Genomic DNA, 139,713 nt, shown 5'->3' with positions numbered 1-139,713 from the left:
TGCTAATTACGCACAGTGCCAATAATGACAAACGGTTAATTGGTGTGGTCAGCCCGAACCACTGCAAATTTATTTTTCCTTTTGAGAGAAGACGTGTCCCTTCTTAGACTTATTGTCACCCAAACCATGGCTCAGCCAGCGTGCGTACTGACAGCACAGTGTATACATCACCAGTCCGTCGCAAGACTCCCTACAGCTCCCATCACTGCATCACAGATCCATTTCTTTCTCTCTGCATACACTGTAAACGTGTGCGTGCGTGCGTGTGCGCTTGCGTGTGTGCGCATGCATGTGTTACGTACCTCCATTAATTGCATGACAGGATGTGACCAGCTTGGGTTTTGGTGCCTCAGGGGTCGAGCCCGTTTTTAGGGGGGTCAGGTGAAGCGGTGGGCAAACATCTGGGCCCGCTGAGGCTGCAGGTGAGAGGCTGCTAGAGCGCAACAGCGAGCGACTTTGGTCTAATACCTGTTTCCTGGTGGATGTTTGTTTGTGCCATAACTCATCGCATAATTCAGCAAGGCTGGCGGCGTCTGCTCAGGAGAAGCTTCTGGTGAGGGCGGCAGGGGAGACGGCAGGGCAGGTCTGAGCTGCACTTGGCAGAGCCCCTTTCGGGGAAGCTTGCACCAGGTCGACCTACACTAAGCCTGGCTCTAGCTGTTGCTAACAGTTCATCGCACCAGCGCAACAAACTAATGTTTAATACGACTTGCATGTGACTTTGTGTTGGCTGTGTTGAGTCAGACTTGCTGTGTTTTAACTCTTCCAAAACCTTCGAGTGCATTTTGCTGCTTCCTGAAATCCCTTCCCAAAGACACAAATGAGCTCTGGCCCGTGCCGGCAACATTTGCAGGAGTCCAAATTTCGGAATGGAAGGGGCCAAAATCCGATGCTCGGTAGACAGGGCTCCCTAAATTGTTCTGCAGGCACTAATCCTTCCTGAAGTGCGTTTCTCGTTAAAGCTGAACTGGGGAAGTAGCGTGTGGTGTGCCACCCAGGGGGTTCTGATGCATTCCTTTTGAATAAATTCATTGCTGGGTAATTTCTATGTGACAGGAGTATATCAGGCGACAGCTAGAAGAGGAGCAGCGGCACTTGGAAATTCTACAGCAGCAGCTGCTCCAGGAGCAGGCCATGTTACTGGTAAAGCACTGTATCTGTTTTGTTCAGTAGCTATAGGATCCATTTATCCGGCCAGTCCTAGGCTTCCCTCAGTCAGGCACAGCTGCACTGACAGTATGACAACAAAGGAGCTTGATTAAAAGGCCATTTATGCTAGTGTCGTGGGCTGACAGGCACATATGAGAAGTGCTGTAAGGTCACACTGCTTTCTGGGCAGTAAGAGGAGGCTTTATGTTAAAGTGGAACAGTTCTGGTTTGGCGGTCGAGTTTCTGAACAGACCTTGGCATTCAGTGACGAACTAGAGTGCTTATGTTGCAGATCAAAAGCACACATGATATGTAAATCTTCCCCGGGATACAATGGCCTAGTGTTGTTTTAAATCATTGTTTTATGAATTTACACTGGATTTAGTATAAATAACTCATTTTTTTTCTTTTAATAAAAACCAGTTCTGACATAACTCTCCAATCATGTGAAGCTTAGCACTACACTCTCAACTTTCCCAACGTGAGACACGTGCCATATTGGTCCGACTTAGCTCTTGGTCACACTTTAACAATGAAATAAATCCAAAAAAAATTAAAAAAAAAAAGCAACAGCAACCAGAAAGGTGCATTTTTAACGGGATGGATAGGGACATGTCTACCATACCTTCCACGTCATGCCTTGAATTACTCACGCGTTCTCTCAAAGGAATACAGATGGCGAGAGATGGAGGAGCATCGACAGGCAGAGCGACTCCAGCGCCAGTTGCAGCAGGAGCAAGCCTACCTCCTGTCGCTGCAGCACGATCACAGGAGGCAGCAGCAGCAGCAGCAACAGCAGCAGCAGCAGCAGCAACAACAGCAGCAGCAGCAACAGCAGCAGCAAGAAAGAAATAAGCAAAGCTATCATACCCCTGAGCCAAAACCCCACTATGAGCCTGCTGAAAGAGCGCGTGAGGTAAGTCCTGCATGTGGCCAGGAATGTGCTACCTGCTCCTCGGTCCCTTCCTCTTGGCATCATGGTGACTACGGTTCTGCTAGGGTATGGTTGGAGACCAGGGTGTCACTCTTAAAGAGCAGGATATCCCTAATTTTTGGCCACTGGCTTCCAAACCCAGGTACTTCTGAATACTTCTGCTATCATTGTAGGTCAGGGTTTTTAGGTGTAAAGAGTGAAAAGGAGTTGTGAAATGCTGCAGACTAAAGGGAACTGACAGTGGAAGTATCAGGTCAATCCCATCTGCACTTTATCAGATGTTTTCACAGGAAATACTGGTACAGCTGTCAATCTGTGCTGCTGGCAGGTACTGAGGCCTGGAAATCAGGAGAGCACAAACTTGTGTAGGATGCTTACACACACCACCTGTAGGTGCTTTAGCCCATGCTCTTGGAAATTTGCTTCTCATGAGCACAGACATGAATTTCATGAATTTAATTTCTGAAGTGTTAAGTTTTCTCTGCTGAGATTACATCCTGGCCTTTGTGAAACTCTGTGGTGCTGCCTTCTTGGACTTCAGGCACTCAGAAGTCAATCTGAAATCATCAGAGTGCTGTTCGTCTCAGTGAGTGGTCCCCTGACTTCATTGCTCCACGGTTAACATCGCTAAACAAGTAATTGCCTCTGATGCATACTTGGCTCTTTTTCAGCGGTCTTGTTCTTGTGCTTCCCTTGAGCATCACACTGCCCACAAACCACTAGACTGGGCAATACTGGTCAAAACTCTTAACGGCATTCATCACCAGCATGTGGGAACTAGGTAAATACATTCTGGAACAAGAACAAAAAAAATCCTCGGGGCTATTGAACCTGATAAAATAGCTTTCAGTCCACCTTTGTCCAGTAGTGCTTCACTGCCTTTGAAGTGTTGCTGTTTGGACTTGATGAGCACAAACTCATTTTCTCCTGGATGCTATTGTCCCGGTTCTTCATAAACCACGTTGTGCTATCTCATCTGCTCCTCTTGGCTGAAGTATCTGGTATGTGTCTCTCTTCTGGAAGAAGTTCAGACTTGTACAGCATGTTGTGGTGCAAGTGTGGAACAGTCCTCCTCTCCTGTCCTGGTGCTCATTCGTGACCCGCCTTGGTGAAAGCACAGTGTCAGTCTAGAACTCCTTTCTGGCCTGAGGGTGGGCTTTGGAGGGGTGCAGAACCATCTCTGTTATCCACCTCTTATTTTCCTTTCAGAGTTGAAAAGGAGATAAACTCCTAAAGATTCAAAGACCTTAGAAAGTTAGAAAGAGTAAAGTGAGGGCAAAGAAAAAATTGAGTCAGTAGTCAGAAATATAGCTGTAATATCTCTGTGCCTGGCAGTTGGAGCAACACCAGTTAATATCAAAAAGCAGACATTAACCCTGATGTACTTTTGGACATAAAATAGTGAATTAGAGTGAGTATTCTGTGCCTCATACTTTCACAAAAAGTCTGTCCAGAGGAAGTCTCCATCCACTGATGCTGACCATCATGATGCTAAGCCAACATGGGCCATCTCTCCTGTTCTGGCAAATCGTGATGTTGTTTTGGTGTGTTTTTTTTTTCTTCCTTTTTTTACCCATTCCAACTGCAATGAGGATATAAAGAAAATGACTTCTAAGATTGTCTCTGGGAAACAGAAGGAAGCTTAGAGCAAGAAATGAAACTTAATACTGTTTTCTGGTCCAGACAGTCAGATGACTGGAACAGGGACTGTTTCTATCAAGGGAATAACTGACTATCTCTTTCTCACATCTTGCTTGTTTTTGAGGAGATGTGGCTGTCACAGTTTATGTGCTTTGTGGAGGAAACCTCCTATCATTTACAGCTAGAGACATGAAAGCTTGTTCCTTCAGACAAAAAGACTTGGGGCTTTTCCTTATTCTATTCATAAGAAGGAGACCAAGAGGAGTCTGGCCTATTTTTGTACTTTAAAGGATGGCTCTGTGAGGCTGACATGGTGGTGAAAATGATTGTATGCTGAAGATGCTTGACTCCATTCTTGTCATTTTCCCCAAGACACGGTGTATTTTGTGTAGACCTGCCAGAAGCTTGTCTGGTTGCTCCCGCAGGCAATCTGATATTGTCCTCAAAGTCTAGAAAGCAGAGGCAGGTTAGGTTTGTAAAGCAGCCTCGCTAAGGAGTCCTGGAGACTTGCCTCTGTCTTCCAGCATGGATATTTAAATAGTCTCATTGTGCCATTGCTGCTAGGGAGCAGTTAGGGAATCACCCCAATACTGGTTTCATCCTCCAGGCACATGGGTTAAAGCAGATCTCATGAGCAGCATCTCAACAAACGAATCTCAGCCCCAGCTACCGGTTCGATCTTTTGTTGACACTTTGATAAAGTGCTGGGAGTTTAGCATTCCTCAGCAGCAACTCTTCTGGCAGAAAGGTGCATGCTGCCACGATTCCAGCAATTGATTGTTTTAGAAAATGGGAAGGTCTGTCCTTTCTGCCTGTAGCCTCCCTCCGTCTCTTTCCCTTCGTACCACTTGCTTTGTTCTGGATGCCATGGACTTAAAAGAGGTGACATTTCAAGCAAGGGGACCTTGCTTGATGTTTGAGGACTTGAACTTCCTGATTTAGTCTTCCTCTGGAAAAGCTCTGTAGGTTAGTGTACAGTCACTTCTATGTGTCTCTGAGAACCAGAAATAGGTTGCGGGGGTTGTTCTCTGCAGTCTGAGGTCAGAGTGCAGCACTTAGATGTCATTTTGGGACTATCTGATAAGAGAGGGGATGAGCAGTCCTACAGTTCTGTATCTAAAGCTGAACTGCCTCCAATATTACTGGATAGAGAAGCATATCCTCTTTCTTCTTGCACTGCCAAAGAGACAAGCACAGGGAAGCAGATAATCAATAATATAACTTCTCTTTAGTTTAGTAAGGTGGGTAAGGAAAATGTAAGTAATGTAGTAAGGAAAATGTACTTTTATATTGTAAAGTTGTTGCTGTTTTCACTTATTCTTTTTGTTATCTATGTCTGCTGATGGGTAGTAACTAGTCTAGGCAGATGGAAGTATCCTGGTGGTCTCTCATTATATCTCTTCACGTTTTACTGCCCACTGTAACCTCTTTCCTAGTATGGATTCCCATATGCCGTACTTGCCATGTTGGGACAGTTCATTCTGTTTTACATTGCTGGTGAAAGCTGCAGGGAAAAATATCCTGCCGAGCCTCAAACATATTTGGTCTCCATGGTAAAGAAAGGGAGGTGGTCACCTTCATATTTCTGTAATTGGTTTCCTGATTCTAGACTTAACCTGCATTTATTTTGTCCTAGGTGGAGGAGAGATTTAGAAAAACGAATCAGGGCTCCCCTGAAGCACAGTCAAAGCAGATGGGCAAAGTGTTGGAGCCACCAGTGCCTTCAAGATCAGAGTCCTTTTCCAATGGAAACTCAGAACCTGCTCAGCCTGCCCTGCAGAGGCCAATGGAGCCCCAAGTAAGTGCCCAGGAAAATATCGGTGAGCCTGAAGGAAGTGCAGAAGTCCCAACACGTTTCCTTCAGATTGGCAGATCTTGGCACATAGGAAGTCTTATGTAAAGAGTAGCACTGTTACACAAAACAGCTTATTCAGTAGATTATCTCTGTATGGTTTTGTTTATTGTACTGATAAATTGATGGATTTGTGTGTTTGTTTTCCCTTTTTTTTTTTTTTTTAATGACTACTGTTGCATTATCTTATTATCTGTGCAACAGTGGAATGGTTGGCTAAGTACTGGTCATAGTTTCAGTATATTTCTACAATTCAGAATCTGATCTGTGCAAAATATTTACCGCCAAAGAGGATGTTCAGGAAAGCAGTGAGCTGGCTTAGTCTTCTAAGATAATGGGGGAAAAAAGTTAACCGAACAAATGTTTTTTAATAGAATGATCACTGCTTCAAAGAGATGCATGAAACATGACTAAGAAAAGCAAGTTTGTTGTCAGTAGGCTTATGCTTGCTAAACAGAGTTCTGTACCACCCCTGGAAAATGAAAAAGAGGCTGAAACCACTGAGCAACATGGTTGCTGTCATTCTGTTGTTTGCTAATGGAAGCTTGCAAAGCTCGGTAATCGTACCTCATGGGAATTATAGCACACATTTAAAAAATAACTTAAAGTTTAAAAATTACAAATACACCATATGCTCTAAGCTATTGAGATATGCTAAATTAAACAGTCTAGTTCTATATTGAGTTCCTCTGTTTCCATGCAGAATTTTCTTCTCCTACGTAAGACTGTTGATGACAGTATAAACTAAACCCATCCGTGGTTGTGATTAGGCATTGAAACTCTTTTGGGCAGCAGGAGAATTTCTGCAGACAAGAGAGTGGGAGAAATCAGGACAGAACTTCATCTCTTACTCATTAATTCCTGGCTTTTATTCAAACCTCTATGATTATTTCAAAATATTGGACTTGCATCTTCATGCTCTCTGTGCCAGTTACTTTTAAAGTCTGATCTTCCACTCATATTAAGAATAATCAGGCACTTCAACAGCTGTGTGTATGAAAATTGAGGAAATAATAATCATATAAAAACAAATACAACCAGCCTACTGAAACTGGGGTTGAAAGTGAAATCTTGATTAATTACTAGGTGCAAAAGCAGTATGTTCCTCAGTTGTGACACTTCCTCCTCCTTAGCTTCAGAAATTAAATTAGAAACACGGGTTTATGCACAAAGAAGGAGTAGCTGAAGGGTCAGTATGTATTTCAAAGGAAACCCCAATGGATTTTTAACTCTGGAGTCACTGTTGTGCCTTCTTAGTGTATCTGTAATTGAATATGTGTGTGTGTACGTGTGTGTTGAGTTTGTGAATAAATATGTATATATGTACAGTATATGGTACATATATGGTATATGTATAATATGCATTGTCCATATGTATACTATATACAATATACAATATATATTATGTTTTTTTATATATATATTGCAATGACTATAAAGGAATAAAGGCTTTTGTGTTACAACTGTTCTCCAAAAAGTTTGGAACTGTATCTAGTTTCCAAATTTCATAGATAACATAAATGTCTGTTGGTTTGCACACTTTAGAGCATTCTTTAATTTTGCACATTTTTTTCAATTGGAAATCTGCTTCAAATTCCCCAACCCATCAGTGCTGCCATGAGACCTGGCCAAAGCCCACGGAAGACTGGGGGACAGATGATGACTCCTGTCTTGGGTGGCCTTTGGCCCCAGGCTCATGGTGCAGATATTAGGTCCCCTTTTCTTCTGGGCACTAGTGTACGTGTATGTGGAGAGCATATCTCACAAAAATGTGCTGTATTTTCAGTCTGTTACGTTCTTTGGGCGCTTGCCTTGCTTTTAAATGCATTGATTCCACCCCACGCTTACCTAATGCCATAACCAATTTGTCTCTGCCCGCCCCACCTGCCTTTATTCTGTGTTGATTGGACAGCCAGTTATACTGAGCGCATTGAATGTTTTATGTTTTGTTTTCTTGTAAGGTACAGTGGTCCCATCTGGCATCTCTCAAGAACAATGTTTCCCCTGTCTCGCGATCCCATTCCTTCAGTGACCCTTCTCCCAAATTTGCTCATCACCATCTTCGTTCCCAGGACCCATATCCACCTTCACGCAGTGAAGTGCTAAATCAGAGTTCTGACTCTAAGTCGGAGGTACCCGACCCCACCCAAAAGGCTTGGGCTAGATCAGACAGTGACGAGGTGCCTCCAAGGGTAAGGAGTAGAAAGACAGATGTGTGCTATTTCTTTATGATGATGATTTTTTTTAAAGCATGTCATAATCTGGGCACTGGGAAGACCGTGCCCTCGTGCCAGTGTTAGTATTTCCGAAGTCAGATCACAATGCAGTAGTTAAGTCAACGGGTTAATGAGAATCAACCTTCAGTACAATATTGAAGCTTTGTATAAAATTGGCAATTATTTAGAGAATGCAGCTATTGCAGAGAGACAATTTATTATGCAAAGTTAACAAATCATTACCATATTCCAGAAAGAATTTAAAATATCCCTGAGGTTATTGCTCAGAGTTAATTTTCTTCTTCATGTGTTAGCAACCCAAACTATGAATCATACAAGTACTAAAAATTGAGACGGAACTGAACAAAAAGGAAACATTCAATATTTCCTCCTCCTCTCCTCCCAACCCCCTTCCATCCACTGGGATTTGCTTCTTCCGAGTATATTCTTGCTCCCCCACCAGTCTTTGCCTTCTGCTGATCCATTCCTGGGCATTTGTTTGGTTCCCCTGAGCTTATTCTCCTAATTGTCATGCTGTTTCAGCAAACTGCTTTGCGCCTCCCCTGCTTCAGTCAAAATGCTGTATTCTTTGCAAATGTCTCAGTAGTTGGAGGGTAGTGAGGTGTGTATGTGTTTGTGTGGTAGCTATTAAACACTACTTAATGTTAAGACTAAACTTGGAGTTCTCTTCAAAATCTGAACAGCATCCCAACTAAGGCTTTGGGGTTTGTGGGTATTTCTTTATTGCTTTTGGTTTCTGATGTTAACTCGGACATAGAATAAGCAGTGTTAAAATCTAAAGAATATATTCTGTAACAGGAGAGGTTTAATCTTCCTCTTCTTTCTCTCTTCTTCAAGGGTTTAACACAACCTTTTTTCTCCCAAGGTACCTGTGAGAACAACGTCCCGATCACCAGTCCTGTCTCGTCGTGATTCTCCACTGCAGGGCAGTGGGCAGCAAAATAACCAAGCAGGTCAAAGAAACTCCACGAGGTTTGTAAGCCTACATGTCCTTGCCTTTCCTGTGTTGGAAGGAAAAGGCTGATGGGAAGATGGGCGTTTTTCAGAGAGCTTTTGGTATTGTCTGTTGGATGTGAAAGGAAGAAGGATTTGGATCCCCTTTTCGTAATGATGAATCTTAATTTCCCCTGGTGGATCATGTGTGCCAACAAACACTGGCTAAATTTCCTCTCGCCTCTCTTTCTTGAGTTGCTTGTCCTACAACTTTTGCAATAATTTCAAAATATCCCTAAGATTACTGAAAAAATGTGGCCATTCGTGAACATCATGCCTTCGGTGCAACAGGTCATCTTGGGTTATTGTGGGGATTACTGGCAGCAGAAGTGTTTGTAAGACCTAAAGTGAAGAGGTCGCAGAAACTTTCCAGCCTCTCAGCCAGAACCAGACTTTGAGAGGCAGAAGAATCCCTGAGCTGTGATGCAGAACATCTGAGGTTAGGAAGGGGGAGAAACGGGGTTTCTCCCCTAAGCTCAGCAGAGCCATGTGGACAGGCCACTGCAGATTTTGGCATCATGGGTGAGGGCATTCTGAGAGCGACAGGCTGTGTTGGCTTTTTGGCTTGTGCCTGGGTAGCCAGGGCACTTCTGTGCCAATTCTAAACCTGTTGCATCCAGCAGGAGAGAACTGTCTACTTTGCGTTAGATACATAAGAATGGCAGGTAGCCAATTCCTAATAAGATGAATAGCTTAAACCCACCTAAACTTTTTATTTGACCACCCTAAATAAGGTAAAAAGTGTTTCAAAGGGAGCCACTGCTTGGGCTGTGATGTATCATTGATGCTCTCAGCTCAGTGTTTTCTTTCAGACTGATTATTAGCAAAACGCTGAGGAAGAATGAACTTTGAGTTTAGAAACAGGAATCTGAAACTGAAGTGTGTAACAAAGTTTCCTCCCTCACCTGATGCAGCAATATAGAGCCTCGTCTGCTGTGGGAAAGGGTGGAGAAGCTTGTACCAAGGCCGGGCAGTGGCAGCTCTTCGGGCTCAAGCAACTCTGGCTCACAGCCTGGCTCTCACCCTGGCTCTCAGAGTGGGTCTGGAGAGCGGTTCCGGATGAGATGTAAGTCCCTCCCCACCCACCATAACACCAGGTTTTAAATTCACTGACTGTGCAACACTCACTAATGGAGAATGGTAACCCTCACTGGGAAAGACCTTGGTGCTTTCAGTATTGAGGGCTGGTTAGCTTCCAGTACCCTTCTTTGCTATGCATGACTGTTTGGGAAAGATGGACCATGCAGAAGTCATCAAGGAAATGTGTTTCCTTCTCCTCTGATTCATGCTGAGTCACTGCTACACCTTTTGATGCTCGTTGTCTGTCACATTGGTTTTTGAAGGGGTGCAGTCTGCTAAGGATGGATCTGAGACGGGGCACGCTGAATGCCAATATAGGCTTTTCAGCTTATGGCTTCAGCCAAATTAGGCAGTTTCAGTCACCTGCAGACCCAATCCCTTGTGCAAATGAGACAGTATTTGCAACCACATTGATTTACAGTTGTGGGACAGTTTGGTTTGGCTTCAGTCAGAGGTCAGCTGCACCTGTAGAGATCACAGCTTAGCAATATTTTTTTGCGTAGTCTTTCGGGGAAAATGTAATAATGAACCAGTGAAACTGGTGTCTTGCTCTCAAGCACTGCTTTGGTAGCCTTCTCACCTCTGTTCCTCACTCCAGAGTGGAATAAGAAAATGTATTTTACTTTCCTGGTGAATCCCTGTTTTGTTTTGTTTTCCTTTTGGGGTCTTGGCACATGCAGCATCATCCAAATCAGAGGGTTCGCCATCACAGCGTCATGAAAGTGCACCTAAAAAGCCTGAAGAGAAAAAGGAAGTCTTCAGACCTATCAAGCCTGCTGTAAGTTGCATCTGCTTTCCCCTGTTCCCCCACATGTTCAGGTAGGCCCACAAAATACAGTGTGAGCTTTCATTCGTGGTGTCATCGGGAGTGAACTTCAGCTTGAGCTGAAGTTTGTACCTGTGGGTCCAGCAGCACATTCTGGGTGATGCAGTTGCTTTTACACATCACAATACCTTAAAGAATAAGGTTTGCTCTGCCTTGGGAATTGATTTCTATTCTCTCATCTGCTTTCTTCCTAACCTTTCCCTTTCTCTTTCTTTCAATCCTGTGCTTCCTTGCTGTGGCTGGACCAATGATAATGCATTTGACCTGAATGTATCAATGCTGTGCTGAATGGTGCAGGGAGAAGTGGTAAGACTTTAAAACGTTATTTTCTGATGTTTTCCTAAGCTGGTTGTTGTTGCAGTTGATTACAGTTCTTTGTATGCACCGTAGGATTTTACAGTACTTCCAACTTTCCTTATAACTTTTTTCTCTTGCTATCATGATAATGTACTAGCAGCCAAATCCCTCAGAGCTGCTATTTTAAAGAAACATGGAAGTTGGTCCTTCCTTCACTTCCAGTAGTATAATGTGTGAAGTACTTGCTCTAAACTGTATTCAGCTAAATAAATCCTTGCTATACAATTGAGAGCAGCTTGCAGTGACTGCAAACCTGTTTTACCCATGCTCCGAGCTGCAGACAGAAGAGCAGCTTATGTCTGTACTGTTTGACAGTTGCGTGTGGCTGAGCCAGGCCTAATGAACCTGCCCTCTCGGGTGAACTCCTTAGAGCATGTCCATGAAACTGGAAATAGATCAAAAGGCTTCAAGGTGATCATCTGTCTGCAACTGTCCAAATATGCTGCGCCTCGGGCAGCTCAATAACTCCTAGACTCTTCCTGCTATCTTGCTGCCCAGAGTTTCTTGTGGTGGATGTTATTTACCTGCAAAGTTAAGAAAAATGAACTGCAACAGTCAACCACTCTGTCAAAGTGGGTCTAGGTGCTTATTTACGTCTTCTGTAACTTTATGGTGTGGTGGGATAAACTGAAGTCCTAATCAGAATAGTTTGGACTCAGATTATATGCATTTTTTTATAATATCGCATGGCCTTCTTAGGTTGACCTTGTAGGTGCTCCAGTTTATCAGAAAGCTTTGGTAACTGTCAAGAATGAATAAATCAAAGGAAACAGTGCTGCTGGGGCTAAGGAAACACAGCAGTGGACAAGCGAGCAACCTTGGCCACTAATCCAGTGGGGCTGTCTTGCAAACTCTTCTCTGACTGCAATTTTAATTTTTTCCTTCCTCTCCCATCAGGATTTAACTGCATTGGCAAAGGAATTGCGAGCAGTAGAGGATGTGCGGCCTCCACATAAGGTGACGGATTATTCGTCCTCAAGTGAGGAGTCAGGGACAACGGATGAGGAAGATGATGATATGGAACAAGAAGGAGCAGATGAATCTACTTCTGGACCAGACGATGTCCGAGCAGTGTTAGTTCTGTGGTTTGCTTCTTTTGGTACTTTTAGGGAGCTGAAGGAAACTGACATTGGGCATTTTGGCTTGTATATTAGTTCACAGAATCACAGAATTGTCTGGGTTGGAAGAGACCTCAAGATCATCGAGTCCAACCTCTGACCTAACACTAACAGTCCCCACTACACCATAAGTCCTTCACTAAACCATAGTCCTCCACTAAACCATAAAGTTCACACCAATCTGTGAGCAAGGCATAGCAGCCTTGTACGCTCACATTTTCAAGCACTGAAGGTAGTCTTTTCAAACTCAATCTGAGCATTTAGGAGCCTGTTTAGCACATATGTCTCTTTAAGTCATTTGTGCAAACGGGAAATGGGTTTCTCAGCGAATCCTTTCCCTTTTCTCCTTTTGAGTTGTAATAAAAGAAGAATCAGTGTTTAACAAATTCCTTACTTTTTTTTTTTTTTTTTTTAATAACAGAGAAGCTTATGCAGGCAGGTTATGTAAATATTCCACTCTGGTCACAATCTTAAAATAATTTTGACTTTGCCTTGCTGTGGAGCAGTGAAAGTTATGACATAAATGCTCTTATCTCATCCTGATTATTTCTTGTCTGGCAAATAGGTCAACACTGAACTTGAGCAATGGTGAAACAGAGTCAGTGAAAACCATGATCGTCCACGACGATGTAGAGAGCGAACCTGCCTTGACTCCTTCTAAGGAGGGCACCTTAATTGTCCGACAGGTATTGCTTTTCCTTCCCTGCGCAGTGTTGCACCTTTTCTGTGCTCATTAACCCACTCGCTCATTCACCCATGCTGTTTCTACATTATATTCGTTGTTTGTATTATCAAGACACAGCTGTAGTGAATTTCAGATGAGCAAGATGTTTGATGCATGCAAAGAGGAGAGTAGCCCTTCACCCCTTGCTACTGTTTTGCATGCTTTCTAGTGACACCCATGGCAGCACCATGCAGAATACCTCAAAGTCTGTGGGAGAGAATGGTAGAAAAGCTACACGTGTGTGAAGCAGGTACCTGGAGCGAGGAAGTTTAGTTTAGTTTTACTCTAGAACAAAGTGTGGCTCTCAGGAGCAGGGCTGGGGAGGAGCCTGGGGGGAAGAGTTTAGGGTTTTTAAAAAAAAATCTTCCAAACCTGTAGTTGAAGAGGTACAGACCACCCAGATCATTCTCTCTGTCTCACACACACACACACATACACACACACAAATTCATGTCACGGTTAGCGTGGGGGAATGGAGAAGCAAAACAGGTGGCAAGGCAGAGAATGTGGACAGAGCTAGAGTGCTGTGTTGTTGCCTTTAATTCTGAAAATACCGCATTCTTCTGCCTGTGAAAAATAATGATGCCCTGCTTTTAAATGAGCTCATGTTAATGAGCATGCTAGCTTATAGGAGTTTCCTCGGTAATCGCATTTTCTGAATTTCACAACTGAATGCCAATTTCTTAATTGAGCCCTCTGGTTTGAAAATTAAGATTTCATGCTTATTGTTTTAAATAGTTAGCTGAAGGCATTCACCAGACAGTCAATGCTCGTATCTCTGTAGGATTTAAGTTAGTTTTAAACAAAACAATAGGGCAGAAATCCTCCCCCACCTCCAAAAGTGCGCTTGTCTGCGTTGTGGTGGAAGACTTACCGGCACAGTTGCTCTTCTGTTCATTACTGGAACTGGCTGTGCAAGTCCACCACGTGAACTAAGCTTTTGCCTGCCAGAAAGGGTGGAAATTTGCAGAATTCTAGTAGCTCTGCCCACTTTCCCTTTCAATCCAGGCATCAAGGCATGGATGATCAGCTTACTTAAAAACTAAATGTAAAAAAGATAGGAAGAGAGCGAGGGAGAGAAGGAGAGAGGTTGTTAGGGATATAGGCCTTTAAGCAGCACTTGAGCAAGACAAGTGTGCCTGTTTTTTCTACAGAGTACAGTTGACAAAAAGCGTGCCAGCCATCATGAGAGCAATGGCTTTGCCGGTCGCATTCACCTCTTGCCAGATCTCTTACAGCAAAGCCATTCCTCCTCCACTTCCTCCACCTCCTCCTCCCCATCCTCCAGCCAGCCGACACCCACCATGTCCCCACAGACACCCCAGGACAAGCTAACTACTAATGAGGTATGTCTTACACCACAGCTGGCTGCTTTCGTAGGGTTATAGCAGCATTGCCTAGTAGCTAGTTTGCAAAGGAACTCCAGCCAATCTCCCCTGCTTTTTTTTTTCCTGTCACCTTTGTTCCCACCCCAAAATAACACATTTCAGTTCTGTGTAAAAAGCCCTTAACTCTAGAGCAGTCCCACGCCAAACTTGCCAGTTTACTATTTTTGCTTCCTCTTTAGTGAGTCATTAATTGCATGGCATTTGTTTTAAACTAAACTTGACTGCTGTATTTTCTAGCCAGTGCTCGTTATTTTGTTAATTCTGTTTTATTCTGGGAGCAGGCTAATTGCAAGCAGTGTGCCTCTTAAAAATTAGTGGTTAATTTTGGCTTTGTCAGTAGAGGCTGGGCTAGTAACTGTGCACGTATAAGGAGCTGCTTGTGGAAACTCACCCTTTGGGAGAGGAAGCTGCCACGGAGGGATTTTGCTCTTTAAAAACTTGCCACGTGGGCTTGGGTGAACGTATCAGGTGTTGCCCGGGAGGGTTTTAAAATCCTTGGGTATTACTGTTCTGGAATAACGAGTGGGGAGAAATGTTTGTGCTCTGAAACACAGCTGTGTAAATATCACTGCTCTCCACCAGCGCTGCTCGTGTCTGTTGGAGAAGCAAGGCTTTGCCACTGGGGAAGCTCCCTCCTGCTGTCCTGGGCTGGTCCCAGGACACTGCCAGGAACGGTGCCTGCCCTTAGTCACCGAGCTGGGCAAACCCTGTCCTTCACACACGTGTAGCCCCTTGCATCAGAGGAGATGCACATGTGTGAATGAAGGGCGTCATCCCTGCCTTGCTACCTCTAGCAGTGAGCTGGGAACCCAGCATGCTTGCTCCACTCCCAGCGGGTGGCCAGCCTGGCGTTCAGGGACCTGTCTGTACCCAAAACGAGTGGTACAGGGGGAGGGAAGCTTTGTGGAAAGAAGCAGCTGCTTCTCGGGCTAGAGTCATCCTGCCATGTAGGTATGCAAGCGCTGGGTTGAGAAGAATAGATTGCGGTGAGCTGGGTGGGCTCTTGGCAATGCTCGTTTTTACCACGGGATGAAAAATGCCACGGACAGGAGGGTGGGCGGGAGGGTTTCCTCCTGGAAATTCAGTTAGCGTAATATTTCATTTTCAGCTATGCTTCGTTCGCCTTTGATCTTTGTAAAAGCACGCTTCTGTGGGTTAGAGAGATCAGTTGATTGATCCACAGATAGGCTTGCTCCTTACTTTGATCTAAGCAATAAATAAGCAGGGTTCAGTTAACTCAGCCTGGTAAGTGGAGGCAGCGGCAGCGGCTGGTGGTGAAGGAGCCTCTTGGTATTTAGCTGTGCAGGGGAGTGATGTGCTCACAAGGACCCATCGCTATTTTTTTGTGCAGAGTAGAGCCTTAGAAAGATCAGAGGTTGAAGATCAGTTAACGACGATGAAGTCCCTAACTACATTTGCATAAAGCTGAGCAAAAACCCAGTACTGCTTGGTATAACTCACCCATGTGCACACCCTGTGTATATATAATACATTTTTTTTTTTTACTTGTCCCATTCTGCTTCAGCGTGCGATGTTGTCACTATAATACTAAACTGGCAAGGGTTTTTAAGTCGTTCCATTTCCACTTTTAACAGTTCATTATTTCACTCGTCTTCTTCCTTTCTTTATGTTTTTTTCATGTTTAGACCACATAACTCGGCAAGCACCAGTGATTTTATCCACTACATATTCATAGCTTCATATCACCGTTTGCTACACCTTCCACACTAATGAGCCCCTTTGTTCGATACAGGTTTAATATTTTGCTTTGTCAAAAAAAAGGTGGAAGAACCTGCTGCAGCTTTCTGGCAAGAGGCTCAGGTTAAACAAAATAGGGAGAATGACCAGTAGTGGACAGTGAAAACATAAACCATTACAGAAGTGAATGCTTGATCGCAGATGGTTCTGATTTTGTTGCACAAGCCAAGAGATCAAATTTCCTAACTTACTCCATAACTAGCTCATTTTAGAACATGCTTCATCAGTACAAGAGTTGAATGTAGTGGACAGCTTGCAGATGAGGTAGTAGGCATACATTTAAGCAGATTTTGAAAAAAAAGAGACTTTCCCTCGCTTTGTGCCTGATCGTAGTGGCCACTCAAAAATCTTTGCTGGCAGCTGAGGTGACAGGGATGGAGGTGTAGCTAATTGCAATTCACTGTAACATGTGCAGAGTGCATATGTTCAGGTGTGGTGCCTGCAGAGCATTATGTATCTGTAAATCAAGCTTGGGGAGGCTATGCAGCATAATTCTGTAGTGACTTCAAAATGTTGGTTGTTGTTATCCTTGCTTTTTACTGTCATTAATATTAATAAAGTTGAAATTTACATTGCAGACTCAGTCCGCTAGTAACACACTCCAGAAACACAAATCTTCCTCCTCCTTTACACCTTTTATAGACCCCAGATTACTACAGATTTCTCCATCTAGTGGGACAACTGTGACTTCTGTGGGTAAGTAAAGTAGCTGAAGACGACAATTGAAAAAAGGTTCAGTGACTTCAGTGGCTCTTTAAAGTACTACGAATGTTACCATCATGCTTTTTATTTGATTTGCAATGGATTGCATAGTTTTTCTTTTTCCATTTACATTTCTTACAAAAAAAAAAAAAAAGGCTTGCTCAATATTCTCAGTTACTGATTTGGGTTGTTTGGTGTAAGGAATATATGGCCAAAGCTTCTCACGTGAGGGATATTACATGCACGTTACTTTTCTTTCTTCAGTAGGATTTTCTAGTGAAGCAATGAGATCAGAGGCAATAAGGCAAGACCCAACGCGGAAAGGATCAGTTGTCAATGTGAATCCTACAAATACGCGACCACAGAGCGATACCCCAGAGATTCGCAAATACAAGAAGAGATTCAATTCTGAGATACTGTGCGCTGCCTTATGGGGTAAGAAAAACCCGTTACTCACTTGCCTCCTGCAGTGTTGAGATGCAGACTTGCCAGTAGGACCTACAGTCTTCGAGAAAATCTCTCTGAAGACAGCTGTTTCTCTGAATTTATTCAGTGTTAGTTCACTTCATTGCAAAAGCTGATTATTTTTATTATGTTTTTACAATATGTTGCTTCTGCTTCAATATAAGGTCTCACTACAGTATATATTCTTCAAATGAAAGAGTTCAGACTTCATTCAGCTTGCTGGCATGACCTTTTCAGCTCTCTCTAACCCCCACTAGTACATTTACTGCAGCTTTTGGATGCTTGTGGTGGTATTTGTGTTGTGCATCTAATGCACATAGGGCATTCCGTTTGAAAAATAATATCTTCTTGATGCTAACGTGTTATCACAGCACTTGATGAAGATGCATTTCGTAAGATGACTTTCCAACTCAGTCATCGGTTTATGTAGGAAGGAAGAAAGAAAACAGAAGGGTAGGAGGAACACTTTCCAGTGTGAGAGTTGCCTTCCTTTCTTTAAGGGTGGTTAGTGCACAGAGAAGCTGGGTATGGGATGTCAGCTGACCCTATGTTTCTGGCCTACTTGTCACAAGGGCTAACTTATACCAGTGTCAGACAATCGGTCAGGATCCCTGCAACACCAGGCTGAAAGCTTTTCCCTGCTGCGTAATTTCTCTGTCCAGGAGCCATGGGGCCACTTTAATTTTTTCATTATCTAGATATTAAGAGGTGGTGCTTGTGTATATTATGTAGATGCTTATATAGTGTTCCTAAAGTAGACACATTGTATAGGCATTTAACTTCAAAGACTATGAAGAAGAGATTTTTCCAGTCCCCTGAGCCACATGGTGTGTGTACAGGTAGGACAGGGCACTTCTCTTGTTCACATTTTCAAAGCTCTTTGCAAGGCTTTAGTTATCTTTTGAGCTTATTCCCAGCATTTCTTTCTTGGAACAGCATTGCTGACCTAGCCTTCTTGCCTGCAAAGCCATGTCAGTTAGATAGCTCTTCTGACACCTTATCATCTTCCAATCTGCATTTTTATTTTTTTCCAAAGTTTACTGGTAAGAATTTTTACCCCATGCTATTTCTGCATGTATTCATATGAATAATTCCCTAGTAAAATGAGGAGACCTGTGCAGGTGTAAATTTTCAGAGTCTGAGAGGGTGAAGGCAGAGAGAAGTTTTATGGGATCGGTAAAGATGACTCACAGTTCCTCTGATCTGCCTTGTTTTGCCAATAGCAATTTGTGTTAATGGCTTTCTATTTCTTTGATCTATGTATCTGACTGTTTCGATGATTTAAAATGTAGGTGTAAAATCCTAGAGGTGTTTTATAGCAATAACAAAGCGCTTCCTTGTTGAACATTTAGGGCTAAGCTGATGGTGGTATCAGCTTGGTGCACGTGCTTATTTCTTGATAAGGTCTAGCTTCCTTTTCCCTTAAGCAAATGAGGGCATTTTATAATGATGATTCTTAGCAGCAAAGAGGGGGCTTTGTCCTTTGTTTTCCTTTGGCTTTACCAGTGGTAATGCCCTAGTATCTGGTAGGTTGCTGGTTGTGTGAGGCCTGTGATGCTATTTTTTCTAGTATTGAGCGGAGGAGGTTGATGTTAACGACATGGATGCCGTATCACAATTTTTTTACACTCAGCCTCTATAGAGAGCCTATGTTTTTTTCAGGAAGCATTCCCATTTGTTTGAAAAATTAGAACGGCTTAATTGTAGGGTGGAGGTAGAAGAGCTTGGCTGGCTGTGAATAAAGACAATGTCTGCATTTGAAAATCCAGGCACAGCTTGCCACCAGCACTGGTACCTCATTAGTTTCATCCTGAAATGCACATAGCTGAGGGAAGGGGTTAGGGATGGGGCGCGGAGACCAGCTCGGAGCAGGAACGAGTGCCAGGCAGCAGAGGAGGAGGTGAGGTTGGAGGCAGAAGCACTTGAGCCCTGATGCATGAAGAGAGGAAGAGACCGTGAGGGAGCAGTGTGCATGTGGCTTTGTTTGAACTGCAAACCACACTGAAAAAAAAGGCAAAAATATGTATCAAAGCTGAATCACTTGCAGCTTTAACTGCGCTGTCCTGGAGCTGCAGGAAAGAGACTGGGTGCTTCCTCGGTCAGTTTGGTGCTGCTGCACCCTGTGCCTCGCCCTCCCTCCCTCCTCTTCCCAGTTTGAAGTGAGCGTGCCCTCCCTTTTGCAAACCTCCCCCATGCATGGTAGCGAGGATGGTGTTTAGGTAGCGTGCCTCATGCCTTGGAGGCGGGCAGCCTTGGTGAGCAGTGCTGTTTCTGAATGCCATCAGAAGGCTTGTCACTGCTCTAGGTACTGAGATGCAGACTCCTGCGTCCTGGGACACATCCTGCATTAGAAAGAGTTCAACATATAATCAGTCAGTACCTGACCTTCAGCACCAATCTAGCTATATCTAGGGATTCATTGTCTGCCGTGGAATTAAGGCACTGAGCAAAGTAATTATGATTATCTCACGTGAGTTTCTCTTTGTTGTTTCATTAGTTTATCACGCTGAAGGATAACAAGTTTTACATTGGGATTGCGACATAGAAATCTAATGGAAATCAAACTGCTTGTTTCCCTGTACTGTATTTTACCTGTCTCTGCAAAGTTTGTGGGGTCTGGGACTGAAACACTGTAATAATTATGGTTATGAAATTTAAGAGTGATAATCTGTTAATAGATTTTTTAAACCTTTTAATGTATTTTATATATATGCTAAAAGAATGCAATTGATTTTAAATACTAAGGCTCTCTGTACTCGTAGACAGGTTTCCAGTGGATGTATGGACTTTTTCGTATATAGAACTGATCTATGTACTTTTTTTAGTTTGTATTTGCTTGACCTTTAGGAGAGATCCATGGAAACACAGGAGTAATACAATTCCTCTAGTTATAAGATTCAGATGGAAAAAGCTGTTGGGAAGCTGAGGACCAGCCCTGTGCCTGTCTTTTTACAGGAGGGCTGCACCACCACAATCCAGCCCTCCCAATGGGGACCAAACCCTTCCCAGTGCTTTATTGCAATGCCCTTGTCTAAAGCCTCCAGTTGCAGACCCCCTAATCAACAGCTAACACATCCTTCAGAATATATCTTGGGAACCATGTCATGCCTCATCCCCCATCTCCAGCTTTACTGTACCTTTTTGTTTGGAAATTGGTGCTCCAGAAAGTCCTTCATGGTCTACCAGTCCCTTACTCTCTTGTGCACTGCAATTTTGGTGTCAGCAGTCACTGGGTGCAGGTAACATAGAGAGCCTTCTAGGAGTGGTTAGGCTTGCTTGAAACATGACGGTTGCCGTGTAAAGCATCGTTTCGTCAGAGTACGTGGAAAATCTGCCTACTAACTTGGATCTCTGTTTGTGTTTCATCTAGGAGTGAACTTGTTAGTGGGCACTGAAAGTGGTCTGATGCTGCTAGACAGAAGTGGTCAGGGGAAGGTTTATCCGCTCATCAATCGAAGAAGATTCCAGCAAATGGATGTACTTGAAGGGCTGAATGTCTTGGTGACAATTTCTGGTAAAGTTAACTATTCAACATGATTTTTCTTCCATCTGGTATGGCACAGCAAAAAGCTTTTCTTGGCAGCCTGTGTGTTGAGGGGGAAGTCCTGACTTGACTGAAGTCAGTGGGTTTTCCATCATTTCACCTCTCTTGAGTCTACAGTTTCTGCGAGTGAATCATTTTCCCCACAACACCCTGTGCATGCTTGTCCCTGTCCTTCCTCCTTCTAAAATGTTGTACAGGTTTGGAGAAAACTTCTCATTGTGTTCAGTGTTTGGGAGCTCTGTGTGAATGTTTTGTGCAGTTTGTACAAATGACATTCTTTCCCTCTGCTGCAGTTATTTCAGCCTGGCAGCTTTCTAACCAAGACATCATTTGCTACTGGGGTTTAAAGACATCTTCTGTGTCTGAATACGTAGAATGGGAAATGCTCTTGCAATGTAGAGAAATAGGAACAACATGGAGAGAGTGTGTGTGGATGGCAGGGGGACTGCAGTGTGTGTGTGACATGAGAATTAATGAGGTGAGGAGGCAGCTTGGGGCAGCTTCTGGCCTTGCCTCTCACTGAATGCAACAGCAGACAACTCAGCAATGGGAGAAGAAGGGCGGTGGTGATTGTGTTTGTTTTGTGTGCGCTGATGGAAAATGTGTTTTATAAAGCTTGAGGTTCCAGACTCGTTGGCTCCAGAGAGTTATTGCACAAGGTTATTCTGCTGTTAAGCAACTTGATGTGGTGCACTGTTAAGCTTTCTTCACAGGTGGCATTGAGCCATTTACATTTCCTTTTGGCTTGGTTTGTTTGGGAAGTCAGCCTTTGCTCTGTTGCGCATGTGAGAGAGGGAATGTTAAATGAGGTTTCGCAGTGGCCCCTGTGTTGTTCATTAGAGCCATTCAAAATTTTGTTGAGGCTCCAGAAGCCATCTGACTCTGCTGGAGGAGCTTTCTGGTTCTTCCGACTCTCTTACGAAGGAACACACACCTAGACAAGTGAATGCATTGGCATCATTATGCTGATACAGGTGCAAAGAGCCGTGTGCTGGTATCATTGTGGAGCTTTGTTTCTGTTTAGAGCAGCTGCACCTGTCTTGGCTTGTTGCGTGCTCAGTTCTTGCTGCAGTTACGCCATGAAATGTGTAAAAAGAAAAGATGAATCGAGGAACATTTAAAAAAAAAACAACAACCTGTTGTGTGTCCTTTTGATGTGTGACACTGTTAAAAATACAAGCTACTGGAAAGCATCGTTTGGTAGGGCTTACTCTATAGGCTGCCTTATAAACAAAAATACTGTATAAGCCAACCTGTGTAAGATCTGCTGGTTTGAAGCATATCCTATACAGACGAGTGTCTGTGAATAAATCTTGTGTGTGATTGTTCTAGGTTTATTTATGTTTGCTTCAGTCACAATCCAAGTACCCTGACACATCCGTCTTCTTTGTTTCCTTCAAAACTATTACTTCCCCTGTCGAGACACGCTACATTAACCCTTAAGAAATCAGCTGATCTTTGGATCTGTTTTACGCCTCTGTCTCTGTCCCTGTGTCCTGCGTTTTCTGGGAGAGCACAGAAGAACAAGGCAGGAAAGAGGCATTTCTGCCCAACCACGGCTCTCACAGCTGTGTGTTCCCTTGTTCCCTTGTTTTTTTGGGGAAGTGATGTGCTCGTGGTGGTGATACTTGAAAGATGTTACCACACTGCGAGAAGAAGTTGCAGTACGTTAGGATGCTGACGGGATTGTCACCTAAAATTTGCTTTGAGTACACACTCTGCAGTGTTTGAAAAGCTGAACTCAAATTTTCCCACTATATGTATGTCTGAAATTCGAAATCTTGACCACAAAGCTTTTGATACTGAGCCACTGCAGCTGGTACAAGAAAATTTGAGCAGAGTAGCTAAGCAGTTCTTTAGTTCATACTGTTGGGAGGCAAAACCATAGTTTTGGGTGCTCAGGGTAGCAGTATACAGTGCTGAGAGTTATGAAGGTGCTGGAAGAGAGATTAACGACGTGCATAGAGAACATGCTCCATCTGTGGCTCCCTGAGGGTTTTTAAGCACAACCGGCTGATCGCAGCACTCGGCAAGGTAGGAGAGGTAGACGGAGTAGAAGAACGGGTTGGAATCTGCCCTCTTGGTAATTAAAAACCACACGACAATACAAACAAAAACTCCGTATGGGAAAAGAGACTTTGCAGTTGAAACGTTGTCTGTGGGAGAAGCAGAGCTGGGCGTTCTCACAGAAGTCACTGCCTGATCAACTTGCTTAAAGGCTGGAGCAGAGGTTTCTTTCCTATTTCATGGCCATAACAGACAAGAAAAGAAAAAAAAAAGATTAGATTTTTGAGAGCTGCTTAAGCTGGTGCAGATTTACAAGCAGAAAGATGTAACCTCCCTCCCCAGTATGAGTATGAAGAGCAGCAGAACTTGTTGCAATAGATGCAAAACAATGTTTATGTAACTAACTGGTTGTGCTCTTTTCATGTCAGCCTGCTGAAAGGCAGAGGAGTTTCCTGTCTTGTGACTTTCCTTGTGGTCTAGACACTTAAACACAATAGGAACACACTTGAGATATTTTTCTGTCTTGTTTTTGTTTTTGTTTTTTAATGTTTCTCGTTGGAGAGAAGTACCCTGGTGCTCATCATGTGAACCGGAAGAAAATAGCCACGTGCTGGGAAGTTCCCATGTGCAGTGTTTGGTCTGAGTCTTAAGGTTTACTGCGTTACTGGGGAAGCTAAAACGATGGAAATATCTGGGAGAGAACTTGTCTCCTGGTAGACAGGGACTTGTGATGCCCCAGCCCTCACAGCTGCTTTTCCCGAGTTGCCTGGCTCTGTCAGGGGTCCTCTGCCAGCAGGGGCAGGGATCCCAGGGTGGATCCAGCTAGGAACAGCAGGATGGAAACATTTCCAGTTTCTTTTCCTTGCACAGAGACCTCATGGAGCCTTACGGAGTGGCTCCCAGTCAGAGCAGAGAAGTTTTGTCTTCCTTGCTTCCAGTCTCATCCCTGGGACTCTAGTGACTTCGGACAGCAAAGCAGCTGGAGGAAGGAGGATACAAGCCTTGCACATCTGCATTAGGGCCACCTTCTTACCAATTCACTGTGTGCTTTGTTGGCCATTAGCTGTTAAAGAACCGCTGCTAAAATCACTTGTGAACCTTGCTCTGCATTTGAGGAGATGTTTTCAGATGGGAAGTTAGACTCTGGGCTGTATTGCAATGATGGTGGGAGATGTAATGTCAGCTGAAGGTAGATTCTCACCTGTGAAGAAGAAACAGCCCTTGCAGTTTTCTGTGCACAGCCAGATAAGTACTGCAGCCCTTGGAGCAGAGGGGCAAGTCTGTTTGTAAGGCAGCTGTTGGCTTTTAGCAAGCAGCTGAATTTTTTTGTGAGCCATGGGAAATTCTGCCACTGCAATTTCAGATGCTGTTCGTTCCTGTTTACAGCAGAACTGGTATAAAGCAGTTAGATGCTGAAATTGTTCTTTGGCAAACTTTTCCTCCAGTTAAATAGTAAACAGGCTTAGTAAAACTTGACTGGTTTGTATTGGAGAGGATGATGTAAGTGATGGAAATGTCCTGGTCACTAACTGCAAAAAGGTTGTAGTGTATAACCCCATCACCCCATTCTTCTTTGCTTTTTCTTCTTCCTTTCACACCAGTCCTACTCTCTTCTGGCTCTGTAGCTAATTTTGAGCCTCGAATTCTACCCTGCTTCTATCCTAGAGTTTTGTGCAAAAAAAAGCCCCTGTTACTCAGCTATGTTTTGGGGTATTTTCTTCATCCCCGTGCAGGAATCTCTGGTGCGTTTGTTGTGGTATTATAACCTTTTTCATGTAGAAGCTGGTTTTGTCCTAAGATCCAGACAGCCAAAGAGTTTACCATTTTCAGTTGGTGTGGTATTGCCATGCATCTCTGTCATTGATTATCAGGAAAACACACTTTTGGGTGGAGTCTGGAGCAAAGCTGTTGTGGGCATAAATACTGGGAGAGATCTCCGTGGTTGCAGCAGTTTCCCTTTCATTGTTACTTTGGCTTGTTCTGTGGGGCTTTCTGTTTGTTGGGGTAGGGTTGTATTGTTGTTTTCTTTTTGCACTTATCTCGCTGGGGAGATAAACTAACCTTTCTCTCTCTGTGGCTAGGTAAGAAGAACAAGTTGCGAGTTTACTATTTGTCCTGGTTAAGAAATAAAATCCTTCACAATGATCCCGAAGTTGAGAAGAAACAGGGTTGGACGACAGTGGGCGACTTGGAAGGCTGTGTGCACTATAAAGTTGGTAAGTGGCAAACGAGGTAATCAAATTGTCGAGATAAAAGCTGGCTGTGAAAGAGAACTGCAGTGCATGCAGCTTGTGGGTTGAAGATTTGTTTTTGTTGCTGGCTGTCTTCCTTATCCCTAAGGACAAACTTTCTGGTGATGTGTCAGAATAGATGGCAGGTTACTGTGGGTTAAACTGAATATGGGGGAGGTTTTGCAACGGGATGCTGGGCTGTGAACTGGAGCAAGCACAGATCCCCCATCAGTCTCCTTCCCATGGTGGATGCATCTTCCAGGAGAAGGCTGACATGGACATTGAGGACTGGTGATGTTTCTCCACCTTTGTTAGACCCTTGAGGTGACAGGGGGACTCGTGTCAACCAACAGCTGTTCTCTCTGTCATCAGGTTTCCCTCTTATTTTACCACGCTGAAATCAAATTCTGGAACAGGGTGAATAATATCTCCTTTTTCATGTAGATTTTTAAGACTGGAGGGAAGGAAAAAAAAAAAGAGGAAAAAAAAGAAAAAGAGTGGGAGGAAAAAGCAAGCCCAGCTAGTGCACGAGCTTTGGGGAGGCATCTGGGAACAGAAGCATATGTTTAACTTCCAGATGATTCATTGATTCCCCTTAGCTCATGAACTTTCCTAATGCTGTCTCAGATCCTCTGCAATGCAGTTCTGGGGTTACAGGGATGAAGTGTTTTTTCACTAGGCAGGCACCTTCTGAGCGGCCTTAAGTTGTTTAAAGGGATTTAGACGTGGAAACTTCCACCAAACCCAATAAAGGCACGTCGTGTTTTTGCCGTATGCAGTGATCCTGCTGCCCTGCAGGTGGGGATATGAACTAAGAGCTCTTTCTGCTGCTTCCGTTTCACGATGAATCTTAATGGCCCCTGGATGCTGCGTTTGATTTGGCTTTCTTCTAAGTGCCAGCTCAGTTCCTTTCAAGCTGTGTCGGTCAATGCAGAGCAGCAGCAGTCGGACTGAGCTCGGTCTCCTTCTGTCGTACACGTGCTCATGCAAAAACCTGCTCACGGGGAGTCATCAATAGCTACCGCAGAAGGGACTGCTGAACCTCGGGCTTGACCCCAAAAACAATTAATAATGTGCTTCTCCGGGATCACACCCCAGGGTGCCAGCAGCGTAATGAAGCGGCCTGTTAGCAATACATTAACAGCTACTGAAAGGAGGCTTTCCAACAGGGAAGTGTGCGACACAAAGAGCATTCTCTTCCAGATGAAGAGTGATTTGTTGCAGCCTGGCACTGAACTTCCCTCTGAACCAGAAACGTACAGTAGACTTCTTCAGGTGGTGAGAGGCCTCTTGGACAGCTGTGCCTCAGTTCCCAAGAAGGATGAGCCCTGCGAATAGTCGCGCCTGCAGTCTGGTGGCTGCCACCGAGGCAGCTGGCACTGGCCTCTTCCCCGTCTCTTTGATGCTACAGGGCTCTCAGATGTCAGGCTGAAGTGGTATTTCTGGAGCTTGGTCACTTCGGGCAACTTTTGGCTCCTCTAAATGATAAATTGCTCTTTTGAAACTTCAAATTTGGGTGAATTCCCAGATAGCACCCAGAGCAAAGAGCGAAGATTATCAAAGGTTCTCTTTCACAGATAAGGTGGTTTTATTCAACACCCCCTTCTTCCCCAAGAAAATATTCCAAGAAGTCTTGCGAGCCAGACAAGACTGAACAAAAGCTCTATTTTTCAGCCGGTACAGCTGTGGAGGTTGAGAGGCTTTTTTTTTGCCTGCTGAAAAAGTGTCAAGTCCACTAGCGCTTACAGCTCAGTATTCTTGCTTTCCTGCAGAGTAAAAGGGAGCAAGTAGCAGCTTTGTCTCCCTGCTGCCTACCAACAGAGAACAGCTACAGGCTTGTACAATAGTCAGATACCTAAAAGACGTGAAAATAGTTTTTATTAAAGAAGCGTTGTTCCCACAAGTCTGAGATTTTTCGCTCCTGCCCTTTTTTAAAATCAGTTTTGGTTGGGAGGTAATAACAGCAGAAGGTGGAGGTGCAGGGAATTACTCAGTGTTTTGGAAAATCATCATTCCCCTAAAACCTGAGGTAAAGAGAGAAGAAATCTCTTGAGCTTTCTAGGTGTCACCCAAATAATGCCTTTTTTTTCCTCCAAAAAGAGTGTGAGAAACAGGTTAACAAACCTCAACATTTTGCAAGTCCTCACCGTATCTTCCAGCACAAACCCAGATGGCAGCTGGAAATACAGATCCAGCAGCGTTACTTGAATGCCCATTTCTAGACTTCATGGGTCCTGTCCTAAAAAAAAAGTGATAGTAAACAGAGCCTTTTTCGGTGGTTAAATTTGCCAACTGTTTGAGTGTGGGAACAGAGATACATTTGAGAATTTACAGATCAGCTATGTAATGACACATTATTATTTCTGATAAATTCTCTGATTTTTTTTTTCATGTCTTTGCACTAGCACTGCTTAGTAGCATTTTGTGGCTGAAAAGCAATGATTGCTGCATTTGTCTCTGCCAAAAAAAAAAAAAATGATGCTAAATACTGAATAATGTTGCATCTTCTGTGGGCGAATCTGCTTTTGGGCTTATGTTTCTGAAATGTTCTAGAGAAACTCCTGACTCCTTAACCCCTCTGAAAACTTTTCCATTCTTTAGGCAGAAGGTAAAACGTGTCACCGGAATTGTCATGAAGGTGACTTGAGCACATGTGTTTTACTTGAGAATTAGGGTTAAGGTCAGTTAGAGAAAGTTCAGGTGATACAACTTGTTTACTTTGTCAGCTACCTGTTTCCTTTAAGCCATCTGCTGAGGAAGAGGTTTTTGGCAGCCACTTAGTCTTTTCCTGGGAAGTTTTTGGTAACAGAGCTTTTTGGCAATAAACAAATTAAAAAACCAGCCGACAACAAAACAACAGTTGCCTTTTGTTTTTGAACTGGACTTATTTCATTACTTCTTAGCTTTTCATTTCAGTTCCTCCTTTTCCCTCCCTTTCTCTGGGGAATTTTTCCCTCAGCTCAAAATACCACTGCCACAGCGCTGGGATTGTGACTGCCAATAAACTCTGCCACAGCCATTGGCTTCCTTTACTGTAATTGCCCCTGACTGAAGACTGATTTCTGGATGAGCAAGCACTGTCTAATGTGGAAAGAAAAGTGTCAATATGTGTGTACAGACTAGGTAGTTGAAAGCATGGTGATGGGTTCAGTTACTGACGAGAACAATGATTTTTGTGGCATAAACGTGTCAAAATTCTCAGCTACATAGAATTAGCAATTCTAAAATGTAGTGTTACTGAAAACCTTGAAAGGTATGTAAGCAGGGAGAAATATTGTCATTTTCTGCTTTCTTCAAGTAACTGGAATGACTTTGGTATGATTACTGAACTGATTTTTGTTTTGTTTGAATTTCAGTAAAATATGAAAGAATCAAATTCTTGGTAATTGCATTGAAGAGTTCTGTGGAAGTCTATGCATGGGCACCAAAGCCATACCACAAATTTATGGCCTTTAAGGTAACAATTTTTTTCAGTCACACGTAGGATTTTCACCTACCAAGTTGCAGTTACCCCTTTTACAAAACTGGCCTGACATTGTATCATGGCTGTGTTACAAGCTTTTTGGTAAATCTGCCATGAACATCATAGTATATTTTTGTTAAAGGGTGTGGGAGGCTGGCTCTGAGAGGCAGTATACCTATAACTCTTAAGTTGTAACCAAGCATAAATGAACGATCAAAATGACACGATATCCCAATGCTTTGTTTCCTCTCTATAAATAAACCATGAGGCCGAGAGAAGTGAACTGAGTCGAAACTTCTTCATGTGAACATCACTAGCTGATGCTCAAGATTATTGTATTTTGAATGCTGCAAGAATGAAGTTAGCTGACTCGGAGTAATTACCAGGCTGATTTGCAGACAATGAGTTAATGCCGGTGGTGCAGGTTGAAGTAAATGCTACAGGAGTGTCAAATTGCCCTGAACTTTGGGGAAAGCAATTCTTACTAGTAAAATGAAGCAGACCAACTAAATCAAACCCCAAGGAAAACAGCATGTAAAAATATGTGGTTGAAATATAACAGGGTGCTAAGTAAATCTCTCCTTGTGTGTGGAAGATGCTAACCCAATTGATCTGGTGAATGGAGGCCAGAGGCATGCTGGAGGAATAGACCTATAATATGTGTGTTAAGAGCATATTTTCATAAATACCTTCGTGGTTCTAAGCAGTAAAATAAATCTCACTGATTATTGTCTTACAGTCATTTGGGGAATTGGTACATAAGCCATTGCTGGTGGATCTAACAGTAGAAGAGGGTCAGAGACTAAAAGTGATCTATGGCTCCTGTGCTGGCTTCCATGCCGTTGATGTGGATTCGGGATCGGTCTATGACATTTATCTACCAACACATGTAAGAGCTGTTCCTGGGATGGATTTTTTTCTTTCCTTCTGGTTTCTCCCTCTCTTCCTTTCCTCAGATGACCAAAATGTCTGTCGGTCCCTGTGGATCACTGCCAGCCACTGGCAGTGGAAAAGCAGATGGAGGGGTCCAAGTGAATGTATCTTAGGGGCTTGTACCTCAATCTCTGTCCTGTCCCTAAGGTCCATATGTCTCCTTGGCTGGGAGCTGCTCACTCAGGGCTGGTGTTGGCCAACAAGGCAATCATAAAATGACTTCGGCCTTACTTCTCTGTTTCTGTAGATCCAGAGCAGTATCCAACCTCATGCAATCATAATTCTCCCAAATACGGACGGAATGGAGCTACTGGTCTGCTATGAGGATGAAGGAGTTTATGTAAACACATATGGAAGGATCACCAAGGACGTGGTTCTGCAGTGGGGAGAGATGCCAACTTCAGTTGGTAAGTGCCCTGAGAGAATCAAATACAATTGTGCCATAAGGGAGGGTGAATGTGGGCAGAAGGAAAATGCATTGGGTTTGACTTCAGATTCAGAGGCAGTGCTGCTGTAATACTGCTGGAAAACAGCTGCACTAAGTGCAGAGGGTTCATATGGATCTGTTTTGTGTTGAGTTTTTTAGAACAAAATCCAAACAAACTTGTGGAGTGCAGAAATAAAAAAACTCATTTAATAAACACCAGGGCCTTTGTAAATTCACTACAATTTTTTTTTGCTGCACAGCAGCAAATTTATGAAAACCCTTTAGTATAAAGGTATGTAAAGAGGCAGACAGGTAGGATATTATTAAGGGTACTTCTACATTGATAACGGTCTGCATATCTGATGTGATGGGTTTATTTTAATTTACCTGCAGTTTGTTCATCTATCTTAGCATGATACTGTAATCACGGTGCTGATATAGGTGCTCTTGCTATCTGTGCTGCTTTATTGCAGTGATGAGCATAGGACGGGCTGTGATTACACCTTATTTTTTTGTGCAAACACATTGGGTTTGCTTGTTTGGGAATGGATGCATGTATTTGGGAATGGATGCAGGTTACTGCTGATAGCTCTTAGAGTAACGTGAACAATAACGGAGGAGGAAATTTAAAGAAGTTTCATACAGTGCATATTCACTCTGCTGGTGATTAGCTCTTGACTAGATCTGAAAGCAAGCAGATTATATTAAGTGGCAAATCGTAGAGGCTTTGGGAACTGGAGTGCCCGTGAAGTAAATAGCACTGAGGCAGTTGGCATCCTCTGAACATCTCATCTGATAATTTTAATAAACTATTTGGCCCACTTAGCACTCGTACATATGTAAAAGTAAATACATATCCAGCACAATGGTAGGCATGATGGTATAGATGTGCTGTATAGTAGATAATTTGGTTTCATTTAAATGAAAATTAATATATATATATATATATATAAACAAAACATAGAGAAGTATTGTGAAATTAAATCTTATAAAAATTTCCTTGCTAAGATCTATTGTTATTCTTTTCATTTTTCCGTTAAGTATGCATACAAATCAGAGGCAACAGCTTATTCTTCACTAAGTTCCCATATGTTAGTTTTGGCAGAATTCATAAGACTATCCATCAAATTGCTTGTTGAATATACCTTTTCATAGTGCTGGTGCCTTTCTCCTTTATTCAATTTTTACTGCTATCAAGAACAGATTTTTTTCCTCATTCTAATACTAATCTATTTCCCCCAGTGATACTCTGAGGCAAAATGCTTGATTTTTGCTTTATTTATCTAAACTCCTTCAAGTCAGAGAAACAATACCCTAAGACACTGAACTGATGCTGGGGATGTTCCAGATTGGATAGGCTTAGTCTGTTTAAACCTTGGGTTCTGTTTTCTCCTTGTCAACACCTAATTAACCTGTCTCCTTGCCAAACTTGGGAGAAAAAAGCCTGTGTAAAACTCAGTGTTCCTTCCATTTAATTGAAGGTTGGAAAGCTTCCATCATGTCATAAATGCTCAGGCACGAACTATGGTACTGACATGGAAAGCCCACGTGGAAATAATTTAAATAAAAAAAGGATTTGGGGGCATTGTGAAGATGTTGAAGACCAAAATAGCACTCTGAGTGTGCACACAGGTCATTTCTAAGTACAGTATATAACTATGTTCCTCTGCTTTTTCAGTCCCTCTGTGCTTCCCTCTACCTGTCCTAATGGGCTATGTTGTGTTGTGCTTTCTCCCCACAGCGTATATTCGATCCAATCAGATTATGGGCTGGGGAGAAAAAGCGATCGAAATACGATCAGTGGAAACTGGACACTTGGACGGTGTGTTCATGCACAAAAGGGCACAGAGACTCAAGTTCTTATGTGAACGCAATGACAAGGTATGAGCCACCCCCGGTCCCCGTTTCATGACCAGATGATAAACTGTACAGAGCTGTAATTGCACCGTAAATATCACGGGCAGTGAAGACAAATTGAAGCCTCTGCTGCTCTACCTGTTGAATTCCCTCTCTCTTTCCTTTGCAGGTCTTCTTCGCCTCCGTGCGGTCAGGTGGAAGCAGTCAAGTCTATTTCATGACCCTTGGCAGGACTTCTCTTCTGAGCTGGTAGAAGCAGTGGGCTGTGGCGAGGGATTGCTGACATCCAGAGTCTGAGATCTTCATAACTCGGAATTATTTTCAACTGGAGTACAGACCTGCACTAATGCAGCAGCACTCTGTGTAAATGTGTGTGCAGGCATCACTGGTGTTAGGTTTCTTTTTGTTTTTCAACTGAGGCTGCAAGGCAGCTGGTGCTGTAAAGATATTGCCATCAGGTGCTACAAAGTCTTTGAGGTTTGGGATCATGCTAGAAAGCTACAGGTCTTTTTTTCCCTTCAGCTCCAGGATTCCTAGGCTTTGAAGGACTCTGTTTGTTAGTGTGGAAACAGAGGGGGAAAAAAAAAGGAAAAATAAACACAGACTTATCATGAACATGCTGTTGAGTGGACAGGAGGCAGGCAAGAGAAGGTGAGAAGTGGTGTAGAGAGTCAGACTGGCTGAAACAGAGGGCAGATCTAGTCTATCTAGTAATGTTAACAATGTATTTAATTGACATTTCTTTTTTGTAATGTGACAATATGTGGACAAAGAGGAAGGTGCAGGTTTTAAGAAGTTAATATTTATAAAATGTGAAAGACACAGTGACTAGGATAACTTCTTCTTGGGGACAGGGAGGGTGGGAAGGGGTTGGGGTGGAATTCTTGATTATTTTTTTGTTTTGTTTCTGCAGTTTTATTTTGGCCTCGCCAATAACTTTTAGTCATTTTCTGTGTACCAGGTATTGCCTGAAACATGTGCAGATGATAAAAAAAAAAAAAAGAAAAAGGAAAAAAAAAAGAAAAAATCAACAACGAAAAATAAAGAAAAAAAACCATTCATTTTCTATAATGATTCTGTGTTAGGCCAGAACTTGGTTATGTCACAGTATTAGCACTGCCTCAGTTAAAGGTTTAATTTTTGTTTAAACCTAGAAGTGCAACAACAGTTTTACCACAGTCTGCACTCGCAGAACTAAAAAAAAAAAAAAAAAAGAAAAAAAAAAGAAATAAAATCCAAACTACATATGTTTATTTTTTGTGCCTACCTCATTGTTTTTAATGCATAAAATAAAAGAGGTGGTTTAGTTTATACGTTTTTAGATGAAAACCATTAATGTCTAATTTAATCTTAATACCAAAACTACCAGATCGAAAGGTTTCTGACTGTTATCGTGTAGCAAGTTTCAGCAGGAGGAGAGAGTGGTCCATTGGGGCAATAGTGGTAGCGTTATGGCAGTGAGACACTGATTAATGTAATTTGCTTACTAAATTTGGAAAGCAAGCATTTTTTGGAACCAATTTCATCCTTACTAGAAGTCCGAATTTAGCCTAAAACCGGAGGTTTCACTCTTCTAACACGTGGGCTTAGTAACAGGCAGGTAAAATAACTAGGCTAGTTCTATAAACTGTTAAATGTTGTAGGAAACGTTTTGGGGCGGTGATGTTTTTCTTTTTTAAGAATGCAATGCACTAAAACTCTTTTAAGAATGTAGTTAATACTGCTTATTCATAAAAAAACAGCGTATACCTGTGTTTAGATGTAAGATCCCAGCTCTGGCTTTTTTCTTTCTTTTTTTTTTTTTGTTTGTTTTGTTTTTAAGTCAGTTTTATTTTATGAATAAGTTCTGACATTTGTAATAAATGTCTTGAGAGTAATAATTTGTTTAATGGCTACATGTTCATTACTTGAGAAACCTTGAGTGTATAATAATCTGTTGGTGATGTAATAATGCACAGTGTCATGATTCAGCCATCTTTTTGTTTGGTTTTTACTTTTTTTTTTTTTTAATTATTATTATTATTATTCCTTCGGTGGGGTACTTTGTTGACAGCTGCCTTAAGCTGTTCATTCAGTGAACAGGCTCTCAGTGTTTCACGGGCTTTGTCTTCTGCTGCGTTTAACTTTCCCTCACGGCGTGACAGGTAGGGCTTTTTAAACACGTCTTCTTCAGTCAGACTCGACCGTTCGAGTGACTGGTCGGTGGGCAGCCGAGAGCACGAGCTGTGCAGAGCTGAGACTCGACCGACCCTTCTTGTGGGATCCAATCCGACTGCTGTAAACCCTGCAAACCCGAGCAGCGCTTCTGCTGAAGACTCTCCTGTGAACATCACAGACAGTTTTGAGAGTGAGTGGTCAATGCATACCACAAGTGCATGTACACACACACACACAGACACGCTCACACACCCCACACACCAAAAGAATCAAAACTCAAGAAAGCCTTACATTTGCTGGCAGAGGAGGACCTAGAAATATTTTTTTTAACCGTATGACTTTTGGATAGCGTTGAAGGTGAAGGATGTGTTCTTTTCATGCCTGGCACGCTCAGCCAGAAGAACGATCAACTCTTTTTTTGTACTATAATGAACTAAAGGGGGACTTGGAGAAGCGACGTGGGTGTAATCACACAGCGGCCCCGTAGTGTAGCTTCCCGAAGCTGGTTTGATCAAATGCCAGTCTGCGTGATTTAATTCTTCCAGCGCTATGCGGTCCAAAATCAAGTTAGTCCTTGAAAGCCGATGCTATTCTCCCAGAGGAAGATGCTCCAGTACTGTAGGGATTCCCAGGTCACGGATACGTGCTGTTGAAGTTTGGAGGCTCCTGGGGGGGAAACTCCTCCGGGCTGGCTGCTCGCGCCGCAGCCTTCGCCTCCGCAGAAGTGCCAGGACAGCAACATGGCAAGGTAAAAACAGTATTACAAAACCACTACATATACAGACATCGAACTCTTCAAACAGTGCTTTTGTAAGCAAAGAAGAAAAGAAAAAGCTCCTAGATTTAGTTTTAAGCTTTAATAAGTAATAATTTTCTGTATCTTTAAGTCAAAGTAACCCTAACTTGTATGACTGCAGTGTTTTTATTTTTTATCTTATGCACATGTTATGTTGGAGAAAATGTTTACAAAAATGGTTTTGTTACACTAATGTGCATCACATATTTATGGTTTATTTGAAAGTGATTTTTGTGGGTTTTTTAGTTTTTCATAGTAGTAGTACACTTTTTGTGATTTATAACCCCAAACTCTGCTGATTATAAAGATGCTAAACAATAATACAAAATGACAAACTGCATTAAAATTACTAATCGTAGAGCTGCAAAGCAGACTGGTGACAAGTAAAACACTCAGCCTTTTTTTTGCAGTGCTATCTAACTTGTCTTCTGTGTATTATGGAAATTACTGTTTTTTCCCCGTTTTTCCTTAAATAAAGTCAAATTGACACCTATTGTATGTGGAAAGTATTTTGAGTACCTCCTGGCTGCAGAAGTCAAGCTGCATGATGCCTAGTAGCATGTATCGTAAGAACAAAAGCCTTATTGTCAAATCTCATAATTTTATAGACTTTGACAGTAAACATGGGCTTTTTAGGGCTTTTTTTTGTTGTTTTTTTGTACTCCAAGTCCTGTCTCCTGGTGCAGTTGCTCTTTTGAGAACTATGGTTTTCCTTTAAAAAGGAAAAAGAGAAGATCAGGAACGTTAGGAAGTGGCCAGTGGTTCAGAAGGAAGAAGTTGCCTCGAGGAGAGCCTGGAAGTGTTGTGAGTGTGCCCTCCCACCTCCGCCCAGACCTGATTTTTGGTGGCTGGGATTACTGACTGCTAAGGGAGCACCCTGAGCCGGATTCTCGCATGGTATAAAAGCGCTGCTCCGACAAAAATCAAGGCTTTCCAAGTCCTAGGCCATGAGCACTGAGCAGGTTTGATACAACACCGCTGTTTGCACTGGCGGGGTTCTCCTCAGCTCTTGCATGTGTGTTTCCACCATGGGCTGTGCCTGTTTTCTTCAGTGGAGATAAGCAGTAGACGTTTCCTTCCGAACGGGCTGGTCTCTGCAGGAGGAGGAGGAAGCGTGTGTTCCCGGCCTCCTGCCTTTCTTCTCGCTTTCATCTTCAGAAGGCAAGGGCTGAAACATGTGTCGGTGTTTTGCGTGCTTCCTAGACAAAGGTATCTGAAATCCATGAGCCCCTCAGCTTTCTGCCCCTGCAAGTACCAGATACCGAGGGTGTCTGAACTTGGAAAGCTAACGGGGCCAGCAAAATGCTTGTCCAGCTGCTGCTGCAGGCAGTAGTAGTGAGGAGGCCCTCAGTGAGCTCCTTGTGAGGGCAGGAGGGAGGAACATAGGGCAGAAAAGAATAGCAGGCAAAAAAAAAAAGTGCATATTTAAAACTGACAAATGCAATAGTAATTAACAGCTGCAGTTGTCAGACCAGAGAAAGAAGTAATCGGACATCAAAAGGAGCCTTTTATTTATTTATTTATTTTTATTTTACAAAGCTTTTAAACATACAACATACAAGTGGAAATACGAGTAATGAAAAGTAAAGAACACTTAAACATGAGATTAAAGTTTTAAATGCTGCAAATTAGAAGAGAGAGGAGAAGCAGCCTCCTTTTCGTTGCTTTGCTGAAAGACATGATAGAGAATTAGGATTGTGTGGGACCGTAATGAATGGGGAAAGCTGAGTGTTGTGGGCTGCCTATTGTGCAGAGAGCTTGTTCGTCAGCTTGTGTCTGTGCCATTGTCTGGGAGTACTGTAAAATTAAAAAAATAAAGTGGATGTTGGAGGAGAAACAACTGCAAATGGAAGAGGAGAGCCTGTGGGAGAGCACACTGCATTCAACGCGGGACTGTGCCACATGAGAATGGTCAAAGGCAACAAATTTGCTAATAGCAGGGCGAATATATTTCCTCTGTAGTCCAGTTCCCTGTTACCCATCTGTCTGTAGCAGCTCAGCCCAGAGCTGTTTGTGTCCCCCAGGCACCTCCCCGCATTGCTGGAGAAGTACCGGCACTGCCTCATGGTGCTGTGCAGCACGGCTTTCCCTCTCCCCTAAACCAAAACAGCCCAGCAGGGAAGCGATGCTGGGATGCTGTGAGAAGGGCATTTGAGACACATGCCTGGTAGCCAGGATCTCAGCTGCACGTGGTGGGCATCCCTGGCCTGCTGGGACGCCGTGGGGCATCGAGGGATGGAAGCTCAAAGAGCCGCGGGTGTGTGCGGAGCGGCTGTGCAAATTGCAGCTCTGCTCCAAGGGGGGCAAATTCGCTGCTGACTGCCAGCACCCAGCTGTTGGCCTGTTTCTAACCCGTTAAAGCAGGAAAGGCTGGAAAAAAATGTCATATTGAGATTTTTCTCCTTTAAAAAAAAAAAATTAGTGTGGTATTGTGCTGCTCAGGCAGGTACGAGGCAGGTTCCCGTGTCAGTGTGAACTGCCGTGGAAATTACAGGATGGGGGAAGCAAAGACCATCAGGCACCTGCAGTCACTTCATTTACACTTCATGATCATCTGGCTCCACGCAGCGTCTGCTCCCATAAAGGGTAAAAACTGCTCTAGAAATACCGAAATACCGACAGCCTCCCTCCTCCTTTTTTATCTCTCTGGTTTATCCCACTCTTGTTCTAGGCAATACTAAACTAGGGAGAGAAGGAGAGAGGAGGGTGTTTTGTTGTCTAAGAAAATACATCCCTGACTCAATAAAAATGTGCTCAGTCCAGTTGAGGAAGTTACACTTTTTTTTTTTTTTTCTTTTTCCCCAGTTGTTAAATTATAACAGGAAATTGAGTTTAACATTTTATTCTCAGGCTCTGCTGGTTCTGCGGGGCAAACCCGCAGCATGGGAAAGTGAGATTGCTTTGTACCAACTGCTGCACACAGCTCAAATGCTACTTGCCCTCCATGTGAAACTTTTATTGCACAACCCCGTGTTTGTCATTCGACACAATTTGTCCATTTAAAGGCAGCGTCACACCCCGATTTTATTTTAATATTTGCATTTCCGAAGTAATTTTGTCCATACCGTCTTAGCCATGGGAAAAAAAAAAAAAAAAGTGCTTTTTTTGGCTGTGAAAAAGCCATTGGAGTGAGGGGATTATAAAATACTGTTTGCCTAGGCTTTTATCACAGAGAGATTTCAGGCAATTTTCAGCAGAGCCCCGTCAGTATAGTTAGCAAGACTCTGGCATTATGAACAGGCGAAGTCGAAAGAGAGAAGAGCAAATTACGTGCTTGGGATCTTTTAGTGAGCTGGGGACAGAGGAAGAAAACGGAGGTTTTGGTATGAAATCTTTCACCTCAGCCATTGAACCCACTTAGCCCCTTTGGATGGTGCTATGGCAGGTTGCAGGGAAGGTGCACCTTCAGCCCTTCTGGAGCTCCTGGTCCAGAAAGGACCATCAGGTTCCTCTGCTGAAGGTCCCCTTGAATTCTGCATTAACTCGTCTTTCTTTAACTGTAGCTTGTAAAATGCCTTCTGTGATTTTATTTTATTTTATTTTATTTTATTTTATTTTATTTTATTTTATTTTATTTTATTTTATTTTGTTTTGTTTTGTTTTGTTTTGTTTTGTTTTATTTTATTTTATTTTTTAAAGGTCAAATCTCATACAGTTCCTCTATTTTAATGCTTAAAATGCAGACTCCACAGAGTAAGTGGCTGACAGAGCTGGGGCAGTGTGAGCCCAGAAGCTCTGACCTACAAGCTGACTCCCTGGACTTCATTAAGACCCAAACCTACCTAAATCAAACCACGAGAACTTCTGGAAAATCCACATGGAAATTTTCTCAATGCTCCGGTAATAAAATTAACTGAAAGATAAGAGGAGAGCACGAACCGGCACAGAACATTAAAATGCAAAGTATGTAATTACAGACTCACAGTTGTAATGATTCTAATGGATATCAGAGACGAGTATAAAAGGAGAATAAATTATTTCAGGCCATAAAGAATCAGTTATGGGTAATTAAGCTGCAATTATCATTACTGTGCTGCCATGATAGTTGTTTTTTTTTTTTTTTAAACTAATTTTTCTAAAATGGAATAATGCAAGTTAAGCATGAATTCATCTATTGTCTGCCGTTCAAATAAAAACATATTTTTCCAGTGTTTTTCAAAATGTGCCAGTGGAAAGAATCTCAGTTTTCCACTAGCAAAACCACAATTATTATTATTATATATTTTTTTTTCAAATGAAGCGATGTATTTCACATCACACAGCTGTTCAATATATGAAGTGTATAAAGCCATGCCTGCCATCAACAACATCGACCAGCAATGAGCTCCAATGGAGCTCTTCACATGCTTAAGATTAAGTGATTTGGTAAACTGGTAATTCAGGCCTTTAATTCAGAGCAAGGACAACACAGTTTAGAGTGGCAAACAGCGTCCTTGGTTCAATCTATGGTGCTCAGATGGGTAAGCCTGGAAATCAGCTGCTGATGAATTTCGGTTTGCAGTATTGAGATGAGAAGTCCTTGATGGCAATCAGCCTTAAAAGCCCCTTTGTAAAGCATGGTAGGTGACCAGCAGGCTCTTGAGCATCTCCCCAGGAGCCAGGCATGGTGTGCAAAGGGGCAGTGGTTCTGCTGGTGGACTCAGAGACCTGGGATGGCCGTGGCCTGCAAAGGATGAGCCGGTGAGGCAGTGGGACATCTGCTCTTCTTCTTGAGGTACTGAATGCTTCACAGCTGGTGAGTAACTCCCTACTGGTACCAAATTACAAACCCAGAAGTTACACAAAACCCAACAGAAGTTAACTTTCCCTGTATTGCACCGCAACCAGAGCAAAAGGGCAAGGGGATGAATTCTAGGTTTGCTCTTAGCACTCTCTCTATGGATGCCTCAGAATAGTTAGTGCTACTTGTAGAGGGATTCCTCTGGATGCCTAAAACCTGGATGCCCTTTAACATCCTGGCTGGCTTTCTGCTGCTGCAGAGCGTTGGGGTTCTCAGGACAATGAGGTGTCCCAGGTGCCATGGCCATCGGGAAGGGAACTGGAAGCTGGTGTTAGGTACCTAAATCCTGTCACACGTTTTAACGCGTTTCTTGTGACGTCGGAGTCTTCAGTGTAGGGCTTGCCTGGTGCGTGTTTTTGAGTGCCGCTTTGCGTAACACAGCCAGTTGATGCTGTAACACAACTCTTTAAAAAAAAAAAAAAAAAAAAAAAAAAAAGGTATGTTGACAGTGCTAAAAATTGAAAAACACCAGGCTTTAGTGTACCAAACTTAAACTTAACCCAGACACCTTTTATTACTGTTGAGCATTTAATTACACTTACAGACTTTTCTTGAAGTGCCATGCTTACTCTACAACAGATGGTCCTCATGGGAGGGAGAAGTGCTCAAAAGCTCTTCATCCTTGTTAATTAGTTCTGGAGCCTTGTGTATATCGCACTTGGTGTCATCCAAAGTGCTCCTTTTCTCATACATTGTATCGACTCGATATGGTTCCCAAATCCTAATGAGCCTCTCTACATTTTGTTGTTGTGTGTTATGGTTCTGATATAAGAACTGCAGCAATGTTTTGTCTGGCTGGCCAGAGCTTCCACTCATGAGGTGCTCCTTGCCTTGCTGCCTGCCCCAGGTGAGCAGCTCCTGGTTACCTCCAGGCACCCACAGGGTTCAGCTGCAGACTTCCAGACACACATGTTTTGGGTAGGTGTTCACTAGAATCACATTCACTAGAAGTGATGTTTTTTGTCACAACTGAGATTTGGGCCTCCTCAGGTGCACTATGCACAAGGGGAGAGCAAGTCCTTTGAGTTTAACCAGCCACATCTCCAACTGGCCGAGGGAAAAAGAGAGCTTGCAGTAGATGGCTGTTAATTAAAGAGGAGATAAGCTGGGTATTTCCTAAGCAAAAACAAGTTCCCAGTCAAACAAAGAGATATTCAGCCTGAAAAGGAGGAAAAACACTGGTTGTGCTGTGCTATAAACCCTGTGTCTTCAGTGGGTCCCTGATTTCTGGTGTCTGTTTCTCAAGCTTGTCTTTGGAAGATGATTTATTGTCGTGCCTTTAACAATGTGTCTTCTGCCTAAAAGTGCATACAGTGATCTTGTTTTTGTGAAGACAGCATGAAATCGATTTTTCCACGCATTCCCCTTGGCAGGAAACTTTTCCCCTTGCAGTATGGGGCCTTTTAAAGAGAGATTCATTGCACCACTTCACTGGGAGGTGGGCACCAGCCCCAGGCTGCAGCATATGGGGAAAAGGAATAGATTCCCTCTGCTCCTTGTTGCACATGTGCATGTGGCTGTAAATCAAGTGGGGCGTTATTCAGCACAGTTGTTCACGCATTCACAGAGACTGCCTCACAATTGTGTTTCCTAACTGAGACCAATCCAAGATATTGCTCCCCTGGGATCCGTTTGCAGCTTGGATTCATTGCAGCAGAACATTTATTCCTAAAAGACCAGTCAGAGTAGATGGTCTAGAGCATGACTAGCAGTTCAAACTTTCCCTCGTGTTTTCCAGTCAGAAGCATTGCCTGGAAGTGAAATCCATCAATCTGGAATCTGCAGAAACATATGGATGTAGCGTTAACTGGAACAAATCTGGAAATTTCTGCTCCTCTCTAGAGTCAGTCACATTCCAGGTACCTCAGGACAATGAAAGTTAATTCAGATAAATTGTGAGGAAGGATAAATTGTCAATGAAGAGCTGGTACCCTTCTACTGGTAGGGGTAGGCTATGAGCCCATCCCCTGCTCTGATTTTTGTGCCTCCCTCCAAGCCCACGGTGCAGCAAGGGATCACACTGCAATTACTTCTAAATCAGCCTGCGAGCTCCTGTTGGCACTGAGAAAAATGAGCAGACAGCCCCACAACCATCCCCGTGCCCGGGATCCACTGACTTCTGCTCCCACAGGACGGACAAACCTTCACCAGGCCCTGCAGATGGGGATGCCGAGCCACCAGCAAGCACACCTGGGCCTTTGCTGGCCATCCCTGTGAGGGAATTAAAGTGCTTCGTGTTTTGGTTGCCTCCTTACGTGGCATTGCCACCATGGGTGCCCTCAGTGCCCCAAGGCCCCTGTTCCCCCTTGGAGCTCAGCCACAGAGAATCGGAAGAGGAGAGTGTGGTCATGAAAACAGCCAAAGTGCAGTTGTTGATCCCTTGTTTCTATAAATAGGCTACCCTTTTGCTTTCGGTTTTATTTCTAGTTGTGGGGAAAGGACCACGTTCTCACTTCCATTACCAAAATGGCTGCCTTCAAGGTCTCCTTGCCCTTCCTTTGTGGTAACAGCAGTGCATGGAGGAAGACATGATTTCCCGGTGGCTGGGAGATGTTTGCATGGCGAGACCAAAGAAATGAAAGCTTAAGTTCTTCTCCAGACATTTGTAGGGAAAGGAATAGAGACTTTGGGGACTGCAGGCTGGCTGAGCTGTGTCTGGATGCTGCCCATGGCTGTGCCCCTCAGCCTGAGGGTTCTGGTGAAGCTGGTGAGGCTGCCCAAAGCCCCATCCAACACAGTCCTGAACACCTCCAAGGATGGGGCATCCACGGCTTCTCTGGGCAGCCTGTGCCAGGGCCTCACCAACTTCTGTCCTTCCTTAATTTATTTGTCTCCAGAGTTCTTGTGCCATTTGAGCATGAGTGTGCCTGAAAGAGCAGCTATCCGACTTCTGTTTCTGTCCAAAGCAGTGTTTGTTTTGCAATGCAGTGGGCTGAAGCAATACTCTGGAGGTTTTTCAGTGAATGCAGCTTTCTCTCCTTCTAGCAAAAGTGCAGCTGTGTGGTAGTGGGATTGCATTTCTGCACTACAGTGTGTAATTGGGCTTATTCCAGTGACAACTGTCCTGAGATAAGATGACACTCCATCTATTAATGAAGCAGCTTTGGGCTAATATGGAAATTTGTTCAAATAACAGGATTTGCATGAAGGGATGAGGCTACAAAAGAGGTTTTGAACAGGCCAAATCCAATTCTGGCTTCTAAATTGGCCATCTGTTTGCAAAATATATAACAGCAAATGCTATAATTTCACGTACGTGACTTGGTTTCAAGTTGACTGTGGTAACTCCGAGGCTTGACTAATAGTTTTGTAATAGTCTTCTTCACTACTTACCCTGGAAAGCGTTTTCTGTGCTGACATTTCTCAGACACTGAATGAAAAGGAGTTCCTTTTGGACTTGAAATAGGGCGCTATTAAGCAAGCCCGTTTTGCAAGCTCTACTCTCACTCCAGCAAACACTATTCTCATACAGATGTGACCATCAGAGAAGTACATCCAGTTTCCTTCCAGTAAGATGTGTGCTGAGCTAGTCCCTCTCAGCAAGGATGTCGAGTGCCCGCTGGCACGCAGGGTGGGCTCTTGTGGGAGCTTTGTGCAATGACAGTAGGTTGGGAGATGCTCCAAAATCTGAAGTGCGCAGAGGCACATACTTTTTGAAGGTCACGATGTGTCAGAGACAAAATATAAAGCATTTCTTTTTCCAGGTGAATAACAGTGATGCTGTGCACACAAATCCTTCTAACCACAGAAGGGCAAATTCTGCCTCTTTCAACATCTTGCCTGCTCTGCGTGTTGCCAATATTTCACATTATTTGACACTTTTTTTTTTTTTAATAACTACATTAAGATAGTCAAGCCACAATATAAAGAGGTTCACATCTCAGACAAAGAATGTTTTGCTGCTGTTTCACAGTGAGAATTTTCACACCAGCTGTGGAGGCTTGAGAGTTGTGTGGGACTGGTGGTTTTATTATCAGGGTGTATGGCATCTGTAGCTCACAGGTAGGAAGAGGCTGCGAATCTCATTTTGGAAAGCTTTAATGATGGCAGTACTTATTATTGGATTCATAAGATTTGTAACTTTTAAACCTACTTTAAAGAGGCCTCCAAGAAAAACAAAACTTCATTTGCCCATGGTTAGAATGCATTTCCAGTAATTCTGTCACTTGTGATTTCTGTTGTGGTTTTCCTGGGGTAGAGGCTTGTCCTGGAAGGACCATTGAGGTTGCTGCTGTACTGAGACTTTGACAATTAACTCAGGTAAACTCCTAACAAATGAAATGTAGTGATCACCTTACTACATGTTTTTAAGATGTATTGTGTCAGAAAATCTCAAGAGAGAACTGTTAGCCATGCAAACACACCTGTGGCTCCCTGGTAAATCTCATATTTACCCCATCTTGTCTTTAAAGCACAGGTGTAACCAGGTAAGGGATTGGAGGGCTATCAAAACCTGCAGAAGCTGGCAGGGAACAGCCTCTAAAGGAGGCACCGGGTAAGACTGTAGATATACTTTTAATTTCTCCTTTACATTCTTATTTTTGTCCTTTCATTTTTTAAAGAATTATAATTATTCTTTTTAAATCAAAGGTTTTGTCTCAGTGCTATCATATAAATGTGTTATGAACCCATTTTGGTCGCCTTGTTAAGAGGTTAAAATTCTCACTTCACTACATTTAAAAGACTCAGACTACTTCAGCTGAGCACGATTTGAGTGTCAGGTCAACCCATTTCGGAATAGCATGATGCCTAATTCTGTTGAGGAGAGCAGGCAGGCTCTTAATGCATTGACTGGGTATGTTGTTGACAGAATAATATGGTACCCAATCACTTGCTTTGGCAGAATGCTTGGTAATTGTGTTTCTTCCTGATGTGAAACAGAGGGTTTGTAATCCATTTCGCTATCACTTACCAGAGGAGGTCTCCCTGAGCTAAAGTGATTTTGTATTGTGTTCTCTGCTAAGTCTCTGATCTCCAGGCATAGTAACTAGCATGCCTATCATTTCTCAAGTGCTGTAAAAATACAAGCGTATGATTTCAAAAGTTAATTTTAAAATAGCCCAAGTGTAAATGTCACTTTTTTTTTTTCCACATAGATATGCAGCACTTTTAGAATTGCTTTTATTATTATAGTTTTTTATTTTATTGCTATAAAATTATTGTTAACCTTTATTATTACATTTAAAAAACACTTTAGATGTTGCTGAAAAATGAAAATGCTGCCTTAAATGAACCTTGTCTTAGAAATCTAGGCTCTTCCTCATTGTAATAATAGGTCTGAACTGCCTAAGCCACACAAAAAGAACTGGACTTGAGGAGCAAAACTGCTTGGCCTTGGTTGTCCAAGGATTCCTCCACTGGCTGGAATACATCTTTCTGAGGCAGATTCAGATGTTTTCATTCCCCAGTTTTGAGGTTGTTTGTGCCAAGTGTGTCAGTTTGGGTGGTCCCTGTTTAACCTTTTTTCACAAAGGTGGGTGGGTATGTGGTACACAAATGGGCTTTTTTCCCCTTCAGTCTGTGATCATGGGTTGTGACTCAATGAAATCGATGGCCTGAATCTTATCTGTTTGATCACTGTTGGGAATTATTTTTTTTAAAAAGTGATGCTTTTGAGAGATATTTAAAGAAAGCATGGCATCCTTGAAGTGAACAGTGCGTGATATGAGAAAGGAGAGAAGGGAACAAGCATCTAAAAACAGAGCTTGTTAAGTTAGCTGTGTAAGTGGCATTATGCACAAACAGATGGGAGCCAGCTGTCTTTCTGGTAGAAACTGAGACATACTGTATGAACTGGGGAATGAGAATGTATGTTAACTGAGCACTGCTAACCTGCAGAATGAAAAAGATCTGTTAAAACCTTCATGAAACCTAGATGATTTTTTTTCTCTGAAATAATTATGGCCATATTTGATGTAAGGTGTATGTTTTTTTATTATTAAAATAAGAAAATTATTCTTGTTTGAATAATAATTCAAATAGAAAAATATTTCACCTTGTCAGCTGTCAGTCTCTAGAGCTACTGAAAAACCTCTAGATACATGATAAAATGAATATTTATTGTGTATAACAGATGGAGAAAGGAATTGTTATTTCTGGAGCCAGGATAAAGGATACATGGCTTCTTTTTGTTGAAATGTTGATTAAATCTTTCACGAAAAGACAACTGGCAGTGGATCAAAAAGAAGTTCAATGCTGGCCATTAGAATGTCTTTGTTTTGTTTCACAAACACAAACTTGACGAAGTGGAGAGAAGGATCGATTTAAAAACAAACAAACAAACAAAAAAAAAAAAAGTGAAGAGCCAGGGCTGAAAGGAGAAGTAGGTTAAATACTGAAATGACCAATTGCTCCATGTGAGTGCTTCTCCAGCTTCTTTTTCTTCTGTGCTGGAGTTCATAATAGAGTTAGATTTGTTCTGGTAGGATGCACAAGGTCATTGATTCAATATCCATAACCTTAGCAGCAGGAGTCATTAGAGAGCAGGATGTTCTTTCAACTCCAGCTGCTGGAAGGAAATATTATATAGGAAACTTGGTGCATAATTTTATCAATAATAATAAATAACTGAAGGTATCAATGTTATATTTTTATTTATGTTGAAATGATCCTGCTGCCATCTACCTTGGCTGACAAGAGTTCTGGGTCATATTTAGGGTAATGGTAGGGTCCCTGCAATCCACATTAAATCTCATGACTCTCAGTACTTCTGTGCAGAGTGCAGTAATGACTGAGGTCATAAAAAGGAAACACTTCCAAAATCCACCAAGATTGGAGAAATGTGGCTTGGAAGAATCCCACAGTGTGGAAGGAGTTCCCTGTTGCATTTGTTAGGGGGGAAAACATGCAGGTGATGCTAGTCATAATAGAAGTCCTACAGAATGTAATACTTATTTAAAAAAATGAACATATACATCAACAGCCAACATTAAACTTTAAGACATGAGTTGTTATAACAGCTATTTGGCCTGATATCTTCCAGGACATATTTCAAGAGGTAAAGCCTCATTGTCCTCAGGTGCTTTCCTGTCACCTTGTTCTTCAGCACTGCTGATTTGCCTTGGTTGAAAATTGGATCGTGTCAACAGGGTAAGCTTTTCATTGCCAAGTGAGCAGCAAACTTGTCAGAGTTGGGTTTGTAAAGAGGAAGCAAGTTGGAGCCTCTTGGTGTGTGGCAATTCTTCCGGAACAAGGCAGGTTACACGCAATCTGGGATGGCCCCGTGGAAAGCAAATCAATGAATACTTGCACGGAGACGTTGCCTAAGTAAACACAGTCACAGGGTCTTATTTCACAAGAATTTCTTCCTATTACTTGAGTAGTAATAGGATGCTTTTTGTAAAATGAACTCTGGGCACCTTACCTCTACCTTGTTCACCTAGTAAACCTACAACTTTATGACCCAGAGTGCAAAGCATCAGGTTTTGCTCGAAGTGGATGCAGGGGTTGAATTGTTTTCAACCGTGAGGTTGCCCTTGGGTGCACTTTTACATTTTCAGCTGTGTATTTGTGCCAGAGCTCCCTACGGTTGCGTGAGCAGTGCACGTACAGTACGTGCTGTTCTGCAATCGGTGTCCATAGGCTTCGTTTCACCCTGTACGTCCCTCATGAATTCCGATTGCCTGTAAGTGCCACGAGTTCTGGTCAGCCAACTTGTCATGTATTTCTTCAGAGCTGTCCTGAATGTTTTCAGTAAACATGCACATATTTTGCACGGTGCTGTAGGATGTCTTGGACCCATCACTGTCTTTCCTGCACTCCACTGCTACTGCAAATGGGTGCCTTTTTAAAATGCTGCCTCAATGCATGGAAAAAACCTTGATGTACTTTGTAGTCATTGCAGTCAGGCAAATAAACGGGGTGAGAAGCTGAATCTGAGGGTAATGAGAAATATATAAGCAATCAATCAGAGCTAATCCTACCTCTAGAGAAGGGTCAACCAGCAGTGCCCAGCTAGTGGTCAGTGGGGACAGTGTCAGAAGGATGGGGTGGCAGGGAAAGACCTTCATTACATCAAACTCCACTTGCCTCAGGCTGTGGGAAGCCCTTGTTGCAATGGCCTGACAATGTGAGAACCCCTGGATGTAGATTTTGCTCTCTGCAACCTTGCTGTCTGTTGTTTGTTAACCCACTTGGTGGATGATGATGATGCATGATGGCTAATGTGCAATGCCACCATAACGTGCCTTTGCCCAGTAGTAAGACTAAGAGGCAAACGGGATGTTGTTATTGACTAGACATGGCTGGACTGCTGGGGCTGGGTTCAACAAGTGTTGGGTTCAACAAATAGGAAAGGAACAGAGGGCATGAGAAAATATTGTTACAGTCCTTTTTAAGTTCATATTATGCATGCAAAAACTCTGGCGATCCTACATCAAGAGTAGTATAAAATTATAAAATGTACGCAAATGGGCAGCAGAAGTGACAGAGGACCAGGAGCTGCATCCCTCTATGGCAAGGTTACATACTTTATAGCACAGCAAAGAATTGGCAGCTGGAGGATATGGTTGGGGCCAAAAGTCTGGGGTAGTATGGAAAAGGCAGATAGGGAATGGGTGATTGCTGATCCTCACACTCCCAGTTCTAGAAGACATCCCCTGAAATTATCAAACAGTAGGTTTAAAATGTACAAGAAGTAGTATTATTATTCTGTCAAGAACATATTTAAACCACAGAACCCATTGCCATAGGGTGTGGTAGGGACTGAATGTATTCATGGATTCAAGAAATTCCTGGAAACCAGCTGGCTTTGGGAACAGCCCTTTCTGGAAGCCCTGAAAGCCCTTAATTGTTGGTTGCCAGCAAATACAAGGGTGAAAGTCACGCTAAACCTGCTGTGTTCTTACATCTCCTTAAACATCTGCAGCAAGTTACTATGAAGATCAGACAGCGTGCTACACAGACTTTCAGTATGACCAATGACTGCTGTGATATTCCTATGGTTTTAGACTCCCCAGATGGCACGAGTATTTCTCTGTGATGCTGTAAGCCCTGAGCTGTGGCTGTTGGATGGCCTGTGAAGGGTCATAACCATCTTTAGTGGTATAGGATAATTAAATCCAGCATCTCAATGTACGACCTGGTTATAGCAGCCTGGGCATGACTGATGGGGCACTGGGAGGAGGACGGAGGTCTGCAGAGGACAGAGGGGTGTTGAAGAGAGCAGGCTGAGACATGGAGAAAAACACTTGTCAGAGGCCACAGGGACACTTGTGTCCTGTCTAGGAAAACCTGTTTTTGAAATGGGCTTGATAATATGAATAAAATACTACAGGATTTGCAGATGCTGCATTTTGTTTGTTGACTATGAAGCAGCTGAACTCAAAGCAACTCAAGGTTACCCACCACAGATCCTGAGTCAGGCTTAAGGCTTGCTGAAAGCACAGTCTCCTTAGTTCATTATTTCTCTTCTGCCTGAACATCTGATGAAAACCTCTCTTACAAAAACATCCAGGTTGACACATTAGAAGAATCCTTTCTTCAAGGTGCTGTTTCCTCATCTTCTCAGAAAGCTCAGCCTCAAGGGACAGTTCTGCCAGGCACTTTTCTTCATTACTTTACAGGGTTTTGAAATGCTCATTGAAGTGGGCTGTTAAAACTGGTGGCTGCTTGTATTGTTAAGAAAACATTGCACATCTCCCTTTGGCAGACTGCAGTGCCATAAAATTTCATACCTCTCTGCTGTTCCACCAAGACTTCATAAATAAATTTTGATTTGAGGATATACTAGAAAATTACTGTCTTCTGCTATAGCAGTGATGCTAGGAAGTGAAGAAGAAAATTAGCCCTAAGAGACTAAAAATAGCCCTAAGAGATTTGAGCAAGCTCTTGAGAGTGGCATCTTGGATCTGATGGCTCCATGAGAGCCCAGTTACAGGGGCCTGGCACGAGTCTGTCAACTCTAATAAACATGATATTATCAGTAAACGTGTTAATGAACCTTGACCTGAAACAACACAGCACTGCTGCTACTTGTAGCTAGCGGGTTGAGGGAGGTGATTCTCCCCCTCTACTCTGCTCTTGTGAGGCACCACATGGAGTGCTGCATTCAGCTCTGGAGACCACAGCACAAGAAGGACATGGAAGAATTAGAGTGAGACCAGAGAAGGGCCACAAGGATGATCGGGTGGCTGGAGCACCTCTCCTATGAAAAGAGGCTGAGGGAGTTGTGGCTGTTCAGCCTGGAGAAGAGAAGGCTCTGAGGAGACCTCACTGCAGCTTTCCAGTACCTAAAGAGGGCCTACAGGAAAGCTGGGAAGGGACTCTTTGTCAGGGGATGTAGTGATAGGACAAAGGGGAATGGTTTAAAATTAAAACAAGGCAGATTTAGATTAGGTGTTAGGAAGAAATTCTTCCCTATGAGGGTGGTGAGGCACTGGCACAGGTTTCCCAGAGAAGCTGTGGGTGCCCCATCCCTGGAGGTGTTCAAGGCCAGGCTGGATGGGGCTTTGGGCAACCTGCTCTGGTGGGAGTGTCCCTGCCCATGGCAGGGGGTTGGAACTGGGTGGGCTTTAAGGTCCTTTCCAATCCCAAACATTCTGTCATTCTGTGTTTTTACTGAAATTTTAATGTAGAATTATGTAAAGAAAATATGTTTTAACATAGTCTTCAGGCTCTCACTATGCATTTAAACATCAACAAAACACTGTTAATTGTGTTATAATAACAACCCTTTTTTTCTGGCTGGTGTTTTGCTGTTAAATAATTTTGAATTTCTCCAAACACTTGCCAGTTTGCCTCAAACAGTCAGATTAGTTGGGAGTTCCTTGGAGAGCATAGCCAGCATCCTGTGGCGGGTTCACCTTGCATGGCACTGTGACAAGCAGAGACAGAAATCCTGTGGGGCTTTCATTTCCACCCTTCTTTTGGGGATCTTTGCACATGGAATGCAACCCTTCCCTCTCAGCAGGTGGCAGCCTCTGTATTTCTCCATGCATGGGTATGTATATTTCCCTATATATATATATTTTTATCTTTCTCTTGATCTTCATGTGGAGGGAAAGAGATCTGAGTCTAAAAATTACCATTGGAGTGCTGAGGAGTATGTGCTTTTTTACCGTGACTCTTTCAGGATTTCTCCTGGATCTTTTAACATCCATCAAGAGCCTGTGGCTGAGAGCTGTGTCCTTGCCATGCAGAGCTGGCCAGTTGCAACTTTAGGGGAGCCCTCGATGGTTAAAGTTTCCAAACAACACTGCCATATCATAATGGCATTACATGGTTAAATTCAGTTCCCCATTTTTGTTTTGTTCCCGTAACTATGTTATCAAGCCAAGATCTGTATCAATTATTCATACACTCTGCCGGAAGCCACTCTCCCTGGCAAGACTATTCACGAGAACTTGTACTTTAATCAAAACAGTGATCCGTAAAGGTCCTGACATTTTTGAGCTTTCCGTGAAGACATAAGGAATGGCTCAACACTTCTGAGAAGGTCAGGTTAGATGACTTGTCCTTAAAGAAAATGCAGGTTTCTGCCAGGTCCCCATTATAATAACTGCCCCTGAGGGAGCAGATCCTGGAAGCTACAGCCAGGAGGACCAACAGGGATCTCAGTTTTGCAGGGAGGCTCTGAATCAAGGGATATTCTGGAAGGAAAACAAACAAACACCCCACATATAGCATAAAATATTGTCTTGATTTTCCATTTGTAAAATCTGCACGAAATCTTTAAAAATAGTTGCTGAAATGACAACTTCCCTTTTCAGCTGCTGCAGAACACACTGGGGAAGGCCTTAGCTCAGTGCAGTTGAAGCACGAAATCATCCTTAAATTAATTTTGGTGCCCCTAGTATGTTTATACTCTTCTCATGTAGTCAGCCATCGTCAATACAACAGAACCCTCCAAGATCAACTGGTGATCGCTGTTTTTATTAAAACAAACTTGTTCATTAACCTGAATTAATGATACAAAATCTTTTCTTTTTTCTTTGGTTCTTGGTTGTGTACATGCACCAATTGGACAGATGAAAATCTGCAAGCAAATGTGATCTTGCAGCATCACTTTGGCTTGCTTTTGCATTTCTTCAGAAGTGCAATGGTGATTTTGGGATTTGCTCTTTTTCTTCTGAATTGACTTGATTCTCCCATATTCAAATATTCTGATTTTTTTTTTCTCCACTTGAGAATCATCTATTTATGTTATTCATTTATTTGCAACCCTTTTTTTCCATGATATCACCAATCCAGAATAAGTTTCTTGTTTCATTTTTCTCTCAAGCAGCTCTTGCTGTCAGTCAGAATTGCTGACCATCGTGACATTGAACACAGGACAAGTACTGAGCAAAAATGCAAAACACAACTGAAACTTTGGCGCATTTATTTCCCTATCATCTGTGTTTTCTTACGTTTTGCACTGTGACACCCCACCCCAGTCCCACAGAACATTTTGTGAATGAATTGCACTTTCTTTCTGTGGAGCAGGAAAGAAATATCATGGGTAACTGTACCCACTAAGAGTATTTCATCTTTTGTGCTTCTTAAAACAAGTGTGTAAACTATACTTGTGTGTCAGAAGGATATTAAAACTACAAGATTTACTGTCTGCATTAAATAAATGACTTCATCTCCTGGGTGAGACAAAGATTTCATTCAGGAACATGTAATAAAAAAAGAATGGTTACTATTACCCTCTGAGTGCACCTACAGTAACCACTACTACAGATCAACACCAGCTCAGTTTTTCCCTACTCTCAGAATATATGTTTGTCATTGTTTTTCAGAGCTAAAGTGACTTTTTTTACCAATTAAATTTAAATACAGCCAACAAGAACAGTAATCATGAACAAAAAGCTCCGTCATCTGGTTTTCTTTGCTTAGCTTCTCAAGTTCATTGTTTTCTGGATTGACTGCTTGAAGCAGCCACCATAACTGATTTAGAAATCTTATTCTATTCCTGTTGTTCTGGCTCTTGTAACTCTACATGACTTCATGCTCCTCATCTGGTCACACTTCATCCCCTGCCTGCTGTTACCATGGGCTTTTCATAACCAGTGCCACATATTTAAATCCCTATACAGTTTTCACATGCAAGTCCACAGAGTGCATTATGTTACTTCATACATAAAAAAACTGTTTGTGATTGCAAGCATCACATTTTGGAAGTGGAGGGGAAAAAAAGCTGCTCAGCAATCTCAGGTTTGCTTTTGCTAGCTTTCAAACCACGTCCCCTACTGACTCACTGCCTGCGGTCTGAGATGATGCCACAGCTGTGGGAAGTGTCTGCTCGCTGCTTTCCTTGGCATCGTTTGCTCACGCTGGTCAGCCCCAACATGGTGAGGGGCCGTGCCTGTGCTGCAGCTTTACTTAAAGCCTCGCACAGAGACGTGGTAGGAAGTGTATGCTATAGGTTTGCTCCATCCAAGCAGTGATGGCTTGGGAAAACGCTCAAGCAGAGCTGCCAGTTGTGGCCCACCTGGCTTGTCAGCAATCAGCTGCAGAAATGTAGAGAAGTACGCACACATCTGTGCTTGCATGGCCCCACTGATCTCACTTGCTGCACTGGTGAAACTGCCCTTTGACAGTCCATGAACACTGTTCAGCATACCTATATGCAATTTTATCCATGGGAATAGAAAGTAAAGGGCCTCTTTTTCCCCACTCTTATTGTAATGTTTGAGAGGCTTTCAGATGTGGTGATGGTGAAACTGTCACTACTTAGCAATTTAGATTACCATCTCCATTTTGGTGCACAGGAACAGAGACCATCAACCTTCAGCTCCCATCAACCTCAGCCTTGCAACAATCCACCTTCCCTGCTTGCCCGCATTGTGCCATATGTCATGTAGACCGTACCCAAGGATGGTTTTCTCCCATAAATAAAAAGCCAACAAACCCCACATTTTAGCAATCCTTTCTTTATTTCATCATCTTATAGCTGACAATTTAATCTGCTGCTGGCAGCCTATGTGCAGCACTAGTGGGCAGGACGAAGACTTTGCCATGTCCCAGAAGGGGCCTGCAAACATGGGTGTGATGTGTACAGTGAAGAGCATGGCCGAAGCAGGTAGAGGCTTCTCAGACATCTTCCTCTGTTGGCTTAGACTCCATTTGAGGGCAGAAGAAGCACTGGAGAGGATAAACACCGCCTTCTGTTGCTTGAAGTCCCTCTGGCTTATTGCTGCTGGCTCTGGGCCTCTCTAGCCCTCACTTAGCCCCTTGCAGCCTGTTGACTTCTACAGTGAAGGTCCCCTCCTCCTCCCTTCCCCTTCCAGCCCTTGCCTGTGTAATCAGTCTTTGCAGCCTGTCGGGTTGCTTTTGCAGTGAAAAGAGCTGTTGAAAGCTTAGGAGCCCATGGGGCAGCAGGGAGGCAGCCTGCAACCAAGCTGTCACTTCTCTAGTGAAGCAAGCACCCCCTCGTGACAGCGTGTTTGTTTCTTGGCCCATCTCTCCCCGTTTCTCCCATATACCAAATACAACTGGTATGTGACAGCACTTATTTCTCTGGAAAAGCATATGAATTCCTGTATTCTTGGCATCCATTGCACATCAGGCTAGTCCCTCTGCTCAGTCTTACTCTTTCTGTCCCTTTTATTTGGTGTTTTTCAGAGCTGGATAGTTTTTCTTGCCTCTTCATTTCAGAGCTCCCCAAGAGCCCATCTGGGAACTATGCACAAGGACATTATAAATTATTAAAACCAGGTCTGCCCATATCAATAAGCCCAAGAACATGTGTTGTTGGTGCAATAGCTGTGGTTTACTTCGCATCTTCTTGCCAGTTAGCTTTCAACATTCAATATTTCTTAACGTCTTGCCACCTTATTCTTATGTGAACAAGAGAAATTTTCTCCTATTTTTAATCATGTGAAGCTGGCTCAGCCAAACTGAGTAACAGAACTAATTAGCAAAATCCATGTGAGTGCAGTCCCTGGATGTCAAACAGCATCAACCATGGAGCAATTTGGATGAGTTCTCCCAGGAAAGACAGCAGAACCTGGGAGTCCCTTGTACAGATGGTCTTATCCCCACTCCATGACACTTGATTTTCTATTTCCCCTTACATGAACTACAGATCATGAACAGACATACCTTTTTTGTGAAGGCCTTTTGAAACCCCTGTAGGAAGGGACTGCTAGAATGCTAAATATTATTTGAGATTTTGGGTTATTTGGTTGGGATGTCCTAAGAGAGAAAAATCCACGCATGAGCAGCAAAGGTATCTGCGTGCAACCCTGGTGTGGGAAACAGCTCTCCAGTGAGATGAGCAATGAGTGAGACATATGGGGAATAGCCTGGTCTTCAAGTCAGGAATTTCACAGCTCTGCTCCGGCATCTTGAGCAGTATAAATGAATCATCTGCACAGCGAAACCACAGAACGACACCAGCTTCCCTAAAAGTGCCTCTATATATATAGCTGCTGGACTTGCACATTTTTGTTTATAAATACTCAGTAATAACTGACCACAAAGTGACATGGTCTTCTCAGCAGACAGCCCCTAAAAACATACATTTCTTCCTGAGCTGTAGGAAACCAGGCTGTTGCACTTCCAGATGTAATATTTTGACTTAAAATCCTGGTAGTGGTGTGTGTGATCACAATGTTTTATGGGAAAAAAAAAAAAAAGACAGCTAAGATAGAGCTCTTCTGAAGAAATTTAGTTAAAATTGGAAAAAAATTGGAAAAAATAAATGGAAAGTTTAAAAAATATTATCTGGCAACTACACCATTACTCTGTAGATATTTGGTTTTAGTCTAGTTTTTTAAAAGCAGGATAGCACATATCATTGCATTATAAACTCACTTTGAATCTCGTAGCCCACTTCATGTTTTCAGAGCATCTGAATTTGTAGAAGCGTGAGGGAAATTGGTTGGCCGTGAGGGGAGGCCATGAGGGGAGAGCTGAAAGGGCTGGAATGGAGGGGTTTGTGTGTGTGCTAAGGACACATATCTCCAGAAGAGCTAGCGATGCTCATTCTGCTGCTCGCTGAACAGCTTGTGATCAGATGGCTTCATTCAATGAATGCAATGAATGTGTTTGCAGCAGTTGGTAGGTGTGATCGTTTCAAAGTCATTTAACCTCATTTCCTGCAGTTTTGCTCTTTTTGAGCCTGGTAAATGTCTGAGTTTCTGTGCTGGCAACTTGTTTGGCACCTGTGGCCAGGGTTGCCATTAGAGATTCCCACCTCCCTTGCGTACGTGAAAAGACTGTCCCAGAGAAGTAGAGCTTAGACATCGGATAACACTGGTCACCTTATCTGATGGCTCTTCTGTCTGGCATATGACACATCCCCAAAGACTGCGGTATGTCAATAGGTGTCATCAGCTATATGCTTCTTCTTCCTGTGGAAAATGGCAGCATGGTCTCAAAAACTGGCAATTTTCCCTCTCTTAAACAACATTCTAAGGTCTCCAGTATAAATGAGGATGACAATAGTGAAATAAAGAGTTCACAAATTATGTTAGGGATAAATTAATAAATGGTACATGAAGGATTTGTATCTCCTTACTTCAATCAATGGTTGCATCGCTTCTGTTTCTGAGTCACTACTCGGTTAGTGGCAGCACCACGAAGCCTTAACCTCAAGCTGGGATCCTGGTGCTCTAGACTAGGGCTTCTTGTCTGAGGTTTCTGAAGTCCTGGGGAGGAGGCATTTTTGTGAGGTCTGTGGGCAGGGAGCTGCATGCCAACACCAGTGCTGGGAGGTCAGCAGGACACCACACAGTGCCTTCCTGGGTTAGCAGTGACGTGGTGCATGACAGCCGGTCCCTGAGGGACAAAGGGGCTGGAAGAAGTCCTGGATTGCCCACAGGAGGCATCACATGTCAGGGCAAGGCACGGGAAAAACTGACTTGTGGTCCTGCTCCAGACTGAAGTCCTTCACATGACTGCCCTCTTCTAGACAGGCAGAAGTCAACATTACCACAGTTGAAAACCCATTTTTTCACCCTTCTTCTGGTGAGCCTGGAGACCGTAGCCTGCTTGCATCAGTTAATTCCTTACACCCCACCATAGAGATGGCCTGCATGCAAAGTGTGAAACTGAGATGGTTGTCATGGAAGGAAAGAGGAATAAACCCATTCGTGATTCACAGGCTATATGAGGAATCACAAAAGAGGAAAAACCTGCCATATTGTCCACACAAAAACTCACCAAACACATTATGTGAAGAGTGCAATTGTTCAGCTGCTGACTATGCTGCAGGACACCGTCTGTCACCCATGAGAAAGTTTGGGTTTAGGTAGAGCGTAAAATAGTCATGTGAAGACACGAGTGCATGTAAACTGCCATTCGTCAGAAAAAGGGAAATTTAGTCATATATTTAGCAGTCATTTCCCCTTTTTTGGGAAACCCAAATGCATATTTTTGCTCTCTCCCTGTCTCTATTTCTCTCATCCTCACTCTACGGAAGGAAAGAAAGGTGGGTCTAAAATGTCATTTGGTTTTGACACAAATTTGATTGGGCAACGAGCGATAAATTTCCGCTGCCTGTTGGGCTAAGCTCTATATAAGGCTCTCACCAGCAATTTTCATTGTTACATTGTTTCACGAGAGACTAACGGGTGAAAGGATGCAGAACCACAGGTAAGTGAAGCTTATGGACATCTGGGAATGAAAGCTATCCTTAAAAACCTCAGGGTGTGCAGGGGCTTACAGAAAATGCTAGATACTACACTGAAGGGACTGGAAATCTCTGAACAAAAACAACTGGGTATTTTCATCAGGCAGAGGATCTGAAGATATCCTTTTATAGGGCATTACATGTGAACCATTGGCCCATTGGCACTGTTAATGCAGCAAAGGAAGACACTAGCTCTTGATCCAGGCATAGTCATGGAAGGGGATACTGCTCCATGCCAAACGCTTGCATGTGTCATGGTATGGGAGCCAACCTGTGGTTATGAAACTGTATTTGTTGAGCAAGAGGTTGGCTTTGTAGTGCTGTAAAGATGACAATAAGCTAGAGATAAGTTATTACAGTCAGACTATCAGGTGTCAGGTAAATTTAGCCATTAGAACATGGAGAAATTTGGATTAAAATCACATAAATGTGAGCATGATGGGATACACAGAGAGTGTTTGCAAGTAAGTACCTATGAATAGGAATGAATTATACTGGTCGAAATACATTTTTGGTCTTGGATAAAACTTGAAGCAGTTGTCTAGTCATTTCATATCCATCTAATGGGACAGTCTTAGCATTAGACTAATGTTAAATGTATGTAATTTGCATTTCTTTACACAATATGGAAAAAGTGTGCATTATGTATGTGTACTGTATTTATGTATGTACACAAATACTTATGTACAGCATAAACTGATGCCTATCTATAGCAAATGTAATGCATTTCTGAATGATGTACACAGAGATAATATGTGATCAGTCGACTGAGCAACAGCAGTTGAAATCTTATGGCAGACCATAGTGGCCAGTGATGTACGCAGATGCCTACTTGCCTGTCCAGGTCAATACAGATGATAGCTAATGAATGACCAGCAGCAGATAGTTCTGTTTTCAGAGATGGTTGTGGTGTCTATACTCTGTACTCACTTGTGTACCAACTGCAAGGTGGCTGTGCATGAGTCAAATTTGTTGTTCCCCCATTTGCTGGGGACACGGAGAGCTTGGCTCTGGTTATAGCAAGGTTTTGTGCTTTCTGGCCTATTTTGGTAGCCATAGTGGGGAAGATGGAGTCACACAGGATTTAATTAAGGCATACAGCCTTGGCAGAAAACTGAAGGGAATGCTTAGAGACCTAAACCTCTGCTGCATCTTCTTTCCTGGGCTTACACAAACAAGCTACACTACAGCCAACTTGAAGTGGCTGGCCCATGCCTCCATCATGTCTTATTGCTAAATACACAGAGCTGTATTTCTCTACCCTTAGCTATTGCACCAAACAAAACAAAGCAAAACAAACACATGGGGACAGCAGCATCTTGTGGCGTGTTGTTTGCATCTCCCAGAGTGAAAGGAAAATGACAGAAGTGTTTGTGCCAAGCCAGATGCCAAGCCATAATTTGGGGGTGAAGCAGCCCATCTGTTCCCTAAGGAGAACCAAAGATCACCAGGCCTGGTGTTTGGAATAGGGGAATTAACTCTGCTAGTGTTAATGTTGAGTATTTTAATTGTATCTTTTGTCTCCTAATAAACTTGCCTTCAGATTTCAAGACACTTTCCCTCGGTCTTCTCCTTCCCATTTCCTCTGGGAAAAAATGCATGGGCTCTTCTTTGTCCTGCTTACATGTACAGTGGGTGCCTCTGCTTTCAGGCTCCAGCAAGGGAAAAGCACAGGTAAGGGCATGTTCCTTTTTTGTTATTATTATTTTTATTTCTTGTCTCCCTCTCCCCTCTTTTTTAATGCGCCTGGCCAGCAGTAATGACAAAATGTTTCTGATTTATATAGAAAACTGCCCAGATCACATCATCTCTTTCCAACACTACTATGAACTGCATGGAGAACCTGTGGTTCTGAAATGCCCTTCCCCCAGATACAAACATCTGGATTTTTCTTCCTTGACCCATAATATCACATGGTACAAAAATGATTCAAAAACCATGATATCAGGAAGAGGTGAAGATCCAAGAATCTGGGCAAAAGGAGATGCACTCTGGTTTTTACCAGCAAGGCAAGAAGACTCAGGAGTGTATGTCTGTACGAGAAGGTAGGTGCTTAAAAGAAAATTCAGTGTGCTGAAAAAGGTGACTGTATCTAAAATATATTAGCCTGATTCTAAACACAATTTATCTTCAGAGTGGGTTTGGATAAGATCATTTCCTCACCAACTTTAATATAGAAAATATATGGGAAGTTAGAAACTTTAAATATGTTGTGTCTCCTCTATATGTATATAGAAATCTTGATGCGTCATATATTGCTACACAGTATTGCTACTCTATGATCTCACAAGGAAATAGTGTACATGAGAGTTTGCTCTAGCTGATTTTTAAGTCAGTCAGGGATGCAGCAAGCAGGGGTGTGCAGCAGAGAAGGAATACGGCAGAATGCAAGCCGTACATCACAGCTTTAGAGAAGCAGACAGCATTGTTTGCGGTTTGGATTGCATTACAAAGCATATACCGAGAGAGTGGCTCTGAGGTGTCTTCCTTTTTCCCTGTTCCTTTCTGCTGATCTTTACTTTTCTTCTTTTGCACATTTTAAAGCAGAATTTGATTGCTTTGGCTTTGCTGGAAGATGTCTCATGAGACCTGGTGTGTATTTACTGGGCTGGTACCAGACCTGTGATAATACAGGCTTGCAGCCAAGGCTATTTTCAGTCTTACTGGTCATTTTTTTTTCTGAGAGTTTATGGTCTGACAGCCTGCTGTACAGTTTCAAAAGAGGAACAAGGATCTGGACTTGTGGCGGACTGAGGAAGGCAAAAACCATCAGTGCCATGCAGGCCTGAAATCCAGAAGGCGCCTGGGTCTTTGCCCTCCTTCCAGTCCACCTCCCTCGCTCTGGGACCCATGAGGTCTGTACCCGTCTGCACATCCCAGCACCTGGAGCTGCCTCTGCAGAGCTCATTTTCCTTGCAGAACAGCAGGCAGAAAGCAAATTAATAAATCACCTTCAACTTATTAGGCTGGCCTTTCTATGTGTTAGCAGGGAACGCAATGGTGGGGCAGGAGAAAAGACTTCAGTAGTGCAGCCAGCATTAGAAAAGGTTGTAAATATGGAAGTCATGCAAATTCTGCTTTTTATCCTGTTTTTGGACACTCCTGCCTCAGTTCCTCAATGCCTCTAAATGTGGCAGTGTTACTGCCAACTATAGCAAAATGCTGTGAAACCTGTTTGAGAAAGATATGCAGGGGTTGAGCGAATAGCTTCATTGTTAGCATTATTACAGGATTAATGGAGTACAAAAAAAATAATAAATGTACTTCCTTCTCATATGATCCCATAAGGAAATGAGAACATGTCTTCAGCAGTCTGTGAAATGAGACTGGAAGCGAAGTATCACAGATCTCTTAGTTTGCTGAGAAAGAACTTGGGATTTGGGCATTCCACCGGTCCCAGTGCCATAGGGGCAGTGTGAGCCCATCAGCCCACAGACACATGCCTGGTTATGCTGGCCCCTTCCTGGGGGAAGGCAGAAGCAGGCTTTCACAGGGTGGAGAGAACACAGCTCAGGCATCAGCCTCCCCCAAGTTATTTGTCCATTTTGTTCCTCTTTGTGACTGGAAGTGATTGCTACTTGGGGCTGGGAAGAAAAGCTAGATACTGTGCAACTCTCAGGCCTTCTTTTCTATGTAGACCAATATGTACTCACAGAAATGCCAACCAGCTGTACAATAGTAACTGCAGATGTATTTTAATACATGCTTTAAACTTTTTATTTCTTCCTTACGTTGCAATCATTAGGGTTTTCACAGTCAAGAGATCTTCCAAGGAAATGGGTGGAGGGTTCGTGACACACTTGCCACTATTCAGATGGACACGGTGCCCCTCCGTGCAAAATCAAAGCCATGGCTTTAGCCTGAGGGTGTGCAGCAAATTTTGTGTACAAATAAGAAAAGAAAGCTTGGAACTCTGAGGCAGACATGTGTCAGCAACATGTTTAGATCGTGCCCAAAACAAGTACCAGCGATTCTTCAGGATCCCTTCTGGTATGATCTCTGTCTTGGCCTCCTAGAATGGGATAAGGAGGGAAACAGAGCTGGGAGGAATCAAACACAGACCAGAGGCTGTGTATCAAGGGATAGATGGCTGTGGAAGTGAGGGCACCTCTCAGACCAGGCCAGGTGGTCTCCTCAGGTCTGGAAAGACAGGTGTAGAGAGGAACACCCTGATCCAGCTCACACCCACTCAATTACCACAGAAAGTCTCAAAGCCTGCTCTCACTGGCTTCAAACCAGCTTAAGCTATTGGCTGCCAGCTTTCAAGTTCACTTGCCGTGGATTTGAAAGGTGTCACTTGGGCTCCCTTGTCACCTGCGGGTGCTCACATCTCCCCGCTCTGCCCACAGGAACAACTCCTACTGTGCCGAGGTGTCCATCCACCTCACCGTTGTGGAGAAGACAGCTGCTCGAGACATCGCTTATATGCAGGTCCTCTTCACTTTTACCTCTGGAAAGATTGTTTGCCCTGACCTCTGGGAGTTTACATCAAATATAACCAGTCTGGAGCTCAAGTGGTACAAGGTAGAACTTTAAACTTCTCTTTATGCAAAGCCTAATCTCATCCCATTTTTAAACAAACACTTATCTCCACTTTCTGTTTCTCCTGAACTCCATGTTGTTAAAGTCACAAGCGTTTTTATGTCACAGCATAATATAATGAAGATTACAACATGTGGAGGTGCTGGGAAGAGATTGAATCAAAGTTTACAGTGGTCACTTGCCTATCTTGCTAGTCCAGGACTTTTCAAGTAGGAAACTCTGGTTTTGCCTGTAATGTTAAATATCCCTCACCTGACCATCCTCAGCTCTCCACTGCACAGCATGGGAGTCTTGTTATATTTTCCCCATACCTTGGTTTAGCTTTTATTTACACTCCCACTATGACCATATGCTCTGCCTCTTGCTGCTGTCCTTCTTAACACAGGATGTCATTCCTGTGCTGGTTTCACACAGCCATGCCTATGGTGTGATAAATACCACACCAGCAAAGTGTCTCTGCTCAGGTTTTCCTTCAGGAGCAGGCTATAACTGACATACCTATGAGAAAGTCCTTCCCCACAATGTGTTGTGAAAACCTGTGTGATTACTAGAATCTATCTGTCTTAGAAGAGTGCCTTAGAATATTATTCTTATAAGGACATGTATGGAAAGTAATAGCAGGAAAACCTTCCTGTTTACACAAAACTTATTTTTCTTAGAAGAATTTCTTAGTTGATTACTCATGAGAGGACTCAGGAAATACCCTGGTATATTTTTCCATCTTAAAATGTGGCTTTACTGAAAAGTTTTACACGCATATTATAGCTACATTACAATAGCAATTCTTCACACTTCATAGAATGCCCCAGACCGTTTTGAAGAGGGATATACATTTGAACAACCTGATCTGTAGTGGGAAAGTGGAGCTGGGTGTAACCACACCTACTGGGGACATAATACCTGTTATTGCCTTTTCTCCAGGATGCCCTGCTTTTGGAAGACAACGGTGAAAAATTTGTGTTTCTGAAAGGCTCGAATTCCCTGATCTTCACTTCTGTATTGCCAACAGACTCTGGCTACTACACCTGCAAGATGTCTTTCCCGTACGAAGGCGTAACGTACGAGATCACCAGAACAATCCAGCTGCAGACAGTGGGTAAATACTGATCCCCCCCCCCAAAAAAAAACAGTGCCGCGCTGAAGAAAGCTCTTTGCCACAGCTCATTGCTAGTGAAGCTCAGGAGGGGGGCTCACATCCAGCTCTCTGGTGCTGCCAGGGGGAGAGAACAGGGGTGCCTGCTTTTGGAGGAGATGCAGCAATTTCTCATAGCACATCTGGCACATCTGGCACAGCTGTGCGCCTAGCCGCAGCGCTCGCCCTGCCTTCGGCAGCAGCCTTGCAGGAGGCAAAACCCATCCCTCGACGTCCTAGGGTGCGGGAGGTCACTGTGCATGACTCTGGGGAGCTTGGGGCAGAAAAGAGCCTCCGTCCTGGCTGGGGCTGGGGGAAGGCCGCTGCTTCGCACCGCCCGGCGGGCAGCAGAGGGCGGCCGTGCGACAGCGACAGCGGCATCCTCCGGGCTCGCCAAGGCTTCTGCCTAAATCCGCTCCTCCGGGCTCCAAAGGGACATCACAGAGTCACTAAGGTTGGAAAAGACCTCCAGTTCACCTGATCCAACCGTCCCCCTACCACCAATATCACCACTAACCCACATCCAACCCCTCTGGGTGATGGAGTGCTGCTTTCTGCCAATCTGTGCAATGCCCAGATTTTGCTTCTTGCTAGCACTGACTCTCTGTTCTCTCTCTCTGTCCAGAACAAGAAAAGAGAATTACCCCCATAATCGTGTATCCAACTCAAAAGACAACATCAGCTGCTCTTGGTAAGGCTCAGCGTTATTTTGGGAAACATCTAATGAGATGAAAATTAGAGGAGGTTCCTTTACAGTCCAATTCGTTGGTATTTATTATTATAGTTCTTTTGATACTGGTTATGTCAGTTAAGAGGCAGCTTCTCACTATTCCCTCAAACAGTTCTAGGTCTTCCAGTGGCTTTGAATGAGCCACCAACTCTTTTGGGAGGAGATATTTTTAATTGCTTCTTAATGTTTCAATTGGACAGTTGTCATCGGTTAGAAAGTACCTTGACAGAAACTCATTTTTTTCTTTGAAGATCGTGTTATGACTGTGCATTTCTGTTGCCTTTCCTCATTTTAGAGAAGAGCAGGTATATTTTACACTAAGCTCTTTTAACGTGGATGCTCTACACACAGTGTTCTTAAATTTAAATGCCACTTTTTTTTTTTTTTTTTCTGTCAATGTACCACTAAGTCATTTTTTTTGCCTATCTGCTCCACAGAACGTATTATATCCCTCTGATAACCATCAGTATAATAACAACATCGTATAAATATTGAGCCACGCGTTTTCCATATAAAATAGCTATGCACTAGTGTGAAGGATTTTTATCCTTAGCTCAGAGTAGCAATAATTATAGCAAAATTCTGATTTTTTGTATCATCACTTTTGCCCTAGAGGTCCCATCTTGAACTGAATGTCCTTGCCTGCAGCACCTCCAAGGGAGGTTGCACTGCTGGTTAGTGCACTTGCTCCAGAGCAGTAAATCGCACCGTGCCCTTTTTGCCTCCTGAGGAATACATCTAAATCAAAAACAATCTGGGGCTTAACTTCATTTTTGAATGTAGCAATGCTTGACATGTGTGGGAGCTTGATCTCCCACCAGAGATGTTGGTTTTCACTGAGAGAAAGTAGTTCTCAACATGTATCTGAGTGCTTTTTAATCTTTCACCAACAGGCTCCAAGATGACTCTCCCTTGTAAAGTATTTGCTGGACTGAGCAGGCATATCGATACTGACGTGGAATGGTTAGCAAATGACACCATCATTGATGTGGTTTACAAGCAAAACAGAGTTACAGAGGGAGAACGACAGTAAGTCAGGCTAACGTGTTTTCTTGTGGTTGTTATCTTAACCTGCAGTGTTACACTGGCTCTTAGATGAATGCCAGGTAATGAAATGGGATATGGAGAGTCCAGAAGTAAAAGTCAGAGCTAAGAAAACACACAATCAAGCAAAAAGCCAAAACATACCAAGCAGAATGATTTTTTTTTTTTTTTTTGTAATCTCTGGATTTCATTCCTGTTATACTGTAAATGACCCAGCTCAGAGCCTTACACTTGAAGCACAGTCTCATGGGCAGCTGAGCTAATGTAAGAGCAGACTGCAGTGGAAAGCAATGGGCCTTGATCCTTCCCAGTGCTTTTCTTATCACTCTCCTTGCCCTGTGCCAAGGAAATGCCACCATCCATTCCCCCACACTATCTCTGGCATTCATCAGATACTTCACTGAGCCTCTGAATACACTTAGATAACAGAAAGCTACCCAATGCTTTTTGCCTTTTATGTTATTTTTTAAAATTGTTATTTTAATTATTGTTGGTTTTCCCCTTAGTGTTGTTTTTCGCGTCAATGACTTAAAATTTAAACTGACTCACTGAGATGCCCAGGGAGTGCTAAAGCTGGCGCCAGGGAAGCACCAGGGGGGATGCTGGTGGGAGGGAAGGCAGGATATCCCACATCCTCTTGCCCTGATCCATTGTCTCTCCCCATCTTGAGATGTTTTCTGAGTTGCCTCATAGTTGCATGCCTCAAGGCTTGTGTTGTTAGTGGCCAAACGGGTCCCTCACCAGCTATGACCCTCCCAAACAGCTCTTGGCTAGAGATTTAGACTTGTTATATGGCAGAGACCATTGACGACAGGGTCTGGGGATGTGACATCCCTGTTCTGAGGGACAAGAGAGTTTAACAGTTATGGATGTGGGCTGTTTGCAGCCATGCGGCTTCAGTGCCAGATAAAAACCTGGCCGTGCTGAGTTTATTGCACAGTTAGACCCAGAGGTAACATGATAGCTCAGCTGGGTTCCCGAGTCTTTCTGTGTTTTGGTATTCCCCCCAGCTTGATTTAGACCATTCATTCATAATGTTGTTTACATGAGTGAGAGAACTTAAATGCATTGTCAAGTGACATAAGACATAATGTGGAACACCTAGAGTCTCTTCAGGATTTAGAATAGAGCAGCACACGTGCTTTCTTACTTAGACTTTCATTACTATTACTACCACCACCACTACTACTAATATTACTAATGTAACTATTAAATATTGCTATATGTTTGCACATGGAAAGAGGCAATGCCATCTCAGGGTCACATAACGCCCATGGTGTGTGAGATGTCTCAGCTCTGCTGGAAGCCCTCAGAAGGGCAGCAAGTCATATCAGGTCAAATACCACAGGGAAAACGTATTTCCCACAGAAATTTGTGGCAAAGCACTCACTGCCGTGTTGCTACCTTCCTGCGGTACTGACCCCGGAGAAGTCCATTGCTGCACTACATAGCAGACTCATGAACAAGCCATTGCAAAGCAGCTGGACAACTTCTCCAACAGTGACTAAAAGGTATCAAGAGACAGTATTTGCACCTAGAAAACCACTTTTAAATAGTTGCACTCATGAAACAATCAGGTTAAAGTCAGCTGGAAAATTTCTAGGCAGTTTCTTGTACTGAAATCTAGATTTGAGGTGAATGATAAGCAGGTATGGTGGCTCAGTTTGCTGAGTGAGTGTTTGCAGATTTATGTTCTCCATGTACATGTATACTCTTCCAGCTGATAGTAAAAATTAATCTCAGAAACTACTAGATGGTCAGAAACAAGGAACTAGATTCTTCCATGATCCTCTGTGGGGAGCTCAGTTATACACAACTCTCTCTGCATTTCTTCCCTCCCTTTTCTTTATTTCTTGCAAGACAAATAAAGATCTTAGAGAGAAAGAATATTCTGGAGTGCAGCAAGGGTACTGAGAGGAATGGAGACTCAAAGAGCTGGCAGAACTGGTCTGGAAGCCACAGGTGTCCTGTAATGCAAAGAGGCTAGTCAGAGATGAGCAAATATCCAATGCATTTTCTTGCAATATGCTGTTAGAAAGAACATATCAGAGAGAGAAAAGCCAGCTGATAAAAGGAATTGACATGTGACTTTTCTTTTTCTTTCAGAGAAACCACAGAAAATGGTGAGAACTTCATTGAAGTGCCACTGATTTTTGAATCTGTTGAAGAAGTGGATTTTTATACAGACTTTAAGTGTCTGGCACAGAACAGATACGGATCCCAAGTACTGCCAACAAGGGTCAAGCAGGAAGGTAATGAGCTTGACTGCTTATTTGGGGGACAAACACTCTATAATTATAGTTATTCTAAAACTAAATTATCATCAAAGTCATTTACACTTTCCAAGTTAGTATTGAACTGGATTATTACCTGGGAGAAACCGATTGCCTCTTTCAATTGTAGACCTAGCACGCGCAGTGTTTTAGAATAGTCTGTTCACAATGAACACATCTTGTGGGCTGATTATTGACATTTTCCACAAGCGAAAAGATCTGTGCTGGTATATATCTGTTCATTGGCTAGGGCTCAAATTTAGATATGCTTTGTGAAATGATGGCTCCAGTGAGACTACTGGCAAACTCTCATCGGGTGTAACGGGGCCAGATCAACCCCAGCTCCTCAGAAAGTAGGAAAAAAAAAGACAATAGCAGAATAAAGATCAGAGTGTTCCTTCTCCTCATGCACAGACTGTTGCCAAAATAACAAGAGGTGTAAATTATGGTGAGTGTTGTTATTTTGGCTTCTAGTAATGGGAAGAGAAGCCCTACACTTAGCGCAATTAATGTTGCAGTGCGATAGACCACTGGCTAAGAAGCAGCTGTAAAAACAATATGAAGCAATGCTAATTGTTTCTTTGCGTGACGTTGATGAATCACCAAAGTTTGCTCATATCATCTTAGAAAGGAACATGAACATTTACAGTCTTCATTATGAGTTACAGTTTATGACTCACTCCAGCATCCTATGATGAGGGGTTTGTACTCATTTAGCTAGATGATGTGCTGCTCGTGTCTTCTGTGAGCTATACAGGTATTGCTAAAGGGGAGGCAGTCCATGAACTGCTGTAGGCCAGCATAATCCAAAATGGTCTGGACAGAGGCTTGTCTTGGAAGCTAGGTGTATTTTGGGAAGAAGCTCACAGTCTTGGCTTGATCATTAGTAGTTTATTGGGTGGTCTGTATGAGAAAATTCTTCATAGAGCTTGAGAGCAGACTAGCTGTTATGTACTCCCTTTCCATGTGGTGCCTTTATTTCCTGCTTGGATTGTCGCTGTGTTAACCAAATTAAGATGGAAAGCACGTAGCCACTCTGAGCAGGGGCTGGGAAGAGCCACGTGTACACAGGAGGACTGAACTTTAAATTCTCACCCTCTATTGTTTTCCAATATTTTCCTCCCACCTTGACAAACCCATTTCCCAGAGCACTGAATCAATAGACCTGTTCCTTTTGCAAGTGGTCAACCCTGCTGGAAGGTTAATTTGCAGACATCCTTTTTATGTGATTTCTCCTCTTCCTCCTTGAACGTAGAGAATTAAATTTTCTGACAATATTTCATTTCTTTACTTTTCCAGCTGTTGGCTTGTCCTGGTACATTGCAGTGATTCCAGTCGCATTGGCCTGTGTCATCTTAGGGGCGATATTTGTACACAAGTGCTGGAAGCAGAGAGCTGATAAAGGATACATGATAGCAAAGGTTTAAGATCTGCTTTATTCTCCAACTGCCAACAGTGAAAAATTCAGCCTGTCTGACTTCCACGTGAGACACAGAGAGATGTTTCAGGCTAGACGTACTGCTTTCTCACCGGATGGATGTATAATCAGCTTTTTTCTTCTTCTTCATGTCTTCCATGATCTGAATAAATTAGAAATACAAGTTTGTGTAAAATGCTGCCTAGATGCAGGAAACTCACTTCTATTATTTTGCACCTAGGCTGTGGTTTGTAGCATTTTGAAACATGGTGTCCCAGGTACATGCCCTTGTTATGAGAAGAACGGTAAGAAAAAAGAGATGGTCTCACCCTTTGTAAATTCAATAGCCTTATCCTTTGAAAAAAGGCAAAACAAAACAACTAGAACCTGAAAAACAGAAACTAAGAAAGCTTGCTCCAGAAGAGCTATTCCACGCCAGAGTGATAAGAATTTTCCTTGTGCACCCAAACTCAATTTATGTTTCTTCAGTCTACAAAACAGCTGTGGTTTTTTTTTTTTTTTTTTCCATTTTCCAGAGCCAAATTCAGTTGTCATGACAACGGTACTTCTATGATTCTATGAACTTTTCCACAGAAAATCTCTCTCTTTTTTTTTTTTTTTTTAACAGCTTGGATTATTCCTTGCTTAAATGGGTGCTTTCAGAATATTCCTCTCCCAGAGATAACTACCTCAGCGTAACAGATAATTGTACACTGGAGAATTTGTTTCTGTTTTTTCTACAAACATCTCATGGCTACAGAACTGTAGGCAGCTGTAACATGTTGTTATCTTTGCCAAGAAAAGGATTTGGAGGATGTTTTAGTGTTTTGAAAGTCATTCGACTAGTACTAATAAAATTTTATTCCTGGAAGTGATTCAACAGATTACCAGTAATAAGGTACAGTCTTGCCCTTCTGTGCTTCTAACTTTTATTGCTGGATGTCTCCTTCTCTCTGATATAAGTATAAAAGTCTGGAATAGATTCCTGTAAACAATGAGTCTGCACCAGTCTCAGACTGGTGTAGGTTTGGGAACCACGTATCCTCTGAATTGAAGTATGCAGTCTGATTAATCACGATGCAGAATGGTGCCTATTTAGTTTAGTGTAACTGGATTCAAGTCTTGACATAAATCAGAAGGGAGCAATAAATAAATAAGTAACCATGCTGTACTTTGAGGATCAAAATGCCTTGGTTACTTCCCCTTCCGAGCAGATAGTGGAGAAATAATTCCATCGTACATAGTGCATGTCTTCATCTCTATTGAAGGGGAAGAGATCCAGTTTTAAGGTTTAGTTTGTTACAGATCCATAACTGACACCTCTCACAGACACTGAAGAAAAAGCTGTTTCTTTAGGAAAACCAGCTTGGAGGTTTTTTTAAAAAATAATCAGGAAAAAAATAATCAGGAAAAATGTTGGCTCTAAAGAAACAACTTTGTAAAGTAAGAATGTTAGAATTGTGTGTAGTCCTGCAGACCAGAGAGATGAACTTCTCTCAGACATCTGGGAGAAGCCATTGTCAATCTCCTTTCCACCTCCACTTACAGCTGGTTCTGAATTTAGCCCAAGAAATATTTGAAGAATTTTAAAGACTAGGATGTGGCTTAAATTAGGAAACTCTTCAGGCTATTAGCAAGAACCTTCACAACTTATGAAATTTAAGACAAAATCTCCCTTTATACATTCTAAATGTTTGCTGAAAAGATACAGGAGTTGAATTTCTGACATGGTTTGTGTCAATGGCAGCCAGACAAGACAACAGGAATTATTGTTTCCAAGTGCAGGATGTTAAAGACGACAAGAAACGATACATAGATTTTATAGGCAGATGCAAAAATGTGGCTGAATGTGTCGAAAAAAGTCAGCCTACTTGGATATTTGTTCTTTGAAGGAAGAAAAATGCTGAATATAGTTGGAAGGAACATGAAAAAAGAGAAAGTTTTAGGTACATCAGGAATCCTGATTTTTTTTTTTTCCTCCAGCAATTGTTATTCTATAAATAGATAACAAAATAGGTTTGACAATAAGTATAACCTTTCAAAAATGTGGTTTGCTCTTTCCATCCATCTATATCCTCCCAGAGTAGCATGATAACACATCTGGCTGCGGGAACAGGGTTGGATTACACTAAGTAGTGGAAAAGAAGTAGAACGTTTTGTATATGGAGTATTGATGTCAAAAGAAAGTTAAATACCTCAGATCCTCCTCCACACTAGAGAAGGAGAAGGAAATGTGAACATGAGATAAAAATTGGGTATGCAGAGAGCTGCTCCTACATACTCAATGGTGTCTTGAATACAAGGGGAATGTAAAGAAACAAAGATTTACTCTTTAATGAAGTAAGTGATACCCACTTTCACTATTGGTACAGTAATTTTCTGAAGGCTTTCATGATAGCTAGACTTGTTCAAATAAACTACAGTATGTACATATTTTACAGGTAGATTTGTTCAAATGAACTGCACGATGTAAATGTTTTACTTTGATTTTGTTTTGTTATAAGCAAGTGAAATACATTCTACATTGTTCTTGTAAATACTACATAAAAAAAAAAGAAAGAAATAAAACAAACAAACAAAACACACAAAAGAAATCAAAGTGCTGGTGTCTGAGTTGGGTGGGAAGGAAGGCTTGAGATGGCTGCTTGGGGGTCCTGTTTTCCAGCACCTTTCTGGAAAGTGTTCAACCCTGGCAGCAGTGTGCCCTGCTCTGTGGGCTGCAGGGGCTCTAGGATGTTCTTCAACCTACCTCTGCTCTGGCCATGCAGCTTTTCACACCAAAAGGAAAACAAATCTGGATGGAGCAGGTTCCTTTCCTGACTGCTGCCACAGCCACAGCTGTCCCTGATCATTCTCTCTCCAGCTACCAGAGTTTGAAATATTGTGTCCTCTCATGCCTTCTGAGGCTGGAAATGTAGACTGTTATTGTGGGGATGTGAATTTAGTACATAATCCTTAGTCAGGAAGATCTATCTTATTCAATTTCCCAATTTTTTTTCCCAATATTTTTATTTTATTTTATTTTATTTTATTTTATTTTATTTTATTTTATTTTATTTTATTTTATTTTATTTTATTTTATTTTATTATTTTATTTTATTTTATTTTATTTTATTTTATTTTATTTTATTTTATTTTATTTTATTTTATTTTATTTTATTTTATTTTATTTTATTTTATTATTTTAATAAAAATTAGAGTTCTAGTTGTCACCATATGTATAGTCCTTTGGGTAGGTCTCTCCCGGGAATTTTCCTCTGGTCTCAACATATTCGGAGGAGAAAAATATCCTGAATCTCAAGGCAAACTGAGCTTGAGGACTTAGTTGTAGCAGCTTACAATCAGACCTGAAAAACAAAACAAAACACTACAAAACAAAACAAAACAAAAGCTACTTCATGTCAAGGACTTGGGTCTCTGTGTAACAATGTTCTTCTGCAGAAAAATTAATGACGTAAGGAAGACAAAGCCACCTCTTTTATGGAACTGCATTTGCAGTTCTCATGTAGGTCTCAGTTTTATGGAACTGCATTTGCTCATCTATCTGCAAAACTTTCCAAGGAACCTCTACAGAGGGGAAAAAACTGGTGTGGCGTGGTCTTGGCATGAGTTAGTTTCCAGGATAGCAGCAGCTTCTGCAGAATTAGTTCTTTGCAGGAAGAGTGAGCTCAATTAAGAGTTATTTTCTAGTCTTACTTAGAATACATGATCTTGATGTCAGCTGTCCATCTAAATAGACAGCATAACTGTTTGATCAAAGTAGCAACTAAAATAAAGTAAGTCTAATTTAGAGAGCACCACATAACTAGATCTGCTGGTTGTCAGGCAAAACCTTTGAATAAACATGGGAGTAAATAAAACTAGAAATGAATAGCAGAGTGAATAAAAGTAGAAATAAGAATTAAACCTGTGCACGGAGCTGATCTTGGCAGATGAAGGTTAAAAGTATATATATATTTTTTGATTTTAGTAGCTGAGGGAGGAAGGTGTGCATGAGGAAGGAGAAGAAAGATGTCAAATGCCATTGCTAGAAATAAACCTTTACATGTGAGAATAGATGATGAAAATGTTTGATGATTATTCCCACTCAAGTCTGCAATGTTAGAAACTCAGGAGAGCAAAACAAAATAAGAAATTGGTTTTGGAGCTGAGTGCTCCCTGCCCACTTGTAACCTTGGAGCTGCTAAAGATAACCTTGGGTTGGGCACCTCTCATCCATCCAGCCTTTGACCATCAGAAAGGAACATTGATGGTCATTGATGTTTCCTCTCCACTTGGTGGAGGAAGAGTTCTCTCTGGTGTCTGAAATAAATAGGATGAATGGCCCTCTAGAGGTGCCTTTTTCCACCGGTTACACAAGCTAAACATCTAACTTCAAGACAAAGGTAGGTCTATCCACACAGTGTTAGTGGAAAAGTTGATTGTGGACAACATGATTTCAGGTTAACAGAAAGGTTATAGAAAGAAATGGCCCAGAAAAAAGCACAGAGACATCCTTTCACACAGTCAAGGCTGCTGGGCCTTTTTGGGAAATGACTCTAGTGCTGGCAGCTCCCTGTGCAGAGAAAGGACACGGGCTCATGCTAAAGGAAAATACTGCATAACATTGAGATGCAGGCACAAAGTTAGCCATTGTGGAACCCAACATGAAAAAAATCAGGCTGAAAATGACTGGGCAATGGCTTGGAAAAATGTTTGTGGCTCACAGAGCGCGGTCCATGGCCTGGAGAAGAGCCATAGCTATTACGGGAAGAAAAGAAAGAGCTGCAGAGATGAAGCAGAGTCTCAGCAGCAGGGCTGCCAGCCCTTCCACTCCTGCTGGAGAACACCTACTGCTAGCAGGCACCTCAAGGCAACAACAGTAGACCAGAAAAAAAGCTGCTATGTGCACCTGATATATTGTAAAACTCATCTGCTGCCGGTGGACAAACACGGGCAGCAGCAGATAAAGAAAACATGATAAATATGCATTACATATTAGTCTGTTTTCATCTGTTCATTAGACTGGAACTCCTACTCTGTCGCAGTCCGTAGCTGGTATACGGTGCCAAAGAGTTCAATAAGGCAGACCAAGTAATAGCACAAGTCGGTTTTCAGGAAGGACATATTGTTGTCTTCCTAAAATCCTCAAGGGAGAGCCAGATACCTAATAATAATGGGGAAGCTTTCAAAAGCTCCCAGAGACCCAAACTCACTTGTAAGGACTTGGGAAATTCACCCATTACCTAATTCTTAGCTGCAAAGTGCAGTTTAGCTCATTTAATTGTGTGTCCCTTTTCCCAGTGTTAGATTTTGGCACCAGCCTGAATTGTCCCAGAACCTGAATTTCTCTTATATGACCTATATATTTGCTTATCAGACCCAAGTCTGATACAAGTCATACCTACAAGTCTTGGTGGGCTCTGATTTCTTTGCAGACAGTGCAGCATTACCAGCTCTTCTGCCTAGCAGGGATTAAATTGTACTATTCATTTCCATCTTTTTTTTTGCCTTGGGTATAGAGGATTCATCCATCTGTTTAGTTTTGGGCTAAATGAATCATCTTGTTTGCTTGTTTTGGATCCTGAATGTGCTTTGTCATAAGTGTTGGGGAGGTCAGAGTATGACTGGACATAGTCAATACCATGTTAGTTTATTGGAAAATTAAAGACTCGACAACTTTGCGGCTTTTATGTTTGGGATGCAGCTGAACTAAGTAATTAGTATCATTACATATATCCTCAATATGTTGGTGCTGCTCTTTTCCTTTTCACTAGGACTTATCATAGCTGATTTCCAGACAGCTTGAGGGACTCTCCAGAGGAGACATCCAGCAAACAACAGTGGTTTCTCGGCTCTCATCGTTGACAGTCTGTCGATGCTGGAGATGAGGACCTCTTTTCTGTAGCAGAGAGGAGCTATCAGCTCAGGGGACACACAGATGCCTTGCCTTTGACCACAGCTATTATTTACCTGCTGAGTTTAATCCTGTAACATGCCTGAGGATACACTGTAGAGAAAGGTCATGAATTCACATCTTCACATCATCAAAGCCCCATGTGTGACAGTTCTCTGTTAGGGAAGAATATATAAAAGAATCGTATTTATTTATTTTTTGTTTGTTTAATCACACAGGCACGGTTTCACTTAGGAAATGTGGAACGCATGGGTAAGATGTGTGGAAGAGGGTGGTTTCCTACAGGGAGTGATATGAAGTGCTGAAAGGACACTTTGGGGGCTGAAGAACCTGTGATTGTAAATATTTCAGCTAATGAAGCAGAATGGGATGAAAGACGCATAACCAAAATTATGTTGGCCGCTAATCACTGCACAGCAGTGGGGTCCTGAAAGACCTTCTCAGAAGGAGTAATGGAGAGGAAAAGAAATGACTTTTAACCTGGAGCTGGGTGAAGCTGCAAAAGGGATTTGATGTGTGTGGCAGCAGGGGGTCTGTTTGCAAGGCTGCATCATGTCCTGCAGATTTGTGCTCTTTATTTCCATTGGAAACAAAAAACAAACAAACAAACAAACAAACAAAAAACAAAACCAAAAAATAAACAAAAAAACAAGCTGTAGAGATGCAGATACAAAATCCCATCTAAGAGTTTAATTATTGTGCAATTATTTCCTCAGCTAAATCTCCAGTGCCAAATTTATACAGCCCTTTCAAGCTATTAAAGGCTGGAAGATCAAAAGAATTAAACACTGAACACAGTTGCTGTATGTCTTTGTAGTCATGTCCAGAGTCCTAATCTGCTTTAAACTCTTCTCGGAGATGCCAGTTTCCTTGGAAAAAAAAAAGCCCTTAATGAATCTTGGATTTCCTGCTGGAGGGCACAATCCAGTCTCTAAACAAAATCGTGTTGGTGAGGTGAGCTAGGGCTCCATATGACCCCAGTGCCTGTGCTATGCAGAGAGGAGGAGCCCCTTAAACCCTGCTCTGCCCTTTTTCACTCTGTCTCACAGAGGTTACTTTCTGCTTGTTCATTTTACTGCTTAATGGCTGTTGTGGCTTTCATGCTTGGCCATGCACTGGGAGCCACGTGCCCTGGTGAGGGTACCAGGAGCTTCCAGCCCCAGCATCCCCAGACAGTGCAAGCAAGCAGGAGTGAAGTCTCAAGGAACAAAAAGTGGAGTAATAACTCGCAGCAGCATACAGCCCTGGAAGAGGGCTTTAGGAGACAGAACCAGCTGCTGAAACATAACTGCAAGGGGATTGACAGAAATACTTTGCAGCTTCTGGGATCACATTTCAGGATTATTGCCTGTGCCTGGATTTTTATTTTTATTTATTTTTTGTTTACCTTTAACTTTAAAAGCAGAATGTTGACTTACCCAGATGTAACACCTACCCCCATGGTTAAGTCAGTAATTCAAGTTTCTAATCATCTGTCTACCCAGTATGGGACACTGGTTATCCAGAAGCAGCCCGAGACTTTGCATATACATCAGCCATCAAGTTCACGTCAGATTTGTGCTTGTAATGTTTTACATTTGCATTTATTATATTTCTTTTTGATTAAAAAATAATTAAATCCTGATTCTACAATGTCTTTTGACCCATAGTACTTTTGGCATGTTATTCCTAAAAACAATTTGTTATGATGCAATACACTGGGGAGGTCTGAGCACGTTACAGCTTGTCTGTACGGGCAAAACATTATTTGCAGAGATTAGTCTTCATCCTCAGTCTCTCCAGGGAACTGATCCAGTTTCAGCACTTTTATTTATTTTGTCTTCCTTTCATTTATTCTGTTTGCAACATACATTCCAGCAAAGAGGATGCAACTTTAGGCAACTCTCCCTGGTCATGGGAGCCTTCACCTGTGGCTGAGGCCACCCTTACATGACAAGGTATGTACAGGCCTCTTGCAGTTGAGCTCAGCAGGGGTAGGAATCCTTCTGAATGGATGCTGCCCCCTTTTTCCCACCTTCCAGTGAAGAGCAATCCTGCAGGAAACCAAGCAGAAGCATGCAGGACTCTTCACCTCCTATGGAAATAGGGTAGAGGAGCAAAGAGACCAATCCCAGTGCAGCTCTCCTGAGAGCAGTAGTCCTTCTGCTTCCTCTCGTCCCAAGATTTCTTCCTCAGGAATGGCAGAAAGAAAACTGCATTGCATTTTGTCATTCCTCATCCTTTCCTCTGCTCTGTCAGGGGGAAAGAGGAGAGCACACAGTGGAACCCAAGATCCTGCATGGGGGAAAACAGACAGAGTGATCTGCACAGTGAACGGGCAGAGATCTGAATGGAGGTGCCAGGTCTTGGTGTTTTGGCATGGTGCAGAATAGGACCTTGTATCCCCGAATTTGGCAGCCTTGCAGACTCCTTCAGCTCTCTGGAACCCCTGGGTTTCTGGGCACTCAATTCTTCCCTTCTAAACAAAGTAACTTGCTCAAACATTGAAAGAAAGAAACACTGGAGGGGGAGAAAAGGGATTTAAAACCAAGTGGCCTTCTGGCATAGACTTATTGGGTCATAACATCACTGAAATAATCTGTTTTTTATTTAGGGAGAAGAACAACTCCTGTACCTCCCATTCTCCTCTGCCTGCGTTATCTTCACTTCAGGCTATTTTGTTCTCATTAGTTGAAATCCTAGGTGATATAAAGCTGTCTGTTCCTCTGGGCATATGGCTGTTTGGATGCAGTCACTTTGGCTTCACACTCTGCCATGTGATATATTTTCCTTAGGACTGAGGCAGTTCAGATTAGCTCATGAGGTGGGAGCCTTTGACTTCTTGCCACATGTCTGATGTGAAACGGAGTGCATATTTCAGTTTTTCAACACAAATCAAAATATGTCGCTGAATCATGGATGATGTGACCATATACTGTCATTCAGCCTTTCCACGTGAGTTGAGTGTAGCTTCAAAGCACGTGATCAGAGACCACAAATTATTTGTGAATGACTATAAAATGAAGTAAGCTGAGGCATATTTAATGGATTTTTATTTATTTTTTTTAAATGCAGACGTTGATAGTATTGTATTCTCAAACTCCTGCATTTCTCATGTCATGTAAAATGCTTTAAGATTGATGACTCCAAGATTGTGTGGGAGAGCTAAATTTAGGTATTGAAACAAATGCCAAAGTTGTAACAAAACACATGATGTTGTTAAGAAGTGACTAATGTAATTGCATCTTTTTCACTTGGTTTGAACTTGTTCCTTCAGGACAAATAGTTAACATGTGTCTGTTTTCACTGGGGGGAAAAAGAGGGTGATTTTATAGTTAGCACAGTTATTTTTTGCCACATGTAAATTGTTTGCTCACCTTTTGACCTTACATTCAAAAGCCATCAACTTTGCTTGGATTTGTGTTTAGGGACATAGTGGAATAAGACTAAAACCTAACATTAGTGGAGAGCTTGGATATTAGAGGTTGGCATGTCATTATCTTAAGGGATGTATGATTCCCTATGAAGTATTTTAGACTTTTGCAACTTACTATTCAACAGCTCGAAACGTTCTTAAAAGTAAATAAATGAACTGAAGTTATTATTTGCTTCACTCTCACAGGCCCCAGAAAGCTTTTCAAAACATAACTAACACTTGAGTCTCCTGAATCTACTGCCTGGAGCTTGGGACTCTCTCAGAGTTTAAAGGCAGGGTCTCAAACACTCGTTTTCAAAGCAATGTTTGCACTGTGGGCTTGGGGAATTACTTGCTATGAATTCATAAAGAATACACAGAAGTGCAGGATGGAAGGGAAGAAAGCCTGTTCAAAAGTTCCCCCAGTTTTATCTAGATGAAATTTATGAAATCGTTTCCATATATATATATATATATATATATATGTATATATGTATATAACTATGATCATATTGTACTGAAAAAGAAAAAGAAATCTCAGGAAAGCTTTAAGGTACTCAAAACTATTGTGTACCTGCAATATCATTATGTTTATCAGGGACATTGTCTGCCAGGTGTCTATTCCATGAAACATGCAGCTAAACCTTCTTTCTTGAGTAAATTCAGTGTCTGCTGCATCGTTGACAAGCAATATTTTAACAATCCATTTGGGTATCAAAAGGCATATACAGCATTAGTTATCACCCATGTATTTTTTATTTTTGTGACCTGTTGGTCATTCCACAGGAGTTTTGTGGAAAAGCTGAAGATGAAATGTGATTTTCAAAGTCAACATTCAAGTCATCAAAAAAAATAATCAATGTTCTCTTTCGTTTTCTCCCACCCCTAATCCATCCCTTACCAGCTTCCAGATTCTGTGATGAATGAGAGAGGAATCCCATCAAGAGCAACCTCCTGTACAGCAAAGCCCCGATTTGCTCCATGGCTTTGTCCATCTGGTGCCCTGCAAGCTGGGGAAAAGAATATGCATCATGCATTTAAATTTTTTTTTTATAATGTGTCTGAACCCTCCATTCTTGTATTGCCTAATTTCAGAAGGCTCGATTTTGCAATCTTGTTCATGTTTTTTTAAATATTGTTTTTAAGTGTGTTTATGCTTTCAAAAAAGAGCTTTTGTTTATTAAAAATCACAATGGTAAGTTGGATGCTAGTCAAGCCAGGCCCAGTTAAAGTCAAAGGGATGGAGGATGTCAATTAATGACACAGTAAAACAGCAAAACAGCATATACCATTTACTGCAGACGGAAAAAGAAAAATAACACTGTTCAAAATTACGGGTTATGTTGTTATTTTTACTGTTTGCAGCCAGTGTGGCTATTTCTTCCTACCTCCCCTGACCCCTCCCCTACTGTTTGTGACTCCCTGTCTCGGTCCATGCTGACTGCACCCAGTTGCAGGCTCCACCCTGACATTTTTCACTTTCCTGTTTTTGGGCTAGCTGTCTCTTGTAATTAGGCTACAGAGAGATACAATATGAAATCATGCCATATGTTCTCACTCAGTATCTCTTCACTGCTTTCCTGGCCTCAGTTGAAAAGGACAGCTTTTCCACAAGCATCTGCCAGCTGATGACTGCTTAAGCTGGAAAATAGCTCCCTAGTTCCCATAAAGAAGTACTTTTCCTTCCTTGTCTGGTGACAAACCTACACTTTTTCTAGGAAGGGCGTAAGCTAATGTTGAAGGCCATTAGGTTCTCAAGCTCTTTTTCGCAGAAACTCTTTGCGGAAAGATAAGATTTTAAATCTTATCTTGCATCCTTCAACGGTGTGCATACAGCACGTCTGCATATTCAGTGTGCAGAGGAGAGACTGAGTTTGGCAGTGAGATACCTCCTCTCATCTACATCTCAAGAGAGAGGCCATCTGTCATTCTCCATTCAGATTTGCACCATACTTACAAACTGAAACATCCTTTTTTTCTTCAAATATGAATTTTGACTCCTTGACCTTGCAGTGTAGTAGAGTCAAGACAACTCCACCTCCTAATTTCCATCTTTTTCTAACCCTCCAGGCCTGATTCCAGGTGACCTGAAAATTTCCCAAGTGTCTGTAACTAGGTGTTGGTATGTACATAGACGTATGTGCTGTAGAGTGATGTGAAGATAGGGCTGGGTTGATATTCAGACACACGGACACATTTGACATCGAGGAACAGCCTGAAAAGCTGGGCTTTGAAGCAGCTGTAGGTGTTGCTGGCTCCTGCCTTTGCCTAGTGCATAGGATGAAAAAATTCTTCTGGGAATAAGAAAGACCACATCTACGATGATTTTTAGAATGAGGAAAACAAATCTCAGTGCCAGAAATGTGCCACAATGAGACTGCATGTGTCTGGATATGGAAATGATGAGGTCCTGTGACTGTCACAGTTCTGCTCTCCTCATGAACAGGGCAGAGGGGGGACAGACTCATCCCCCAGCTCCTCCCTGAGGAGGTCATCTGGCTCCCTTTCACCTGCCCTTCTTTCTCCCTTTCTCCCTGAGTGCAAAGTATCTCTGTGTCCCTGGAAGTGGCAGGATGAAGGATGGAAAGAAAGGATGGATTAGGAAATATAGCTCTACTTAAGTCTCCTTTCCTGGTCCTTCATGTGAAGAAATAGCCTAGGTGTGCCTAATTCTGCCAGCTTCTGGGTTAGAGAATTCAGACTATTTATTTATAGCCACAGGTGTTGATACTAATTCTCATTTTTTATACAATTTCTTTTACATTTGAAATTCATTAGAGAGCACCTTATGCAACCTTGTTCATCCTTACCTATCTCCCAACCTTTGCAATGAGATAATCTAATGGCTTTGTAATTTATTTCAGTAGCTGGCAGCTTGTCTGTCTGTTCTCCTTTTTTTTTTTTTTTTTTTTTTTTAAACCCTAGGAAAGCTTTAGATTTCCTGCCAATCAGATACTAGACTGATTGTGCTTTTCAGATCAAAGATTTTCTTAGTCTCCTGCAACTTGTGGTGCTGATTTACTTGTGTAAGAAGTGTGGTATTTACATAATGACACCATTAGGGAGAATGGAAGAAATGTGAGAAATATAATTTGTGTTAGTTAATTTCCTGCTCACAGATTGTGTCAGAAAGCTAAGTATGTTCCACTTTACAAGAGCCTTTCAAAATAAACATTAAAAAACCTCTAGTAGTTAATATCTGGTTTTGAACCAGTGTTTACTCTTCCATTGTTTCAAATAAAAGAGATTACTTACTTTTGAATTAATTCCATTATATATATACATATACTATACGTATATGTAAAATATGGGTTATCCTATATTCTTTGTGACTTTATTATGCATTTGCATGCATTTTTTTCTCTTCTCTTTTAAACATTACACTGTAAAATGTTTTAGTGTACTCTGCACACCTAACAAAGTCGATAGTTTATACTACAATGCAGTATACAAAGATAAAGGAGAGGACAAGGAAGGCACAAGAGAGGTCTGCAAATTCAGATTGCCTATGATTCTTCTCAAGGCCAGAAAGAGATGGAAGGCAGACTTCTTCACCATTTTTAGGCAAAAATATAAATTGAAGAGAAAAGATTCAGTCTCACAGTAATGGCAGAGGTAAGGATTTGCTGGTAGTAACAGTCTGGACTATTCAGATATCTGTTGAGAAAGAAACAGATGAGGATACAGATGATCCATCAAGTTCTGGGAATGTGTTAGTGGCAACTTTGTGTTGTAGATACGGAGGAAGTTAATAGATAATGGAGAATAATTAAATGTGTTTGAAATTCAGTCCAGTCAAAGGGTGGACATTAATTTGAGTTATAGGAGACTACAAAACAATAGCATCATAAGTGAAGGAAGGAAGCCTTGAATCAGTGTAAGTCAGACAGGTAGCATATCTTTGGAAGAACTTCCAAGGAGTATCTGAGGAAAAAGAACACATGTAAGAGATAAAAAGCTGGTTAAAAATAAGGTGGGTATGCCAATACCAAAGCAAGCCATGCTAGTTCAGTTTCCTCTTTTCTAGGGTAAGTGACTTAGTGTTAAAGAGAAAGCAGCAGCTGTGATTTATCTCAGATTTAATAAGGGGTTTGAGGATTGTCACAAGTAAACTAGAGAAATGTGGTTAAGATGATGGGAACGTAAGGCTGACACTCAGCTATTGGAAAAGCATATTCATGGAGTAATCACCAAAGAATTTCTGTCAAACAGGATATTTCAAGGCAATGTTGCAAATTTAATCCCTGCAAATGGTTTAATTCTACTTAATCTTATTTAAGTTAGTAACGCTGGTGACAAACTAGAGAATACTTAATGAATTCATATGTTAAATGAGTAAGATAGGGTGGAAACACATTGAAGATAAACAACAAGGGTCAAAGTTAAACTGATATGGGGATGGGGGGTGGGGGGTAGGTAATAGTACAGACTGATAAAGATAAGCCCAAGAAAGGAACATGCTAGTAAAAAAAAAAACAAAACCTTGGTGGTATTTGGGGAACTGATTAAGCAATAGAAGCTCTACAAAACATATGGAAGACAAAGTCCAGCAGAAATTTGCATGAGTCAGTAATGCAAAACAGTTGCAACACAGACAATTTGTATTGACAAGTACTAACAGGGTTTTCTTATATATAACACAGGAGGTATTTACTCCACTCCACTGTTCTTAGTGGGAAGGCCTCATCTGAGATTCAGGCTTTATCCAGTTGGAAACACATTTTGAGAAAGATGCACATAAATTAGAGACAATCCAGAAGAGATACATGAAGACAAGTTTTGGAAAATAAGATTTATTGGGAATAAATTTAAACAAATTTGCTAATGTAAAAGAAGGCTGGGGTGATATTGATAACAGACTTCCAAAACGGCAAGAAGACAGTGAACAGTTGTTTTCCATGTTCACTGGATTAGGACAAGATGTGACAGCGGTGTCCCTGAGGGGGTTGTACTGGATCCAGTCCTGCTCAACTTATTCATCAATGACCTGGATGATGCAATAGGGTGCACCCACAGCAAGTTCGCTGATGGCACAAAGTGGGGAGGAGTGGCTGATACCCCAGAAGGCTGAGCTGCCATTCAGAGGGACCTAGACGGGCTGAAGCATTGGGTGGTGAGGAACCTCATGAAGTTCAACAAAGGCAAGTGCAGAGTCTTGCATCTAGAGAGGAAGCAAGTTTTTCTAGCCTAAACCCAGAAAGAGGCTATCATGTGGACTATTAAATCTTTACAACCATGTTAAATATCCTTCAGTATATTGCAGATCTACTGGCTTTGCTTCAGGACAAATACACAGATTACATGATCTCATGAAGCCCCTTCAAGCTACATCCCAGCCTTTTCCTCCAAGGTCCTCTGCAAGGGTTTGTGTAGTCTTTCCACAGGCAGCAATTTACCTGTGCATGAGTTTAACATGTCCAATCCTTTGTCAGGCTTCTTTCTTTAGCTCCAACACAGAGCTGGTAGTCTACTTTAGAGTTAATTTTTTCTCTTTATGTAACTAAGTAAAGAAATTTAATTAGTTGTTACCCTACTAATCCATCTGAACTTGGAATGCTAGAAACTTATCTTAAACAGACAACTTTAAGTGAGCAAAAAAGACACTAAATCTGCAAGGGAGAGCTGAGTACATTACAGAAGCCCAAATTTCCCCTTTAGCTGTGGCTAGGGACAGATATGTGGTTTAATATCTTCACAGAAACATCATGCTCACTTTTGGTAATCTGAGACTGCATTTGACTGCTAAATGTTTGAACACAGTGTTGCATAAAATCCAAGAAGTACTTTGGAGCCTTTAATGATGTTGGCAAATATAAATATGTAAAATTAATGTTAGCACCTCTTCTCTATGCTGCCTCTCTAGGTCTGTGGACATTGGACATTTTATATAAATATTTAATTCAATTTTATTTCAGGTTCACAGAACAACTAACAATACAGTTATATAATCAACTTTGTCCTTTTGCACTTCTAATCCCACCTTTATTTAACAATTTGTTTTGCTTTTTTTTTTTTTTTTTCTGTATAAGCTTCTAATGTATGCTTTTTTTTTTTTTTTTTTTTTTTTTTATATTATGTGTGTGTGTGATTCATACAATGGTTGTTTTGGCTGCAGGAGTTTGGTCGTCAGCAGCAAGTTAATGAACAATTTAAGATACTGACATTGACACTTTCACCAATCATGCAGCCCATCAAAGTTGCTCAAGGATTTTCTACTGCATTTGGCTTCTGCAAAGTTACTCAAAGATTTTCTATTGAATTAAGCTTCTGCTTGTCCTGCTGTAACTTTGTAAAGGGTTTCAAATAAACATACTTACATATTCTGTTACATACACTGTAAATGTCCTGATGTGACACAGTAGAAATGAAAAGGAAAAGCAATTAAAAATTGTTTCAAAAAAAGAAAAATCTGAAATTCATAGTTCAGAACTACAAGGCCATAGCCAAAGTATGCATCTCTAACCTTTCTCACAGTTATGTAGCCCTAAGAAATATCTTTGCTAATTAGATAATTGCAGAAACTTTTCCTAATACGGCTAATTTTAATGCAAAGTCCCTTAATAAAATTCATTTTTTCCTTTCTTTAAAATGTATTTATCACTCTTAGTTGATCTGTGGGACTTTTACATATCATAGTTGAAAACCAGCTGGAAAACAAACTTGAATTATATTTTAGGGAGAAACACGATTACAGTGTGAAGAGGAGGAAGTTTTCCTCCTCTGCCCACCACCCTTCCTCAAGGGGCACGTGACAAAGGCTGGCCTGTGGCTATAAGATGGTACAAACCACAAGCTCCCGTCTGAATGTAGATAAAAATGCTATGCCTTCAACCAGCACGTTGGACTGATGGGCCAAAAGAGGCTGTTCTGGATAAGCTCTGCAATGGGAAAACAGGAGATGGAGCCTACTTTTCCTGCACGTCCCTGCTGAACATACCATAGATGTACCAGGTGAAAGTACAAGGCTTGGCATCCAGACAGGGCTGGGCTACAGAGTGCTGAAATGCCTCTAAGGATTAGTCAAAGGCTGGGTGAGTTTTCCAGTAAGTGGCAGCTGAGCTTTGTCCTATGTTCCCCCGCCAGCAGCAGTTGAAAGAACAAAGTGTGAGAACATGGAGCAGTTTTTGACTCAGCCATGCAGACGGCAGCAGAGTGTGCTGGGGAAGATCCCAGAGTTTTCATCAAGTTTTTTCTTAAAAATAATAATTGGGAAAAAAAAATCATGGCATAAGATTCAGTAGCAATTTGGCCAAAGACTAACTGTTGAGTGGGAATTTGGCCTGAGACTAATTGGCTCAGACCTGAAACGCAGTGGGATGAGAAGCTCTTTCTTCATTTCTGACATCCTGAAACTATTCTTAAGTGTCTACATCTTCCTTTTCAGTTCATCCCTTGTCTGCTGATTGCTGCTGACCAAAACATGCCTGTCATTCAAGTACCGCTCTACCCCAGCCCTGCTTGACTCAGAAGCTTCTTGGGCTGTGTTTTTCAGAAGCTGCATTACATTTGAAGGAGCTGAGACAGGAAGATGCTACTTTGACAGGTTTGGCATTAGTATGTAATTAAATACTTGTGATACAGCACTCTTCACGTTGTGTTAGTTGCAGCTAGCCGTGGGAAAAACAACCCTGCCCAAAGCAAAGAGGGACTTCAAGTGGAATGAAAAAACAATTTAGAAGCTTATGCCTGGAGCTGTGATCTGGAAAGAGGCAGTGCCTGGAGGAAAGGAAGACAGGTTGCCAGCAGGATGATCAGAGTACGGATAACAATAGTTTTTCAGTCTTTTTTTTTTTTTTTTTTTTCTTAATATTGCCTTGCTTCAATGCCATTGCTCTTCAGACTATGGACTCAGTGGATACATGAGCTCAGAGACAGGTCAGGAAAGACTTGCAGTTAATAAGGGCCGAGAATTTTGTCTTCCTTAAAACCAGCTGAAACATCTCCAGCAAAAACTGTGAACCAGTTTCCAGTTGAGCCTGGGATTCTCAAGAGCAAGTGTGGATTGTTATTGTAGGCTCTAGTTTGCACTATATATGCTAGCAGTCTCACAGTTAGTTATTATTTCTGTTCAATTAGTATCCCGGGCAGAATCAGGGCTACCTTCTTTACTTTACAGAGGATGAAGCAAAGGAAATGCTCATTTTCCTTTATGCAAATATGTATACCTCCGGGTGTCTTCAAACCTATTTACAACACCAGTGAGCCTCCAATTTTCCATCGACATCTCCCTGCAGGCAATGGGAACCTTTCCAACAACGTCAGACAGAAGCAGATCAGGTCTGTAAGCAAAGGAAGCAGTGTGGGAGACATGCATGCTTCACTGGGATACGTGGCTCCTTCCTGTGTGAAAGGGAGCTATGGACTGAGCCTGGCTTTCAGAAGTGAATTAAAAAAGCAAATAAAATTTGGGGGGGGGGGAGAGGGTGACCTGTGACAGTTATTATTTTGGATGAATGTTTCTGAGAATTGCCACCGTCTTTTCCAGTAAACCCATTTGCCCCAAACTCTTGCACAAAATGCTCCCAAAAAACAAACAGGCCTCATGTTGGAGAACAGCTTGCCAAAGCAATTCTTGCATAGGAAGGGTCTAAAGGTTTGTCTCAGTAATTAGTGTATGCAGTCAGCTACCAGAAAGCAAGTCTTGCTCGCTTTCACTGGAATGACGTGTGAGCAGGAGCCACACTGAACCTGAATGGGATGCATAGTTTTTAGGGAACGATGCCTGAGGCATAAAGCAGAGTGCAATCCTATTCCCTTTTGAGACAAGGGCAAAACAGTCACCAAGGTCAGGCTCTCATTCTGTATGTGTATGCAGAATGAAATCTGCACTGTTAGCAGATTATGTGTATGAATGGGATATGTGACAATAAGTTTGCAGAAGAGCAAGCCTGCACTTGATTTCTGCTTCCATAATGTGGGCTTGGCAGCTTCCCACTTTTCCTTACCAGCCCTTGGCATATTTTTAGTGTTAAGTTTTCTACTACATTTGTGTAGTTAAGCAAGAGAAAGAGATATTTCTTCCTCAAGGACAAGTGACTGATGCTCCTGGGAGGCTTTACCTGCTGTAACATGGGCTTGTGTATGATTTGCATGTTATTGCAAGCCAGAGCTTTATTTTTTGTTGTGGCTCATTTAAGGTCCCAATAATCCACAACGGAAAGAGAAAATCAGCCCTCAGTACGTTTTTTCTCTTCTGTATGTCACTGTCAAATGAAATAAGTGGTAAAAATACAGAGGATTTTTTTTGTTTTAACAGTCTCTGCGAAGGCACAAGAAGCTGATTTTAGTGTTTATGCAATTAGGATCATTTTTTTGGTTACATATTCAGTGCAATGAGTAAGTATTGGTACAGTCAGGCACAAATTAAAGCTGTTCTGACAGTATGTGCTTTAAAAATGGCAGAGAGAAAAGAAATTACTTAATTAGGCAACTTCATAAAATAAGATGGCAAATTTTCCTTTCCTATTGTAGGGGCCAGTGTAAGTGGAGAAGAACAGGGATTTAATTATTAAAACTTTAGTCACTGGAAAATAACAATTTATTAAAATTTAAACTTATTTTTAAAATGAGTTAATTTTGGTGAAGTTAATTTCCAGGAAGAACCTTCAGAGAATTCATGTCCTTCTCCAGTCTCTGCTCTTCTTGTTCATGTCTAAGTTCAAGGAATTGTTAGGAATGTGTGGATTCCCACTATTTTTTTTTGATTTCCTCCCAGTTTGTGCTGATTCTGCAATCAGAAAGAGCAACATTTTCACAACTCATTTGGCATCTTCAGCCTGAGAGTTCATTCACAACCTGTAATATCTGGAATATTGCTGACACAAAACAGGAGCAGCTTAGTGGATGAAATAGGCTAGCGTGTACCAGTGTACCAGTATTTCTTGTAACACCAAACCTAGCACTTGTATGCATTTCAGCTGCAGGATGGATACAATTCACATTAGAGTGACATAATTATCACTGTGATCTGACCTCGGAGCTGGCACAGCTCCGAGGTGCCATGGGAATGCAATTTCCATCATACTTCTGATATTGCATGACACCCCTTTCTCTTGTCTGTCTAGCAAGAATTTCCTATGTGATCTGAAGTACAACAGAGCTGATCTCCAATTTAATCTGGGGCAAGTTGCAAAGTCTGATAATTTCTAGCTTCAAACTGCTTTCTTTCATCTGGAACGGAATCAGAGAATCACAGAATGCTTTGGGTTGGAAGGGACCTTAGAGACCATCCAGTTCCAACGCCCCTGCAGTGGGCAGGGACACCTCCCACCAGCCCAGGTTGCTCAGGACACCATCCAGCCTGGCCTCGAACACCACCAGGGATGGGGCAGCCACAGCTTCTCTGGGCAACTTGTTCTAGTGCTTCACCACCCTTGGAGTGAAGAGTTTCTTCCTAATACATAATCCAAACCTACCATCTTTTAGTTTAAATTCATTACCCCATGTCCTATCACTACATTCTCTGACGAAGAGGTTGCTATAAGGTTGCTAAAGCCTTTTCTTCTCTAGGTTAAAGCCCAGCCCCCCAGGGCCAGACTTCTACAGGGGAGCCTGCAAGGGTGCGGCATCCTCATTCACTCTCACTGCTGACAGGAATGTTTTAGTCCACAACTTCCTTTGAGTGCTGTTAAGTAAAAACGATAGCATATTCCATCAGCTGACTTATACTGGTTCAGGTAGCTGGTGATGCTCACCTGCCAGGAAAGTGCTCAGTAGGATCCTACTGCCTGGATCTGGGACTTTCAGCATGTTGCTCACAAAAAGGTGATGTGAATAGTAGTAGCAAGGTGACAGACCTTGTGCCTGCTACAAAATTGTTAGGCTAGTCAAATTCATTGAAACATATTGGGAGAGCTATGGGAGGATCTTACTAAATCTTCTCACTGAACTGCCTGATAAAGGAGACATTTAAATTCAAATCTCTCAATGAGTAACTTTAGGTGGTTATACCAAAGCAGGCACACCAACATCTTGGAAAGAGCATATCTTTTGAGTCCTTTCATCACCAATAAAATACAGCACAGAGAAGGGTGCCACACATGATGGTGGTACGGGCTGGCTTTGCTACAAGGTTCTGCAGCTTGGAAATGCTGTGAGGTTCCTCTGAGTCATCAATAGTAATGGAGAAAGTGAGAAGGAAAAGATGTGTTCATTCTTTCTCACACAAGCAGAGTGAAGGGTGCCTAGCTAAATTACTGAGGGGCAGATTAAGAAAGAGGAGTAGAGGGTTTTAATCACTTTTTAATAAGAGTGTGCCTTTACAGTTTAATGATTAAACTGCAGGAAATATACATTGAATGTTGTGGAGGCAACAAAAGATAAGAAGTTCAGAAAGGGATTAGGCAAAATGATAGAGGGAAAGTTAATTGGTCAATAATGAATATGACAATCTGGGCATGACCCTTTGCAGAGTGGATGCCTGAAACACTATTACTGGAAAATGGAAAAGTATGACAAATAAAAACAAACTGTATTTGCATTATTCATTTAAAGTTTTTACAAGTATTTGCAGCCAAAGTCAAAAACATGAGATTGCCTCAGAGGCTGGATGGCCCCTTCATTTGACCTTAGATCTCTCTTTGCCTGCCACATTGGCTCTAGCAACTAACAGCTTCAGTTTTGTTAACCCATAAGCTGCCACGCAGAACAAATGATCTGACTTTAATCAACAGCTGCTTGAAAAATGAGGATTAGCTTCACTGAAAAGAGATATAAAATCAGCATGATGTCAAATAATGTCCTATCTGTGTACATCAACATAAATGAAAGTGGGAAGGTAGCACACAGGAGAGAAGATACGAGAAGGTTTCAAATCTACTTTAAATATTGAAGCCATGAGTGTATGCCTAAACCAAACTGTTGTCCACTTATTCAGTGGACAAGTAAGAGAGTGAAGTTAAAACAACCTAATGTGTTACTTCCTGGTTATCATAACATAACAAAGCCTTATGTTCTGCTGCTTCATACAAACACGGCTGGATTGGCTTCCTGTTTGGACTTCCTAAAGGATACGTCAGTAAATGATGCAGCATAATGAAGGGGTTATCATCTGAACAGGGCTTTCTCTTCTACTTTGGCTCTTTCCCAAACACAGCAATAATTCTTAGGAGTCATAAAAGCGAGACAGTGTGCTGCCTGTGAGCTACAGTTTTGGCACTGCACAAGTTTGTACACAGGACGTTTTAATCTTTAACAAATAAAAGGGCTTCAGTCATGGACTCAGTCACGAGCATGTTTTAAAGGACCAGCAACAGCTCTGCGTGCCTCACTGGAAGTTAGACCTGTCACCCAAGAAAGAAACAATGAAATGAAGATATAGATCCTGTTCGGTTTGTGACAAATAGATCTTAGCCTAAGGTAATGCTAGTCAAGCATTTGGCATTTTTGTGAGTGTTTCTAAGCTAAACATTGTTTTTTATGGTGTTCTCTGACATGTAGTTAGGACCTAAATCAAAGCCCTTGTAAAGTAGCAGATTTCTCCTCTGGTTATAGACTTGGTATCAGATCTGCAAACAGTAAGTGTAGATATACAAATGAACTTATATTCTGCAGGGATTTCTCCACTGCAGGCATTATAAAGGGAGTATACATCTAATTGGCTCAAATGAATGTGCATGACTTGTATATAGGAAAAGGCATACTGAAGATAGTCTATATTATACTGATCATACTGAAGTGTGAATACCTGTTAAATACATGGACAGCTGGAATGATAGCATATATACCACAGATATGCAGAATATCCTGAGCTGGAAGGGACCCACAAGGATCATCGAGTCCAATTCCTGGGTCCCTAAAAGGCCACCTAAAAAATCAGACCATGTGTCTGAGAGCATTGTCCAAACGCTCCTTGAACTCCAGCAGGCTTGATGCTGTGACCACTGCCCTGGGCAGCCTGTCCCGGTGCCCGAGCACCCTCTGGGTGCAGAACCTTTCCCTAACCCAAAGCCTGACCCCCCCCTGTCCCAGCTCCATGCTGTCCCCTCGGGTCCTGTCGCTGTCCCCAGAGCGCAGAGCTCAGCGCCTGCCCCTCCGCTCCCCTCGTGAGGGAGCTGCAGGCCGCCATGAGGCCTCCCCTCAGCCTGCTCTGCTCGGGGCTGAGCAAACCAAGGGATCTCACTGCTCCTCATACGTCTTCCCCTCCAGACTCTTCACCATCTTCACAGCCCTCCTTTGGACACTCTCTAACAGTTTTAAATCTTTCTTATACTGTGGCACCCAGAACTGCACACAATACTGGAGGTGAGGCCGCACCAGTGCAGAGCAGAGCAGGACAATCCCTTCCCTCGACCGGCTAGCAGTGCCGTGCCTGATGCACCCCAGGGTATGGTTGGCCCTCTAGGCCACCAGGGCACACTGCTGGCTCATGTTCAGCTTGCTGTCGACCAAAATCTCCAGATACATCTCTGTGGAGCCTCTCATCCCCCAGTCTGTATGTACAGCCAGGGTTGCCCCTTCCCACGTGCAGAATCCGGCACTTTCTCTTGTACTTCCAAATAACGACAGCTGCAGACCAGGTTTTTTTATTGAGATCATCACTCTGAACAAACACATGAGAGCTATTAATGGTGGTTTTGTTGTTGTCTTTTCTCCATCTGTACAGTGAAAACCAAACAAGACATGAGTCAGCTTGTCTTCATTAAATTAAAAGAAGCACCTCAGTGAACAGAAAATGCAAGAGACTCATGGTCTTTCATAGACATTGGACAAACAGACCCATGGGTGTTACAGAAAACATCTTACAGGAAAAGATTTAACATTAAATGTGCCATGTTAGACCCCAACTCATAAGCTGGATAGCCCAGAGCTGTAGGTCTGCTTGAGCCCACAGAGTCCATATTGTCAGCTCAGATTTACTCTCTGTTTTCTTTTAACTACGGACACATTAATATGTTTAAATTGTCATTATAGCATGACCTTGAAGCTGTGGCATTAAAATGCACAGAACAACCCAATGATACTGCCAATGTGAATTCAATTTCACAAGCAATTAAAACTTTATGTTTTGATTCTCAGTTTCCATCAAGTTACTCCACCATAAGTGTGAAAGTGTGTACTAATTCATGTAGCATAACAACTGTAATTTAGACAAATACTTGAACTCTTAATTAACTAACCTTTTCAGGTTCTCTCCAGACTCGAGGAGTCATGGGCTGTGTCACTCCTTCCAGTTCTGGATTTCTAGGCCCTCATAATGAGAATCTGAATAGAGGAAGAATATCATTTTAGCCTTCAAAGTGAAGTTTATTTTCCACTGAAAACAAAATATAGGGATCCTTCCATGTTCTGAGGTGCCTCCCTGGCATGGGTTCAAACCATGACTGGGGTCTGCAGCTGGTTTGTGAGGACCCACTCAGCTCCTGGGTCCAACAACCTCAGGGACAACCTCAGGACAAAAGGCAAGTTACGTTACAGGTCTCTTTTCACAGAAGCAATGCAAAATGATTACGGGAGGCAGGAGATAAAAGTGGTTGGAAGCTAGGTTTAAAATCATTTCACAAATTGTGATCTTCCCCACAGAAGTCAGTCTGCATTTCTCAGGAAACTTTAAATGCTTAGAGCTCTCAGTTGCCACGTTGCACAAAAGAGTTTCTGTTTCAAGAACCTTTTTATTATCTTTCCTGTGGCTTATGTGGTTCCATTACTGTAATATCTTTACCTTATACAATTATTCCTTATGACCTCAGCAGAGAAAGAAATGCTGCATCCTCAAGGTAATATGAAATACAGGTTGGTGAGTAGTGTCTTAGCCACCTCATGGGGTTTGCAAGTTTGCAGTTCAGTTTTCTATTCCAGCTTTGGGGTACTCATGATCACTTTATCTCTTAAAACTTCAGAAATGACACGTATTATCTCACTTGCTTTCTTTTCTTTTCTTTTCTTTTCTTTTCTTTTCTTTTCTTTTCTTTTCTTTTCTTTTCTTTTCTTTTCTTTTCTTTTCTTTTCTTTTCTTTTCTTTTCTTTTCTTTTCTTTTCTTTTCTTTTCTTTTCTTTTCTTTTCTTTTCTTTTCTTTTCTTTTCTTTATTTTTATAATTTCCTGGCCACAAAAAGTTTTGCATAGGAAAAAGTACACTGAGTAAAGCTCAGTTTGGGATTTTCCTGTTACACAGTGACTGCTTGAAGTTCTCTGATTATTACATGAATGAAAGGATGCTGTATCTGTCTATTTGTCTAACAAAATCTGTACAGTGGTTTGTAAACTTCAAACATTTCTAAAGCTGATGGTTGGTGTTTCCAGCCACGTGTTGTGTCCACCTGGGTACCTGCGTGGATTTTGTGGTTGTTTCTTAACAGTTTGAGTTCCACGAGCTATTCCCTCACGTTTTATGCCTTGCTGCTACTGCTACAGTTTCTACATGCTGTGTGCAATATGACCATGCAGTTGAAAGCATGACTAGTGTTTGCTAAATTTTCTCTCTTTCAAAACTCTTCTTCTCTGCACCAGTCCTCTTTTCTGAAGAAGAGACACAAAGTAGGGCACAGAACTGCTGGAGTGCAGAAAGTAGTCTTTCTGTGCTGAAACTGCTGAGAATGGGTAAAAGACAAAAACTACAGAAATGGACAAGTTACAGCCCCAGAGCATGTTCTTTAGCAGGCTTGGGGTGTCAAGCTGGCAAGGAATAGAAATGGTGTGACCACAAGGACATTCAGCAAACATGGGTTTGAAGGCACGTGGTGTTAGTAGAAGCTGAGGGGGATACTATGACACTTTTGCAAGTATAAGTGCATATATCCTTCTGAAAGTGACGGCAGAGGGAAAGAGATCTCTTATGGACTCTGAAGCACTGAGCAATCCCTCCACGTGGGCTGTGAATGTATTTTCACAAGCAGCTAATTTGATGCAGACCCAGGATTGTGAAAGAGTGTGGAAGAGTTCCAAGGATGAATAATCAGAGCACTTCAAGCACACTCTGTCTAACAGGAAACTCCAAATCTGAGCCCTGAACAAAGTCTGGGGGAGGGAGAAACTAAAATCATGATTTCTTTCTGCTAGGAGTGCTAGGAGAAAAATGTGCTCAAAGGTTATCTTCCAAAAGGAAAAAGAATGAACATAGCACAGTAACAATTCTCTGTCATCCTCTTCTTCTCTGGGGGCTTCTGTGAGCAAAACCCATGTATATGTTGTAGGGAATACATGGGCATGGCAGAGTACTTAAGTTTTTTTTTTTGTTTGTTTGTTTGTTTGTTTGTTTTTTGTGGATGATGTTCCAATGTTTTCAGAAGGAAAACCCTAAATCTTTGGATGAAGTTGGAAGAGATCAGATGAAGTACTAAATGTATGTAAGACATGAAAGAAAATACACAAGATGGAGAGTTGCAAAATGAGAAGTGAAGCACCTTGTGGACTTGTCTTAGGGATTTTGTTCTGGGGCTTTGCTGGTTCCTGAGTTTACCTGGATGTGCAGGCATGCGAGCAGAGATTCAAGCCCTATTGGTCCTGAAGAGTCTGCATGTTCTGTACATCCAGTTCTTGAGATTACTGTTTTCTTCTGAATGCCATAGGGCTGCCTGCCCATCCGTGCACTGTCAGAGCTTCCCTGTTGCATGTGTAGTCAAAGGGAGTCCAGTCATCACCTAGAGTTATTTTTAACCGTTAGTAAGGAAACTGCTAAATAACTATGAAACATCGTGTAACGGAAAATGGAACAAATGGGGGAGGTTTGAAAAAATGGGCTTATAATGATCATTTTCTGTAAGATGTGTTTTCTTTGCCAGTCTTAGGCTATATTTAGGTATATAAACCATATATTAAAAACTATATTATTGATATAGTTTCTGCTCATATACTACAAACTTTTGTTAAAAATACATGTAATTAGGGAGAGGGTTTACTCTGCAATGTTCAAATGAACAGATGGTCTGTAAATCACAGTCCTTGAAAGGTGCTGGAATAGCTTTATTCTTGGGAAGATGATATTTCTGTCTGAGCCTGTAAAGATTTGGACAGAACCACTGCTCTTAGTGCTGGGAAGCTTTGCCATGGTGGTCAGTAGCTGAGTTTGTACAGGGCCTGTCTGAGGCTCTTTGCAATGTGCTGGGCTCAGAGGAGCCACTGCTACTGTTCCTGCATCTTGTAAGCACCTTGAGCACAGCCTGAGTTCAGGCTGTGGAGAAGTACTGCTTATTTTTTGGGAATACCTGAAGATGCCCGAACCCTTTATGAAGGGGCTTTCCTAGGCAAGAAAGGTCCCAAGCTATCCTTTTTGTCTGATTTTAAAACAAAAGCAGATGGAGACCACATACTCTGTTCTGGGAGGCTTGAGCCTGGTCACACTTGTTTTGGTCAAAGTCACAAACATATTTCCTCTTGGGAATAGGTGCAATTTAACTTTAAACATCTCATATGACATTAACATTATCTCCTTCTCTAAAATAAGTATACAAGTGTTTTCAAACAAATACTCAACAAACTTTCACAGTAGTGCACCACAGACAATGAACTACAACAACATTGTGTATCACACAGATCCTAATTAAAAAGGTGAAAGACCAAAAAAAAATAATAATGCAAGAATGCAGGAAAAAGTATGAGGTAGAGAAGAAACTGTTTTACAAGGGTTAGATTCTTATCAGCAAGACTTGATCATTCAAAGATTTCAAAACGGTTTGATTTATAGATCTGACGAGCAGATAGTGAAGAAAGCTTATTGTACTAAACACATTCGAAACACTAGACTCAACAAGAAAAATAATAAGCAAATGGTTCATAAGTTTGTCCTGCATATGCAGTAACTCATGTTATAATTTATAATTAGGTCATTTATATTGTAATCTGTATTAACTCGACATTAATATGAATTTCTTTTTAATTTAAATCAATTTACAAGAGGAAAAGTTAAAATTCATAGCCAGGTACAGAGCAGAATTAGGAGCATATTTGTCCCTTCAGATGAAGAAATGCTATCACTTACACTGCTCACATGATTAATGTAGAGGACTTTGTGGATAACACTGTCAATGTTTTAGTCAGTGAAGTAAAAACAGGAGATGACCACAATTTATACATTCTTTCTGACTTGGTTTCCAGACTGCTACTCTATTAAGATGATTCAGAATTGTCCAAGTTTCATTTACCTTACTGATCACAAACAGTAACTCGTGTCAGTCCAGCGACTCATTTCAGAGAGCTGCTTCAGGACCTAATTGGGGAAATCAAGGTCAGTTCAAGATCTAGTATCTTGAACTACACTGTTATGGAATTGGACTTGTTATTTCTGTTGTATGTACAAGCCAAATCAAAGATTTGATATTGCAGAGGCAGCTTTGTACATGGCATCTCATTCAAATCTGTTAAAATAAGAGAGCCTAGCATACCATCTAGCTGTGTGAGCAAACCAGAGACCACTGGATTACTTCCATCTCCTTGGGAAAAGGATTCATTGGTTTTGCTTTGTTTTGTTTCGCAGTTTTCACAAGGAAGACATCAACTCTCTTGGAAATAGACTGTCACGTGCAGAGCAGAAGTATTATTTGGCGTAATGCCTGGAACTGAATTGATAATGATTTTTCTCTAAATTTCTCTATTGAAAGGCTTCTGAATAGTACAAAATAAGTCTCTTTCATGCTCTGGTGTATTTGCTTAAGATGTATAAAGCTCTTGGCAAGGGATGAGGAAGAAGTCAGGAGTTTTATCACTTCCTGACATTTTCATACCCATCCAAATAACTCCCTTCCTTTTCCATTTTTAAACAGGTTGTGGAATGACCTGACTCCCATTTCCTTACCAGGCTGCAAGAAACACATGTGGGTTATTATTTTAAATTGTCTGCTTATTGAGTTTTCCTGTTTGTGACTTTCTCTGTTTAACACAGAGTATAATTGCTGTTCATTGCAATAGGGGCATGGCCATAGCTTCAGCCACTACAGTCTCCAAAAAATCCTTTTGACATGCATCAACCAAACTTCAAAAAGAAAAAGAGAGACATCTTAAAAATTCAATATACATCTATTGCTCTTCCATTTCCATTCTCTTGTATAGGGAGGCACTTAAGTTAAAAGCCTTTGTGTGAAAGGCTATCTGATGTTGTTCAAAACTCCATTTTGAGATAGGGAGTCTACATACATACATGCTTGTGAACAAAAGCAGCTCATGGGCACTGTCCCACAAGTGTCTCCTCCACCTGCATGCTGCCTGGTACACTTCTGCCTCGTATCAGCCAGCTTCTTCCCAGGAAATCCTTGGCTATGGTACAGGGTCCAGCCCAGGCTAGGAATATTTCCCTGTCAGAAGTGAAGCTGAGAACATATTTTTGAAGGCAAAAAGAGCTATATGGAGAGAAACAGACAACCTGTTCTCTAGCCCATTAATTTATTTGTCCTGGTATGACTGGGTATGCAGGTACTGAGAACAATTTTTGTTTTTATTGTGAAAGCTGTATTGTTTTATGGCAGAAAAGATAAAGGGACAGGGCAGAAACATGGTAAAAGATTAGCAATACAGCTTTGAATCCTGCAACATGATTCTCCTTAGACTGGAAAAAAATGTAACTTCCAAGTTGGGATGCAGAAAAGGTTTTGCACTTGTTCTGTGTTCTAACATAGAGCCGTCCCCCAAACTCCACACCATTAATTAGACCAGTGTTAACCTGAAGTAAGATAAAGCACAATCTGCTTCTCTCTCGCGTACAGTAAGTTGATCCTTTGTAGCGCTGATAAAGGATGTGATAACTGTATTAATAGAATAGAATAGTTTAGTTGGAGGGAACTTTTGAAGACCATCTGGTCCATTAAGGTAGTCAAATGATAACCATGTTAAGATACACCCTTATTAAGGGTGTGGTAAAGTAGACCAGTATTAGGCTATGAAGGCACAGAAGAGATTTTTGTTCAGCTTCCTCAGGTATGTACACAAACTCCTGCTAGGAGGGACTTACTTTGTTATCACATCTGTATTTTGTAGGCAGACTCTGCTTCTCTTACAAGGCTGAAGCAGGTTCTGGCAAAAGGTGAAGTGGTGCCCATGTGGAGGTGCCTGCACTAAGAAGTGATGGCATGCCTGGAAGCACACTCAGCGAGCAGGCTGGGGACACCTCCATGCCCACTAGTCGAGCTAGGGCCGTGGAGCATGAGGAGGAAAAGAGCTCTGAGCCACTTTCCGCGTTTTTGAAGCTGTAAGAGGATTGATGAAAAACTTAAAAGCAGAGTGAATGTGGTGATGATTTGGGAATCCTTTAGGCCTGCTGGCAATTTTTTAGGCACCTAGGGAATTGTCCTCAAGTCAAATGCTATTGTTCACATCTAAAAATATGCGCAGCTTGAAAACAGAGGAAGGTGGTTTGGCAGCATCTTCTCTTTTCTCCCTGCCATACTTGAACCAAAGAGATAAGACAGGAATCTCCTACACATCCTTTTATTGTATTGTTTGTTTGTTTGGTTTGTTTTTTACAATTGGCTGGAAATGAGGGAGAGGAAGGCAAAGAGTTAGAGCCAACACCATCTCAGGAAGCTTCAAACAATCTTAACAGCTCATAATTTGATACACTTGGTGAAAATGACAATTTCCAACTTCTAAAAGATTTATAAGTATTTCTAAATTATAAATTATGCATGGGTTAATAAACTCTAAGACATGAAAGAGAGGAAAAGGATAAGGTGGGGAAGGAAAAGGATGCATAAGAGATGGGATGATGACAGGAGCTTCAAGCACATGTTTCAAGATTTAGCCAAAACAAATTGAGTACTGGCAATGGTACTGCATGATTTCAGTAGTGCCTATTATGTTTTGGACTAATTCCTCACTGTTGAACAGCTGGATTTTATATTGGATTAAAATGATGTCATTTAATTAGATAATGGTATTGTCTAATGTGTCTTGCTGCAATTCTGGAAGAAAAATCTAGATTAAAATCACCATCATAGTTTATGTTTTAATTATGCAACTTTGGTGTTATGCTACCGGGTATACAAAGGAAGAGCTTTTGAACCATTTTGAGAAGAGTTTTGCTCTCCTCTCCTCCACTAAGTGATGCCATTTTTCACACTTTTCTCTTGTAAAATTAAGGTAAGAAAACATTTGTACTTGGAATTAGCTCGTCTGGTTATTTACCTTTGACCCACTCAACATGAACAATGTACCACGGTCTGATCTGTAAGACAAGACCTCAAAAAGTGTTTCACGTCATGAAAGCACCATCTGTTATTTCTAGCAAAGACTGTGTGAAGAAAGCACTTATGCAAAAATACTGGTTTCTACTTAGTACTATGTAGAAGAAAAGTGTCCCATTGAGCCATCTTCGATAGAAAGCACAGTCAAGCATCAAAGAAGGCAGAGCTATATCATTGAAACGGGTATAACGTCAATTGTATTTAGGACAGCGATACATAAAAGCATAGCTTCTGTTTTCTAAATTGGGCCAACTACCATTGCTAATTGGGTCAGCTAACCACAAGGGCACATGCTTCATTTCCTCTTCAGGTATGCCATTTGGTGGCTTCTCAGAAAGTTACAGCCTGTGTACTTTACAAAAATACTTTGAAACACACTCCAGAATAATTTATGTTCCTTTCACAGCCATTACTTTCCTTCTGTCCCATTTTCTGCGCCTTGCCTCAGTTATCTCCCCTTTTCTATTATCTTAATATATTTTTTTTTTGTCCTTTGTATGTTCATTTGTGACTTTATATTATTATTATTATTTACTATGATGTCTCTCAGTAACTTCTTTAGAATGATTTTTGGTTTCCAGCTATTATTGATTATTTCTCTTCTGTGTTTTAATATACTTATCTGAGAAAGTTATGCACACATGACATTTCTCCAGCCATTTCCTCAATTCTTTGCCAGTTCAAATATACCTTTTCCCATCTCCTTTTTCTATCAGGTTTGGCTACCTTGTCTAATTTGTTTAATCCAGTCCCACTGTTTTGGTCATTGTGAAAAATTAGGAATATTGAAACCTAGATATCATAAAATAGTGTTGATTAACTCAGCTTGTTAATTAAATACATTTGAGAATTATGAAAAGATGATGACAAATGACAAACTCCTGCACTTATAGGAAATGGAAATTTCCACAATACAGCATTCAGGAGAGTCTTTTAAGGTTCAGCAAGGTTTTAAGGTTCAGCTCTGAAGATTTTGGCTTTACTGAACATACTCCATTGCTTTGTGGCTGTTGGTGCTGAACATACAGAACAAGTCTGTGGATCAGTCCACAGTCTAGGAATAAAATTGGTCATTGCCTGATTAGACTAAATCTGTGTAAGGTTGGATTTGGAGCAAGTGTTTCATACTTAGGTAAGCAGTAAGAAGAAATAACAGAAAAGTGAGTGAAGTGGGTAGGAAAGACAGTCTGATAAAAATAAATGTTTTTGAGAGATTGTTTAGACAGGGAGACTAGCATTAGACTCTTTTTTTTTTTTTTTTTTTTTTTTTTGTAGAAAGAAAGAAACAACACAGAATATGACAGGAGATGGATCTACATGGAGTGGGAGATGAAGAAATGGGTGTGAGAGATGGATAGGGTGGGTAGAGAAATTGCCAACAACCCCCAGGAATTATGTTTGTGAGAGTGTATGAGAGGAATGGACTGTACATAGTGGCCAAATTCACCTAATGACCCTAAATAGCATCTCCCATGGCCACTGCTGGAGACAGACTGCTGAGCCAGGTGGGACGTGGTGTGGTCCAGCTGGGCATTGCTTTGATTCTCAGGTATTGTGTGCAGCACTGAGCTTCATGATTTAAAAAGGATATTAAGATATTTGAATGACTCCAGAGGAGGGCAGCAAAGCAGGTAGAAGGGCTGGAAGGCACGTGCTGTGAGGAGAGGCTGAGGACACCAGGACTGTCCAGCCTGGAGAAAGGAGGCCAAGAGGCAACCTCAATACTCTGTGTAGTGTCCTGAAGAGGAGAAGCGCAGAGGGAGGTGCCGGTCTCTGCTCCTGGGGCACTGGTGACAGGACAAACAGGAACGGCACAGAGCTGTCCTGGGGGGCTCAAGCTGGGCATTAGGAAAGATTTCTTTCCCATGAGGGTGGTCAAACCCCGGAATGGGATTCCTAGAGAGGCGATTGATGCCCCATGCCTGTCAATGTTCAAGAGGCATTTGGACAATGCCCTTAATAAAATGCTTTAACTGCTGGTTAGCCCTGATGGGGTCAGGCAGTTGGACTCGGTGGTCTTGTAGGTTCCTTCCAAATGAATTATTCTTGTCTAGGCTAGTCTAGACTAGTCTATTATCAAGAGTAAGTTTATCAAGATCACAAAACAAATGATTCAAAATTATTTGTTTCTTAAAGTTGCTTATGCATTTTTTTTTCCTATGCATGTGTTATAATTATTTGTTGTACATTCTAGGAAGTCTTCAGCTCTGTTGGTAAGAAAGAAAGTGCTATCTTTTAATCATCATCTAGTCAGGACATTTTTTCTCCCCAGTAACTCAAGGATCATCCTTCTCTTCAAGTCCAGATCATAAAATATTTGTCTCTACATATACCTTTTTTTTTTTTTTTTTTTTTTTTTTCCTAGTACTGACTTTTCAATCAAGTTATTTTACATAGCAAGCTCATGCTATAAATTTAGTCAGGACAAGGCTGTGTGTTGAATACAGTTTTTACTTATAGCTGCCAAGAAAACTGACAAAGAAAAAAAGGACACACCGTAACTCTGTAAAACTTACATGTGACAGGTATCTTGTCATCAAGAGACTAAATACTTTTGAACAATGAAAACTAGGAAAGGCCAACTGAGGGTGAGATGTATCAAAGTCAGGGAATAAAAGTGTTTGCCATCTCTTCAGAATGGGAGATGCACAAGAAGTATGAAAATGGGAATGAAAAGGAGCATCTGCCCAATGGGTCCCAGCTGCTAATCCTTGGACGGGTCATGTTCACTTTGAGTATGTTGGCCAGACCCAGGTTGCCCCAGAGTATAGCATAGATGTGGACTAACATGTATCTGTTGTAGATACCCTGTTTAACCCAGACTGCCAAATATTATCAGATATCTGAAAATGTGGAACAAAAGAAATGATAAAATTTTCAATAGAAAACATTCTTTTTTTTTTCCAGTGGAAAACAACTTTGCAATACCTGCAAATGCTGATGCTGCTTTATTCTTTGTCACTACTACTTTGTTCTCCCTTTACTGAGTATTGCACGGAGAGGCAGGAAGCTTGGCAAACCACAGAAGTGTAAGCACAATGTGCTGGTACCATATGAGCAATGTTCCAGAAGCAGTCTAAGCTGCTGGAGGGTTGCACTGATTGATGCGATGTACTATCTTTGGTGTAGCAGACATTATTGCCTTTGTGTAACTTAGCTTGTTGCTGAAAAGCTCATGAATTCAGAAAATCAGAGGGTCCTAGTGATCTTGCAATTTCACTTTTACATTTACATTGAGGAGTCGTTTTCTCTGTAGTCCACTTTTTTCTAGGTTTTCAAAAAAATATTTGCAATCAATAAAACATTTTTCTGAGTTTAATCAATTTCCCTTGAAAATCATTAGCACTAAACAAAACTGGTGACCATTTCAGCATTGCAACAAGTGTGGGTTCCCACAGGAGGCTCCTTCAGCATCTTGCATTATCAGGATGACACAACTGTTTTTTTAAGCACCAAAACTGCTGTCTTGCTTACCTCAGTGTAGGCTTTCCCAAGAATGTTTGTCAAAGACTCTTTTCAGTAGCAGCCATTGCAATCAAAACACACTGGGCAAAAGATATCTTTCAAATGCATCTGATTTGTAAATAGAGCATGTTTTGGCCAGTTTTCTTGTAAGCTGTTATAATTGGTGTGCATTAGGCTGAGAAAAACATGGATCTACTTGCTTTAATGCCAGGAATAGAAACATAATCTTTGTCAGGGACACGGTGCTTGCATTTCTGTAAAGTGCTTTGCAGATTTGGCCAATTTCGAAATTGCTATGTATTTCATCTCACCCATGGCCATATTTGCTGAGTGTTAGAAGATAAGGCGTTTGGATATTTTTTTTTTTTTTTTTTTTTTTTTTTTATGGTTGTTCTGTCTGATTTCTGTCCATGCTCTGGGAGCTCAGTTTCAGTGCCATGCGAAAGGAAGTGTTACGTTATTGCAACATCTTCTACGCAAGTCACTGACGCTATACCTTTCCAGAATATCTCGAAAATTCTGGGTCCTAACCACTGTGGATATCAGAATAAGGAATTTGAGGAGGCAGCCTGTGCCTGCTCTTTTTCAAGCCAGCTGGGACCATGGGCTAGTTTTTCCCAGATATGAGGGTGCCTCTGAAAGCTACTCTAAGCTGTAGCTCCTTTGGAGTGGTCTATTAGGGTCACCAGGTGACTCTGCTTTAGATGTTCTTTTTCTTCCACTACTGCCCCTTCTCTGCTCTGGCTTCCCAAATGTCTGGGGTGTCCAGAAATGTTCACAATGTTGTCAAAAGCAGGAACTTACCCAGCACGAAGTCTCTTGGATGAGCAGGAAGCCTTCTCTGTGTGCTGCACAGTGCATGAACCAAGCTCCTTCCCCTCCCTACCACTTGTGTTTATATGTATTGGTAAGCAATGTCTCTGAGTTAGCACAAAAATACACGTCAGATTTGAAATGTTTCAGTAAATTGAAATGTGTCCTTGAAAAGCTGTTCTTGAAGAAAGCAAAACAAACTTTGAGAAATTTCTACCAAGTGAAACAACACAGGAAAATCCCAGTTTTGTAAGCTATTGGAGCTGTGCGCTTAACTTTCTAAAAACAGAGAAAAGGTCTGATCGGCAATAAGATATATGTCAGAGACAGCTCAGCTAATGTATGGATTTGTCTTCTTTCCTTTAGCTCTGCTCTTTCTCTTGCACTCCTTTGTGTCCTTTGCCTCATTTGCTCCTTCTCCCCAGTACGCTGTCATTCTGAAACCACGTGCTGCAATGCTGCTGAGCAACATGGCACAAACACCTCACAAACGAAGGGTGGGGAAATAAAGGCAGGACTTACTGATGAATCATGTAAACAAAAATTATTTTTTCCAGCTTGCCTACATGTAGTGTGCATTCCCGCCCCCAGTGTATCCTGTTTAAGAAAGTAAAATAACAATAATAAAAAAAGCATGGGACTGTGGTCTGATTTCTTTTCCCTCCTTCAGGCTTCTTAAGAAGAGCAAGAAGCTGAAATCAGAAGGAAGTGAAGCTCACTCATCATCCGGCAGAGCGAAAGATGCTGGGAGAGTTCAGAGCTCAGAACTGCTTCTCCCACATGATCCAGGGATGGATGAGATGCTGCCTCCCATGATATCACCTTCCCAGCTCTCCAGAAAGTGGCTAGAGACCTGGTAGGGGTGGATGGGGTTGGAGGGAAACAATGGCTACATTAAGTAGAACTTTTTTCTGTATCCCAAACAAGAATCAAATAAAAGTCCAGCTGTTTTTGTCCTTTTTTATTCACTTTCAAACTCTGCTTAGCACTCCCGAGAGGATAATATCTTCAGTTTAATAGCTTAAACTACTATCAGCTCAAACTACTCTTTTGTCACCAGTTAAATGGTAGTTCCTAATTGAGGTTTTGTGCCTTCTCTTGTGATCAGACATTCTGGTCACCCACATTAAGATAATCCCCCCTCAGATGGTGAATTAGCATCAGGCTTAGACAATGTCTCAAAGGAGAAAGTGTTGAAGTGGCTCATGTCTCCTTTTTTTTTGCCTTCTGTTGCTCTCCATATTTTGTCTTCTCTGGCTGTATTGCTCAATCCCACATGCCTGGACCTTTCCCATCTCATTACAACTTCTTCTAGCTGGAGAAACATCAAGGCTGCTGCCATCAGTGGTGGACGGGGTGACTTTGAAGTCATTATTGTGTCTTCAAAAAGAGTTAAATCAGCAAAAGGTCATTTCATAATAGCAGTAAAAGACAGCAGTTATTGTTCAATGCAACATATTGACTGGTGGCTTAACAGGTTACATTCTCACCCAAGCTTTCTTTGCAAAAGGAAATATAAAAAACACTCCAAACAAATCTACGTCAATGACTTGATGTTCTTTAAGCCACTTTGGGTCCTGTAAGTAAGGTTAGGCTCCCTCTAACAATAGTTGTTCCTGCTCTGTACCCCTGATTATTTAACAGCTTTTGATGCTTCCAGTAGACAAAGAGTAACACCCTGTTCCCCTAATCCATAGAACTCTGTTGCTTTAAAGCGAACAAGAAATGGGAAAAATAACAAAGCTCCATGACACATTTCTCACTCTCTAGCTCCACTTGCATGTAAAACCATGGTTAACCTCTGAGTCAAAGCTCTGGCTACTGTTTGTATCTCTTCACTCCCCTACCACAGCAGCGCAATGACACTTGAATGACTGATTTTTATTAGGAATCCAGTTCTAACATTTGCCATAAACTTCTTAAAGCTCTTGGTTGCTCTTTTTCAAGGGATAACAAGGAAGCTTTTCTTTACGTGCAAGCACTACCTTACTTTACTTTATAATAGTGTTTCACTTCACTTTTTTCAGCCTTTCTTCTGAACATATCCTCAGAAATCTGGCCACCAGCTTAAATATAAGTTGGTGGTTTTAGCTTACTAGCTGGATTTCCTTCCCCAAATCCTCCTTACTTCCACTCCTTTCTCCGTCCTGATGCAAAGTTTTTACCATTCACATAGCATTATAGCATCTTTTTCAAAAGGCTGTCTTGGACTCACCCTAGTACATGCAGGTCTTGTTTGATTTTCCTCTTCTCTTCTTTACACAAATCTGGCTATTCCAATGCACTTCAAAGGTTGAAGACACAGGCTAGGACAGTAATATTTTCTATATAAATAAAATCATCAAAACATAAAGAGGCTGCTATCTCAGAACAAGGGAATAAACTGCATTGTTTCCCTTGGAAGACCATATAGGGAGTCCTCATGCATTGCTAATGTTCTCCTTGTCCTCCTATACAAATACTTCTTCATAACACATTTTAGTTTTACATTCTGTTGTGGGCAAAGGTGTACATTATAGCTGTTTGACCACTGCTTTGCATAATGAGACACGACATGAGTAGGATGTAATATTATGAAAATAATGATCATAATACACATAATGGTAAGCTCTGTTAAAAAGGCAAAGAGCACTAGAATCAGAAAGCTGTATAATTAAGGGAACTCAAGCATTTGAATCTTGAACTGTTACTTCCTACAGTGTTGATTTAATTGCCACACTTTTCAGTAGAAAGGTCTGAGTGTTTGAGGGGAAAATGTAGGATGCTGGCAGACAGTAAGAATGGCAACAGCCTTCTTACACTATCACCATATATTATGCCTGACATCTCATGATAAAATCTCCAGATATATTGGGGGCAAGTCAAATTATTTGAAATATTTTTAGATGGTGTCAGTATGAATTACTTGAACTTGAGATGCATGTGGGATATATGTCCTCTTTTGTTTCTAAAGCTTGTACAATATAGAAACCTGGTACTTAAATTCTCCGTGGGGAGTAAACTGTCTTAATACCATGAAAAGGAGAAGAAAAGAAGAAGAAAATATTTAGTATATGTTCTTAAGTTTAGCCTTAACTCTTCTCTCTGAAAGAGAGGTATTATGAAAGGCAATGAGCACAGTACATTCTCTCTGTTTGTTCATCATTTGATCATTCTGGATAATCCCCCTGAGTTTATCTAGCAGCATCTGAGGGTGCATACTTGGTCTTGCAGGTCTTTATGAACTCTGGACATAAGTGGAGGACATAAGGTGCCACACTTAACATAGTTATGGTCTCCACATGCTGGGAAGCTGGTCTGGAGGATAGTCCTGGTAGGAACCGTAAGATGTAGTATTAGGTAACCTTGATCCCCTAATCTCCTTGCTGAATAGGCTTTATGGTTTCATCTCCATAGCGCAGACTAAGCACATCTTGCATCTTTTGTGCTCCTATCCCTGCTCTACTTCATCTCACATCAAAATGGAAGTTCTTAGAGTCCAGCTGTGTATCCATCTCTTCAGACATAGAGAAATCACATGCAATCCAGAGAAAAGGCAAGGACATAGGGAACACATGGAAATCCAGAGAAAGAGTGAATGTGATTTCAAAATATTTCAAAACAAACTTAACCTATTCTGGAGCACAGCATTTCAATGTGACATCTGTTGTTGTATTTATTGTGGGCGGAAAACTGGTTATGATTACCAAAACCCAGGCAAAATATAATCTGTAGCCCAATAATTCAATGAATACATCAGCAGTATTTCACTCTAGCTTCCATATCCCAAGTCAGCAGCTAGCACAGGAAAGCAAGGACCATGGGAACAGAAGCGACTACTTGGGCAAAAGGGTACACAAAATATTTTTATTTTCACTCACTTACCATGGTAGTCCTTAAGTATGGAAAAATGAAGAAATTTTAATGAAATTCAACACAAGAGCTCTCTGTGGCTCTGTGCCTATTGAAAACAACAATACTGTGGGTTTTTCTTCTTCTTTTTTTATTTATTTTTTTTATTATTATTATTTTTTAATTCCATCTCCAAAGTGCCATTCAATAGCTGTGGTCCAAGGGAGATTTATACTAATGAAAACACACAGAATGAATGTCTCCATAGTGCCATTCAAAACCTGTGGTCCAGTTGAGTTTTATACCAATAAAAACACACAGAATGAATGTCTCTAGAGGAGAAAGCATAATGCTAGTGTGAGCTGGGATTGCTTAACACCACTGTCTACCTTTGCCGATTCATTTTTAAGGATTTCGCTGACAGAAAACCAACTCATAAACTACTTGTGTATTCCACATTATTGTTTACTGTCTTTTGGCTGCGGAGTATGCTGGCTCTCCAAGCAAAGGGAAGTTTTAGTGAAGAATAAACACAGCTACTGCAGGTACTTTGGGAAGCAACAAAAATTATTAGTTCAAAACATCATGCAACCGCTGAGAGAAATTGTCTTCTCTTCTGTATCATGATCCAATATAATAAATAGGTGAATTTAAAAATGCAAAAAATGCATTACAGATGCTGCAGGCTGTTCAGAAGGGTCTGAGGACAGGATTAATCTCCTCCATTGTAGACATCCACAGCACAGAGAAATGTCTATGGCTGAACCAGTCATCTGGCTCTGTGCCTGGGGACAGGAGTGCAGCTCGTCTCATTTTCAAGCAGAGGGTGACCTCCCTGTGACTCTCGCTGATCACAGTTGGAGCCTGTGCTGAGATGAACTCTACGTTCTGAGTGTTCAAGTGAGGCATTTTGAAAGCCCCAAGGGACCTACAGAGCAAAAGTCCCAAGGAGCTTGCCCTGAAGGGAAGTTTATGTAGCATTGGGGAATAGGAAGAAAGAAAAAACAAGTATAGCAGTGTGGCAGTGGGACACTTGGACGCCTTGACAATAAGGAAGTTGGAGACTGTTTTAATTTCTGCAGAATGCTGTAAGACAAGGATAGGATTTAGGAGAAGCTGTTGTGTTGTAATGAATTGGTCTCCTTGCGGTAAGATAAGAGAGAATTGCAAGGCTACTCTTAGAAGGTCTGAGCTAATGTTTGTGTTTGAAAGACATGTGGAAAGGAAACGAAAGGAAAGAAGCAAAAACATCTGTTAGTGTTATGTGTTATGAATACTGACGATGACTAAAAGCCTACTGAGAAAAAAATAGGTGTGTCCTGATTGATGTACTACAGTGAATGACAGGGATGCCACAGGGAGGGCTCTGTAACAGGTAAGCTTTGTTTATATACGGGAACTGCATTGAAGCTGTGCCTCATAGGCTTTAAATCTGTCCGTTTTGATGGTGAAACAATTTTGGTTTCAGCTAATATGCTGGCACTGAGCAAAAGCTATGGCATGACACAACCATAGCTGTCTTCCGCTATGAAAGTGTTTGTGTTTAGTTCTTTCCACATGTACCACTAATTAGATGACTGAAATCACGTTTCTGCTTCTTGTTTATAATCTGTTTCTTTTGTCCTTCCTCTTTTCCTTTGGCTCCTCGTTTTGTAAGCTAGGTGGGTACAGGGTGGGTACACAGTGACTGTGAAGAAAAATCTGTGTCAATAACTACATTTTGGACTTTATAACAAGTATTAAAGAATAGCAGATAGATGTTATTAATATAGAATACATAGAAATTCTGGTAATATAGTATTAATACAAACCCAATAATAAGAATATTCACGAGCCATTCTCCCCAGGGAGCCTGAAAGTACCAAATTTTTTGAGTAAGGGAGCATGTTGTAATACTGGTTGCATTCATCACCCCAGACTGTTTGGTCTTTTCCTAAAAGTTCTTTGCAATTAGGCTAGCACTGGATCTCTATTCAGTTTGTACACAAAGCTTCTGAGGACTAATTAATTAAAAGCTACTAACAAGGGCAGTACTAATTATTTGTTATGACACTTTAGCAAAGTCAATGACTTAAGCTGGCATAGAGTTAATTTTCTGCCTAATAGATGGTATGGTGCTTGGATTTATGGTTTTGGATTTGTGATGACAACAGTGTTGATAACACCCTGATGTTTAGTTGCTGCAGAGAAATGCTTACTGAGGGCCAAGGACTGTTCATCTTCTTGTGGTGCCCTGCCAGCAAGGAGGTTGGGGGTGCACCAGGAGCTGGGAGGGGACACAGCCAGGACAGCAGGCCCAGGCTGACCAAAGGGATATTCCATACCACATGGTGTCATGCTCAGCAATAAAAGCTGGGGGAAAGAAGGTGGAGTAGGGGATGTTCAGAGCGGTGGCATTTGTCTTCTCAAGAAACTGTTACATGTGATGAACCCTGCTTTTCTTGGAAGTGGCTGAACATCTGCCTGCAGATGGGGCAACATGAAAGAATTCCTCGTTTTGCTTTGTTTGTGCATGCAGCTTTGGCTTCATCTAGCAAACTGTCCTTATCTCTACACAATTCTGGCCCCCAACCCACCTGAGGAGAGTAAGCAAGTGGCTGTGTGGTGCTTAGCTCCCTACTGAGGTGAAAGCATAATAAGCAACAAGGTGAGAAAACAGAAAAATCAAAGCTTTTGAAACAACTCAGGGATGATACCAGCACAAGACATCTGGAAATGCATACAGCAGACAGAAAATTGACTGCTTGGCAAAAATCAAAAAGAAGTCATGTATTCTGCTGTGTCCCTGGAAGCATCTGAAGCAGCATTTAACAGTGATTTGTGTTCAGCCATTTAGAACTCAGCCCTATGTAAGACAATAAACTATTCTCCAAAAGGAAAGGATTCATGCTCCAGTCATGGGAAATCCATTGCTGTTGAGTACTAATTCTTTTATTTTGTCATGTGCGTTATCTTCCACACAGCTAATACTTTGATTTTCTTGCCTTTTTTTTTTTTTTTTTTTTTTTTCCCCCTTCAATAAATGTCATAGCTCAGACAAAAATAGTTCAGTATTTATTTTCCTATGTCTCTTGCTGTTTTGAGGCCACAGCTTTTACAAGTGGTAGGAGAAAGCAACACTACTGTCGTTTTTACCTGCTTCTGAGGCAACTAATCCTTTTTAACCTGGGCTGAAATTACCAATAAACCTTGGGATAGAGGTTTATCTCTTGGTTCAAAAGCTCAATCCAACACAGGTTACTGCTCCCAAAGATCCTTTCAATCACCATATTTCAGAGTCTGCTCTAATTTTGTGCATCTTTTTTTTTTTCCCCACTTTCCTAGAAATTTAAAGAAAATTTATCTTGTATACTCATTTCCTCAGGCCAATTTGTTGCTCCAATTTGTTTGTTTTTGTTCATATAATTTTAGTGGTATTCTACCAAGGGACTAGATAACCTGATTATAGACATTCAGACATTGTACACTTTGTGCAGACTTTATTGTGTGCTGCCTCTTCCTGGCTGGGTAAAAAGGATAAATTAAGGATTCTTTTGCTCACAGTTCTAGGTTCCTTTTAATCACATTGCCCTTTATTGTATGGTTTTTAAGAAAATTTTCTGAGGGTACATAGTACATAGGAAATTCCAAAAGCAGAAGTTAGATAGCTGCTTCATAACAGCAGATAGATAGTAGTCATTATAGTTGAGGGCATTTCAAACTCATGCTAGCTGTATGTGAAGGATAAATTACTGCATCCATCTTAAAGACCTCATTGCAAATTAGTTACAGCCATTTCAGTTGCACTTCTGCTGTTTCCAAGAGCTTTAACCCACAAAGCAGGATAAGATCTTGAGGTGGCTGTGTGTCAGAGATATAGTTGTGAAACTTGATTTTCATTTCACTGAGTCACCTACTGGCTAGTGAAGCCATCACTTTCTTTGGCATTTGGTGAGTTTTGTTACTGCCAGCATATGGGCTCCACCTCAAGGAAGTGGAGGGAGACCAAAAATAACCCTGAAGTTATTTCGAGATATGCCTTGAGAACTGCTTCAGTTCAAACCAGAACTATTGAGTTAACGTCAGTAACACAAGCACTACTGATTTGTTTAAGTGTAATTGGTAGAGCCAAAAAAGCAGGGATTTGGACCTGCCTATTGTGGTGGGTTAAACTTCGTTGGGCAGCAGGTGCCCACCGAGCTGCTCTCTCACTTCCTCTCCTCAGCAGGAAGAGGGGGAAAAGTACGATGAAAAAACTCATGGGTTGAGATAATGACAGGGAGATTGCTCACAGATTACCATCATGGGCAAAACTCTTAACTTCAGGAAGACTGATTTTCATTATTGCCAATTAATAACAACAGAGTAGAACAGTAAGAACTAAAAAAGTGAAACAAAACAAAACAAACAAAATCCACCACCAACAACTAACTAAAAACATCCCCCACAGTCCATCTTCTTTCTAGGCTCATCTTCATTCCTGATCCTTCCACCTCCTTCCCTGGTGCAGCATAGGGGAATGGGGGCTGTGATCAGTCCCAAATGCTTCATCTTCGCCACTCCTTCACGGTCACTCTCTGCCCCTGCTCCATGAGGGGTCCCTCCCACGGGATGCTGTCCTTCCCAAACTAATACTGCAGGGGCTGTCCACAGGCAGCAGCTCTTCAAGAACTGCTCCCACGGCTCCGTACCACGGGGTCCATCCCCCAGGAGCAAACTGCTCCAGCACGGGTCCCCCACGGGTGGGCGGCAGTTCCCCCCAGACCCCCTGTTCCTGCGTGGGCTCCTCTCCACGGGCTGCAGCTCCGGGCCGGGGCCTGCTCCTGCGGGGGCTCTCCATGGGCCGCAGCCTCCTCCAGGCCACATCCACCTGCTCCACCGGGGGCTCCTCCACCCATGGGGGGGCTGCAGCGTGGAGATCTGCTCCATGTGGGACCCATGGGCTGCAGGGGGACAGCCTGCTCCACCAGGGGCCTCTCCCTGCACAGGCCACAGGAGAATCTGGAGCACCTGGAGCACCTTCTTCCCATCCTCATTCTCTGACAATGTCTGCAGAGTTGTTACTCCCACATTTTCCATGCTCCTCTCTCTTACAACTTTTGTGCAGGGCTTTTTGTCTTTTCCTAAATACATTATCACAGAGGCCCACACAGCATTGCTCCCTGGCTCAGCTCTGGACAGCTGTAGGTCTGTTTTGGAGACAGCTGGAGCTGGCTTTTATATGAAATGCATGGTTCCTGGTGTCTTCTCACAAAGGCAACCCCTGCAGCCCCTCTATTGCCAAAACCTTGACATGTAAATGCAATACACTTAGTGGGAATGAACAAGGCTATAGCGTTTCTGCATGCTAAAGGCAAAAAGAAAAAAAATCACCAGCAATTCTCAGCATTATTCTCAGGAGACAGGGAAAACAGTCACAGAAAAGATAAGGCAGAAGCATCCTGTCATCCTGTAAGGACATCCACAGTGATATGCATTTATAGGAGTGGATGGGGAGAGAAAGGTGCTTCTAGCTCTGCTTGCATTCCTGGTTAAGAGTTGCAATTGCAGTCACACCATTGCAGAGACCTCCTCCACATTAGCTGCAGTTGCACATGGAAACATGTGGAACTGACAAAAAATCTTCCAGCTCCTTTGAAAAGAAAATTTAAATATCTGTTTTTATTCTAAACAAGATTCCAATTACTAAAGCTGTCTTTTGAGACATGTGGTGCGTTCAGGTTTTTCACTTACTTAAAATGTCGTTTTGAGATCAGTTGCTCTAACCAGTACAAATTTGCTCCAAGTGCTGACAGATATATCTGATCAAAAATGAACCCTCTTTGCTTTGCATGGAAATGCTGGACAGTGTGACTGAACAAGTCTGAACACATGAAAACATGCTTCAGATTACTGCCACGTGTACAAAGCAAGTTTGACGTGTCCTTGAAGTAGCACTAAAAGCACTCTTGTGAGGGCAATGTGATGCCTTTTTGCTTCAGTTGCTACTCTGTATTACTGAGTCTCAGTTTGAACTTCGGACTTGGTTGAGCATTCTGCACTAAACAGAAAATCAACGACTCATACATTTAGGATCTTCTGGAATGAGCACCCTGGTAGGCACAAGCTCTGATGCTGTGTTGAAACAGGTATGTTCAGACTGTAGAAACTGAGAACTGGTTTGTGTTTTCAAAGATCTATAGCTTTTGGTGCTACAGCAATCTGTAGCATGACTTAACTCGGTGTACATAGATACTTTGGCATAACTGTTTGTTTCTTGATTTCTTTTCACATTATCCTATTTTAAGCAACAAGTCCAAAGCATCCCATGGAAAACTTCAGTGGAACTACCAGGAATACCTTTGAGTTACCAAATGTGATAGGCATCACTTCCCACATCAGTGATAAGATGAGTCAAGTGCTGTACCTTTCAGGACCAACGGTAACTAGTTACTGTATTACTCTGAAGTTCACCCTGGCCAGATACTCCAGGATACTGAAGGACACAAACCTCTGTCCAGTTTCTTGATGCTGACTGATTCCTGAATAATGAAGTCTTACTAGCAGCAACTTGGCATCTGCCCAGAGGTCTGAGCCCTGAAACATGCTCCAGAGACATGCAGTTGGAAGCAACGAGAGGCTTTTTCCAATTACGTGAGCTCAGTGCCTCAGTATATTCTCATGATTGACTGTATAATTGGGGTAACAGGCTGGGTTGTACAACTCATGAGGGAAAACAGTTATACAGTAGGATAAGAACAGACTTGAGCGAAATTATTCTTTTCTAACTGCAGTCCTACTAGATGTTTCATGATAAATTCATCTTCAACACTCAGGAAACTCTGGGAAACATCCTCTGCTTTAAGAAAGACGCATACTTTGCCACTGAATCACCGCTTGGCAGTACGGACACTTGCGTGCGTTCTTTCAGAATTGTACTTTTGGTTCTACATGATTAGTTTCTCTATAATGAATGACAGTCAGTACTTTGGATTTTTTACTTTAGAAGTGTGGTTTTGACAGATATGAGATACCACAATTATGGAAATAGTGATGCATGACAGATTCTAGAAATGACTACTTCAACTTCCAATATGTAGGTGTTACTCTTTCTATGAGACTGATGGGTTTCTGGCATGCTCTGTATTCCCTGGCTTTCCTGCTTGTTGCCAGCTACTGGGAGTGACTTCTTTCTCTGAACCCTCACGAGTCACCAACTTTCAAACTAGTTGTGCAGCTTAGTTGGAAGCGTTGCTATCATCCTTTGGATATTGTGGAATATTGCACAAATGGCCACTCACAACACCCTAGTATCTTTGTTCTTAGGATTGCTATAGCCTATGAAACGAATGTTTCAGTGTTAGCCAGTCACCTTAACATCACCCTTGAGTCAAGAAAAGGCAAAAACAGATTAAAATATTCCTTAAAATATTCCATTAAGATATTCCATTAAAATATTCTCCTGTGAAGGCAAAAGCAGATTAAAATATTCCTTTAACAAAGCTAAAATAAATAGGAGAGTTTGCAAAGGTTTATAAACACACAGACAACAGGAAAGAAATTTACTCATCTAGCTCATAAGGGTTTGTCTCACCCTTTATATCATCCAATAAGCTGACCAGCATTTCATGGCTTTCCTTTTTAACACCTCCATGGCTCAGAGAAGGTCTTCATCCTAAAATTGTCAACACAGAAGAAGCCCAGTAGGACAATCCCATCTTTTCTGTAATTAGTGTTAATGAAAACAAGAGACAAGCAATCTTGCCCTTTCTCCCAAAAAAAAAGACTAAGCTTCCCATTTTGGAAATGGCAATGGTTCTGTAAGTCTGGAACAGAGGATCAGCTGTGCCATTTAATAATTTAAAATATTCCTTCCCACACTTTTCTAATCCCTTAACAAGTCCCTTCACACTGCTTTGGGAACGGCTCAAACCCAAAGGGGAACTTTATTTTTATTTTATGTTTTTTATAATTCATTTATTTTATGTTTTTTATAATTCATTCAAGGTTTTGAATAAAAGCAGAGATGGGAATAAGCAGTCACTGAGTACCTTGCAGTCAGGTTTTTGAGGAGTGACCAAAATCATGTTGGTTGGAATCAAAATGAAGGAGGCTAAGTCAAATTCAAGGAGGAGAGGACACTGAATTGAAAAATACGGGCAATTAAGCGATTCCAGAGGAACTTTTCCCTGTTTGGAAAAAAAAATTACATTTTTATGTTTGAACGTGCTTAATTTCACCGTCGAAGTAAGGAATGAGAACTTCTATAAAGTAACTACCCAAATCCACACAGAAAAAGCTAATTGTTTGAACTGTAAGAGTGATGCCCTGACACAGTAGAAGGGACAGACGACCGAACAGGGCAAAAAGCAAACACTTATAGGACAGAAAGCAAACAAACTCTGCTCCAAACCCGAGCATAACCTTATAAACTCATAAACTCATAAACCATAAACTCATGTTTATGGCCCTGAGGAGCTCTGAGGAGGGCTTCAGACCACCCCGCTCACGAACCTCCCTGATCCCTGAGGGAAACCGGGCTGCCCCGAGGCCGTCCCCTCGGAGCCATCCCCCGGGCGGTGCAGGCCGAGGGGCGGCCCCGGGGAGGGGCGAGTCCTCATCGCGGCTCGGCGGCCGAGGCGGAGCCAGCTGCCCGCCCGCTATGTGGCGGAGCCGGGACGGCGGCCGAGGCTTGGGAAGCAGACGGAGGTGAGGAAGGGCTCGGAGGGGCTCGGGGAGACGCCTCAGCCGGAGGCGCGGCGGGGAGGGCGGCGAGGGTCCTGCTGCGCGGGCCGCGCGGGGGCGCGGCCATTTTCCCCCCGGGGCAGCGGGGGCCGGGTGGCCGCTGGCTCGCAGCGTGCCCGGCACGGAGCAGCCTCGCTGGGAGGCGTTTGGCTTCGGCGTGCCCCTCTGCTGCCGCTCCGCGGGTCCCATTGCATAAGGGCAGGTAGGGAGGAAGGGCAGGGAAGCGGGAAGTGCGGGAGCGCCGAGCGTGCCACGTTTAAAGGCTTATAGCAGGAAGCAGGACAAAGCTTTTCGTAAATCTCCTTGACCTGGTAAAGCACCGCAGCAACTGTTCATTGCACAACCCTGATCAAACAAGCGCTTCAAGCACTTTTTTATTTATTTAACTGTCAGTTATGATGACGAGAGCAGGCTTTGGGCAAAAGCGCTGCCCTGGCAGAACTGCTCGCGGATCTGCCTCCAGCAGAGCTCGGGGCTGGGATGGTTGCAACCAAGCCACCGCATGACAGCTCTCCGGGGTGACAGCTCGGTAGTTGTCACCCAGCAGTTCCCGAGCTGAATCACGGCCCCAGTTTTCAAGTTTCCAGAAGCAGCTCTTAACTTCGGGGAGTTTTCGCCAGGGATGTCAGGAAACTGCTGGATGCGTTTTGGTTTTGTTCCTCGTAAAGTTGGTAGCTTCGCTCTTGTTTGACTTGGACTCCCTGCATGTGCTTAAACTCTCAAAAACAGTTCGTAAATGAACACACTGGTCTTTTATACCGATTGTGAAATTGGAATGGGTTGAAAGCTGAGGAACTGGCATAAAACTTTTGCACAAATGTTTAATAACACAAAATCCTTCACTTAGATCCTTTAAGGTAATCCTCAAGTAAGAAATACTTTCTGGTTTTGGTAAACGTTTTTTTTTTTTTTTTTTCAGAGAATATTACATTTTTATATTTTTTTGCATCACTGTGTGTTTTTTATATTTATAGTTTTATCTACAAGACCCCTCCAGGTCCTTCGCTCTTTGAAAATGATGGTGAAAATAATTTACTTTCAATTTAAGTAACAACTTTTTCATATTACTTTATATTGACAGGTATCAGGAGTTGAAATGACATAGAAAACTGCTACAAGCTCTGACTACAAAATGAGCTTCTTCCACTTGATGCTGAAAGCAGGAACTGGGTTTGATTTATTTGAACGCTGGTAAGTTCACTTCCTTGAAGGTAGCGTGGATGCTCTCATTGTCTCCAATTTGATGTGAGGTGGAAATCTGTGGATAGGTAGCTTTTCGTTTTGCTGGCATCCATGGTTAGTTACCCACATCTGCCGATATCCATCTGTATATCTGGACATCCATCCATCTCTGTTTCTCTCTTCCCTCTCTCCCTGTGCTTTGATGAAAGGTGAGGCAGTACCTATAACAAACATTTAGCTCAGAATCTAGGCATATGGTTGCTAACACTTTTTCTCACAGCTGAACTGAAAGATGTCTGATATGGTCAGCTACATTTGGCTCATATGTTGAGCACATTAGACAGGAAAGTGGGGACCTCGGGTAGAGTAAATGGGAAACAAAGTACATGTATGTCTGGTAGAAAGTCTGTCTTGCTTTGCTTAGCTTTAAGAAGCCTAATGACAGGAGTAAACTCACCAAGGAAGATGTGAGCTGTGTGAATTGTTGTGGTAGGTTTAATCTTGTCTTGGTGGTTGTATTTCGGAACAAGTACATTTTTTTGTTTGTTTTTGTTGTTTCTCCCACCCTCCGTCACTCTCCCACCTCCACTGTTTCAGCTAAACTTTAATAAAAATTGTAGTTAAATATAAAAAGTTGACTCATGTAGGTGTGCTTACAAAATTGGGGCACTTTATATCTCAAGTTGCACTTCAAGCACAATTTTTGTTTCTTTATGGCTTAGAGACTAAGGATCTGCTGGTCCCCTGGTAGTAACAAGTCCCTGTAGGTAGTGATCAATATTGAAAACCACTTAAATAAGTTAGCAGCAAAGTGCTGATAAACAACTGAAGGATCTAGATGCTTTCTTAGCTACTATCCTGAATGATTTGTCATTGTGTTGGCCTTTCCAAGAATCAGTCATGTCCATGTACTTGTAAATTATTTACAAGTAAAATCCTTTTAGAAGTTGCAGACAGAAAATTTTGAAAAGAAAGTTATGGTTATGCCTTTTGCACAGCTTCCTGAAGGACAAGTTTGCTTAGGGGCCCAACATGTCTTTAAAAGCTATTCTTACCGTGTTTAAAGTTGGCAGCGTGCCTAAGGCAAGTAAAAGGGCAAGTTCTGTGATGACAGGCATCTTTTGATGAACAAAAAGTCAGTATCTTAAATCAGGTCAACCTATTTTCTATTTCTGTTTTCAAGATGTTAATTTTAAAAATTTGAAGGAGAAGTAATAAGTCATATTTCAGGTACGGGAAGGTAAACATTAGGAAAGTAACTTGGAAATCAAAATGTTTCTTTTTTTAGTAGATCAAACCACAGATATGATTGGTAGGTGGGTGGTTTGTTTCTTTCTTCTTTCATAAAGGCTTCGTGTACAAAAATTTTTCCTTTGAACTCAGCAAGTGTTGAGCTGAAATAGTTTTTCAAGGTAAGTATGTAGGCATTGTCATCCGTGAAATTGCTGTCCTCTCTACATAAGTGAGCCTTTTTAAGCCTCTGTAGCTGTGTCACAGGGGCATCTCATACTGCTGAGACTGAGGTAGAAGGCAGTACAAGGCTAGTCACTAGGCATGTGAACAAACATCTGCATTTTAAACAAAGTTTCACATTTATGGAGTCTGAATAATGTTTCACTGTATATTCTTCTTAAGAAAGAATACTTGTAAGAATCTTCTGTGTCACTTGAAACCAGAATCAAAATGTTCTGTGTGTTCTCAGATATTGCAACTACAAAAGCTGGAGGCTTCTTCCCTTCTTTCCAGAGTTTCCAAGTTTTACCATTGCAGTATTTGACCTAGGGGGAAGGAAGTTTGTAAATAATAGAACTTTTCCTAAAATGCTGAGCTTTACCATACACTATTAGAAAGACAGCCACCCTTGGTATTTGAGTATTTGAAGCCGGTAATGAGTGCAAAATGTAAAGGTTAACCTGTTAGATTGCTTACTTATTTTTACCCTAAATTTAGGCATCGTTTACTTTCAGTAGTCAGATCAGTCTTACAAAGTGGCTACTTACGTCTGGCTTTGTTGATTGCTTTGACAAATCTGTAGTGTCATCTTTTTGACAGAAACAATATTTTTCAAAGCTCTTGGCTAGAATTCTTGGTCAGTCTTTGCTGCAAGTTTTATTATTCCACTTTTGTTTTAAGTAGTGTCTCCAGCGTAGGCACAATTATACTCTTGCTTTTACGTTTAGGTTGACTGCTGAAAAAAATTAGCGCTGTGTTAGCATTTTCGTTAGTCAGATTTTCAACCAAGTGATTGTCCCCCTGTACTCAGCTCTGGTGAGGCTGCACCTTAAATAGTGTGTTCATTTTTGGGCCCCTCACTGAAGGGTCTGGAACACAAGTCCAGAGGAGTGGGATCTTCTCCCAGTCCCCAAGAGATAAGACAAGAGGAAATGGCCTCAAGTTGTACCAGAGGAGGTTTAGGTTGTATATTAAGAGGAACTTCTTCACTGAAAGGGTTGTGTGGTGTTGGAATAGGCTGGCCAGGGAAGTAGCTGAGTTACTATCCCTGGTGGTTTTCAAGAAATGTATAGATTTAGAACTTAGTAGCATGGTATACTGAAGGACTTTAGTACTAGGTTAAAGGTTGGACTAGTTGATTTTAGAGGTTTTTTCCAAATTGAATGATTCTATGATTCTATTGTCCAAATAATGTGTTTTTTACAATCGCTTTTCCCCTTCTTAATTTTTTACAGGTAAACTGGAATGTCAAGAATGATGATCTACTCTGAGAAGTTACAAGAAAAACACTTACAAGGCAACTAAATAAAGGCTTTGGTATGAATGCTTTGTCAGATAAAAAAAAATAAGCTGTTGGTTCAAAACAAGCGGATATTTAGAAGCTCTTATATTCCAATGTTGAACTCTGCTCTGTGTGTCCCTTCCTTGTGCCCTGATGCCTCCTTATGTGCAAAGTTTCAAAAAAATTTGCACATAAGGAAAAAAGTTTCAAAAAACTTTGCACATAAGGAAAGCTGGTAGGGCCTATACATTGATGTGTGAACTACATTGGATATAAAAGTAATTCAGGGCCATAGGTGTTTTTCAGGGAATACATGCTCTTCTCCCAAGCCATTGCTAGCTGATTAAAGTACTAGTACCTGTGGTCATTGCATTTGCAATGACTGTTACACAGGAAACCAGATTGCTTTAGTGCAAGAGGGAGCAGCACGCAGAATAGTCATATATGAAAAGCAAGATGGTTAAATGCAGACCTTAACCTACAAAGAGCTGTCAGAAAGAAAAAGGGTCAAGTGTTTGCCAGCTGGCTGTCAGTATGTGGCTTGGGAGGGGCTCTGATGACATCTTGCCAAAGAAAAAAGCAGACCCATCTGAGAGAGGGCTTGGTTAAGGCACAGTGATTTTGTGGAAACCAGCTCTGAGGGCAGTGGTTTTCTGTTCAGTCGCATATGTATTAGAGAAACCTGTGAAGAAGACCTGAGGTGTGAAGTGCAACTACAGTTCTAGAAGGCTTTGCTGTTTTGTGTCTGACCACAGCAATTCACATCACCCACGGCTTTCACATATGTGTGTCTGGAAACGTCACCTTTAGACACAAATTTAAGTGCCTGCCAGATCATTTTAGAGTTACAGTACGTTTGTTCTCCAGCAAAGAGCTACAAGTTCACCAGTTGTTAAGAGCAGTGCTGCCTTAATTGTAGGAGCACAGTTTGCAGAAGGAAACCTCATGTATCTCTGGGACTGTGTCTTTCGTAAATGTGGAGAAGGAGCTTAGTCAAGCTCGGTATCAAGATTATACAGTATAGCTTAAATGTTAGCTGTATGCAAGCATAACTTCATCCATGTTAAAGTTGTTTTTGGATTTAACTAGGCTGGCAAAAGAAAAATACACTTTATGCAAGAGTTCTTCCAGAAGAAAACTGGAAAAGTTCCAGTGGAAAGCTGAAAACTGAGCAGCCTTCTGTGGGCACCAACTTTGGTGGTGGCCAAAATCTTCAAAGGCTGGGGCTAAACTGCCAAACCGATTTTTCCCTCCCCACAATGACTAATGCTTCTCCTAAATTTTTAAGGAGTAACGCAGGGTGCAGAGGACATTGCAGCTTGGAACGCTCATCACATTAATGGAAAATATTTTTTTTCTTTGCAGCAAAAGATGACATCTACATTTTTGCTTATTGGTCATCTAATTCTACTGATACCTTTGTTCAGTGCTGGTAAGTTAAATACGTTGCTGAAATTACTATTTTATAAAAGAAAACCTGCAAGAGACGAGTTGTGCATGTCCAGTAGAAAAGAGTTACTGAGAGGAAGTAGTGGATTCGGAGTGTTGAAGATATTCCGAATGCCTAATTTTGGGTTGAAGTTGCACTGGGCATGGGAAGAACAGGTTGACATAAATAGTTTTAAATCTAGTCACATAAATCTAGGGTATTGAGGCTTTGAATAACCACTCCCTAATTCCTTTAAAGAAAGTACAAAGAGATCGGCTTCCTTGACTACAAGTGAGCTGTTAAATGCCTTCTTTAAGAGATGTGCTGTTTCTCTAGTGCTGAAAACAGACAGGTAGAGGCCAGTTTCCTTTGCAATTAATTAGTAATATTTTAATGGTAGATCTAAGTTTTCAGTAGAGTTTAGGCTATATAATTTAATGGTATTTATAATGCTGTTCTTAGAATAAGCAGGATAATAATGGATTTACTACTGACTACTTTAATAGGGAGAAGTTATGATTTAAGGTTTGTGAAGTATGTGTTTATTCAACCAGAGGGTACTAAACAGACAAGAAGCAGTAATTTTGTAATATTTTAATAATAAATAGTTACAGAAAGTTTACTTCCTAATTCTTTTTAACTTTGAATGGATGTTAATACTTCTTAAAACAAACAAACAAACAAAAAAACAGATTAAAAACAATAACTGTTTTCTCTCTCTTTTTTTTTAATAGAAGAGTGCATTGTTTGTGATTACTTTGTGCTAGTTGGAGAGCCTACAGCTATCAGTTGCCCAGTAATAACATTGCCAGCGCTTCACTCTGATTACAATATGACATGGTATAAAAATGGTAGTAATACACCAATAACCACAGAGAAACACGCCAGGATTCATGTGCGAAAGGGCTTGCTTTGGTTCATTCCTGCAACACTGGAAGATTCTGGACTTTATGAATGTGAAGTAAGGTAAGAAAGGGAGGAGGGAAACAACTGGATTACTGATACTTACAGTGGAGTAACATCTGTGGGACTTGGGTGTACAGAATTTTTTTGTTTTAGGTAGAAACCTTAGATCAGTTAAAAGCACTGTATTGACCATGCTTTTGTTAACTTTGTGCTGCCTTTTTTTCTTTCACGTGTGTAGAATTTGGCATTGCAAAAGTGGTTCGTACAGAAAACTTTTTATCTTAAAGCTCAATAATATTAATAATATTATTGTTAATGGGTGTGGGATATTTTCTTTGTTTTGAATGAAGTGTAAGGTCACTGAAAGAAGTCTTAACTCCTTCAGTTCTCTTGTGTTCAAATGGCTGTTTGATACTGGCACATCAGAAGAACATTTTGATTTCTTCACGGAATGTGGTTAAATGTAAGGAGGATCTAAGTAGAGAGAGTTCTCTGTATGTTACAAAGGATCAAAAAATACAGATGTTCTAGAGAGCTTTACAACTTTTTTTTTGGAATCCTTTGGGAAATTTATAAATTAAGAGGCCATAAACCATTCTTATATGTCTTATTATAAAGCATTGCTAAGCGTTACTGGTCAAAAATGAGAATGCATAAGAAGAGCAAAGCAGTGTGCTAGACAGCTTTAAAGACAGTGAGAGTACTATGTCCTCAGCACTGTTCAGAAGATCTAAATGCATGGAGAAGAAACAGGAGAATCTTTTTGGCTGTTTGGCATCTTCAAGCTCTTGTTATATTTAGAGCTCAGATTATTGCACTGGAATTTACTGCTTCAGGTGCTCAAATCTTACAATGGCTGAAATTCAGTGTGTGCTGAACAGGAAATTAATGCCAGGAAGGCACATAAAATTTTTGTTGTTGATGTTGTGGTCTTGCCACATCATGCTGAGAACAACCAACGCAGGCTTTTTGTGTGACCCCAAATTTGTTTTAGTAGGGTGTAGTTAGGTGTACTACAGTGCATACAGCACACCAGTTACGTTGAAGGGATTTGGATTGTGAGTGTAGTCACAGTAATCTGCAAGAACCTCCAGTGTAGGCACAGGTCGCAGGCTGTTGCAGCTTCTTACTTCAGAGTCAACAATGAATCCCAAATTGAAAGAGGAAAGAAATGCAATCCCTTTAAAGCTAACTACTTAAATAATAAACATCATTTTAATTTAGGCACCCTTGCTTTGTCTTCTCTTGTGTACCTTTCCTCTTAAGTCCGGCTTGCACAATGTCAGCATGCCAAAAAGCATATACTAAAGTTCTGTTGCATTAACCAGGCTATGTTTTGTGCATCAGGCACTTAAGTCTTAATTATAGTGTTTGTCAAGGTGCAACATATGGAAGTTGTTGCCAATTCTGTCAAAACATACAGTTGTCTTCTCTGGAAACCTGTCTCCTAAAAGAGCACTGAGAAATGAAGAATAAAGTAGAAGTAATGAGTATTCCTTTATTTCTGGCTTAGGCTTCTGCTTTCTAGTGCTGTATCTTCTAGAGAGGTGCTATACCACAGCTTGTTCTCTGTTTCCTGTAAGATCTCAGTCTGAAGTAGTTTCACACTGATGTTTCATCTTGGTGTACACGGTATTCAAAATCTTTGTCTCCTGCAAAAAAGTGAAGCCTTCTTGTCTTAAAGTGGCCCTTCAAGGACACAGCCCTTCTTCATAGGAGAGGTGTTTAAGCCCTCTGATCATCTTTGTAGCCCTCCTCTGGACTTGCTCTAATAGGTCCACATCTTTCTTGTGCTGGGGGCACCGAACCTGGACACAGTGCTCCAGTAAGTAAGAGAAGTCCTGAATTCCCCTCTGGTGCTTCCAGAGCAGAGCAGATTCCACTCTATCCACAACGCAACATCAGAGCTTATCCCTATCTCTCATGGTCTGAAATGGGGAGTGAGGAGTTGAGAGTAATGTTTAAGAGCTAGGGAGACTGTAGCAGGGGTGATAGGAGCAAGGCTGCTGGAAATATGGAAGTCCCTATAAGTCCTGAAATCTCCTCTCTATAAACTCCCTGAGCTGCTGAAAACAAGAGACCTTGTTGTTAATGACCTGACTTGTCTGCTCTTCTTGTTACAGAGGTCTTAACCGCTCTAACCAGAAAACTATAAATTTAAAGGTTTTTAAGAACGATAATGGTTTGTGTTTTAATGGAAAAATGAAGTATGACCAAGTGGTGAACAGCGCAAATATTGGAAATATTATATGCCCTGACCTAGAGAATTTTAAAGATGAAGACAATGTTAAGCCCGAAGTACACTGGTATAAGGTACTGTACATAAATATTTCAGATATAGAACATAGAAAATATTATATTTAAAACACATTATGATGTAATTATGAAGAGCAACTTTTGGAAGGAAAGTTTATTCACTGTGAGTTTTGAGTATAACATCTATTTTATCATACTGTTGGGAAGATGTGAGGAGGTATGAGAGATATTTAAAACAAAACAAACAACCCCCCAAAAAAAACAACATTGTGTCCACTTTGACTCTGAAAGAGCTTGCAGTCTAAAAAATGTGTTGCTTTTGTTTGTTGATTTGTGAAATGTCCAGTTTATATACGCGTTAAGTTCGTAGGTAAAGTATAGAGGCAGTAAGTTCAAAAACTTGTGTTTCCTTAAATATAAGGCTCTGCGTAGCTATTTCTATTTCTCAGAGCATTAGGCTTGTCTTGACTGTTGATTATGGTGCAGCATTCAGATGCCTATTGCTCTGATTCTGGCAAAATACTCTAGCCCATTCAAGCTTGGAGCAGTATGTTTTTGTGTTTTTTTTTCTAAGGCAGTTCAGCTCTTAATTCTGTTGTTGGTTAAAGCACCTATATGGGCCTGTATTTTATATCTGAAATAAAATGCACAAATGTAGCACCAAGGTTCTTTTTGAGACGATGTGGTTGTAAACTGCTCATAGAAGAGAAAGGATTATTTTTTTTGCTGCTTTTGCATTGCCGCGGATGTGATAATACACCCAACAGCATGAGTCACTGCTACAACAGCTCTGTTTCAGGGAAGTAGAAATGTAGGCACGCACCAGGCTCACATAATGGTTGAGGGTGAAAGGACCTCTGGAGATTATCTGGTCCGACATCCCTGCTCAAATAGGGTCACCTAGAGCACATTGCACGGGGTGACATTCAGGTAGGTTTTAAATAACTCTGGAGAAGGAAGCCTCACAGCCTCTCTGGGCAACCTGTTCCCATGCTCTGTCACTGGCACAGTAAAGAAGTTTCTTCTTCTCGTATTAAAATGGAACTTCCTGTGTCAGTTTGTGCCTGTTGCTGGAACCACCGAAAAGAGCCTGGCTCTATCATCTTGACACCCTCCCTTAAGATATTTAGATACGTTGATAAAATTGAACAAGACTGGGTCCAGTACTGACCTCTGGGGGACACCGCCAGCTACAGGCCTCCAGCTGGACTCCTGATCACTCCAACACTGCTGAGCACAACCCCCAAACTCCGCCATCCAGCCAGTTCCCAATCCACCTCACTGGCCCCTCATCTATCCCACACTTCCTGAGCTTGCCTAGGAGAATATTGTGGGCGACAGTCTCAAATACCCTCACTGCAGGTGTAAAAGACTTCTAGTACACCTGGGGATATCTATTTAACTCAAGATATTAAATGAAGGCAGTGAACTAAGAGACTACATCTGAAACCGTAAAGAATTGGCTGCAGTGATATTTAAAAGGTGCAAATGCAGCAAGACCTCTTTGGGCTTCATGTTAGAGCACAGTGACGCTTGTATATGACCCACATTGTGGTTTAAAAAAAAAAAAAAAAAGACAACTGATTTTTAATTAATTTTCAATAAAAATATCAAAATGCTGATTTTTATTTATTTTTAATAATTAGTAGAGTTCATTAGTGGGCTTAATTGTAAGATGATTAGTTCCCCTAACTCACAGGTACTTTTGATATATTTAGGAGTGTAAGCCTGGATTTCTAGAAGACAAGCGATTTGTGTTGGCTGAGGGTGAAAATGCTGTTCTGATTCACAATGTATCTGTACAAGACAAAGGCAACTACACATGCCGTATGGTGTATACATACATGGGAAAACAATATAATGTTTCACGAACCATGAGTCTAGTGGTTAAAGGTGAGTTCACAGAGGTGGTTTTCTGTTTTATTCCTCTACTCATTATTTTTATGCAAGCGTAAGCAGACTGGCATGACACTTTTCAGCTCTGTGAAAACAGAGCTACACATTATCTTTACATCATTTTTTTTCCCTAGAATGCTACAATTAAAGTACAACAATGCATATTGCTCACCCTTGAGCATTGCTTCAGAGGAAGAATTGTAATAGGGAAATGAGAAATGTGTGGTTAGAAATTAGAAGAAAGGAGGGGTGTTGGTTTGTTTTTGCAAAAACATGTAAATAACCATTAAAACAAAAACAAACAGAAGGATTTTATTTATTTATTTATTTATTTATTTATTGCTGAGACCATGACAGCAGAACTCCTGCTGGCCCTATTGGTCAACCTGTCTCTGTAGAGAGCATTACTAATGACCTGAGCGCTACCATGGCTGTAGTCCTTTCAGAAAGGAGGTAAGGTGGAGGTAAAAGTTGGTGGTAAAGTGTTCATTTTCTTAGATTAAATTAACGTTCTTACTTTAGATAGGTGATACAAGAACAGCGGCTTGTTAGAAGTGAGTGTATGTATCACACAGAAAGATAAAATTCTGCTTGTGTATTCTTGACAACACTTTTACTTAAAAAGATAAAAATCCTACCTGATGTAGGAGGTCACTGAGGTAATTCCTCTTTCTCTTCCTTACCCATCTCTTTGACTGTTCATTGTACTTCTTTGCTTGTGTTTCTGTTACCTGGTTTTGTATAACTTCTATATCAACTGCCAATAAGTCTGAGACTTTTTAAAAAAAAAAAAAGTTTTTAAGATAAGATAAAGTTTCCTGCTATCTTGGAAACTAGAACTTGGATGAATACAGTAAATTTCATTAGAGATTTTTTCCATTGGAAAATTGAAACTGGTAGTACATAATGGTGCTGCAATAGTACCAAAACATAAAACAAAATAATTGTGAAACTGTTGGTTGAAGTAAGTCATGGAACTCATTGTCCAGAGATTTATTTTTTTCTCTTTCTTTCGGTTAGAAAGCCCACTGCAGATGAGACCAGAGTTTATTTATCCAAAGAATAACACAATTGAAGTGGAACTTGGTAAGTAGTGACTATTTAAGAAATCATTAAAACTTAGAAAGACTGGGAGTTTTACTGAAATAACACGTTAACAATTCCAGTGATTTCAGCAAGACTGTTAGATAGGCGTGTGGATTGAGGTTATCTGGAACACAGATGATAGAACATGATTCTTCCAAGTAATTTGCAGGGAGAATAACTGTGTGCACCTAAGACTGGAATTTCTTGACAAGCAATGTCATGTTGGGTGCATCTATTTTTTATTTGTTGCCGTATTCCCTTTGTACTTCCTCTCACTGCCTGTGTCTTGACATATGTACAGTATCATTGGGAACACAGTTACAAATATGCAACATGTTAGGATAGTTACCAGTTGACCGGTTTAGTAGTTTTCCTCTGTGTTTCCTGTCTTCCTTCCCTCTCAAAAAAAAAAAAAAAAGATTTTTATTCATTCTTCTAGGGTATTAAATGGTTTCAGATACCGTTTTGTACCAAGTAGAACTGTTTCAAGCTAAGTCTTTGATTTAAAAAAGGCTTTAACTGATCTTGGAGAAGTGTGAGTGGCTATTTACTACAATTTCCTAGTGCAGAGAGATCTGAGATGTCTTGTACTTCTTTAAGTAAACAACTATTAGCAGTTAGGGCATTAAAGAAGCTCAGAGGAAAGGTCACGTTGGGGCTCTGGCTCCATATGGAAACTGAAGCTGTAGCACTGTGGATTATTCTTATGTAAATCACAGCTACTTCTGCTGGTGCTTTTCCTGTCATTAAGTTTACAACTTGATGTGAAACATCTTGTCATGCTCAAGTTCTGACTTTGAGCATATGGCAGTAAACTAAAGTGAACAAGTGAACAATACTGAGGTACTGGGTAGTTTGTTTCCTTGCCTTTTTTTTTTCTCTCAATTTTTTCCCCTTTTTATTCTCTTCCTTTTCTTTGATGACTTCAACAACTTGTGAAAGATATCTTGTTCCAAAGTCGCCAGATTCTGGTGAGGATGAGATTTTGATCAGAATAAAGCAAAGAATAAATAGGAGTTATTTTCCTTCAAAGTTTGGAAGACTTTATTTTAAACAGTAGTCTACTGAAGTGTGAAAATTTAGGACCTGATACAAATAGTATTATTGTAGGCTTACAGAGCTGTGGTCTTCAGATGATCGTTTAAATCTGTTGGAAATAGTTAGAAATGGCTCAACAACCTCCTCTCTTGTAATTACAGCTTCTCTGGTTTTGTTAGAAATACGTGTCTGAAAAGCTCTATTTGTGCTCTAATAAGGGAAAGTGCTATATGTGTTGCTAATAAGGAGATTTATTTGCCAGGTCTTAGTCTGAAATAGGGATACTTGCCGTTATCCTTTTATAAACTCATACAGTCCTAATCTTCTATGAAAACTTATCTTTTCCTTTGCAATTGTAACTGTGGAAGAAATACAGTAATATTATGGTGGTGTTTTCCTGTACTAAATCTTGCAGCCACTCAAATGTGTAAATCTCATCCCAAATTCTTATTGGCAAATTAATTATGACTTCCCATATAATTCAGAAAAATTCTTGCCAGTGCAACCACTACTCAGGAGTCAGAAGTGCATAGGACCTTAAAAGGCATATTCATTTACTGTATGTATCCTTTAAGATTTTCTTTCTCCTTTGATCATGCTTGCTGAGAAAATGGAGAATCAAGTAAGCAGCAGTCCAGGGCCTGCCTGTGGTTCTCAGCCTATATTAGGATTTGTTATGGGACAACTTGTTTAGATTCCTTGATATTTTAAATTAACAGTTGATCCACATTTTTTATGGCTTGAATATTGTTGATTACAACTTACTGTCATATTACTGTTCATTTTAACTGGTCTAAGGTACCCAAATCCATCTTTAAGTACCTCACAGATCGTAAGAAAGCAGTCACCCATGAAACTAAAGGGAGACACTTACACATGGGTATCTGCATATGAGGCAGGGGCTTCAACTCATGTTATTATAGGACCTCAGTTCAGTTGACTAAATGTAGATGTCTAGTGCTGTTTTGGATGAACTTGCTGCTCTAGATATGCAGATTTTCTGAATATCTGGAGGCCTATTTGCTAGCTTCCTACAGATGCCTGGGTTGCTGGTGAGCATCTCAAATGTTAGGCAACTGATTTGGGCCCTGAAGATCTATTACTATTTAGTAATAGTCAGTAGAAGTCCAGAGAGCCATTCAGATGTAAGACCCAGGTGTCTATTTTAATATGAGCAGAATCCAGTGGAGGTGAACTCCTTTATAGCTTAGACATCTGGTTCATGTGTAGACATGAACATTCAGTTACCTACGTTTAGGGTGGGATTCACATCCAGATTGGAGACATCCAGTTGTGGAGTAGAAATGGATGAGTTTAATGGACTCTGTTTTTCATAAGGTAGGTGAGATTTTCCTTATCCCTCCTTTTCCCAGTTGTTCCCTGGTCACTTGATCCCACTTCTCTTACAAGACTTTCAGTTGCTGTATTTAAATGGTTTGTTTTGTTTTGTAGGCTCTCATGTAGTCATGGAATGCAATGTATCCTCTGGCATAAATAGCTTGATTCCATACTGGGAAGTTAATGATGGATATGTTGATGACTTTGATAGCACCTACAGGGAACAGTTTTATGAGTAAGTATCTTTATACATTGAACTGTAAGTACCTTTCTAGGTGATGTAATCTGCACTAATTTGCAATGAATTCACCGTAAAGTTGACTAGTAGTCAATGGCAGTAGTCACGAAAGACTGATTAGAAGTCTGCATCAAATACATTATATTCTTATTGCTTGATTTTTCAAAATAAGTAATTTATTATAAATAGTAATGCATCTGATACAAATGGAATGAAGCAGCCTTACACACATTTTTAGAATGCTGTTATGAAACATATCATTTTTAAGCCTTATATATACATTTGTTTTTATGAAATTCTTTTGTTAATAGACTATACCTTCCCCTCCATCATTAATATAGGAAGGGTAGATTGCTCCAAGGCAAAAAAAAAAAAAAAAAGTCCTGTTGAAGTAAAGATGTTGCTGTTAATTTCAAAGAACACAAAGGAGAAGCTCTTGTAGAAAATCTCTCTTGCAAGAGAGCAGGACCTTTGTTACTCTGTGATAATTGGTCTATGCTATTGTAGAGTGTGGATATATTGATGCTTTCTCATTATAGCAACTACTGCTATTAATTATAATCCTTAAAACGTATTAGAAGGAAGTACGTGTGGGGGAAAGGGTGACAGGATTCTCAACTGATCAGTTCAGACTCATGCAGAAGCATTGTTGTTTCCACCAAGTGCCATCATCAGTTTAAAAAAAAAAAAAAGTCTGGTGTTATGTTGCAAACTGCTTTCTTTTCTACAAACCTCTTAGGTTTGACCTCTACAAACCTCTTAGGTTTTGTAGAGGTCAAAAATGAATGTTCATGTATTTGCAAATAGTGTTTAACATGGAATAGATTCAGCAGAGATTCTAGTTTCTATACTGATATTTCTTTTTTTATTTTAATCCGTTTTTAATGACAGAAAGGGGATGCCTCATGGAATTACTGTAGCTGGAACAAAATTTAACATTTCAAAAGTGAAAGTAAAGGATTATGCCTATAAATTTTTCTGTCATTTCATATATGAGTCTCAACAATTTACATCATATATCAAATTGGAACCCCCAGGTAAGATATCAAGTCTTGATAAAAATTGTGATCAATGATGCCTACATGCACTTTTCAATTAGTTTGACACCACACTACTTGCAGCTAAACCTGTTTCTTAGCAAAATTAAAGGGAGTAGCACTTTGAATTTGCTTTGCCTTCTCTTGTTAGGTATTTTAGCAAGCATTAATGAAATACTTAAATACATTGAAGCAAATACGAGGCCTCAGTGGAATACTGTGCTTCATTTTGCACACTAGTGAAGAAGCATGTGCATCAGAGGAGATCATGTGTGTAGAAGAGGAGTGAAAATGGCCTGTTCTCTTAAAGAACTGAGAGGAGATGTAACCAAGTATGGAACAGAGTGTGTCAAAAGCAACTGAACATACATGTGCCACCTGGTTGTCCTGTCCTACTGTAACAAATAATGGGCTCAGATTGTCAGGAGATAAAAAAAAAAATCTGTTTAGATAGTAGGAAAAGCTCTTAACAATGATGAAGTGAAACAGTGAAATAGGTTTCTTGGAAGGTCAGGAAGTTTACATTACTGATGCATATGCTTTGTTACCACCTTCTAGATAGCCACAGGAATTTTGTTTGGGAGCATCAGCTTCTTGTTGAATACCCCTGTCTTGTGCTCAGAGACAGGGTAATTTTGACCTGGCACTGGCTAGTCTGAAATCTTTCTTTTTGGTAGATGAACCTTCAAATAAAGGTAAAATGAGTTTGTAAAAACTCAGATGGAAGGTTCAAGAAATTCATTCTTTGTAGTCAAGAACAGATGCACAGAAAAGCAAACCATTAGGTTTTTTAAGTGTCCTTTTTTTCTTTTTTTTTTTTCTTTTTTTTTTTTTAATATAGCTACAGAATATTCCCTAGTCTACTGAGTGACAAAGCTGATTTCATTGATTGCGAGCCAGTCTTTTGACAGGTGTCACTTTCAAATTTGCCTTTAGCTGGCCACATTGTAAACAGATAACTGACTGAAAGTGGATACCAGCCCTATCTTGTTATATAACTATAAACAAATTATTTGCTTACTCTAAATAAAGGCCTTCACAATGATCCACAGGGTAGGAATTAACCTCAGACATTCCTAAATGCATGAACTGAAAATTGCAGTTCATGTGGCCATTTGTGGGCTTTAATCTATTTATTTAATCTGTTTCTTTTTTTAAATCTATTAAGGATAACAAATTAGTTGGTTCAGTGGTGGGTCTTTGAAGAGGCTTGACACAATGAAAAGCTGGTTGGTATGTGGAGAACAGTGTGGTTAGGAAGTCATCTCCTCTCCTCTGACTTTCTTGCTTTCTGACTGATCAAACTTTGTATGAGAATTCTCTGGGCTATACATTAATATTAATATATATATATAAAAAATCTTAATTTATATATATGATATTAATATTTTGGTACTTTGGCTGAAGAGTAACCTCTCTTGTCTCATTGTTAAGGTACCTTTTCTCTGAAAGATAAAAGCACATTTGTCAAATAACAATATTTGTAGAGAGAATACATGGAAAACTTTCAGTCCTGTCATTCATTACGTCTATTTTTTAAAATCCTTTAATGACTAAGTATTTGAGGGGAAAACTGCCAGTTTTTAACATCACGTCTTATTTCTTATATATAACTATATTTTTGTTTCTCTCCTTTTATTCCACTTTCTACTGCAGCTCAGAACATCCAGGGTTACTTGATTGGAGGAGGAGTTTCTTTGGTATTTTTAGTGTTTGTTACACTCATTATCTACAAGATCTTCAAAATTGATATCGTGCTTTGGTATCGGAACTCCTGCCATCCTTTCCTGGGTGAAAAAGGTATGTTTATGTTGCAGTAAGGTGTACTTTGAGTGTGCTGTGTGTTGTTAATGAGCAGGTTGTCTCCATCTTCTCTTGCAAAGCGATGAGTTAACCTCGTTGGAGCATGATTGATCTTGCTTGGGAGTTTTGAAAATAGAACACATTTTTATGATGTATAGAATTAGTTCAGATGACAAAAGTATCTATGGAAGAAAAATCAACAACTGTCCAAGAATCCAGTTCTATCATTCCTTTCTCTAAAGACATAATTTAGAGGTTTGAATGCTGTTCTGGCTGCAGCTCTTTGGATATCCTTCAATTACCATTCTTACAAAAAGCAGTAATACAATGGAATTGCTCCTCACTCTGGATGAAACAGGATACATTTCACTTTTTTTTTTTTTTTTTTTTTACTTTCCTTAAATTCCTGGCATTCGGAATAATGTTGACTGGTGTGCTATCTATAAGAGCAGCATGCTTAAGTATGGGTCATTTCCAAACATCTGAGGGGAGGTACATGGCTAGAGAAGCTGGAGGTAGTTGTTCTGATGGATTTCTGTGAAGCCTTTTAAGTTTGCTTATTCCTAAATACTTAATGTGCTTCTGATCCTGAATTTTGCCAAATATTTTGGTTTTGTTTTCATGTCTAAGTGGTTGTTGTGTTATGAAACTTCTGGTTACGAAAATGATCTGCTAGTTATATGGCTGCTGGGGATCTTTAAGAATTCAGTTATCCTGCTGGAACAGCTATTTTCTACACAATTCACTGGTAACATATATATGTGTATATATATGTTTATATTTAATTTAGATAGGTTTGAGTTTTCTTTATTCAACCTTAATTTTGCAGGTCTCTTGCCTATTCAGATCCAGTATGCTGAATCTTAAAGGGCTGATTCTACAAATACATCAGGCTTGATATAGTTATGCATGCTTAGGTAATAGTTGTATTAGAACCCAAATCAACGCTTCAAGCAGAGTGGGAAAGTGTTTAGGGATGTTTTTCTGCTTGTGTCTTTAGATTACATTTTTATATATTTTTTTTTTAGCTTCAGATGGGAAGATCTATGATGCTTACGTTCTGTATCCAAAGAACAGAGAGAGCTGCTTGTACTCATCAGATATTTTTGCTCTGAAGATACTGCCAGAGGTCTTAGAAAGACAGTGTGGATATAATCTCTTTATATTCGGGAGGAATGATTTAGCAGGAGAAGGTAAGCTATCCAAAGACAAATTAGACTTGAGTTTTCTTACTAGCAGCTGAAAAAAGGAAAGCAAAGTGACGTTAATTTATCAGGCAAGAATCAAAGTGTACTTTGCCCTAGTGAAATTCTTACAAAGCATTGCCTTACAAGGCTTTAAAACTCTTGTGGAGGTTTTCTTTGTGTGTGTATGCACACCAAATTTCAGTTTCTAGCACCTGACACTGAAAATTGCAAGGTCTGTCCCACTGACTGCTTATGTGAAATGAAGAAACTTGTCTGAATATTTTGCCATTTCACCTATGGTAATAATAAAATGACATCAAGTCATAAGTAGTAGAAAGTTGGTAGCTCTTTTCCGTTTATGCAATACAAATATGTATGTTTTCATGTGGTCAGAGCGTTGCATTAGCCAAATCTCCACTTGTCAGCTAACCCACAGTAACAGCTTGGATGCTCTTATCCTGTCCCTATTTATGAGGTAAAGGGAGGCTCAAATATCAAACAGTGAATGAAGCAGTTGCAACATACGAGTAACAAAAAATAAAACCCTGATAGACAGCCTGATTTTTTTTTTTTTGCACAACCTTTTTTCTCTCTACAGCTGTGATCAGTATTGCTGATGAAAAAATCCGTCAAAGTAGAAGAGTGATAGTTATTTTAGTACCAGAACCATCATGTTACAGTATTCTAGAAGACGCGTCTGAAAAGCATCTAGCCATGTATAATGCTCTTATCCAGGATGGTATTAAAGTAATTCTGATCGAACTTGAAAAAATACACGACTATACTAACATGCCAGAATCCATCAAATATATTAAGCAAAAGTATGGGGCTATCCGATGGAAAGGTGACTTCTCGGAAAGGTCTCATTCAGCAAGTACCAGATTCTGGAAGAAAGTACGTTACCACATGCCGTCCAGAAAACGTGGATCTTCATCAGGATTTCACTTGTTACCATAAAATACTAATTCTTCCTAAATAGCAGAAAAATGACAAACACTGCCAATGTTCATTATAATTAGGATGGATGAATTGAAGGTCATATGTATCTGTTTTCTACAGACATTCTCATCCAGATTTGCTGGATTGAAGGTACTACAACTTTGTCTACAGATGTGAATCACACTTTCTTCTGGCCAAATCAATAGAATGTTCTGAAATACCATCAGTAGCACACTGATGACATGGAAGCCATATAGGAAGTACATAAAGATACAGAAAATACATTCTCTTTCAAGAGAATTGCACTGTGATTTGTTGGAATATTTTTTGACTTTAAAAATGGAAAGGAGAAAAAAGAGAACTTCTTTCCAGCAATTTAAGGTTGAATATGAAGGGAACTGTATTAATTATAATTGTGATGTTTTGTAATGGGTTTGGTTGATGTCAGTAAATGTTTGTGCTTTTTTTTTTTTTTTAATGAAATGACATGAATCTTATTTGTTACAAGTTTGTTATTTGCTGCTTTGTTCAGTTTGCTCAAATATAATTCCATCTGTGTTAGTGCATCAGTGGGTTATCATCCAAGAGAAAAGGTAAGAGACAATCCCAACGCCTCCAAAAAATACTATTCAACTTGGCAAAGCATAGATTCTCTTACCTGATCTTTTTACGTTTTAAAGAACTGCGTGGTTTTCAATCACTTATCCCACTCAGACATCATAAAAATATTATATTGCTGTACCAGGTCATAAAAATGTAAAATCTCCAGAGGACTTTTTTTCCAGTTATGTGGCTTACTATGTTCTTATTAGCCGTGTGGAACAATGAGCTCATGACACATTCTCTCATACAGAGTTGAGGATGGTTGACTTCTTCCCCTTTCCCCTAGGGACCAAAGGGCTCCAGGGCACAGGCAACACAGCTGGGCAGTTTTCATGGGATGCCGCTGGTGAAAGAGAGCAGGTCTCCCCTCCTGTTCCCAGCTAGGGTTCTGGCTTTAGCGTTTGGCACCTCTGAAAACTGAAGCTGCCTGAACGGACTAACATGGTAGAAATTCTTTTCCTTGTAGCTTTCTCCCAGATCAGTGAGTTGATCTGGTTCCTAGAGAAGTCCAAGTGCAATGGCAGAAGAGGGAAAATGTGGTCAAGCTTTTTCGCTCCAGGTGCGTTTAGAAAATAGAGCTAAAGTAACATTGCCCAATACTTCTTAGAGAGAGAGAGAGATGGCCTGTGTTATTGCCTGTAGCTGCTTACTTTTCTTTTTTCCCCTCTCCACTGATGTCCTAAGGAATCTAAGATGACTGGGCACCTAATTTAGCTGGGGTCAGATGAATTTATGCTGGAGTTGCAACTTCTGTGCACCTGTTTGGGAAAGGAATTTGTTAAAACTTACTGTGGGCATCAAATGCTTTTCCTTTCCCTCTTCTTTATTTTTTATTCTTTTTAGCAATATTATGTTCAACACAATCTTGTTAGCTCTGAAGCTAAGATGCATATAGACAGTGATGTAGTTTGTAATAATTAATTCTCTTGCAGGGCATTGATTGTTAAGAAATTATCAAATTATCTCTTTAAAATCATGTTTATAGCTATGAATTTTACAGGAATGAGAGATGTGAGAGCTAAATTGTGTGTGCTTTTCAGTCTGTGCTCAAAAGTTTACATTTTTAATTTAAGAGATTTGTTTATGTATGGAAGCTTCAGCATGTGTCTGTTACAAGTGGGCTGTGTGCTTGGAGTATAAGGCATATCTGGTTCTCCTGAACACTTTAGACAATTTCAGAGTTTGATGAATTGTATATTAATCTGGAAACTAACCCGTGGTTCAAGTTAGTTTACACAGGCATTGCTTTGCTTCTGTGGGTAGGGATTTTTGCGCTTTTTTTTTTTTTTTTTTTTAATAGTGTTTGGGGAAGATAAATATTGCACCATTTTTGTGATTTTTAAAATGTAGGTTTAATGAACTATTGACTGCATTTCCAAGGGAGAACTATAAAAACTCTGCTGATTGTGCAGTAGCAGGAAAAAGGCAAAAGGTTTGTTAATAATTTTAAAGTGAAGTCTTGGCTTATATGGCAGTTGCAAAGCATGCAGGTAGGCATAGGTAAGGCAGACGCCTATGGTGATCTTTCTTGATACAAATCAGAATAACAAGATATTTCCAACTCCAGCTTTTCCATATGTTAAATTAAATTTAGCTGGGTTGGGGGGGGAAGCTGTGTACACTAATTCCTGTGTGATCGTTTGCTCCAGTGTTAATAATTATCTTAGTACAGACATTCAAGAGAAGACTTCTGAGTAGATTGTGATGATTTATTTCTAGCAAGAGTTTCAGATCTGCCTTTAACTGCTTTAACTGCAACTCTGAATTCCTGTTTGTGTTTGTGCCCTATTAGCTGCTGTCTGGCAGCACCTTTTGTTCTCCTCCAAATCAAATTTCAGCAAATCTTTTCTCATACAGCTCCCTTACCGCAGAACAACTATCTTACTACTGTGTCAAATTCCAGTGCTTTCCAAGCTGTACTTGAAGGCTGTTGCTAATACAGTATTAGGCAGAAATTTTGCCTTTGAGTTCATCTGAAAAAAATAATGCTCTGCATCATTTGGAATTCTTCAGCTCTTTGAAGACTGCTTCCTTCATTTTGACACTACAGTCTTTGTTGGCCTTTTCTTCTTTCATGGCTTTTCTGCCCTCCATTTTCAACCAAAAGAAACTGATAATGTGAGGTGCCATCCCACAGAACTGCCAAGTGACGATGGGATACTGTGACTCTTGTGTTCTGCCTCACTAGTAATAAAACCAATGGAAATAGCTTCCACCTGAAGTTATTTGGTTACCTCAGTGTGTGCTGGAAATCTGAAACCCTGCTTTTGGGGAACAGTGCCTTCTGAGCTTCAAGCTTCGTGTGTTGAGTGTGTCTGACCAGACTGGCATAAGAATCTCTTCCCTTCAGGATAGGAAGGGAAAAACGTGCATTTGAAATGTCAAGATTTATCTCCAACTTTCATGATACTGGAATGTTTTATTGATGAATGTCATCTATGTACAGACCAATACGTATGCTTATCTTCTGTTCTCATTGTGTGTTTTATACAAGACAAAAATGTCAGGGAAGAAACACTTTTGGTCGTGAAGTGCCACATTCACTAAGCTGTTGCACTAAATCTCCTTTTTAATATGGTGTGTGTTTGGTGACAGCCTGTTGGGGGAGGGTAAAAGAGCCTTGAGATCCATCCCAAGTTACTGAGATCCATCTGGGCATGGCGAATATGCTAATTGTTACGGTTCACATTGACAGAAGAATTTAGTGGGACAGATTTAGTGGTTTGGTTTTGGAACTCTTTTGTCAGAAGATCCCTATATCAAATGTGAAGACTAGACACTGGAAATACTGTGTTTATACCCTGAGGACTAGTGCATAATATTGACTTTGTATTTCCACCTTGACAGTTTGTGGTTTGCAGGCCAGCCAACAGAACTCCAACAACCTCTGGCCTCCTGAATTTTTATTTTTATTTTTGCTGTCTAGAATAGATTGTATGATAAACTGCTACTTGTTATGCCTACCTTTGGTGGAAAGTTATTTTACTGAGCCAAAATACTTTTTTTTTTTTTTGATACTTGTCCCTTTTGCTATATTTATGACTGCTGAAGTTTTCTGTGTGTTATGTAAAGACACTTTGAAGAGAAGTCCACTTTTAATTCAATAAAACACTACACAATTTTTTCTTACAGCATTGCTTTTTTTTTCTCCTCATTCCTCCACTGAAGCACGCTGTGAATGAAGAATGGCACACAGCTGTCTTGGTTTGAAAGTGTATCGATCAAAATGGCTTTTACTAGCTCTCCATTCAAGCTACTTTTCCCAGAATTGGGAGTGGAGGGGAGAGGGTTTCACTAACATGGGTTTAATCTGGTTTCAGTACAACATTAGCACAAAGCACTTCACCCTGGTCATTCTCATTGCTCCCTGAGCATTCTCATTGCTCTGAAGTCCAATTTCAGTGGTCATTGTTACAGCTAAAAAAATTCTTATTAAATGTTTTGACTTACCCTACAAAACTAAAACTCCAATGGCCCAGTTCTCTAGTGTTTTTTTTTTTTTTTTTTTTTTTTTTTTTTTTTTTGTCACCACAGTTTCCCCCAGGTGAGTTTTAAGCATTACAAACCTGCAGGTAAAGAGAGAGAAAGTAAATTTGTTGGAGGGATGAAAACCACTGAATCACTTCCAGGGGGGGAAGGACAGATTTTGCCATGAAAAGTGGTCTTTTTTTTTGTCTTTTTTTTTTTTTTTCTTTTATTATTAGAAACTAGATGTTTCTTCTAGAAATACAAATTATTTCCCATGCTTTACTGGTGAATAATTTGCAAGATGCTTGATTACCACACCTATAAGTCCAGAAAAAGTCCTGTAAAATGGATGTAAATGCTAAGTTAGTTGCTCGGTGTTAAAACCAAAAGTGGAATTGATTGTTCAGTAAAATAGAATTACACATTCTTAGCACTGAAAGCACATTTAGGCAGCCTTGACATTCTTAGGTACCTGATTTTTGGATGAACAGTACTAAACCAGCCTGTTTCATGCAGCTTTAAAGTGATCTAAGATAATTACCTGCAAATACATTTTGTGATATATTTTGTAGATTCAACAGAGTGTTTCATCTGTGCAAAGATATTCCCAACATCTTTAGCAAAGTTTAAAGTAGAAATTGCAGGAAAATATACAAAAAACGGCTTTAAAGTTCTGTTAGGTTTAGATTTAACCTTTTCAGTTTCTGTTGAGAAAGAAATATGATGAATGTGTATTGTAGCCAAAAGCAAAAAATAAGACTGTGGCTATGAACCAGATAGCTTTGCCCTAAATAGACTTCCGTCTGTCTTAGAGACGTGCTATGACTAGAATCTCTTTTCATGCAGAAGGCATAGTTTACCAGGAACAGGTAAAGCACAAGGTTACTGATTTCTATCATTTCCTTTTAAAAAGTAGCAATTACATATCTTGCTTTTGTCGCTTGCCCTAAAAAAAACACAAACACACAACCCACACACCTTTCTGTCTCCCATCCACTCCCTCTCTTCCACCCCAAAAAAAAGAAGGTTGGAGAGTGCTCATGTTAGTACCATAGCTTAGGTCTATATAAGCAAGCATTGCCCTGAATTTTGCAGGGTAACTCGACAGGTGTGGAAGACCTGGTCTCCACCCAATGCACATATCAAGAGGTTTTATTTCAGACTGTTGTCAGCCAGCTTCCTTCCCACCTGTACAGCAGCGAACATTCTCGCTCTGATTTGCAGAAGGAGTGAAATATTTGTTTCAGG

The 139,713-nt window shown here is 41.2% G+C and overlaps 3 protein-coding genes and 3 long non-coding RNA genes across 16 annotated transcripts in view; 5 read left to right on the top strand and 1 right to left on the bottom strand.

Annotated features, from left to right (window-relative positions):
- Positions 1 to 35,132, top strand: part of MAP4K4 (mitogen-activated protein kinase kinase kinase kinase 4) — a 136,521-nt gene extending 101,389 nt beyond the window's left edge. Inside the window, exons 14-32 of one of the 9 annotated variants that reach the window (XM_068680254.1) lie at positions 1,057 to 1,143; positions 1,817 to 2,065; positions 5,361 to 5,522; positions 7,538 to 7,768; positions 8,679 to 8,785; positions 9,721 to 9,872; positions 10,567 to 10,664; positions 11,967 to 12,142; positions 12,753 to 12,873; positions 14,066 to 14,257; positions 16,636 to 16,753; positions 17,027 to 17,194; positions 20,595 to 20,738; positions 24,857 to 24,991; positions 28,363 to 28,463; positions 29,209 to 29,358; positions 29,650 to 29,809; positions 31,571 to 31,710; positions 31,856 to 35,132. In XM_068680254.1, the coding sequence (XP_068536355.1) occupies positions 1,057 to 1,143; positions 1,817 to 2,065; positions 5,361 to 5,522; positions 7,538 to 7,768; positions 8,679 to 8,785; positions 9,721 to 9,872; positions 10,567 to 10,664; positions 11,967 to 12,142; positions 12,753 to 12,873; positions 14,066 to 14,257; positions 16,636 to 16,753; positions 17,027 to 17,194; positions 20,595 to 20,738; positions 24,857 to 24,991; positions 28,363 to 28,463; positions 29,209 to 29,358; positions 29,650 to 29,809; positions 31,571 to 31,710; positions 31,856 to 31,939 (2,775 nt within the window). In that variant the 3' untranslated portion in view covers positions 31,940 to 35,132. Of the gene's footprint in view, positions 1 to 1,056; positions 1,144 to 1,816; positions 2,066 to 5,360; positions 5,523 to 7,537; positions 7,769 to 8,678; positions 8,786 to 9,720; positions 9,873 to 10,566; positions 10,665 to 11,966; positions 12,143 to 12,752; positions 12,874 to 14,065; positions 14,258 to 16,635; positions 16,754 to 17,023; positions 17,195 to 20,594; positions 20,739 to 24,856; positions 24,992 to 28,362; positions 28,464 to 29,208; positions 29,359 to 29,649; positions 29,810 to 31,570; positions 31,711 to 31,855 lie in introns of all 9 variants that reach the window. The other 8 variants (XM_068680264.1, XM_068680245.1, XM_068680271.1 and 5 more) reach the window with 8 other exon arrangements.
- Positions 35,133 to 56,698: 21,566 nt separating this feature from the next.
- On the top strand, positions 56,699 to 70,092 carry IL1R2 (interleukin 1 receptor type 2). 2 transcript variants are annotated; one of them, XM_068680328.1, is made up of 9 exons: positions 56,699 to 56,778; positions 58,523 to 58,653; positions 58,766 to 59,024; positions 61,329 to 61,503; positions 62,443 to 62,617; positions 63,279 to 63,344; positions 64,277 to 64,412; positions 66,534 to 66,679; positions 68,000 to 70,092. In XM_068680328.1, exons 1-9 carry the CDS (start codon positions 56,714 to 56,716, stop codon positions 68,125 to 68,127), a joined length of 1,281 nt encoding a protein of 426 aa, XP_068536429.1. In that variant the 5' UTR covers positions 56,699 to 56,713; the 3' UTR covers positions 68,128 to 70,092. The 2 variants fall into 2 exon arrangements, with proteins under 2 accessions (XP_068536429.1, XP_068536438.1); XM_068680337.1 differs by lacking the exon at positions 56,699 to 56,778 and adding an exon at positions 56,790 to 56,942.
- Positions 70,093 to 75,795: 5,703 nt separating this feature from the next.
- Positions 75,796 to 78,872, top strand: LOC137855745 (uncharacterized). The gene is made up of 2 exons (XR_011095918.1): positions 75,796 to 75,950; positions 78,312 to 78,872. It is a non-coding gene; the product is annotated as an uncharacterized lncRNA (long non-coding RNA).
- Positions 75,933 to 78,791, bottom strand: LOC137855743 (uncharacterized). Its single transcript, XR_011095917.1, has 3 exons — positions 78,697 to 78,791; positions 78,309 to 78,417; positions 75,933 to 76,287 (listed from the first exon to the last, which is right to left on the bottom strand). It is a non-coding gene; the product is annotated as an uncharacterized lncRNA (long non-coding RNA).
- A 4,635-nt stretch (positions 78,873 to 83,507) lies between the features above and the next one.
- LOC137855791 (uncharacterized) lies at positions 83,508 to 103,746 on the top strand. 2 transcript variants are annotated; one of them, XR_011095945.1, is made up of 3 exons: positions 94,559 to 95,566; positions 96,102 to 96,152; positions 103,462 to 103,746. It is a non-coding gene; the product is annotated as an uncharacterized lncRNA (long non-coding RNA). The 2 variants fall into 2 exon arrangements; XR_011095947.1 differs by lacking the exons at positions 94,559 to 95,566; positions 96,102 to 96,152 and adding an exon at positions 83,508 to 84,950.
- An 11,388-nt stretch (positions 103,747 to 115,134) lies between these two features.
- On the top strand, positions 115,135 to 138,128 carry LOC137855736 (interleukin-1 receptor type 1-like). The gene is made up of 13 exons (XM_068680214.1): positions 115,135 to 115,289; positions 116,407 to 116,516; positions 119,195 to 119,276; positions 120,607 to 120,673; positions 121,405 to 121,636; positions 123,700 to 123,889; positions 125,551 to 125,725; positions 126,749 to 126,814; positions 129,305 to 129,425; positions 130,320 to 130,465; positions 132,122 to 132,265; positions 133,297 to 133,461; positions 134,054 to 138,128. Exons 4-13 carry the CDS (start codon positions 120,613 to 120,615, stop codon positions 134,410 to 134,412), a joined length of 1,659 nt encoding a protein of 552 aa, XP_068536315.1. The 5' UTR covers positions 115,135 to 115,289; positions 116,407 to 116,516; positions 119,195 to 119,276; positions 120,607 to 120,612; the 3' UTR covers positions 134,413 to 138,128.
- Positions 138,129 to 139,713: the final 1,585 nt, after the last annotated feature.

Source organism: Anas acuta, chromosome 1 (assembly GCF_963932015.1).
Source record: "Anas acuta chromosome 1, bAnaAcu1.1, whole genome shotgun sequence".
Taxonomy (NCBI): Eukaryota; Metazoa; Chordata; class Aves; order Anseriformes; family Anatidae; genus Anas; species Anas acuta.
This window is presented reverse-complemented; position numbering and strand designations above follow the sequence as displayed.

Bases quoted from the DNA above. Each gene is read 5' to 3' on its own strand.
- IL1R2 (XM_068680328.1), top strand. From the start codon at position 56,714: ATGCATATTTTTGCTCTCTCCCTGTCTCTATTTCTCTCATCCTCACTC. The intron at 56,779-58,522 runs GTGGGTCTAAAA...ACTTGCCTTCAG, and splicing joins CTCTACGGAAGGAAAGAAAG to ATTTCAAGACACTTTCCCTC. The intron at 62,618-63,278 runs GTAAATACTGAT...CTCTCTGTCCAG, and splicing joins AATCCAGCTGCAGACAGTGG to AACAAGAAAAGAGAATTACC.
- LOC137855736 (XM_068680214.1), top strand. From the start codon at position 120,613: ATGACATCTACATTTTTGCTTATTGGTCATCTAATTCTACTGATACCT. The intron at 126,815-129,304 runs GTAAGTAGTGAC...TTTGTTTTGTAG, and splicing joins CACAATTGAAGTGGAACTTG to GCTCTCATGTAGTCATGGAA. The intron at 132,266-133,296 runs GTATGTTTATGT...TTTTTTTTTTAG, and splicing joins TCCTTTCCTGGGTGAAAAAG to CTTCAGATGGGAAGATCTAT.